Source organism: Mustela lutreola, chromosome 7 (assembly GCF_030435805.1).
Source record: "Mustela lutreola isolate mMusLut2 chromosome 7, mMusLut2.pri, whole genome shotgun sequence".
NCBI lineage: Eukaryota > Metazoa > Chordata > Mammalia > Carnivora > Mustelidae > Mustela > Mustela lutreola.
In genome coordinates, this window is record NC_081296.1 from 90,081,573 (window position 1) to 90,225,751 (window position 144,179).

A 144,179-nucleotide genomic window follows, 5' to 3' on the forward strand; every position below is an offset into this window, starting at 1 on the left:
AATTTGCAGATGACCCTGCTTTTTTTCAAAGTGTTCTCCTCTTTTACAAAAGAAAAGCATACCCCTCATTGTCCAGAATCCTAAAATAGTACATTGCCCAAGGCGACAAAAACTCTGGGTGGCCAAATGACTGGACAGTTGGAAAATGCGTGCCCCCGGGGGGAGGTTTCTTTGAGAGGAGCCCCAGGTGAGCTCCCAGGAAAATACTGAGGGTCATGGGCCTCATCTCATCTGGGCTTCAGCATCATCCGTGGGGAAGGGCCTCATCTGTTTATCTTTGTTTCCTTGTATTAGAATTCAGAATTGATATGGTTGTCATGAGGACTTACGCTGAAACATTGACTTAAACTGAGAAATAAAATCCAGACTTGTCTGGACAGAAAGTATGGTTGCTTTGGCTGACTTCGCCAGTTAGGTTCTGCATGGTTATTTTCCATACGTTGAATGAGCAAAATCAGATGTTCTAAGGTTTTGACAAAAATCTATTTAGAGCATATATACGATATAAAATACACCAGAGATAACATCTTTTGCAACTATTAAACGTGAGATAAAAATTTTCAGATGTCAGCCTAAAAATATGGAAGCTTTCAGAATTCTTGTTAAGGGTATGAGAGGAAAGTTTGCTAGAAAACCGTGTAGAGGGGCACCTGGGTGGCTCAATGGGTTAAGCATCTGCCATAAGCTCAGGTCATGATCCTGCAGTCCTGGGATCAGGCCCCACAGCAGGCTCCCTGCTCAGTGGGGAGTCTGCTTCTCTCTCTCCCTCTGCTCCTCCCTCTGCTTGTGCTCTCTTAGTCTCAAATAAATAAATAAAATCTTAAAAAAAAAAAACAAACAGAGTAGAGAAGCAGGGTAAGGTGGAAACCACTTTTAGTTAGACATGAAGGGAAAGTGAGGTGAAGGGCAAAAGGTCCTGTGTGAGTGTGGGAGCTGCCACCCCGGGACAAACCTAAAAATCCAAGAGCAGTTGGGGAGTTGGGAGTACATGGAATGAACAGAAAAATTTGAGAGAATCCAGAGCACAAGGACTTGTTTCTTGCCCTCCGAGACTTGGTAGCTGAGGAAAACCTCAAGCATCTTAACCCACTATATGAAGTAACCCTAGGGCAGTGGGCATGGCGGTAAAGTATCCTTAGATAGAGGAAAGACTTAGAGACTACCAGACCTGGCTGCCTCTGACAGTCACGTGATGTGAAAGAAATTCCCAAGGCCCTACAAAACCCACTGAGGGATAAGCAAGGTGACCAGGAGTTCAGAATGGCCGGATCTTTAGAGGAAGGCAACAGAACTCCCCAGGTGCAATCCTACTCCCTCCCTCCTTCTCCCTTCTGTTCCCTGATATCATCTAGGAAAAAGAAAGGAGGCTGGTTGTAGGAAGAAATCTGGAGGCGGCAGTGTTAAACCAGCTGTTGGACTCCTACCCTGCATCGGTGAGTCATCAAATAATTTACACGGGTAAATTTTCATTAGTGTCATATATATAGTCATTGAGTTTTATGCTGTTGGTTTTTTCTCTATTCTGTACTTTTTCCTCTAATTTTTATCTAAATTCAAGTTAGTAAGTTAGTTAACATATAGTGTAGTGTTGGTTTCAGGAGTAGAATTGAATCACTTAACTAGAACACCCAGTGTTCATCCCAGCAAACTCTCTCTTTAATGCCCATCACCCATTTAGTCCATCCCCCTACCCACCTCCCTTCTAGCAACCCTCAGTTTGTTCTCTGTAGTTACGAGTCTCCTCTCTCACTGTTTGCCTCTTTCTCTGTTCTTATCTTATTTTTCCTTTGCTTGTCCAGTGTTCATCTGTTTTCGTTCTTAAATTCCCCATAGGAGTGAAATCATATGGTATTTGTCTTTCTCTGACTGACTTAATTCCCTTAGTATAACCCACTCCACATAATAACACCCCACATAATCCATCCGCATAGCGGCAAATGGCAAGATTTCCTTCTTGTTGATGGCTGTTTAGTCACTGAGTTTTAGAGTTTGAGGAACTTAAGAGAACGTCAGCCCTTTGCACTCATTTGACAAAGATCGAAACTAAAGCCCACAGCGAGCTCATGGGTTGGCCTATGTTTGAGAGCTGGTATCAGCAGTGGTGACGTCCACTGGCTCACCTTAAGACTGAGTCTTTGGTAGTCCTTTATGGCACCTGCCCTCTAATACTTTTTATTTATTTATTTATTTATTTATTTATTTATTTTTAAGATTTTATTTATTTATTTGACAGACAGAGATCACAAGTAGGCAGAGGGGCAGGCAGAGAGAGGGGGGAAGCAGGTTCCCCATCAAGCAGAGAGCCGGACAAGGGGCTCGATCCCAGGACCCTGGGATCATGACTTGAGCTGAAGGCGGAGTCTTTAACCCACAAGCCACCCAAGTGCCCCCCTCTAATGCTTTTTAGAACATAAATTCTCCCCATTCTATTTGGAGGCTCTGCAGTATGTTCAGAATACCTCCAGGTTGGCTGAGCTGCCGACTCCTCCAGAGTAGCCCAAGAACACTTGACATTGTCTACTGGTTTAACAGTACATGAGGAGAGGAATAACGAAACAAACTTCGTAAGCACAGGTATGAGGCATCACAGAAGCCCTTTATAGTAGGGCTGCCCAGCTGAACCTCTGCGACTTTGGAGATGCTCTGTACTGGCACTGTCCAATATTGCGGCCACTGGCTGTTGAGGCTTTTGAGCACTAGAAGTGTGGCTAGTAGGACTGAGAAACTGAATTCGAGACTTTACTCAGTTTTAATTAATTGTAACTTATATATGCATAATCACATGCCACAACTGTACTGGATAGTGGAGATCTAGAATATTCATAAAATGAGGTTCCTCTTCTTTTTCATCACAATGATTGAGAAATTGGTTGAAACCAGTAATTTCTGGCCTACATACCAATGTCTTCCTCAGATCCTTTACCTCCCAGTATGTGAAGTATTTTATATTGTGCCAGAACAGCAATCATTCCACAGAAGATCAAACATGTTCCTTTGAAGGCCAAAGGCTGAGCATAACTCTTAATCACTAGACCCAGATTTACTGGTGTTATTTAGTTTTTTATTGTCTTTTACTGTGCATGTGATTTTCAAAATTTTAAATTCAGTTTTAAGAGCTTTAACATCTCAATAATGTTTTCCTAATTTTCCTCCATTTTCAGATGATAGTTGGTCTCTAGTGTTCCTATATTTACTACCTTTCACTGCATAAAAATCATCCCAAAACTTTGTGACTTAGAACACCAACATCTTCACTGTCACCAGTTTCTGGGGGTTTGGAACTGGGACACGGCTTAGTTGGATTCCTCGGCTCACAGTGTCGCAAGAGGCTGCAGTCAAGATGTCAGCAGAAAATGTAGTCATCTCGAAGCTTGACCAGGGTAAGATGTACTTCCAAGCTCCTTCCTAGGGCTGTTGAGAGGCCTCAGATCCTGGCTGACTGCTGAATGGAGGCATCAATTCTTTGCCATGCAGGTCTCTGAAGAGTGCTACGCACAACATGGCCGCTGGCTGGTGGCTACTCTCTGTTCCTTGCCACATGGGTCTCTACACAGAACAGATCACAACATGGCAACCTGCTTCATCAGAGAGAAGGCAAGAAAAACCAAAGACTGCATGGGAGCAAAGGGCCTGCTCTTTTGTAACCCAATCTCAGAAGCGACATCCCATCACTTTTGCTCTATCTTGTTAGAAGCAAGTCATTATGCACATCTCACACTCCAGGTAAAGGGATTAGACAAGGGGGTGCACCCCAGAAGGCAAGGATCATCAAGAATAATGTGAGAAGCTGATCTCCACAACTTCTTTAAAGAAGGCTCTTTTCCCTGCTGGTCTAGCCAATCTTGAATCTTAGCTTCAGGACCAGCTCTACCCAGAGTCACACCCACCATGTGGGTGTGTCCAACATCACTCACGTCATAGTGGGAGAAAGAGACCTAGAACCCAAGACTCTGAAGTTCCTGATCAGTCCTCTGTTTTCTCTCATATGTGTTTGGTTAGGACACCACTACAGGTACATGGAGCCCCACAGTGCCAAGCAAACACATCTTGACTTTAAAACACAGGCTTCAAGACTTGTAAACAGAAGAGTGCTATGACAGAAGTGATTTTTAAAGAAAGATTAGTGTGATGACTGTAAAATGAATTGGAGAGGGAAAGACTGGAAATTACATTAGTTCCAATTTATTTACACTTAGCAAATTTATGCTCTACAGTTTTGTAGTTTGTGACTATAAAAACAACCCATGTGTTTTCATAAGTCTTAATAAAATGGTCTTTAAAAGAATTATTTGGGCCAAAAATATATCAAGTAAAATGCTACATTGGAAAGTCTATGACCAAGTTTTATAATACACGATATTTTAGCATATGCACATTGAAATTAACTCTAAAAATGATCTCCAGTGAATTTCCAGAAATGGTTTCTTCTATTAACACAACAAGCTCCTGGGAAAGTCAGAACTTGAAAACCCTGAGAAGATACAGTTGTCTGTAAAATGTTTTATTTTTTTTTTAAAGGTTTATTTATTTATTTATTTGACAGAGATCACAAGTAGGCAGAGAGGCAGGCAGAGAGAGAGAGGGAAGCAGGCTCCCTGCTGAGCTGTGACCCCCGATGTGGGACTCAATCCCAGGACCCTGAGATCATGACTTGAGCTGAAGGCAGCAGCTTAACCCACTGAGCCACCCAGGCTCCCCTGTAAGATGTTTTAAAGTACTATCCTTCTAAGTCTCTACCTCCAGCCATAAGAACACACAAACCTGCATTTAAATGAATAGGATGGTGTGGCTAAGTCTTCTGCTTATCCATCAATATTCACCCTCGCCTTCTTTTAATAATGAATTTTTTTGAGGCTTAGCTGGGCATATTGCCCAGTCAAGACTACATTTCCCAGCCTCTCTTACAGTTAAGTGTATCCATTAAGACAAAGTTCTGGCCAATGGGCTATGAGTGGAGGTGATGTAACTCCTTCCTGCTGTGTCCTTAATGGGAAAGGTATGTGTTCCCCTTACTTCTTCTCTTCTGACTGGTTGGTATGCAGATGTGATGACAAGAACTGGGAGTAGCCAGAGGTGAAAGCTCCCATCACAGCCTTGGAATGGAAATTTCCATTACAGTTAAAATTTCTTTTAAGCCTAAGTCACTGTGGTTTGGAGTGTCCATATTAAAGAGTTTATACTATAACTTAACTACTACAATAACTATCCACCTTTCCTTTACCTTGGTCTCTACCTAAAGAAATAATAGGGAAAAAAAGTTTTGAATAAATAACAGACACCTAGACAAAAGTGAGAAGGAAAAGGGATGTATGGGGCCATGTTAAATTCTTGCTGTCCTCTCCTATTTACCAGAGAAGCTACCAGGATCATAATGGTAGTAGCAAACTCCTAATTTTTCTTTCTATTTGATTTTACTCCCCTTATTAAAAAAAAATTATTTATAATTATTTATTTTAAAGGGAGAGAGAGTACACAAAATTGAGCTTGAGCCAGTAGGGAGTAGGGAGAGACAGAAGGAAAGGATCTCAAGCAGACTCCCAGGGAGTCTGACACAGGGCTGTACGACATCCAAAATATGACCTTAGCAGAAATCAAGAGTTGGAAACTCAACCGACCCAGCCACCCAGGCTCACCTACTCCCCACTTCCTTTTAGTCAATAATGAAAAGAGCAGTAATAATATAATGTAAGTTCAGACTTGCTAATGAATCAAGGGTGACTTTAATTTTCCCCTTCTCAGGTTTGACTAGGGTCAGAAGCTAGAGAACTATTCAGCTCAGTGTGGATAAATGTTCAACCACTGCCCCCCCAGGGCAAAACAAGCCCCAGTAGGTAGAATTTGCCAATTTCCATGATGTGAATATTCCCACCATGGTCAATTTCAAGCTAGGAGTATAAGAAGAAATGTTCACATTTGTACTTTGCAAAGTAATACCAGCTGACTCCAGAACGCTGGGATCTCTCTATCTGTTACCTCGGCCTGGGATTGCTTCCCGGTTTCCTTACACTCCAGAGGAGGATGTTAAGTGTCCAGTGATGTGCACCAGGAAGAGTAAAGACAGAGTGGGGTGTGGCTCTCATGTTCTCAGAAGTGCATCTGGGGCCTGAACTTCATCTGATTTATGATGCTCCCACAGTAACATTTCATCCTTTTGGTTCAAGTCAGGGGTTGGTCAACTTGACTGCACACCAGAAACCCTGGAGAGTTTTTTTGGTTTTGTTTTAAGATTTTGGACACACCGAGAGAGGGAACACAAGCAGGGGGAGTGGGAGCGGGAGAAGCAAGCTTCCATCTAAGCAGGTAACCCCATGGAGGGCTGGATCCCAAGACCCTGGAATCATGACCTGAGCCGAAAGCAGATGCTCAACGGCTGAGCCACCCAGGTGCCCCTTCACCAGGGAGTTTTAAAAAACTAGCAATACCTGGAATCCAGCCGCGGAGATTCTGGTTCAATTGCTCTGGGCAGGGAATGTTAAAAAGGCAGATGATTTTAATTGCAGCCAAGGTTGAGAACTGCTGGTTTAAAGTAGTAGATCTCTGGGGTGCCTGGGTGGCTCAGTCGGTTAAGTAGCCAACCGGTCAAGTCTTGATTTTGACTCAGGTCATGATCTCACGGTCCTGGGATCAAGCCCTGCATCAGGCTCCGTGCTCACTGGGGAGTCCTCTTGAGGATCCTCTCTCTGTTCCTCCCCCCACTGGCTCTCCCTCTATCAAATAAATCTTTAAAAATAAATAAAGTAGCACACCTCTTATTTTTGTGGCAGAGGGTTGGTATTATTATCTCTGCTTTTGGCCTCAAGAGGAAAAGTCAACCTTACATAGCCTGGCAAAAACAGAAGAAGTCAATGTCAAGGCCAGGACCATTTCTTAGTGAAAGGGAAGCCTGAAGAGAAGAGGTCTGTGCTCTGACTCCTCTGTGGGTCCTAGAAAGACCTTAAATATTACTTTTCTGAATCCTTAAGAAAACACTAGTGAGACTTTCTTTTTAATTAGAAATTTTAGGAAGCATAGGAAATGCTGAAATCCTAGGGAGCTGTTATAGATCATTTAATCATCCCTGTTATGTTTTGAATTTCTGAAAAGTTATTCTCATTTATTTCTGTCCATGTTAGAAGCAGATGCTGAATTTACTGCTACTCAAAAATCAGCAGACAACTAGGTTGTGCAGTTTTTGAGCATTAAGTTAACCTCCGAAGTAAGTTGCGATTAGAATTTTACAAATTGGGCGCCTGGGTAGTTCAGTCCATTGAGCCTCTGACTTCGGCTCAGGCCATTACCTCAGGGTCCTAGGATCAAGCCGAGGTCAGGCTCTGCCCTGATCAGTGGATCTCTCTGCCTCTCCCCAGTTCTGTCCCTCTCTCTCTCAATAAATAAATACATCTGTGAAAACAACAAAAGAATTTTACAAATTGATCAAAGAGGTAGTTTACTAATAAATCATTTTCATGCGGTACTATTTCATATAATAATCCATACAAGTCTATATATAAATACACAGACAATATAAGCAGGACACAAAAGATCTGTTGGGCCCAGAACATGGTCATTGGAGACGCAACATGAGATGGAAGAAGAACAGAGGAGCAGGGGACCTGGGGGTCCGGCTGAACATTGTTCAAGCCTGATACAATTTCCTGAGTCATAGAAATGAGGGCATAGACAGGTGACTTTGGCCTTTTCAACTTTAATATTTTGATAAGGTATCCTGAGACTGAAATCCATCAGAGGTGTCAATGCACCCTACAGGTTCAAAGAACCAAATAGGTTCTTTCCCCTAGGTTTGGCAGATATCAACAAATTCTGAGAATGAGTGTCTATTTCTAGCAGTTTCTTTCCTCCCCCGAGTTTATATTCTTTCTAAGTCAGACATCGTAAATAAATCCCATCTCCAGGTCCAGTCCATTTAGCTAGTAGTGTTAGGAGTTAGCTGGATAGTTAGATAGTCAGGGCCGGGGTCGCCAACAAGAAAATATGGAGTTGGGACAGCTAAGACAAAACAGCCCTAACATCCTGTTTTCAGCTTAAACAGAACCACACTAACGCTCTGCTCTGCAGCCTTTGCAGAAATGACTTCTGCAAAACATCCTAAAATAAAACAATTAACCACAAAGCATTTTTTTTTTACAGACTTTATTTATTTATTAGAGAGAGCGAGAGGGGAGGGGGAAAAAGAACATGTGCAGGGGGAGAAGGCAGATGGAGAAGCAGACTCCCCGCTGAGCAGGGAGCCAGATGCAGGGCTCCATCCCAGGACCTGAGATCATGACCTGAACCCTAAGATCATGACCCAAACCAAAGGCACACACTTAACCAACTGAGCTACCCAGGCACCCCAACCACAAAGCATTTGTCCCTATCACAAGCAAGAGACAGTTAAGATGTCAGCCCCCAGAATGTCAGCCCCAAAAGGACTATTAGCACATAAATATTAGCCTATTAGGTAGACAAATGCTTGATCACAGCCCTGATTGGCACGACTCAGCACACCCTGATTGCTTAAGGTAGTTTCACAAAAAAGCTCATAAAAACCCCCAAACTTATAAACTCCAAGGGCAACACTCTTGGGGTCACTCCTTCAGGATCTTTGTACTATCACTCAATAAGCTTTGCTTTACTGCCCACCACTCTTCATGTGGTCTACCTCTTCATTCTTCAAAACAGTGTGACCAAGAACTGTGGGCACTGAAGGCAGAGCAGTCCTGCGGCAGTAGCAGGCTCCCACAGCACCATGTTGAGAAAGTTTCTGAAGCCAGATACACACTTGGTGGGACTGAAGAGTGCCATGAGAAATGGGGATTGTCTTGGGTCCAAAGAGAGGGAAACAGCAATCCAGGCCTGCCATGTGCCATCTGTGTTCTTGATCTTTCCATTGAGACCAGTGTTTTTTTCACCTGCTATGAGGTACTTCTGAAGGGAAATGAATTGGGGGACCCTGTATTCTACCATCTTCTGCTAGGAAAATTTAGTCCATTATCAAAGTCAAAATGGATTTGAAGGTTATTCAACCAAAGCATTTGGCTACTTCCTGAGTCTTTGACAAGCAGCTCCAATTTGGGTAAAATCTATATAATGATCAAATAACCAGTAGTTGACTCATTTAAATAATTAATTTACTTAAAGAAAAAAAAACCTTGTTATTTTGGTTTGGCTAAAATGAACAAACAAACAAAAAACCCTGCTTTTTGATTATTTGGCTTTTAAGCTAGTCTCATTAGACACAGTCTAAAAGATAACAGAAATCATGACCTTCCTTCTCTCTCACCTCCTTAAACCCCGGGTGGCCGTAGTTTTCCATGTAAGCTGTGTGTCACTACAGCATGATCTGAACGGTAATTAACTACTTTAGAAGTTAATCCAGCATATACCTTGAAGGAGAAGCAATTCCATTCCTAATAGTTGCTTGGAAGATTGATTCTTACTTCTGGCTCTCGAAACTGTATGTAGTAATTGCCCCAGAATTTAAAAATCACCTGGGGAATTCCTTCTTCCACATCTAAGATACAAACAGCTAATGACTTTGACATTTCGTAGTGTGTGTGTGTGTGTGTGTGTGTGTGTGTGTGCACTTTGTGGAGGAAGAGGTTGTGCTGCTTTTGGAACAGTGTCTTAAAAATCACTGCATGATAATAAAGTTGTTTCTTATGGAAGAAAAAAAAAAAAGAAAAGAAAGTTTCCTCTTGTAAAGACCTGAACAACCCTATTTGATCAGACTGTGAAACTGAGTTTCAAAACTAGTAAATCGATCATGTATAGAGAGAAATCTTTACAAGATAGGTCTTCTCAGAGTAGTTGCTCTTGTACTTGGATCCTCTGGTTACAGAATTGCCTGCTTTCATGTTGGCTTTGTTGCTGTTACTGATTGTAAATCAGGGTTATGACAGCCTTCAGAGCAACAATTCAGTTTGTAAATTAACCACTCACTTTCTCGATCGGAAGATCTTACTCTAACACCATTCTCGTATGCCTCTGTTGTATGCCTATGTCGATCTGATCATTAGACTATGTTCTGTACGCTACCCTTCCTAAACTTGCTAAATACCTTGTGACTGGCGGGAGTGGGCCAGATTCTCTTCCTATTTCCAGTTTCCAATTGCTTCAGTCTCCTCCAAATTTATAGTCTCATGTAGCACTTGACGTACAAGGAAGACCTCACTGTGAATGTCTATGAATTCACTGTCATGATGGTTGTGTTTAGCTTTTATTTGTCAGTCATATTCTATCCTGCTTCAGAAACTAGATGTGGGATAAAACTGGAGATGGTTCAGTTGGGGTTTTCAACTATTATTAGTTATTCGTCAATCAACGTAAATCCTTGAACTGTCAAGTAGACTTCAATATCTTAATGGTTTGAAATACTAAGAGAAATTGAACTAGTAAACCAGACATAAATCTCCGATTCAGGAGTAATTAAGGGAATCTGTAAAAAAAAAAAAAAAAAAAAATTACTTATGGTAAAAAGAAAACAGAAAACAGGCCTGGCTCTGAAGTTGGTTGCAACGAGACAACAAGTACAACATGAGGCATTTGATTACCGAGCCGTAACGGCACTAAGTTATGGCGGGCATGATCCCAGAGGACTGGTTAATGAATAAAGGCTTCAGAGACGAGGTGAACTGAGTCCAATATTAAAGGAGAACAAGGTTTGGAAAGGCAGAGGGAGAAGAGCAGGCATTCTGAGGCGCTGAGGAAGGCAAATGCATGGAGAGAAAAACCACTGGGGTCAATGAGGTGGTCAGCCTGTCTCCAAGAGGGGTTTGGAATACTGGGGCAACCATGTAAATGTGATGGGTAGGGGTAGGGGTCCAAGTTCAGCGGGGCTTTAAAACTACACTGAGAGGCTTGTGCTTTGTGTAATAGAAAACCATGCACTGCGGAAGGATTTTGACCTAGGGAGCGATGTTATAAAATAGTGTTTTCAGATTCTATTTCTGGCAGTGAGACAGAGGATGAAGGAAGACTAGGAACAAGGCTGCTGAATCGGCTTAGCGGTAAGGAAAACAAGGCATTCTGACTATAGTGGAGACCATGGGAGCAGAGGCAAGAGATGATTCAAAAGAAATTCCAACCAGTCTCAGCGTCTGGCTAGATATGGGATAAGGATGGAGTCAGTCAAGGGTACATTTGAGGGTGGGTGAAGTCTGGGGTGGGGATTTCAATGACCGAAGGAGGGAAGCCAGAGGAGGAAGTGTCTTCGAACGTGTGGAATTTGAAATGACCCTGTAGGAGGCTGATTTGAGAAAGTAATGAAACTTTGTCTCGAAACTGAGTCTAAGTCATTTAACAGCACTAACAAGGAAAGGAGTACCTGACTCTCACGGCTGCAGAACTGATTGACTGTGGTCAGAATGTGAAAGTGGTCTGTGACGTGCTATCCAAATGTGAGCCTTCAGCCTTTTACTATGAGCGCATCTTCTCCCCAGGTGCACAGATGGTGCTGAAGAAGATGTAGAGCTTCTGCTCACAAACCTGAGTCCGGTATGTTTTGAGATCTATCACTTCCGGTGACAGGGAGACTGGGAGGGGGACAGGTAAGGGATGATGATGAGGGTCTGGCCTAGGGTAGTGACAGTGCAGGTAGAAGTCAGTAGACTTACACCGCTTTTCAGGAAGAAGAATTGATTGGATGTGGGGCATGAGTAAGAGGGCGAATCCTAGGATGACATCCAGGCTTCCGGTATGGTAATTGATGGACTGCGGTTTAAGTCACCAAGGAAGAAACGATGGGAGGAAGCGCAGACTTATCAGGGAGGAATACGATGAATTCAGTTGGTACACCGTGGTAGGCAGAGTCCTGCTCACACAAAGAAGTCTGCATCCTAATTCTCAGAACCTGTGAACATGTTTATGGAAAAGGGACTCTGCAGATGTGATTAAAGATTCTGAGATGAGATTATCACAGACTGTCTGGTTGGGCCCAGTGTCCTAAGTGAAAGAGAGAGATCAGGAGAGTGAGAGTCAGAGTGAAAGGATATGAGAAGGACACGCCATTGTTGGCTTTTAAGAAGGTGGAGAGGCTGGGACCCCTGGATGGCTCAGTTGTTAAGCATCTGCGCTTGACTCAGGTCATGATCCCAGGATCCTGAGATCGAGTCCCACAGTGGGCGCCCTGCTCAGTGGGGAGCCTGCTTCTCCTTCTCCCTTTGCCTGCCACTCCCCCTACTTGTGCTTTCTCTCTTTCTGTGTCAAATAAAATCTTTTTAAAAAATCCAAAATAGATTTTTATGTAATTTCTACTTAATAACATTCTTGACATCTCCAAAGATCTCAAAAGATTTTCAAATCTATAAGCTTTTCTACCCTAACAATTGAGTAGTAATGATCAGTCCCATTTTCTGGTAAAAGAATTGGTAAAGACCTGTCCATGATATCCCACTGCCCAAATATTCAAGTGAAAAATATAGTTAGCCTTTTAGCTGCTTGAATGATGGCAACAACTGCCCAGCATTCTGTACTCATGGAGAATTGCTGAAAAGTAATTTTCTAGCTACATGAAACTCATGTCTTTAGATATCAAGGACCCCCACTCCTACATTGAGAATTATTCTCTTTATCAATGCATCAAAATTTTCTCTACCTTCTTAAATGTATATCAAACATAATTTAGCCTTTCAAAATGGAGGGTTCTAATTATTAAAATGAATTATCAACAATTATATACTAACTTCTTTGCAGTGCTGACTTCTTAGGTTATTTAAATTTATAATAATTTTTATGGGAAAAGGGCTCCAGATATATTTTTACCTTTTGCATTCCCAAATAATTATTCCTGAATAAATCTATGTGTGTACACACATAGACACATGCATAGGCACGCGTGAGTGTGCGCACGTACACACACACACACACACACACACACACACACATTCCATTCTGGCAACCTGGCAACCCTGCCTACTTTCCTACTGCCCCTTCTTTTTTTTTTTTTAAGGTTTTATTTATTTATGTATTTGAGAGATAGCAAGCGAGTGAGCAAGCAGGGGGAGGAGCAGAGGGAGAGAGACAAGCACACTCTCCACTGAGCGCAGAGCCTGATGCCAGGGCCCAACACAGAGCCCATGAAGGGTGATCCCACAACCCTAAGATAATGACCGGAGCTGAAATCAAGAGACTGATGCCCAGTCACTCAACAGACTGAGCCACCGAGGTACCCCTTTACTGCCTCTTCTTAATTTCTACTTCCAGTTTGCCTTGGACATAAAGACTAGTAAGCAAGTTTGTTAAAAATGTGTGTAGAACAAAAGTTTAAAAGTTTGATTTAGGTACTTTTATATATATAACATTATAAGCATTGATATGAAGTTATTTAGAGGCCCTTTTATGGAGAGATGAGATTGTTGGAAAAAGAAGTCCCAATTAAGGGAAGGTTGAGAAAGAGCCATGTGCCAAGGATCTTGTGTTTTATGCCTCACTCTTTGACTTCTAGAAAATTCTCCCCATTTTATCTGGAAGTAAGCCCCATCTAGGTGGTTATAATGGGAAAAGCCATGGTGGCCAATATTTTCCCCTCTCCCCATAGGGTCATAAATGTTTGGCACAGGAGTGAGCACATGATTGAAGACTGGCCATCCATTTTCTTCTCTGGATGTTTGAAATCAGAAGGAAAGGAGGGGAAAAGGGAGAAAGATCAGTCTCTAAGCAGACAGATGTATCAAATGAAAATTCTGAGAACTGGTAAAGGTCATAATATCCATCCCATGAACACAAAGGCAGAGAAGACGGGAGGAGAGGATGGAACAGATGCACAGAGAAAAGAACAGTAGGAGAGGCTGGACAGCTTCTAGGAGCCTTGTTTTAGTGCTTTCCTGAGGCCCAGTTAAATCTCTGTCCTTGAGCTCCATGTATCCTAGGCAGAGACTTTCAAAATACTTAACAGTGGCACAAGAAAAAGAAAAACAAAAAACAAAAAAAAACAGGTCAGGGTCAGATGGCTGCTACACGGTCCTGGAAGTCTGCTGCCCTTTTACACATTACCCCTTCTGTGATGGCACACAGAATCCCAAGAAATCCCCAGAAGATAGGTTGGGCTGACTGAGGAATGAGGAGGCCTTTGTGGGTCTCAGAGCAACAGGAACAGAGCTTTTTTTTTTTTTTTTTTTTTTAAAGGAAGGAAGAACCTCCCCCTGTTTAAAAAAAAAAAAAATAGATTTTATTTATTTATTTGAGAGAGAGAGAGAGAGAACACACAAGCGGGGCATGGAGGGAGGAGGAGAGGTGCGGAGGGAGAGGGAGAAGTGGACTCCCCGCTGACCGGGAGACCTAATGCGGGGCTTGATCCCAGGACCTTAGGATCATGACCTGAACTGAAGGCAGATGCTTAATCGACTGAGCTACCCAGGTATCCCATGAACAGAGCATTTTAAAATATAAATAACCAGCATCGTCATATAAGTGCAACCATCTATCAGCCCTGTCTGTGTCCTTATAAAAAAAAAAAATGTTGCTTTTTTTTCACTTCAGTTAGTTTGAGTGGTTTCTGTTATTCACAGCTGGAAATCTACAAAATAATGATTTGTGCCGTGTCATGGCTTGCCATCTATTTTGCTAACTGAATTTAACGGTGATTTCATAAAGCCTTAAGGGCTGCAACAAACTTTGAAGTAATTTTGTCCAGCCTCCCCCTCAGATTTCCTTGTATTCAAATAATTCATCACAAGGAAGGAAAAAAAAAAAAAAGATCTGTGCCTTTTAATTTAATCAAAGTTCAAGGAATAAATCCACTAATTAATTTTGTTCAAATTAGAATGTAATATATAGTCATTATAGAAAACTGTTTTAAGTCTAGATTTTAAAAAACTCTTCTCCTATCATTAATTTTTTAAAAAATCACGACTAACCCTTTCTTTCGTATGTATCCTTATTTTATGCATTTATAGACTTCCTAGTTTTTTCAAGAATAGTTTTACATGGCAACCGTCTCTTACTTAATATATTATGCTCTTTCTTTCCACAAAACCGAGATTTTAAAAATCTCTTGTCCCGTATTTCATTTCTTGGTGTTTAGGCACTGGGGGAAGGGAGGAGGACTGATCTTCCGAGTTCTTCGAGGTACAAGGTTTATGTAGCTCTTTGCTCCTTGCTCACAGCGCAGATCTCAGGAGAACAGGGTTGACCTTATTTCCAGGCAGAATTATTCATGTCACTACTTTTACTTTGGAAGCTGCTTAGCGAGTCATGTCTGACTGTATGAGCAGGGATGAATTTACACATTCGGCAGCAGGTGCACTGAAGTCAACGAAGTCCATTATTTAATCTCCAGTATTAGCTCCCGCATTGCAAAACGGGAGGAAGACAAATGAGTTATGAAACCTCATATATCACTTAGCTTCCCTACTTTTATCCATTGGGAAGTAAAGTCTTTTCAAGTAAGAAAAGCTGTTTGCATTTAATCACTTCAACTTAAATCTAGAGTATTTTTAAGGTGATGCAAATTGTTGGTGTTAAAGAAGATCCACCCAACCGAGTAAAGTGGCCAGCCACCGCATGGGGACACATGGCCCACATTGCAGCAGAAATGGAGAGACCTGAGAATTCACATGGCCACAGAGGAATAGCCCGAGATGCTGGAAATAAAGAGCAGCAGTTCAGCTGTGTGAGGCTGGGCAGATCTGTGCTCCAAGAAGCCCAATAAAAAGAAAGAAGAAAAACAGTTGCCATTTCAGTCTGCATGGATAATGGAGCAATGTTCAGAAACATGGTAGCAGTTCGCCCAAACTCTACATTCATTGTCCTCTGTCTGGATCAGGTGCTCAGTTCTGCAAACTACTTTGGAAGAGAGAGATTGGCAAATTAGAGCATGTCAAACGCTAAAACAAGCCAGAGGGGGAAAAGGGCATATAAGAAGGTTTTAAGGTAACGGGTACAGTTCTTTTGGCAAGAAGAAGACTGAAAGAGAGGACGTCACTCTCTTTATAAATTTGAAAGTACTTAAATGTGTGTCAAAAGGAAAATATTTAAATATGTTATGGCATGTCTGCATGATGGGACACTACACAGCCATTAAGGATCTCATGTTTAGAAGACAAAGGAAGTGACAAAGTGAAGAGTATAAAACAAGTTTGCTTAAAAATAAAATGTTTCTTCTTTGATGTTTAAAAATTTTCTACAATAAAAATATCACATCTGTATTCATATGAAAACCAGTAAAAATATAGACTAGAGAGAAAGAGGAAACAAAAATCAAGCATGGTGAGATGGAGGGGGAGTTGTGAGTGTGCGTGCACGTGTGTGTGTGTGTGTGTGTAGAGGAGAAAGATTAGTGGTTCTCTCTCTTCATTTTTATTTTTAATTTAAAAACAATACATGACCATTTACTATAAAGAATTAGAGAATAATTTCAATCCATCAACAAATATTTATTGAACATCTATTAAGTACTTTTATTCTTCATGGTTCTAAAGGACAGAATGAGTAGCAGGGGGTAGAAGGGACTTGGGAATAGAAGGTGACTCAGTATAAGAAAAGTATCAGGGGCTGCCTGGGTGGCTCAGTGGGTTAAAGCCTCTGCCTTCCGCTCAGGTCATGATCCCAGGGTCCTGGGATGGAGCCCTGCATTAGGTTCTCTGCTCAGCAGGGAGCCTGCTTCCCCCTCCACCCCTACCTGCCTCTCTGCCTACTTGTGATCTGTCAAATAAATAAATAAAATCTTTAAAAAAAAAAGAAGAAGAAGAAGAAGAAGAAGAAGAAAGAGGGGTGCCTGGGTGGCTCAGTGGGTTGAAGCCTCTGCCTTCGGCTCAGGTCATGATCTCAGCATCCTGGGATCAAATCCCGCAACGGGCTCTCTGCTCAGCAGGGAGCCTGCTTCCTCCTCTCTCTCTGCCTGCCTCTCTGCCTACTTGGGATCCTGTCTTTCAAATAAATAAATAAAATCTTTAAAAAAAAGAAAGAAAGAAAGAAAGAAGTATCAGAACTGCCAACAGAATGGGCTGCTTCATATGGTGAAGAACTTCCACGCCCCTGGAAGTATTCAATCATGTACTTTACTATGTGAATTCTTATACTGAATGATAAGATATAGGACTCCCAAGATCCCTTCTCATTCTGGGGATATATTGCTTTCTATATTAACATTAAGGATTAGGAGATCCGTCCTCACCACTCATCCACCATATAGTACTGGGCAACTCTATTCCCTTCTGATAGTCTTTTCCAAAATAGAAATAATACTGACTTAGACCATTGTAAACTTGATGGATAAGACTTAGAGAATGTTTCTGTACTACTCAGATCATGTTTAGTAGATAAATGAAGTCTTTTGTTGTAAATGCCCTAATGCAATAGGGCCATAGCATCGTCTATAATATTAGAATCTTTAATGAATATCTTAAACTCCAGCGAGGATTGCAAATACCTACTTTAAAAACCTCTGGTTCTACATCGGGTTCATTGTTCATCTATTATTTCCACACTTTCACAATACAATTATGTCATAGTATGACGGCTCATACCACAGTGATTCAGAAAACATCATTTTGGAGATTGGAGCATGTCTAAAAAGGAAAAGGAGAAAAGATAATTGTAAAAGCACATTAATACTACAATGAGCTACCGCTCTGTACCCACTAGGATGACTGTAACCAAAAAGACACCGTAAGAAATGTTGGTGGGGAGGGCCGCCTTGGTGCCTCAGTCATTAAGCGTCTGCCTTCAGCCCAGGTCGTCATCCCAAGGTCCTGAGATCAAGCAGGGAAGCCTGCTTCTCCCTCTCCCACTCCCTCTGCTTGTGCTCCCTCTCTTGCTGTGTCTCTCTCTGTAATCAATAAATAAAATCTTAAAAAAAAAAAAAATGTTGGTGAGGAGATGGGGAAATAGAAGTTTCATACAGCACTGGAGGGAAAGCAAAATAGTGTGACCCCTCTGAAAAATGGTTTGACCGTTCCTCAAATGTTCAATGGGGAGTCATCACAAGACCCAACAATCCTCCTCCCAGGTGTTAATCCAAGAGAAATGAAAACTACATCCACGTAACAACTCCTATTCGAGCATCCATAGCTACATGACTCGTAAAGCTAAAGAGCAGAAATCATTTAAATACCCATCAACTGATAAATAAACAAAAATGTAGTAGTCATTGAAAGGGATATCATTCAGCAACAAAGAGGATTGCAGTATTGACAGGTACCATAATATTAGAGGAACCTTGGAGAGACAAGACTAAGTGAAAGCAGCCAATCCCAAAAGACCACACATTGCATGATTCCATTTATATGACATGTTCAGAATAGGCATAAAATGGAAAGTAGAGTAATGGTTGCCTAGGACTGGGAGGCTGTGGAAGGGGACACAACAGTGAATGATAGGGGGCACAGGGTTTCTTTTTGGGGTTATGAAATTTTCTTAAATTAATTGTGCTAATGACAACAACTCTGAATATATTAAAACATTGCATCATACACCATAAATGGGTATGTATGTATATTTACATTGATATTTATATATTTTTTCCAAAACTTCCATAATGCCATTTTGGAAAATATATATATATACTTTTTTTTTCAAGTTCCTTTCAGCTTCCTAAATTTTTCTGGCTGATATGAGGCCTGCTGTAGTATTTCCTGGATATAGTTTCATAACCAAGACACTGCTACAGAAGTAGGGTGTGTGGTCTTCCAATACGATGTTCTGTGGAGAGTCAAGACTTTAAAACAAAGGCCAGGGGGTAAAACAAGCCAGCAAACCAAATTTGGACCTTGTGGAAAACACTGTAAATGTAAAATATTGTCTCTAGGACTTTGGGACCTAGCCGGACCCAGTTAAAACCACTGTGGAGCAAAGAGCTTCATCGCGCGAATCAGTCTAATCCAATAACAAAGCAGATGTTCCAATGTTTCAAAGTGCACACGTGAGAAGCCAGTCCCTGATTTGAGTCAAAGCCTTCTAAAGATCAGAAAAGGATGCAAGAGTGATGTTTCAGTTGCCAAAAAGGAAAGAGGGAAAGAAGCAAAACACCTCAAAAGAAGATACTCACCCAAGAATGGGGGATAGTAGCTGAAATACATCTTTTCTTTTTTCTTCTTTTTTTCTTGCTTACCTCCTTTTGAGTCCCTCCATGGCACTGACACAGTGTCCTGCCACAAGGAATTACAGGGACCTAAGGCCGCACACACACTGTCCAGCTCCTGCTCACCCTCACTGCACTTCCTTCCACACCAGGCTCCCCACAATCTGGTTCCTGCCATTCTCAAATCTCTGGCTCTCGCCCACCTTAGGCCTCTGACCATGCTGGTCCTCTGCCTGCAAGCTCTCCCATGTTCTTTCCATGGCTCCCTTTCTTATTCATTTTCAAGTCTCTGCTCAAACATTACCTCCTCAGAGAGGCCCTCCCTCGCGACCCCGTATAAAGCAAATCAGTTCCCACGAGAGTCAGTCATCGCATCCAATGTGTTTGCTTCATAGTATTTATCACAAAGCTTTTCACCAACATTCCACGAATATTCATTCAGTCCCTAGTTTTAGGTGCTGGGGATACAGCAGTGTACAAAACAAGGAGTAGTTCAGTTTGTACTTGTTTCTTAAATATTCTTTGTCTTCTCTATAGTAACCTATCCTATAACCTTCTCTATCACATAATCTCTTTGTAAGCAGGGACTGGCTAAAGGGAGGCAGCATGATGAAGAGTTCAAGAGCAGTAGCTCCAGAAGGAGGATTGAACCCTGGACCTACCACCTAACCAAGTCATTTATTTATTTGCTTTTTTAAGATTTTATTTATGTATTTGACAGACAGAGATTACAAGTAGACAACAGAGGCAGGCAGGAGGAGAGGGGGAAGCAGGCTCCCTGCAGAGCAGAGAGCCCGATGTGGGGCTCAATTGCAGGACCCTGGGATCATGACCTGAGCTGAAAGCAGAGGCTTTAACCCACTGAGCCACCCAGGCGCCCCTAACCAAATCATTTCTTCACTCTGACCCTGTTTCCCTACCGGGCATGATTAATACAAGGACTCACCAAATAGTATGGTGTAGTCACTTAGAAAAATACTTAACACATAGTAAACCCTATAAAAAATGTTTATTAGAGAAATGTTTTTTGACTATTGGGCCAACCCAGTATCTGACAAATAGCTAGTTTTAGCCAAATGGATTAATAATTGAGGTGCCTGTTGTTAAACATATTTTAACTGGGCCAAAACTTAAAGAGAACACAGATTAGCAAGACTAAGATGCTCTTCATCTCGGAGTTCCTTGTTGAAAAAAATTCTTTGGTCTTAGAGGTAGAATGTGACACCCTTGGTCAAGTCCAAGCCAGAGGCAGGATTCTCTTTGGAATCTGCTAGAAATATTGTGGCTGTTTCCTACCATAGGAGGTTCTGGGACTTTCCAACAAGGAAGGGCTGTCAGAATGCCACTGAGTCGGTAGTATGCCATCTGCTGCCACATGAAAGAGACAATCTGTCTCCTTGGGGGGTCTGGTGGGGAAATCATAAAGGTACCTCTGTACTTGTCATCTGCTTCTCCTATCCTCTTCTCATTTTGCATACCTACAATTTCTAATCTGATATTTTTTTTTAACGCTGTAACACCAAAATAGATTTGTGAAGAGGTTAACTACTAACTATTCCTAATAATGCCTTCTGGTAAAAATTAGCCAACACATTGATAAAGGCATGCATCAGCACTTGAATATTCTGTACATACAAACTTCCAGGAAAGACAGAATCAAATGGAGGAAGGATGACTATAGTCATCAAAGCCATTGGAGCTGCTAGTAAGTCTTTACCAAGATCCTATCAAATTCTGGCATTTTTGAAAATGTTAATGGGGAAGACCAGAAATAGAGAAAATCAAAATATTTTGTCTTAGATTTGCCTTCAAGAAGTTTGCAGTCTACTTAGATGAAAATCTCCATACATCAAAATGGGAAAAACCTTATAAAGGGGTACCAAGATATGGGAGGCAGAATAATGGGCAATGACCCCAAAAACATCCACATCCTATTTCCAGGAACTGTGACTATATGTCAGGCTACATGGCAAAGGGGAATTAAAGTCGCAAATGTAATTAAATTGCTAATCGGCCATCCCTGAAATAGGGAGATTATTCTTAAGGTGGGTTGGCTGTAAACACAAGCGTACTCAAAAGAGAAGAGGGAGGCAGAGAGTGTTGGAGAAAGAGCTGCGATGACAGCAGCAGGCTCACAAGAGATGTTATGTTGCCGTCTTTGAAATGAAGGAATGAAGCCATGAGCCAAAGAATACAGGCAGCCTCTAGAAGCTGGAAAAAGTAAAGAAACAGATTCTCCCCTAGAGCTTCCAGAAGGAACAAATTCCACAGACATCTTGATTTTAGCTCCAATGAGACCTCTGTTGGAGTTCTAGCCTACAGAACTGCAACATAATAAAAGTGTGTTGTTTTCAACCACTAAGTTTATGATAATTTGTTACAGCAGCTAGAAAACTAATACAATATGTAATAAATAAATAAATACTCTAAGTATTATCAGAAAATAAATTAGGAAGAGGGGGAGACAACAACGCTGACTGAAGTTATCAGGAAGAGTGATTGTGAGTGTGTGGGATTTCAGATTGCTCTTTACATAGATTATAGGATGAACATAAAAACAAAAGCTGAGAATGGATATATGTTAAAACTACAAAATCATAAAGTGAGTGTGAATTTGTTTACTAAATCCCAATTTACAAGAACCTGAAAGTACCTTCCAGAAGATTGAAAAAAGTAGTGTTAGGATAGATGGAGGGATGGACAAACAGATGGACAGACAGATAGGATAGGATGATGGGCTGGCTGGGAGGACAGAGAGACAGAGAAAGAGAGAAAAGGAAACCACTGCTTTATGCAGAGTGAGACCCTTTTATTCTTAGAGGCTGAAAATAGAAAAAGCTTTAAATTTACTGGATAAATGCAGGGATGCCAGATCCAAAACGAGGTCAGGGAAAACAAGATGTGTGTGGTGCAAATTGAAATTCTGTTGTATAGAAAACTTGCTTTGCCCCAGCCTGGCTTACAAAATTCTCTCCAAAGACAATCCCAGCTTCCAGCAACTTAGAACGGAGACAATATGGCAATTTCTGTTTCCGATCCCTGGTGCAGGGCTTCCTTGGAGAGTTAGGAAGCTGAATTACCTGTTCCTCCCTCTCCACACTATAATATGTATGTGTTTCAGCAAACAGGGGAGCGCCTGGGCGGCTCACATGGTTAAGTGTCTGCCTTTGGCTCAGGTCATAATCCAAGAGTCCTAGAGTCCAGAGCCCTGCCGCTGGGCTCCTTACTCAGTGGGCAGCCTGCTTCTCCCTCTCCCTCTGCTGCTCCCTGCTGCCTGTGTGCACTCTCTCTGTCAAATAAATAAATAAATAAAATCTTAAAAATAAAAATTAAAAATAAACACAGCAAGCTGGAAAGGTCCTTATGTGCTCTTTGAGGGAGGAAAGTGAAACCTGCCATCTTGAGCCTCTGAGAGCCTCTGTGCTCATTGGGCGTGGTGGCATCAGTCACACCACTGTTCTCTTGCCTCATAGATCCCTGAGTACTCCCCTCCCACAGGAATTCTCCTCCCCCTCTAAGCTCTATCCTCTGCTTCCTACTGGAGTGCCTTCTGCTGACAGTAGGCCAGCCCCCCTCCACAGGGAGCTAATACAATGGCGGATGTAGGGACACTTCCACCAGGCCTTGCAGCTGCTTGTGTCCTCCAGACCAGAGGTCCCCATTTGCATGGATGGGGTGCATGGGATCAGTCTGAACCTGGTGCAGCCCTTGAGGCCTGACCCTGGGTCGCTGAGGGGAGGGCTCAAGGGAAGTGTCACTGCAACTGCAGTTAGGGGATGAGATGCAGAGCATCCCTCACTCTTTCCGTGTCCTGGGTTGACATGGTGTGGCGGTAATCTGCTAAGAACCTGTGCATTCACTTGGGTCTTTAGACCGGTAAGATCTGGTAACTGGGCATGGTGGATACTTTCTGATCTGGACTCTGACAGACTCAAAAAAAAGAGAACTGAAGCTCCTAACCTCATCCGTTTGCTTTCCCATGTAAATTGTCAGAGGGACTATGAAATCAGTTGTAACTCATTTCAAAGCCAGGCATGTAGCTGTCATGCTTCATTTTAGAGAGTGATGGACTTAGAAATGTTTTAGGTTCCTGGCAACTGTTCAAAAGCAGATAAGAAATATAACCAACATGCACGGGGGCTGAAGGAACACCATGTGACTACCACTTTCCTATCATAGAAGGCAGGTGGGCCTTTTTTCCCCTGCTTAAAGACATCACTGGCCACTTATAAGGTTGGGGAAGTGGAAGACCTCCCTGACCAACATTGCTAGCTGTTGCTCTTTCAGGAGATAGACCTTATCAGCTCCAAAGGAAAATCTCGGAGCCCATTCAGGAGGCATTTTAAATGGACTGTTTTACCAACTGAAGGCCAAAAGGGCCATAGAAAACAAATGACCAGAAAACGAATTTTCTGCTGTTGGAATAAAAAAGTTCCCTAGAAATTAACATCTCTGCCCTGTGGATCCCCTGATAGGGATTTCCAGTAATATTCAAAGAACTTCGCTCTTTCATCCCCACCACACCTCTTGTTCTTTTCAGTGTTTATTTCTATTATTATCCACCAATATATGAAGCAATTTTGTGCAGAAGGCCCTTCTTAAAGCTTGGCTCAGTTCTATTAACCTTTATGTCGTAATTTATAGTTAAGATCTAAATGGCACTGGTGCATGTAAATAGTGTCTGTGGGCTCTGCCATCCAGAGGAAAGCGCTGTGCTTAAGTGGCTCCAACACATTTGCTCAGAACATTATGAAAGGAACTGCTGAGATCTCTGTAGGAAATTATTTAGTGAAATTCTCCGGAAGAGGAACATTGCTTTGTAACAGACTTTTTTGTTGTGTTGAGTCTAGTAATTCTCAGGGAAGTGTGTGGTATCTGAGGCTCTTGTCTTTCTTTGACATCAATTTCTGACATGCTCACTTAAAAAGAAAAAATTTTTGAATCCAAGAAATTTTAGGGACGTTCAAATTGCCTTGTGATTTGTCTTCAAGGATGAATGGGTGTGAGAAATTTCTCATATCTCAGGAGGAAATGCAAAAAAAAGTAATGACATCCTTTGGTCAGGTAGATACTACGGAACAAATGTCTTTCCTTTCACCTTCTCTTAGCCAAAAGCAGTCTATCTCTGACCCTTTGCTGAATCTGCCCACCCAGACTCAAAGGAGGCCCTACAGTATCCAAATGGCCCAGTCAATCCACTGTTCAAAGCTCCACAGAAACTTGACTGGTTTCATATCTACCTCTACCCATCCATCCATCGAACCACTCATTAATATTCTACTGATCGTCTGTATTTGTGAGGCCCTCTGAAAAATTCTGGGATAAAACTATGGGCACTATGAATATGGCTCTTTCCCTAATGGAGCTATAAGTCTTAGCTGGAAAAAGATACATTCAAAAGGTAATTCCATAAATAATTATTTAATTGCAACTGGATAGGTGCTCTAGAAGAAAAGTATAGTCCAATGAGAAAATTTAACAGGGGTTTCGGCCTACTCTGGGCATGGAGCTGGGGGAAGCACAAAAAACAAACATATAAGAGCTTCTCTGAGGAAGTAACATTTGTGCTTTATTCTTGAAGGAAGAATGGGAATTCATTAGGCAAATAATGTGTGTGCAAAGGAGGGCTGGCAGGAGAACAGAAGGAGGGCAGGGAAGTGGGAGCTGGAGAATCAATCTAGGCAGCCACAGAAGCAAAGAGGAGGGCCTTGGTGTATGAAGGACCTGGGCACAGTGAGTGACAAGGGACAGCAGATCAATGTGGCTGGAGCATGGCCAACAGGGGGCAGGGAGCAGAAGATCAGGCCAGATTTTATACCTGGAAGGGTTTAGGAAGAAGTAGTTGGGTCATCTTAGCTTGCTCCCAGAGCATTCAAAATTCTGAACCTGTGACCTTCTTGGGGTTTTCAAGCTGGTTGTGCCCTGGAACTGTCAGACCTACATGGCCGAGGCCAAGCTCAATGACACAGGGCCCAAGCTACAAGCGATCAACAGTCAATCAAGACCATAAACCCCAAATGCAATGTGTGGACCTGGTCTGACTCTTATTTTGACTAAGTCAACTATAATTAAACACTTGAAGGACACTGAAGAAATATAATGTGGATTAAATATTAATTGATATAAAGAGATTACTATTCATTTGTAAATATAAAAAAGGTGTTGTGTTTGAGAAAGAAACTGTTCTTATTTTCTCATAGTATTAAGAGAGAAATGTCATATCTATGATAAAAATTAAATTCAGCCAAATTTTCAGGAGGTATATATATAAACAAGCAACCTGCAAGATTCTTGTATCATCTCAGTGAGAGTACATTCCAGGATTAGAGAACAACAGGAGCAAAGATACAAAAAGTAAAGCATTAAGTGTGCTTCAGAAACAGCAAGTGATTCAATTCAGTTGGAATTACTGGGTCTGTTCAAAGGAATGCTGAGAAACAAAACCAGAAAAGAGAGCTGGCACCCATTACGAAGGGCCTTGAATGCCAGAAAAAAGAGTGATGGCACTCAAGAACCACTGAAAATGTGTGAGCAAGGGAGAAACATGAATGCAGGAAAAAGAGTAATTATGTCACCGTGCGTATGACAGAGGATCCTGGAGACTTATTATAATAAATAGATACCGTGTTCACTGCCAGTGTCAGACATTATGAGCAAAAGAGTCCCCGCCCACCTGGAGGCTACAGTCTAATGGAGGAATGAACTGTTAAACAACCACACAAGCAAAAATTGTGAAGGAAAAGTACGGGTTGTTGGGAGAGCTCATGAGGAACCTAATGGAGATGAAGGGATTCAGAACTCTTACCTGAAGAGGTAACATGTGCTGGAATGTAAAGATGCCAGGAGTACGCCAAGCAGGGACCGGAAAGAAGAGCTGGCCAGGCAGAGGGGCAGGCCAAGCACGGGCTCTGTGGCAGGAGGGAAAATGGCCCTTGTAACCTTCGAAAAAGGCCAGTGGAGCATAACCGGAGGTGGGGGGATGTGGCTTGAGATAGGGGAGCATGAGGCAGGGTTAAGTCATCCACTATCCTGGTCACAGCTGATGGGGCCAGGAGCGTACACCTGACCAAAGGGCAGACTCCCTAAAGCTCTCCAGTCCCCTATGAGGTGACCTGGAGTGACACCAGCTCTTGACTGCCGGAATCAATGAAAGCCTCTCTCTTGGGAAGTTTAAATATGGGAGAGAGGGAGAGAAAGAACCAGAAAGAGAAAAAAGTCAACTGACTGATAAATAGAATGCAGTCAAGTGGAGGCACAGGAACAGAGATGTGGACCCAGTAGCCCAGATGAAGTATCTTGGCCTTTATCTTAAGAACAAATACTGGTGAGTAGTGATAAAAGCCTGACTTAGGACCATGGAAGTAGAAACAAAGAAGAGGGGTCGTGGTTTGAAAAATAAAAATGTCCATGAATTCTTTGACTTTTCTCCCTTAATTTCCTCATGCTGTGTGTGGGCTGTACTTAAAAATTTGCTTCTAACAGATAGAATATTGCAGACCCGATGATGTATGATTTTCGAGATTGGGTTATAAAAAGGCTGCGGCTTCCATCTTGAGTCTTCCCTCCCTCATCCTTCTCCCTTTCTCACTCCCTCCTCTCTCTACATGTAAGGAGAAGCCAGCCATCTGTGGTAATCAGAGCTATGGAGTGATCCACCTGGAAAGAGCTCAAGTCTCTGGCCAATAGCCAACAAGGACCAGAGACCTGCTAACAACACATGGACGATCTCTGAAGCAGATTCTCCAGCCCTCATCTAGCTTTGAGATGACTATAGCCCCAGCAAGAGCTTGCCTAAAACCTCATGAGACCAACTAAGCTAAGCCACTGTTAGATTCTTAACCCCAGGAACTGTGTGAACCAATAAATATGTCTTGTTTAAACGGCTATACCCCAACCTGCTTCATGAAGCAGCATCAGATAATGAATATAGAGGGGATTGGATGACACTGGCATGACCCAGTAGAATTGCTAGGACTTTGCAATGATCACTGTTGGTCACAAGGAGAAAAAAAGGAAGTCAAAAGGATTCTGAACTTTGAGTTCGGTTCACTGTTCCTGTGTTAGAGAAGGGGAAAGAACATAGGAGGAAGAACTTTGGAGGAAAAGAGAATAATTTCCATTTGAACTCAGTGAAAATGAGATACTAGTGAGAGTTGCAGGTGCAGATGACCAAGAGATTTGGAAATCTGGGAAGGTAGTAAAGTGGTCAGGGGATAGAGGACAACCATGGCAGGGAGGGCATTTCCATGGAAGGCAAGGAGACAAAAAGAGATGAAAGACAAACCATAAGGAACATATGTATTTATGAAACTGAAGGAGGAAAAGAAGTAATGCTCAGGAAAAAAGGGTGAAGAGCCCAAAGAGAGTCTTGATAAAGAAAAGATGTTCAATAGTGCCAAAAATTGTAACAGGGGGATCCCTAACTCTGGAAAGCTCTACCTCACACTGCCATTCATACAGTGGATGATTTAGAAATCTCCTACTTGGTGTAAGCCCACACTGTCTACATGGATGAAATCAAATTTCAAAGTCTACAGCAGAGAAAACGAGACCTTGAATTGTGGTGACCCTAGAAAAGCATTTGCCACCATGTAAAGCTCTTCCCAGGCCATCTGTGTGTCATCCTATAGTATCTCTCTCTAAACAACCTGCTCTTCTTACAAATGGGGATTTTTCAAGTTGCAAAATATGGAGACTACTCATTCACCTCAGGTAAGAGTTCCCATTGTAGGGATACTTGGGAGGGCTGAGGAAACAAAGTGAGTGGTTTCCAGAGCTACATGGCAGGCCACATGAAGAACTAGAATGTTGTTGGGAATAAAACAAGTTTCTCCAGCATCCTGCCGCTCCAGAAGCATCTCCAGCATCCTATTCTTTTCTCTACAGGCTTGTTCTACTGATGGTTTTCTATATCTTCTTTCATCGCCTCCATTACTGAAGTCATCTCTTGCCTCATAGTTTTGGCTTACTGCCTTCTCTTTCCACATCCCTTGTTTTCGGCATTGGCACTGGACTACCTTGTTTGTAAATGAGTCTGATTTTCTCTCTTTCTGGATCTTTCTGACATCCCTGTGATTGGTTCAGACAATAACAATCCAGGGCCACTCTTGGCTACCTCAAGGGGGCCAGGAGAGCCTAAAGCAGGCTATCCTTTCAGTCAGATGTTGACTCCTATTGCAGCCATGGTGGTGGAAGAGATGGCACTAAGTCTAGAGAATTCTATCTGGCCTCTTTTTTCCCAAAATGAGGTGGTGAGCCTATGAATCTTAGTGATCTTTGAAGTACAAATCCCCCAGTGAATAAATGATAGAAATGATTCAGAGTTTCCTCTTCTAAGTATGGATTTATTCCAAATAGGCTTTTATCTTTAATTTTAGTTTAATTTAGCAGCAACTACCCATGGTACTAAACCTCAAAGTAGCACATGCTGGCTGCTTATAGATTAAAAACCCAAGGTAGACATAAAAATACAAGCAAGGAAGCCTCTGATAGACTGACATTATTTCCGAGAACTCTAACTAACCTTAGCCAGTTAGTTCCTGCTTTTCAATCCTTTTTTTTTTTTTTTTTTTTTTTTTCAAGAGAGAAAGTTTGTGCAAGTCCAGGGGTTGAGGAGGTGTGGACGGAAAGGGAGAAAGAGAATCTTAAGCAGTTGCATGCCCAGCAAGGAGCTGATGCAGGACTCAATCTCCCGACCCTGTGATAGACATTTTCCTAACCTGATAAATTTATAAAGACAGTTAATAGATAAATCCCACCTTCAAGAAGCTGATCTCTAAGGGAGGTGAGAGCAGCTGCATCTTCCTTCCCATCTCTTTTCAGTCTAGTTCAACCTTCTCTCCCCTTCTGAAAACATGTGTATTGAGAAAGAAGAGTTGGTATTCAGTTCTCCATGTGTATTTACTATACTTGATAAGAATTCATAGAAAATCTACCTGAGGGGCACCTGGCTGGCTCAGTCATTAAATGTCCAACTCTTGGTTTTGGCTCAAGTCATGATCTCAGGATCCAGGGTGCAAGCCCTACACTGGGCTCCACATCAGCAGGGCATCTGCTTGAGGATTATCTCTCTCAAATAAATAAACAAATCTTAAAAGAGAGAGAGAGAGAAGAAAATAAAGGAAAGGAAAGGAAAGGAAAGGAAAGGAAAGGAAAGGAAAGGAAAGGAAAGGAAAGGAAAGGAAGAAAGAAGGGAAAGAAACTCTAACTGACTCTAGTTCTACCAACAGATTAAAAAGTAAATGCAGCTGGGGGCGCCTGGGTGGCTCAGTGTGTTAAGCCTCTACCTTCAGCCCAGGTCATGATCTCAAGGTCCTGGGATTGAGCCCCACATCTCTGCTTATCGGGGAGGCTGCTTCTGCCTGCCTCTCTGCCTACTTGTGCTGTCAAGTAAATAAATAAACTCTTAAAAAGAAAAAAGTAAATATAGCTGGAAGAAAGGGGACTGGGGGGCAGTGTGTTTTAAAATTTGTATGCCTTTATATTGTTTAAATTTTTACAAGCTTTTATTTAGAAATTACTTTTTATAATGAAAAAGAAGTCAAATAACTTGGTGTTTTTTTTTTTTTTAAGTTTTTTGTCTATAAAGAAGGAAAAGAAATGAGAAGGGATGGGCAACTATGAACAAATGGAGTTGGTAAAAATTTCCATGACCCTACTGGCAAGATTATTTTGGTTTCATTAAAAAAAAAAGCAACAACAACCAAAAAAAGCCATCTAAAAGGAAGCATTGTGAAGAGAAGGAAGGACTGAAGGAAGGAGTGACTGGAAAAATTTCTTTTGTCCTTTAGATTTGCTTGATACACATAGATTGCTTTCTTACCCTTGAAATTCACATGACCACATTCCTTCTGCACTATAGAAGAGCAACAGGCATGATCAAATAAGCAAGCATTAGATTTTAGAGGCAGGCAATGGAAAATCCGGTGGTAAGGGGCCAGCAGGGCATGGTTTCTTATATGTGTGTGCTTCCTGTAAAATGTGGAATGCGTACGTGTGAAATCACCAGTCACTACATTTGCAATAACTTAATAACATGACGGTTCCTCCACCCGTCCTCTTTCCCCACACGGAGTTCCAGTTTCACACGGGGCTACTTACAGTGAAGCTTTACAAAGAAAGAAGGAAGTACACCCACCCGTGAGGAGCGGTGTGTTTCAAACGCCCCATTCTGGACTTGATGAAAGTTTCTTTTATCACATTTATCAATAATACTACATAGTTCAGAGTGGATGGTCCAAATATTGTATTTAATTGTCTCCCCATGCCCTGGACCTTTCAAACTATGAGTAATTATTTAAAAGGTTTTCCCTCACCAAGGCAGAGCTAACAGACAAAACAATCCTAGCCAGGGTCATCTTCCTTCTGCCACAAGACCGCACCTGTTCCCTCATCTGAACTAAAAGGGGAAGGAAAAAATGGGATATTAAAACACCCAGGTCCTTTTTTCTGATGCCAGGAAAGGGATGAGAGTTCCTGTTTCTTCACCGTTGTTCATGCTAAAGAGTCTCCAAGTATGTAACACTTAGGGGAATTAGCTCCTAGCTCCCTAAAAGCAAATAGCTCTGCAGGGGTGAGGCAGCAGCTGGCCAGTGGGGCCCAGTAATCCCCAGCAGCACACCAGGGGCTAAGAGAGGAGATGACTGTGTTTGAGGAAACTGACAGAATCTAGAGAGAAACCACAGCTCAATACCTTGTCTGTCACTCTTCTTAAAACTTAGGAAACAGCAAAAATAAGGCAAATTGCTGCTTGAGGAGTGGCTAAGGAGAGAAAATGAAATTGGGGGCCTACTGCATTTTTTTTCTTTTTTTTTTTTTTTAAAGATTTTATTTACTTATTTGACACAGAGAGAGAGATCCCAAGTAGGCAGAGAGGCAGGCAGAGAGAAAGGGGGAAGCAGGCTCCCCGCTGAGCAGAGAGCCTGATGCGGGGCTCGATCCCAGGACCCCGAGATCATGACCTGAGCCGAAGGCAGAGGGCTTTAACCCACTGAGCCACCCAGGTGCCCTCTTACTGCATTTTTCTAAAGCAGCCCTTGAAACCCAAGCCAGGCTTGGTACCAAGGCAGATAGAGACGGATAGGTCTGTGGAAATGGCTAAATTTAGTAATAATTCAGAATAATGCCATACCCTGGAACAGATTCAAAGTGGTATTTTACATGACTATTCAATTAGCAGAACCAGCTAGCTGACCAAATTAAAGTGGTATCTGGCTCCCGAAGAGAAAGTAGACCATGAACATGTAAATATTTTAATTAAAGTAGAATATAGAACTCACTGAACTTCACATTGAACTTGGGACTATTATCCACTGCTTAAATCTTAGCTCTGACACTGTCAAAAATAAGCAGCGAGTAAGAATGCAATGTTTTGCTTTAAAAAAAAAAATGCATTTTTGAAAAATCCAGAAGCTAAGATCATTAACAATGCTAAAGCAGTAAAAAAAAGTCATGAATGCTCATTCTACCATTTGCAATTTTGGGAGAATGTTTTCCGTCTGTCCTTGAATCTTATGAGAGTATTTTGAAAAACATCAATCAAAGGTCTGCTCTGAATCTCCAGGTATGGAAACAGGGTATGATGGGAAAGCCAGATGGTCAAAGTATCAGCAGAGTTTTTGCATTTGTGATTAGTACAGAGAAGGAGGACTATGTTTGAAGTACCACAGATGGGAAATGCCAACTTCATCACTAAAAGTATTATCCTCACTTACCCCACAATCTGGAGACAAGCCATGCCCTTGCTCTGTTTAAAGATGGCAGTCCTTGGGGCACCTGGGTGGCTCAGTGGGTTAAAGCCTCTGCCTTCGGCTCAGGTCATGGTCCCAGGGTTCTGGGATCGAGCCCCACATCAGGCTCTCTGCTCAGCAGGGAACCTGCTTCCTCTTCTCTCTCTCTCTCTATCCCTCTGCCTACCTGTGATCTCTATCTGTCAAACAAATAAATAAAAAAATCTTAAAAAAAAAAAAAAAAAAAAAGATGGCAGTCCTTTTCCAGACAAGGGGCAACTTAACGGACCCATTTAATTACCCTCACACCACACCTGCTTGGTTAAGATGTAGTCAACACGATCTCCATTAGTTAATAAAAGGAGTTAGAGCCAGTCATTAAAAAATAGCAATCTTCTTAGAGACTTAAATACTACATGTACACTTTATCATCCTGAAAGACAAACTGAAAAAGAAAATCTACAACTGAGTGATTGAGCAACACAAGTGCGCCAGCTAATACACACGTGCATCTGAGTGTGTGCACACCTGAGCACAGTTACGTGTTTAAGTAGCAGGAAAAAAATCATCCTTTGAATGTTTAAGAGATCTCACTGGCCGCTCCACCACCTCCCCCAACCTCTTGTCTCAGGCAGGAAGAGGACTATTATTTCCTTTTGCCTAGAAGCAAAGGGGAGTGTTACCCAATGTCCTGTAGCCAATTAAAGAGAAGGAGGGGGAAAGAGAGAAAGAGAGACAGAAGGAGAGGGCAGCAAGGCAAGGGAAGGGACAGGGAGGAAGGATGTGGTCTCATCCAACATCAACTTCTGTTTAAGTACCCAGCCCAGCAGACCATCCAGTCTTAGAAGTCCCTGTCATCTGCCTTGGAGTTCTGGCCTGTGTTTGTCCTGATTTAGATTACTGCTAAAATAGAGAAAACAACAACCCCACACATGAAGTCGGTGAAGCAGAAGAAAACATAAATTTTCCTTTAAAAATATTTGGAATTGGAAGTCTTTGGAAATGGATGATATAAATACAAAATTGGCAAATGCTTAAAAGTATTTGTAATTTCCCCTTATTTAACTTCAGTAATTATTTATCTCAAAATGAAACCACAACTATTCGTAAAGATGATGTTTTCTGACTCTTGATTTGGGAGTTTCTGCCAGAAAGCAACTGAGGCATACACCAAGTTCACAAACCCATGTGCACACCAGGTGAAAACAGTCAGGAGCAGACTTTGTGTCACCAATTTCAGCTGCTTTTCTTTCTAAGGAAAAATCTGCATCACTTTCATTTAAGAAGTTTGTTTGTTTGTTTGTTTTTAAACTCAAATCAAAAGGATGACAAAGAATTAATAACCTTATTAGCTTTTAAAAACCTTAGAAATTGACAGAAAGATACACAGTGCCTAAGAAAAATATTCAAAGGACATAAATACTTGTAAATGGCCGATAATCATGTGAAAGGATGCTTCAGGACATTAAGAATCTAAGGAGTGGAAATTGCAAGCACGAGACACCATTTTTCACTTGTCAAATTGGAAAAATATTGAAAATAATATGGAGTGCTGGGGAATATATATAAAAATAAGTACAGTGATATACACTGCTAGCATAAATTGATTCAGCCTTTCTGAAGGAGTGCATGTGCGTGTGTGTGCTTTAAAACCTTAAAAGAATGAGCACTCTTTGATTTAGCAACTAGATATCTAGAAGTTCATCTAAGAAAGCATCATAGAGGTGCTTAAAATATAGCCATAAGGATACTCATTAGAGAGCTACACATATTGTCAAAAACTTGGAGACAGCCTAGATGTCCAACAACAGAGAATTGTTTAAATTCTTTATAAAACATTTATGTTACAGAACACTGTGCAGAAGCAGAAGAATATTTAATGTTCATAACACATTGTGAAAAAGATTTCAACATGACTTACTGCACAGGTAAGTATTCACAGACCAAAACCAAGAGAAAATAATTTATGCTACCAGCGGTTCTCTCTGGGAACTGGGAATATTGGTGATTTTTATTTGATTCTCATTGTTTACCTATCTTCTTGATAATGTTGTTACTACATTTTTCTAAACAATGTCAAGATATAATTCACGTATCACACAATTATGTTATTACTCCTAAGAAAACGGCAATAAATAAGAAAAAGGCAATACTTATTCTCAGTGATTGAGGCAATGCTTCGGGAGACCGACATTTCATTCATATTTGATCTCAATTATTCTAACATCGGGTTCATATCCAACATCTGTACAGCATTTTGCATTTTATGATGCACATTTACCTTTGCACAAGGGTCTTCTAGCCATGTGGACCTTATCACAGACGAACAACTAATGACCTATATCTATCATAGCACAAGTAACTAAATCTTTTCGGGGGTCTTTGCTCCCTTTTAACAGAAATTACACTGTGAATAAGAGAGCAGAAAGAGCCTTATTCCTTTTTTTTTTTTTTAAGATAATTTATTTATTTGACAGAGAGAGAGAGCACAAACAGAGCAGCAGAGGGAGAGGGAGAAACAGGCTCCCTGCTAAGCAGGGAGCCTGACGCGGGGCTCAATCCCAGGACTCTTGGATCATGACTTGAACCCAAGACAGACACTTAACCCACGGATCCACCCAGGTGCCTGGAAAGAGCCTTATTCTAAAGACTTAGATATGTGTCATGTCCCCCTGACACATTGCGGGTCTTCACCAAATTCCCGGCATGACTCATACAAAAGAGAGAGAATAGGACATCTGTCTTTCTCCATTGTTGCTCTCAAGACATCAAGGATTAACACCCACACGGGAAGTGCAAAACCATGACCACCATGGACATATCTGAAAACATATCCTATAATGTTCATTTCATTTTTGTTATTAACACACAAAACTACCTTTTTAGATGTGAATAAAAGCTGCATCCAGAGACACCTCAAATGTTGGCCAGTGTCTCATTGAAAGCACCTTCGTGATGCTGGGCACCTTGAAAAGGTCAGTGTGGGTAGTCTGCACACTTGGGGTGTTGGGGGCCAAGTACTGTCTGCAAGGGGAGCACACTGATTGCTCTCAGAAGGTGGGAAGAGTCAAAGTGTGGAAAAACAAGGGTCAGTACAACGGTTCAATGAAAGTGAAATCACACTGACCCAGAAATGCAAATCAGTGTGCCTGAGCCCTCTATAGGACCTGTGGACCTAAACACTCAGATGACCTCATGTCCTGAGACAGGTTCCAGCAATTTCAAGAAAAGAGGTGAAATGTGGAGGGAAGCAGCAGGCAGCCAAAGAATCTAGTTTTATTTGAGAAGCATCTCCAAAATTTATAGTGGACTTCTCATAGGGAGAGAAAAAAAAAGGCATTTTTGAAGTTTATTTCCCTTTCTTTACATTGCCTTTACTACCTTTACTAGTCCAAATTCAAAGCCCAAAATCAGAGGTGATTTTAAAACTGTATCTCAAGGAATCATTAAAGTAAGAGCACACACGCTTTGAGATTTATAATGCTTATCTGCATTTTGTCCTACAAAGTTGCAAAGTGGGCAGGAAGCTCCGGGCTGCTGAGAAAAAAAGCTTCCTGAAATATAAATTCCAGGTAAATAACGTCATGGTTCTCCTCACTAATGGAATTATGAGGGAGATAGGGAGGGAAGACAGAGGGAAGAAAAGAGGCAGGGGAAGAGAAGGGAAAGGATAAATTAGAGAAGAAATGGGTGCAGATTTTAAAGAAGAGCAGACACCAAAATCAGAGAGTGTCTCCTGGGGGGCCGGGGGGGGGGGGCAGGGGGTGGGGACACGGAACAAAGTAAGCCAAGGACAGACAGCAAAAAGATTGCAAATGTGTATCTCGAGCCAAATGGCTCAGGCTTGAACGCAGGCTCCACACCTAATTTCTGGGTGACTGTAGGCAAGTTACTTAACCTCTTGAAAGGCTTGTGGAGAGAGATTAATTGCCAGAAACTACACAAAGTGCCTTGAGTGATGTTAGAGCAGCGTGGTGTTGAAGTACCACAAGCTATGGGGACATCCCTTCCCTGGCCCAGAGGGAGGCATGAGCCAGACTCCCCATGTGTACCTTCCTCTGTCTCCACACCTGTGGTCCTTTGATGAGAATGGCCATTTGGGAGCCTGGCCACACACCAAAGACATGGGGTGTTAATTTCTGAGTTCAGATCTGTTCTGCTACTTGGCAGCTGTTGTTTGTGTGCTAATTTATACAACGAATACTCCCCAATTATTCACTACCTTCAGGTTCTGGGCTATGGTCTAATGAATGAAAACAGGCCTACCCTGTCCTCATGCAGCCTACAGGCTCACAAGAGAGTCAGAGAGTAATAAAAAAAATTAAGCAAGTATGAATAAATTTAAAACTATGAAAAAGGCACACACGTATAAAGTACATGGAAGTCCCTCGAGAAAGATGCTATGGAGCTGAGCTCTGTTAGCATAGTGGGCAACAGCCTAGACTCTAAAAGGGAAGGGAAGAGCCACGTAGGCTCAGGAAACAGCTGGAATAGTGGAAGCCCAGAAGATGAGAAGAGACTGGAGAGGTCATCTGAAGCCAAACCAAGCAGGGCATGGTGGACCTGGTTAAGGACTTTGGTCTGTGCCCTAAGAGAAAAGAGGAAAATCAGCAGAGGATTTTTAATCAAGAAAATTATGTGGGCATACATGAGTTCTGAGAAGACCACTCAAGCTTTGGTGCGGGGGATAGATTTGAGGAGGGCTAGGAAGACGACCGAGGTGGATACTGAGCCATCCACGGAGGGCAGATGGTGGCTGGAGCCAGAATGGAAGCCATGCAGGGTGTCTATGAGTGGGTGGACGTTAGTTACCTCAGCAAGACTCAGAAGCTGGACAGACAGGGAAGGTTTCTCACTGGAGGAAGTGGATGCGGAAGCTTTCATCCACTGGGACAGAGAGTCCTAGGATAATGCCAAGGTTGGGGGAGGCTTGTCCCTGGGTTTAGTTTGAGGTACATTTTACTTATTTGACCTAGAGGAAGTCAATTGCTTGTGAGGATTAAATGAAATCATGTGCCTCTTGAATGCCTGACACAGAATAGACGCCCAGTAGCCGATAACTGTGTTACTGGGATTTTAGGCGAGAGATACAGAAGCAAGCTTGTCTTAGTCTTCCACAGACAGCAATATCCTTCACTTTCAGTCCAGATATCACCTTTTTTTTTTAAAGATTTTATTTATTCATTTGACAGAGAGTGCGTATAAGCAGGGAGAGCAGAAGAAGGAGAAGCAGGCTCCCCACTGAGCAGGGAACCCAATGTGTGGCTCAAATCCAGGACCCTGGGATCATGACCTGAGCCAAAGGTAGATGCTTAATCAACTTAGCCACCCAGGTGCTCCCCGGTATCACCTTTCTTGAGTATCTAATCCACAAATGCAAGATCCTAAAGTAGAATGTCCCATTTGAGCAAAAAGTAAATCAGGATTCTTGGATCACACTGGGGAGGAATTCACATTTCATTTATGAGGACATTCCTTGATCTGCCCTTTAAAAAAAAATTGCTATGAGAAGTCATGTTCTGAGAACTGCATATGTGATATTTTCTCTTTTTCACATCTTGCACAGGGAAACAACTTACATCCAATTGTCTAATTTATTATCTTTTAGGATAAACATATAATATATTTAACAAATATTTCTTAAGTACCTCCTTTATGTAATGAACTATGGAATACAAAGACAAATAAGACACATTCCTTGTTCTTAATGAGTTTGTGGGCTGGTCAGAGTCACATATATGTATTAAAATACCATGAGGGTGTGTAGGATGACAGACACGGGGAGCAAAACTCTCAGATGTGGAAATAGAAGATCCTAAGTTTCAAAAAGTGGAAAATACCTGCTGCTTTCAAATGCTAAGTCAGCCCCATAGTTTGGGTGGTAAAGGGTCCTATTCAGATTTGGGGGTCTGGAAAACCACTGGGATGGACACCCTCTCAACCCAAAGAGAACAGAAGATAAAGATACTATCAGGTCTGGATATAATAAATGTAAGCAGTCAAAAATCATTATTAAATTGAATTTTGGGAAGGTGAAAAGGGAAGACCTGACATGCTAAGTATTAAGAAAAAAGAGTATTTGCTAAAGAAATTGTCTACTAACATCAAATTAGAGAACTATTCATACAGCCAGAGAAGTGATGGGTATTATGTCACATGATTGACAGCCATGGATTTGACTCATAAAAGTTACTTGAAAAAAAATCCACAGAATTCTGCCCAGTACTAGGTCTGTTAACCACCTTCCCTTGTCAGCTAAGAAACAGCAAACTCAAGGAGCCAGCTTACCCCACATATTCTTGCGCTTTGTAAAATTTCTTCTGAAATTTAAATTAAAACCTGTTCTTCAGTAATGAGCTTTATTTTCATCCAAACAGCAATTTAAACATGCCATTTATTTTCTGTCTGCCATGAGATCGGGAAACTGGCATTATTGAACATAAAGCAAAGCTAATTCTAAGAATTTCCAAAACCGAAGACTATCGCTAGAATATTTTTACATCAGGGAAACTTGAGACTAAGTTCTATAGAGTCCACTTTCTAGGTGGTCTTGTCCTCTGATAACTGAAATGATTAAGACCTGAACATTCACTGAATTGCTTGAAATAAGAGTCTAGACTTTAGCTAATAGATTGTCAGTTAGTCTCCTGATTTAATCCAGAACAATACCTCCCCATCTAGCAGGCTGGTTGCCATGAAGCAGAAAAAAGTAATTCTATTAATGGAAAAATCCGTGTTCAACACATTCTCTAAGACTAGACCCAAATGCCACCTCCGTTACTGCCTCCCTGGTCATCACGCATGGCTCTTGTGGAGTCTTTGTCACACCGAATGGAAATTGTGTCCAGTGCTCATCTGCTTCTCTATACTGTGCTCTACTCAAGGGCAAGGACCAGGGCATATGCATTTTTGTGACATAATACCTGACATGTAGCAGGCATTGCTGCACATGGACAAAAACACAGAAATGCAATCAGAGAGATAAGGGGGCCAGAGAAATAACAAAACTGCACACCTCCCACAGTCATACACAAGAAGAAAGGTAATGAAAGACATTGGAGGTATGGTATCATGTCAGGTAGGACGCTGAGGGAGCTGGATGTCAACCAAGGACCTGAGCAGGAGAGCCTATCCCTTCTCTCTTTTTTTTTTTTTTTAAGATTTTATTTATTTATTTGACAGACAGAGATCACAAGTAGGCAGAGAGGCAGGCGAGAGAGAGGAGGAAGCAGGCTCCCTGCTGAGCAGTGAGCCTGATGTGGGGCTTGATCCCAAGACCCTGGGATCATCATGACCTGAGCCGAAGGCAGAGGCTTTAACCTGCTGAGCCACCCATGCGTCCCCTATTCCTTCTCTTTAAAGGTGACTTTGCCCTTGGAATTTCTCCTTGGGCCTAGGCTCACTGGTCAAAGGAATGGAGCAACTCCAGAGGCTGAGTGTGTTGTCTGAGGCAAGTCCCAGGCTCCCACCTAAGTAATACACCTATGGCTAGGGTTTGAAGTCCTTGTTGTTGCTTTTTGTTTGTTGAGTTTTAATGGAGAGTGGAGGGGAAGGGATCTTAAAGGCAAAGGTGCTTGGGAAATGGACATTTCGGGTTCTACATGCACCATGGGCTTGAGGAAGAAACTCAGCTGCACAACCCCTCAAGATATACCATGAATTTGTATCACCCTCATTCTGTAAGCCTTCATCAAAGCAGGAAGGGGGGTTAAATTCCATAACCCAATAGGAGTTCAGATGAAAATTTTATAACTTTTAACTTTGATGCTTTCCAAAGGAAATTTTCTTCTTTATCTTATACTCCTTGTAGGGGAGGGAGATTGTTTTTAAAAACATAATTTTTAAAGCCATCTTTTAGATTAGATATTAAAAAATGCCAGAACTGTTATATAATGTTTTCATTTCTAGCTTTAGTCTTCATGTTAGTAAACTTAAATTTGTAATTCTATGAGCAGACACTCTTGAAGAACTTTTCTTCACTTATTAAATCAGGGATCACCAAATTTTCAAACTCAAAGGGACCTCCTCAGTTGACTGGTCTAATATCCCCACATGGATTCTCTCCCTGCTGTGTAGAACTAGGAAGAGTCACATTGTCAAGAACAACCTTCGTACTGACATAAATCCAATAAACAGGATTTGATAACATGTTATTGAAAGGTAGTATTTCCCAGAACATATTTCATATAAAACTAGACTTTTGAGATAATATTTTAATAAGATTCTGTGGTCAAACAAGTTTTATAAGGACAATGCTCAAGAAAGCTCAAATAGTATGGATGTTGGGGAGGGTATGTGCTATGGTGCATGCCGTGAAGTATGTAAGCCTGGCGATTCACAGACCAGTACCCCTGGGGCTAATAATACATTATATGTTTATTAAAAAATATAAAATATTATAAAATAATAAACAAACAAATAAATTTAAAAAAAAGAAAGTTCAAATGGGATTTTGTTTGTTTGTTTTGATTTTAAATGATCAAACTCCTCAGAACATTTAAGACACCAATGAAAACATCAAGACTATCAAAGAAGGAGGTAAAAGATACAGTGTCCAGGACCCCAAAACTCTTCTCCCACACCAAGAAATAGTCATGGCTAGTGTTCAGTGGAACACAGCTCAGGAAAAGTGGCTATGAAGTTTTCAGCCACAGCGAACATCTATAATTTGTAGTAGATACTGGCTTTTAGTCACAGAGGTAGCATGTAAAGTTGGCCTTGAGCTTTCTAGTAGCGAATTCAAAAGGCATTAATCCTATGATCAATGATCACATAAAAAGTTCATGACATTCATCAGATGAAAACAGTTGTCTCAGAAGTGCCGGCCATTCTCAATGCTTAGAACGGAAAGGTATGGCCACTCAAGTGTTTGCGTAAACAGGATCAGGATGACATCCTCAACTTCATCTCCTTTAAGACACAAAATGTCATTTTGTAGGCAATCTTATAGCAGCCTTTTTTGGAGACTAATGGTGTATTGCTGTGGTGTAGCTCAGTAGAAGCAGATTTACAAGGAGTCATACCATGTTTCACATGTTCATAGTTCTTAATTGTCTAGCTCAACCCAAGACTCTAATCCCATTCTCCCATTAATCAGCTATGCCCGCTCTCCAAGGGTGAATCATTTGCCTACTCTGGACTTGAACTAGATGGTCCCTGAAGTCCAGCTTCAAAGTGCTAGAGGTCTATAGGATTTATTACTTTGTTTTTCAGAAAAACATCAAGATTTCAGTGTCCTTGAAAGTGTGACTCCATTCTTGCAGGTATCTATACCTTTAATCGCTTGCACTCATGGTGGATATGTTTAACACGTCATGAAAACCTCAAGCCATGGCCATGAGGTCAGAAATTTGGAAAAGCCAGAATAAAAAGGGGGAGACTAAGAACAGGAGTGGAAGAGTGCCAAGCATAATTTTAGCTACTTGAGCATTTAGCTTTAAACCAACCTTGGTTTCTTTAGGAGTACTTTGATAATGATGGCAATCCTAGTCATAATCCTCTGCTCTCAATGAGTCTATAGTTTTCATAGGTAGTAGCAGCAGCAGCAGCAAACATGTATTTGGTGCTTCCAACATACAAGACCCTAATGCAAGTGTGAGACACAATTCCTCTTCGAATGCTCGCAATAACTCAAAGAGGTAGATGCCTTTCCTATCTAATTTCACAAATGAAGAAACTGTGATTCTGAGGGGTTGGATAATTCGCCTCAAGTCCTGTGAGTAGGAGCAACAGATCCAGAATTCAAGCGGGCTCTGGCTCTGAGGTCTAACCAACATACACGACTGCTTCTGGGCCCTTGACGTCAGACACCACGGATCGTCGGAGAGGTGTCATCAATCTAGCTACAGACCGGTATCATATTAGAGTAACTTCCTCCCAAAATAAGACTTGGCTGGAAAGAAAAATATGGGGCTTTCTAAGAAAAGCAGCTCCATAAGAGCAGAGAATAATAAAGATTTTAATACTCTGTGATTATTACCCACCTAACAATGACCCAGAAAATAAGCCTCCAGTTTTCTTGGAAAACGGAAGGTGGTTTCCCCTGTGACGATATAGTCATGGAGTCCGCTGGTAAAACTTGAACAAAGAGACCACCCTAAAAGTCAACAGAGTTTCAGGGGGTGAGGAGGCAGACTGTCCTGAGGAACACAGGAGGCCCAGGTCCCACTCAGATGCGTGTCTTCTGCAAAGACCCTGAGACCCCAGGGCTATCTTCCTCCCACTTCACAGGAAATACAAGTCTTTGTTCCAATTGCTCTTCTTCCTCCCAGCCCTTCTCACTTCTCTTCCCAGCACACACTTGTCTGTTTGGAGATGCAGAAGAGGAATGCATCGGAAGTAGTCTAGCACCATTCTTTACATATAATCACATGTAATCAACATCTAGGAACCACGTCTCACACTTCTAATTACCTTCCTTCAGAGGATCTCAAAGCACTTTTCAGACAGTAATTAATCACCTCTTCTTAGGTATTTCCTCCTAAGACCTGAAAAGAGAAATACATCAATTATATGTCTTGTCCTCTAAACTACTACCAACATTTCTTTTGAAAACACACACACACACACACACACACACACACACACGCATACACGCAAGCATGTGCAGGGAAAGAGGAAGAGAGATGGGGAGAGAGATTTTTTAATGGTGACAAAGTAGTGGAATTCTTCATATCCTGTCCTGTGCTCACAGCAGGGGTGGGATCCATGTCATCTGTACACCATAAGTGTTGTAATGACGTAAAGTTTTCCTGTACATCATGAATTAAATGGAATCCATTTTCATCTGTGAAATTGCCTGCCTCCTTTTATTCATTCATCTTCTCTAAGCCACCCATACCCTGACTTAGCAAAACCACCCTTGCCTCGTCTCCTAGGCCATTGTTGTAGTCTTGAAGTGCAACCCTTCCTTCTTAAAGAACTGTGTAATTCCAAACTGGGTGAAACAGTGCTTAAAAGTTGGCTACTTTCAAAATCAATGGAATTTACTTGGTCCTCAAGAGTAAACTGCCAACTCATACTATCTTAAGGAATATGGACTATTAAGATGCTAAGTGGTTTTTGTTGTTGCTTTAATTTTTCCCTGGCCTTTACTAGGGGAGTCTTTTTAAAAATTAATTTATATTTATTAACATATAAGGTATTATTTGTTTCAGGTCTGTGATTTATCAGTCTTGCACAATTCACAGCCCTTACCACAGCACAGTGTTCATCACCCAGCCACCCCAACCTTCCCACTCCCTCCACTCCAGCAACCCTCAGTTTGTTTCCTGAGATTAAGAATCTCTTATGGTTTGTCTCCCTCTCTGGTTTCATTTTTTCCCCTAAGAGGCTAAGTTTTAAGCTAGCTTTTAGTTAGCTCAGGCTGCCTCTTTGGTTTCTCTCCTGTCTGTCAAAATGAGACCTGGGAGAAAGCCAGAAACTTCTGATGTCTCAGTAGTCACTGTGGCTTCCTACTAGGAGCCCTGCCTCCACACCTGACATGGCCCCAGTGGCTGGGCCTGGCCTCAGGGACAACGCCCGGCCATTTCCAACTGGTCCCTGAAAGGATTATATCAACAGTGACCAAAGGGGACAGCTTCAGGCTGAAGAAGTGTGGACACTGTGAACAGGAACTTCCAGCCCTTTCTGAGCACAAAGAGGCAGCGGTCTTTGCCTGCCAGTTTCAGAAAGAGCCTACCAGCCGGAAGTACACGGGCTGTTGTGTGGAGGTTTATCAGACCTCTCTGGGCCCTGAAGATGGGCCTCTTCAGACAAACAAACATTTGGTTAGTGTGTGGGATAATCCAAATTATGATTAGAAACAGATTACACAACTCAAGACTTATGTTTGGCCAGGAACAAAACCACACACCCAAATCCCTCATCACTCTCCAGGAAGAGACCTCTCTTCAGCTGGGATTGGGAACAACAGCCTTTTCTTGAACTTTTCATCTTCTCACATTTTTCTAGATCCCTGTGCTTCAACTTGAGGCACCAGCCTGGAAGCAGCTTCCAGAGTGTTGAGCTTACTCCGTTTTCCAAGGTGGCCGGGATATGTGAGCAAAGCCTGGTCACCAGCAACAGGAGGATCCAGAAAGGTCGATTTCTAATGTTCTCATCATCAGGATTTGGAATAAAACATGAAATGAATTCGTCCTTGATACAGAATCAAAACTTTTTAAGAATATCTAATTTACCACCCTTAAAAGAAAGTTGGCCAGCAGTGTTTACCCACTCCCTGCTATGAACCCCCCCATCTCTCTCTCTCTCCTACGTCTCTCTCTCTCTCTCTCTCTCTCTCTCACACACACACACACACACACACACACACTCATCTTGGCAGCAGCTGTAGCCAGAAAGTATCTTCATCCTGGATGCCTTCTTGATTCCCAACACACAGCTGCTAAGTTGAACCTCACTCACCCTCTCCAGCTGTTGTTTGCAGAATTAGAAGTGGACAACTGAGGGAAAAGAGGTAAAGCTGTGCTAAGTGAAGGAGGGTAAGACTAATGTACTCCTTTCTTGGAATCTCAAAGATCCAAGGGCTGTGTTGGAAGGATCAGGAGTAGCCAGCCAGGCACCAGAAAACATCCCTCCACCTGCCTTTGTCCATGCAACTGGAAACCCATGCCTTTCTTTAGGTGATTGAGGAAGTGAAACAATTTGCCATTCCAACTACTACCCCTGTGATGACAGCTCCCAAATCTTCATCTTCAGCCTTGACTATATTCTTGAGCTCCAGATCTGAATTCCAGTGTCATATCCAGACACACATCCTTTTTTTTTTTTTTTTTTTTTTTAGATTTTTTATTTATTTGACAGAGAGAAATCACAAGTAGATGGAGAGGCAGGCAGAGAGAGAGAGAGAGGGAAGCAGGCTCCCTGCTGAGCAGAGAGCCCGATGCGGGACTCCATCCCAGGACCCTGAGATCATGACCTGAGCCGAAGGCAGCGGCTTAACCCACTGAGCCACCCAGGCGCCCCCAGACACACATTCTGCCAGCCCCTCCAATTCAGCATGATCTATTGTGAAGACCCCCATTCCCAACCTAGCAGATACCTCCTCCTCAGTTCCTATTCTCGGTGGCATCCTGCCTCATCCCTGACCCCAGTATATATGGGCTTGAAACCTTGGACTTGAAACTTTCAAAGCCCTCTTCTCTACTGCCACATCATTTTATCTCTCAGATCTGCCCTCTTATTTCCATTTTTGTGGAAACGATTCTCTCTCACCAAAATTAATTGTATTACTCTGTCTTGGTTTTGTCCTTCAATTAGAGATTTTTTTTCCCAAATAATTCAGACTTTGTCTCTTGCTTCTAAAACATCAGTGGCTCTCCTTGACCAAGGATGTTTCTGAACAAGCTCTTCAAGGACCACCATAGCTCATCCACCATGCCACCTCTTCCTTCTCATCTGTCCTTGGATCCCTCCCTGTCTTCCAGCCATTAAAAATTACCTGTCTCGGGGCGCCTGGGTGGCTCAGTGGGTTAAGCTGCTGCCTTCAGCTCAGGTCATGATCTCAGAGTCCTGGGATCAAGTCCCGCATCGGGCTCGCTGCTCAGCGGGGAGCCTGCTTCCTCCTCTCCCTCTGCCTGCCTCTCTGCCTGCTTGTGATCTCTCTCTGTCAAATAAATAAATAAAATATTTTTTTAAAAAAATTACCTGTCTCCCTGGAGCACGGCAAACACACCTGGCTGTTGCTCATGCTACTTCCTCAGAATGGAGTCTCCTTCACCTCTTTCTCAATGATTAACAGTGAGTCCTGAATCACATGCGGCCTCCTCACCCAGAAAACCTCTTTCTTCTTCATTCCCATGATACTTTTTTTTAGATTAGTTCACATTTCATATATACATCTGATACTGTAGCTGGTCTATTCCCCTCATCCTATGTATGAGAATACTGAGGCACAGTATCTACATCTACTACTTAGTTGCTCTGGAAATCCTAGTGAATTAAAATCAAGTCCTAGGGGTGCCTGGGTGGCTCAGTATTTTAAGCTTCTGCCTTCGGCTCAGGTCATGGTCTCAGGGTCCTGGGATCGAGCCCCACATCGGGCTCTCTGCTCAGCAAGTAGCCTGCTTCCCCCTCTCTCTCTGCCTGCCTCTCTGCCTACTTGTGACCTCTCTCTCTCTCTGTCAAATAAATAAATAGAATCTTAAAAAAAAAAAAAAAAAAAAAAAGTCTGTCTCTCTCTCTCTCTCTCTCTGTGCCTCTAAAACAAATAAATAAAATTTTAAAAAGGGGTGCCTGGGTGGCTCAATTGGTTAAGTGACTGCCTTTGTTTCAGGTCATGATCCTGGAGTCCCAGGATCGAGTCCCGCATCAGGCTCCCTACTCAGCAAGGAGTCTGCTTCTCCATCTGACTCTCTCTCTCTCTCAAGTACATAAATAAAATCTTTAAAAAAAAAAAAAAAAGAAGCAGAAGGGTGTTGGGGGTGGGGAAAGGCAAAGGCAGACCACCCTTTTACTTTGGCAGTGAGGGAAAAGGAGAAGGTCCACCCCACCCCACATCTCCAGTTCCCGCAGGGATCAACAGCCTTTGCCTATGGAAAGAACCTGATTAAGCAATGTCCCAGTGACTGCACTGTAACCGAGAACAAACTGAACACTGCCTTGAGGTTAAGAATTAAGGAACCAACCCCCACAGTGAGCTCACTGGGCCAACCACACACCAAGGAGCCTTTTCCCAGAGACTTCCTTCAGTGTAGTAACTCGACACTAAATCTTTCCTTGGTTTTGATCACGTATTTAAACTGTGGTTCTTCTACTTCAAATATTCTTTTTTAAAAAAAAAGCCTCAGGGGACTGTTGATGAGAGTAATTACATCGAAAGCAGACATCTCAAGCCAAAAGTTTCTTCGAAAACTTAGAAAACTCTCAACCCTGTTGAAGTGACTAAAAAAGCTGAAAAAGCGAGGCAATTAATCGTTATTATTTAAATTCATTCAAATCTTAGCTGTTGAACACCTACCCTATCTAGGAAGCCACTGCGTCTACCTGTCCCACGTCACACCAGGTAGATGGAGTTATCCTCATTTTAGATGCAAGAAAGCTGAGATTCAGAAGAATGCGTGTGAGTTTACTTTGTCTCTTAACTAGCTTAATTCTTTTTGAAGAAAGCCCATGTACAGCCAATCCTACTGTATCTTCCTCAGTGTCAAAGAATAGTGAGTGTCCAAAAAATACTTGCTAAGCCTCAGAATCAAGATCCCCCCAATCTTTTGTTCGGTTATCTCTGTCCTCCCTATTAACTAGATGTCGTCCCCTCCTGCCTCTGAACTGCTACTTGGCCACCAGGAAAACAAGCCCCCCAGGCTTGCACCTCAGGGAGCAGGAAGCTACTTGAGCCTTGCCCCCAGCTGCCTCTGAATGCCACGCCCTGCTGCCGGGTCACGCCTCCCATGGCACGCCCAGCCAATCAGGGAAGGGGGCTGGGTTGGTGGGGGGGAGCTGCTGTTCCTGCCAGAGGGCTCTCCTCTGCCTTTCAACTTTGGCTGGCCTCTGGGAACCTGCTCAGGCTGCACCCGAATGTAACTAATGGTCCTCCCCACCTTCCAGTCTTCCCTTCTTCACTCTAGGATCAGACTTGCATCATAGTTTGACGACCCTCCCGGCTTTCCACGCTCCCCCCTCTTTTTTTTTTTTCCCCCTCGAATAAAATCCTGGCACGTTTAATCCTGCGTTGATGTCTAATTTTTGGAGGACTGGAGACGAACACGTTCCAGTTTTTGCTCTAATAAATTGTTTATAATCTTTGTTCCCTTCATAGTATTTAGTGAGCACCTATGGTGTGCTGGGAGTATGATGGTCAACAACAAAAATGTTATTAAAGCCCTTAAGGAGCTGGTGAATAGAGCAAATAATTACAAAAATTTACTGCTGAGGGAGCTACAATAAGATGTAACAGGGAGATCCCAACGTAATCTATAGGATTGTAAGAGACTCCCCTAAATAAGAGCGGTTTTTGACAAGACCTGAAGGATGAGGAGGAGTTAATGCGGCAAAGATGTGGAGTGGTTCAGGCTGATGGAACAGAAGGTGAGAAGGCTCTGAGGTGGTAGGAAGCTCAACAAACCAAAGGATACAAAGGCAGAGGATGCAAAGCAATGAGACTAAAGAGGAAGACAGGGCCCATCTTGGAAATTTAAGATTATTTACATTTCTAGAGTGTGGTTCTTTGAGGGCAAATACCCTGTAATAACCCCCTTTGCTAGGTCTAGTATATTGCCTGGCACAAAGTGAATGCTCATTAAATATTTGTTGAATCAAAGTAGTAGTAATCCATAAGGAAATAACTTAATTTTTCTGTTATTATCCCTAATATCAAATATGTAGCAAATTAACCCAAAGTATCAACCAGGTAGAGGCTTCTGGGCCCCACTGGTTAATCAAACTAATGATAACAATGAGGATGATCACTCTCAGGCATTGATTTAATCCTTGGAGATGTATAAGCAGAGAGACACAATGGCAGTGGGCACTATGGTGGGTAAGAATGCCCTTTGGACCAGACTGCCTGGTTCAAATACTGGTGTTACCACCTCCTACCTGGGTGGCCTTGAGCAAGTTACCTAACAACACCATATCCCGGGGTCCTCATGTGTAAGGCAGAGCTGATCACACTCTCTCCGCTGGAGTGTTTGCAGGAAGACTGCAGGAAATCACTACGTAAAGCACCCTTAGCAAGCTGCCTGGGGCACAGCATGTGTTCAATAAATGGCACCAATTGTTAGTATTCAAACATGGTTCTCTCTGCCAAGATAAGAGAACATCAGCAGGGAGATTTCCCAAACCAGTGTGAATTGTCATAAACAATAAGTCATCGGAACTGCGTGGGATCACTTACGATGTAAGAGGTCAGCTCTGGGGACCAGCTGAATGGGTTGCAAAGCCTGGGGCTTGGCCAAAAGACCATGCCCAGACATGCACTTCATACACTTGGATTCTGAAACCCGCACTAGTACTTAAAGAGAGACCTGCAGATCAGACCAGGCAGTGAACCACGCACATGTTGATATATGCAGTACCCTCCCTGGGCAGGCAGCAGCTGGATAAAGGACAAGCTGCCTCTAGGTTTTCTGTCCTGGAGGACAGAGGCTGTGCCTCTTGGCTTTATTTCCAAATAGCAAAATGAAGCACCATGAGCAGACCCAGCTCAGTTCCTGCCTTTTGGATTTGTTTTTCCATGTTGGACATTGCAGTTAGAGCCCAAGCTTAGAAGAAAATGCCTATGGAATTAAAAAGGATGAAAGGGGAAAAACACCTGGCTCGCTCCCCAGGAACTGTGTCCCAGCTGGCTCCGGCTGCCTTGGAATGGGGTAGGGTGGCTGGGATGTAATTGCCCAGGCACAGATACGAGGTATGTGGGCCTACGTGCCCTGCTGCACACACCACCCGGTCGGGAGGGACTCTGTTTAGTCAGTGTCCATCTGATAACAACCCAAACCCTTAAGATGCCAGCTGCCAGCCAACCTGCAAATGTCCACACAGTGGCACCCAGAGGTCCAGAAGGCAGAACAAAGGACCTATTATTGACTCAGTCCCATGTTAGCACGTCATCCTCACCAAAACAAGTCTTGGGCCAGCTTGGCAGAGAGGCGGTTTCCAGGAACTCCATAATCTAAAATAGAGATTGTCAAATTCTAATGGTCTCTCTGATGGTAATTTCAACGCCCACCACTGAACCTGAGTCATTGCATTAGGATTTGGCACTTGGGTTCCTATCACCTAGTCTTTTCTCCCCCTCCCACTGTCACCAGGCCCTGTGAGTGTTGGCTCTCTTGGTGCCCTCTTCTTTAGGGCACAGTATCCCTCAAGGCCTGAAACCTTTCTTCTCCCCATTTCACTAGGACATAATATTAATTATGGCCAACCCATGTTTATTACTTACACTGACCACGTAGTGCTCTAAGTGTTTTATATACATCTCAATTCCTTTACTTATGGTGGCAACCTTATGAGATGTGCACAGTTATTTTCCCATTTAACAGATGGGTAAATCAGACACCAAGAGGTTAAATAATTTACCCAAACTCACGTAGCTCATCAAGTGGTAGAGCCAGGAAGCAAGTGCTTCGGATCCCAAGTCTGGGCTCTTCTCCATCATCTCTACTTCCTCTCTATGTATGATCAATTTCCTACTGATGGAAACATTTTAAAGGCACTTTAAAGGCCCTTTCTCCAGGATGAACTGCACTCTAGGGTGAGGATTTTAGAACTTTCTATTTTGCGTATAGTAGAATGGGGAAATGTTTCTAAATTAGGAGAGGCTAGGAAGGAAGCTACTACTCAAGACCTTGATTAATATGGGCGCCTGGGTGGCTCAGTGGGTTAAGACCTTGATTAATATGAATCATAATATGAATATTGAGAACTCTGGTATTTTTAGCCAAGTGAGTACTTGGGCAAAGTGTCTCTCTTGGTATAAGCTCTGCCTTGGAGTTGCCAGCTTAAGAGAGACATACTTAGCCCAGTGAGGGACCCGGGTACATAGTGAGGAAAAGCTTCTGTTGACCCCTGCTTTGTTCATAGTATTGCCTCCCGACAAGGAGAAATCACAACCTTGCAAATCTAAGCTTTGCATCCAAATTGGCAAGCCATTCCCAGGAATTCATCCCAGAAGAAACGCTATGCAGCCACAAAAATGAAGGAAGGGAGGGAACATTAATAAGCATGTACTCAGCTAGGATTTAATGCCCACAGAAAGCGTAGGATGTAGTTGCTATCTTCCCCATCGTGTGGCCCAGAGAGCTTATATATTCATCCAACGTTAAGTCTAGAACTCACACTCCATTCCAAAGGAGGGAAGGACTCAGTGCCAGTCCAAGTCCCACTTTTCCGGGAGCCTTTCCTGTGTCCTTAGACCCATCCATCCCTCTTTCTTGAAACACTGTATTAGTTGTAATCTTTGCCATAGTCCAATGCTTACTAACATTGTTTCATACTGGAGAAGTCTTGCTAAATTTGGGGGGCCGGTGGCTGTGAGTTGAATTTTTTTCAGGTTGTCCCTGTTTCAGGGCAGGAATCCAGAAGAGGTAAAGACCTAGGACCACAGGCTTCTTCTCCCTGACCAAGGGAGTCAGTCACTCCATCCCCAACAGGTGCCACCTTGGCTTTACGAGTTACTATTGCATTATCTGGTAAAAGCCTTCCTGTTATTCCTGTCCTCCTTTGTCATTCCCTTTAAAACTCCTTGCAGATGGTTCCAGACAATGCAAAATATCCCTAAAGAAAGTAATTACGACTGCATTGTCACTAACTTGGGTTTGGCACAAGAGGAAAGATCGCCAAGTTTCCAACCCTGCTTCTGCTTTCCAGTAGCCTCCTCCCAGTGTGGCGCCAACCAACAAGACACCCAAAGTCGACTCGCAGCTTTCCCTGCACCCTAACACTTGGGGCTAGAAAGAATGCATTGCCACACAGCAGGCACACTCAGACATGCCTGTGTCATCACCAAGTCAAAGGCAACATATATTTCAGGAGAATTTACAAGGCAGAAAGCACCCTCTAATTTAACAAAAAAGCAAGTGGACTGGGTGTTTCCTTTCTCCTCCAAAGCTAGGACAGAAGCTTTTCTCAAATTAAAGAGCCAGAACCCACCCAACCTGATTGTCTCCTCTCAGTCAAGGAGTACATCATCGTCAGCATGAGGGTAGACTGAGTCCCAGAAGAGGCAACAAGAAGAAGCTGTTGTCTCTGCCCCCATCACCTCTCCAGGATATGGGAGTGTGAGGGGGTGGTCAGCTGACTGCTTCAAGAACAAGCAGGGCAGTGGTCTGTTCCACATCCCCTGGGAATCTGAATATCACTTCACACCATGATTTACTACAGAAACAGAGCTGGGACCAGCAGAGACAGACCTAAAATACAATGGAAAAGTCTTCAAGTACAGGTCTTAAATGTAGGAAATTCTCTTAAGTCAGACTCCCAATTTCAGCTCACTCCACACTAGTGAGGCTTGAGCTATGGTTCTGCTCAAATCCTTATTTCTCAGCTACTTCCTGCACCTGCCCCTAAGGTGCAATGTGAAGGACGCTGACCTAAGGCAAGAGTTCCAGGTGATAATCACAGTTTTTCCTGCTCCTCCTCTGATGGCAATCCCCTCAAATTTTGTCTCAAGTGTGGTTATGTTTGGTGCAGTGCTTCCCCGGGGACGCATGCACAGTCTGGTCAAGGAGAAGGAACTAGAGACAAAGGGTGACTCCTTGTCCTCTTCCTCCCTGGCACTGTCCACATCTCTCTATAGCTCATCTACCACGTCTTTAGAAGGCAGGTACCCAGAACTGTCCTTCAGAGGCCATGGAATTAGCTCAGTCTGTCTCGAAAGATTGATAGTGAAGAGCAAGTTCATTTTCTTTTTTTTGGGTAATTTCCAATCTATTATAAACTCCAACTTTTTAACACAAAAATAAATTACTCGAAAAGAGTCTGAAGTAAAAGACATGTGAAATAGAAGAACAATTTTTTTGTTCTTAGATCCAACAGTTATAAAATCAGGTTGGCATATTGCTATAAAGGTTTCTAAACACTTAGTCTCAACTTCTTACTTATTCCCAGACCAGCACAGGTGTGAGTAGCCCTGCTCTAATGGAAGGCCTTTCCTACTTACTTAACCACCTAAACCCTTGAACCTCTGGTCTATGCAAGATGGGAGAACAGGCAGCATTTCAGCAGGCCAACCATGCCTCCCCTCTGTATATTCCAGGGATTTATTCCCAATCCTTCCTTAGGTTCCAGCACTACCTCTACCATTAGAATAGTGCTGACTTCCTCAGGAGGGGCTCTGTCTGCACTTCTCACTAGAATCTGGAGGTACCTAACCCCAAAGCACCTTGGAGAGCAATGAGGAAACCATATGAGAAGGAACAGGCAAATGGGCAGGTCACTGTCTCAGGCCATCCTGTGTAGAACCGATGGGAATTTTGAAAAGCACCCCCAGAACGTGTGAAAGGTCTGAGAATTGTTATCACTGGGGCTGGTAAGTCATGGCCCACCAAGGCTCACAGTCATGCAAGTGCAGCTGCTGATTATTCAAAAACCTGTTGCTGGAGCCAGGCAGGGAGCAGTCCCTAACTGACTACATACAGAAAGAAGAGGACAATCTTCTCTGTAGCATTCAGGAGGGCCTGGGAATTAAGTGGGAGGAAATGGTGACCCAGTTTAAATACTTTCTTTACTTCCAGAAGAAGCAAAGAACTCTCAGTGCCTACCATAAAAAAGGACTGATTGCACATTAGGAACAAAATTGGGTGTGATCACCTTTTAGCAGGAGGAAGCTGGAGAGTGAGGTAGGAAATACAGGGGGGGGGGGGAATAGGACTCCATTTCCTTGCAAAAATTTTAAAAACAGCTTTATTGGTGTGTAACTGACACCCAATATAATTTGCATATTTACAATGCATAACTCAACCAGCTTTGACATACATACACACTTATGAAACCATTGCCACAATCATAATAATAATGAGCAGACCCATCACAACCCAAAGTTTTCTGGTACCCTTTTCTAACCCCTGCCTCCTACTTCTTCCCTTCCCACCTACGAGGCAACCACTTTCGGTCACTATAGTTTACATTTTCTAGAATTTTGTGTAAGTGGAATCACAGGGTATATACTGTTTGCTCTGATTTCTTTCAGCAAAATTATTTTGAGATTTATTCAGGTGGTTGTATCTATCACATTGTTCATTCTTTCTTAATGCTGAGTAATCTTCCACTGAGAAGCAATTTTACATCAAAAACTAGGTTAGCCCATGACTAAGATTTTGAGGTGTTAAGGGAAATTTATGAAGATGTGGGGTTTCCCCTAGAGTTGAGTTTGTTACACCTATCTTGGGAAATAAACCTTTTTTGCTTCAAAATTAAGGAGGACAACAAAGAAAAATTAGGCATTTGTAATTCTTAAATGATAAAAAGGATTTTGTAATACCCAAGGTCTATGGGCTGTGAGGAGTTAGGAAGAAAGAACTGGAGAAACCAGGAATCATCACTGCTACCCAAGATACTTCTCAGCCTTCCTGATTTTCAATTCCTGATTCAGTTTATTTCTTCCCTTGTGGTAGGAAATAGTTTGGCAAGGATGTTCCCATTAGTTGTGGTTTTGCTTTTGGAGTCACCAAAAAGGAAGACTATTCTACAGTCACAATTAACATTAGCCATTAATTCACTCGCTGAACATTTCTTAGGTGTCTTCTTCTGCTAGACATCAGACTGGAGATAGAGAAACAGTCCAAAGACTTATAAGAAGACTTGGTTTCTGCTTTCACAGAGTTGTAGGGTGTGCAGGCTTCACAGCTGGTTATTTTATGACAAATTCCTTCACAGTAAACAAGGGATCAGAGATGACAAATAGGTCAACATCGTGATTGGGGCCGAGCTGCTGCCACCATGGAGACATGACTGAATGTGGACATGGCAGCAAAGGAAGAGTTCTGATTCATAGATTATCAGCACAGCGTCCCATTGACAGTGACAGAGAATGCAACCCCTGCTGCCTCATACAGGGTAGTGAGGAAGATGGAAAGATATAGTGGGAATATGGAACATGTCTCCTGGCCCCATCCCCAAATGTGTCTTAGACAAGCACATTATCATTTGTCCTACCAAAACATAAAGAACCTATTTTTCTAAATAGGTGACAGTGTTCTAACAGAAGCTTTCATAAAAAAGCAGACCGGGTATTTGCTCCCAATCCTTCTGTCATAGAGTTATCCTAAAAGAACACAAATGGAATACAGCAGGATACAAAGCTGAATGAGTAAGGTGATGGTTACAGTTAAACAACCAACCTATTCCTTGGAAGGGAGGAGTGTAGTGGGGAAATGCCCAAGGAAAACATCCAAAAAGTTGAAAAACCACTTGTTTGTGTCTTCTTGAAATTTTCTTTGGTGAGTATTTTGCTATGACATTTTTGAAGAACTACTTTGAAACATACTCTTCATGGAAAGTCATGGGTTCTCAGCCAAAGGAAACCAAAGTCAACATTCTGAATCTGCCTGTAGTCTGAGAGAAGCCTGGCCATGGTGGGACTCCAGGGAAAGCAGTGACAGAGGAGGGGTGAGACCTTGTGGGAGGATTTTTGCCAGCCTGACTCTTCACCCTCTTCACCCTCAGATGCAGAGAGCCAAGAAGGGGTGCAGCCGAAGTGGGACTGCAGTGCATCTGGAGAGCAGTGCAGAGGGGGGCGTTAGCATGCAGACAGCCTCAGAAGGGCCAGGACCAACAAGGCCAGGACCTGACTGGTGATCATGAGAAAGTAACTTGATGGGTCTTCAAGATCCTTGCTTATAAAAGGAAAAAGCAAGTCTGGATAACCTCTAAGCTCCTTTTAAACTCTAAATATGTAGGAATCCAAGTTGTATGGTTCACTTCAACATTTATCCATGGTAGACCTTGGCTGTACCTGAAGAAGCCCTGTGGGTCAACCACCACCAACGTCCTCTTTGATTTAGCACACATCAATGAAAAACCATTGAACACCTGTTACTAAATGTATAGTGACATGTATTTTCCAGAAAAGGAGTTCTACAAAAGCAGTCCCTGATTAGAGCAAGGGCTAAGAGAGCAAATCCACTTCTTTGATAATGTGACAATCCATGTGGTTAGGAACACAGGAAAAGGGATTTCCCAGGAGTCATGGAATGGAAATTGACCCATAGCTCAATGGGGAGAGGCCAAGGCACTAAGAACATGCCTGCTGCCTTCATGGGCACTGCTGTTGGAAGAGGTGGCCTCAACTTACCCCCAGAACCATCTCCACTTACCACTCTTGACTCAAGTGAGAGGTAAGTTGTTGTCTATTGGTGAGGAATGTGACAACTCACGCACAGATGGGTGGAGCAGGAAGCCGAGGGAAGGTCAGAGAGAAAACAAAGGGGTTTCCTGTGATGAGTCACTGCCTTCTGGGAAACAATTTCAGAAGTCATTACATCCCCAGCACCTGTCCAAGGCTTGCATTTTGTACTGAAAAAAAAAAAAAAATGTGGCAAACGAAGCATTGAACCACATCTGAGAGCCCACAGGCCACGTACATGGCTGAAATCTGGGAGAAAGCCAGGCCAGGTCAGGCACATGTGACAATTTGCACATCACCCACCAGTCTCTCCAAGCAGAGAGATTGTGGGTGGGCTGAAGATGTTCAATTCAAATCACCTTTTTCTTTAAATGGAGCAAACATTATACTGTTCTTTCCTCTGATAGTCACAGATTGGATTTTCAGATAAAGGGTTTTCTTCCTTTTTTTTCCTATTGCCTTGTGACTAAAGGCAATGATGGAGTAGTGGGCGTGGTACATAAACAATGAATCTTGGAACACTGAAAAAATAAAATTAAATTTTAAAAAATCAAAGGGGACACCTGGGTGGCACAGTTGGTTAAGCTGTGCCTTCGGCTCAGTGGCAGTGTCCTGTGGCTTGAGTCCCACATCGGGCTCCTTGCTCAGTGGGGAGCATGCTTCTCTCTCTGACTCTGCCTGCCACGCTGCCTGTTTGTGCATGTGTACGTGCTCGCTCTCTCTCTCTCTCCCTGACAAATAAATAAATAAATAAATTCCTTAAAAAAATAAAAACTTAAAAAATCAAAGTTTCTAATTGTAACAAGCTTGCTGAATCTAGAAAGAAAACAAATTTGACTAATTCTGGAATGGAAATTGTTGGACTCCACATGGGATAAATTCCTTTCCTTGGTTTATGCTGAACTGAAAACAAAAACCAACATTTATTTCCTCACACATTAAAAGGATGAGGTTTATATGTAGCAGGGTAAAAAAGACATAGGTCTCAGGTCGCTCCTGGATAGCATATATAATAAAACTAAGAGAGTAAACTAAGACACAAGAAGACATAGAAGCCAGAATTCGAGGATCCAACTTGGGAGAGAGGTGGAGGAAAGTTCCAGGGTGATGGTGAGAAGAACACGTAGCAGTCCTGGAGAGCTACCTGTCCTGATAGGGGATGGGAGACAGGAGCCTCTTAAGAGGGCTCTATCAGGGAATAAATAAATAAATAATGTTTGCACATAGATTGAGATGTGGTTAGCAGTTATGTGAAAGAGCTCGGTATAGAAAACCAAGCAACTAAGCAAATTAAAGCAAAAATAAGTTAAGTATTAACTCCAGGCACAAAGAATTTGATAAAACAGAAAGCACACTCCTAGTACCCTATATGGCTCAGCCTTAGTGATATTTACATACCTGTAGAAATGTGATTACTGAATAGTCATTTAATCCACATTACCAAACAGTGTTATGACCATATTTGGAGAAAGGGAGGAAGGAAAGAGTGAGGGACATGGGGGACACAATGTAAGAAACCAAACCATCATCTCATACAGAGGAAATCAATGCATAATATCTAAACCTGAAGCCTAAAAAATAGCATTATAAGCTTGCTATTTAGAAAGCTCTAAGATTTAGAAGTACTCACCTCTGGAGTGGAATCAAATGTGGGGTAGGAGGAACATGGTAAATATTTCTCAACATTAGAGTTGTAGTACTAGCTTAACTTTTTCAATCATGTACATATATTACTTTGGTTAAAAAAGTTTTTTTTTTCAGATTTTATTTTTTATTTGAAAAAGAGAGAGTGCATGAGGGAGAGGGAGAAGCAGACTCCCTGCAGAACACAGAACCCAACATGGGACTCCAGGATCATGACCTGAGCCAAAGGCAGACACTTAACTAACTGAGCCACCCAGGTGCCCCCCACCCCCTGCAAAAAAAAATAAAAATAAAAATTTAAGGATTTAGTCTAGGGGTACCACCTAGGTGGCTCAGTCAGTTAAGTATCAAATCTTGATTTCAGTTCAGGTCATGATCTTAGGTTCCTGGGACGGAGCCCCAGTAGGACTTAATTTAAAATCACAAAACTAAATCAATTTCTTGTGCTCAGTGCAGGGACAGCTTGCCCTTCTCCCTCTCCCCCTCCATCTAGCTCTAAAATAATTTTTTTTTAAAAAAAGAGTTTAGTCTAAAGGCTCTTTTATTCCCCCTCTTTGTGTCAAAGCAAAAAAAAGGGAAGAAAAAGGAAAAAAGCGTGTTATAGAAAAGACAAGTAGTATGAAGCCATATTGATAATAACATCTATTGTATGCACAGAAAAGAATGCAAGATGACATACATCAAGGTGTTCACAGTGATCATCTCTAAGTGGTAGAATTATAATTTTTTATTCTTTTCTACTATTACCTATATTTTATTCTATCTTAATATATTTAATAACATTTAGCAAGGATCATATATTGCCTCCATAAGGAAGAAAAACGAATAAAACCATTAAAACTAAAAAGAGAAGGAAAAGAGGAAGAATGGAAGAAGTGGGTAGGGTCACTAGATTCGAGTTGAGAAATCAGGCCCTACCTCTTCCTAGGTTTTTCCTCTATTTGGCATGTTTTTATCCTTTTGGGTCTTAAAGATTTCCCAGTTTTAAAACAAGGATATTTCTACCTGCTCTGTCTCCCTAGAGAGATTATTGCAAAAAGTATCCAAATCAGCCCAGTTGTAAAGCGCGTTATTAAATGTGGTAGATATGGTAAGAGCCATGGGAAGAACATGCAAAATGAGGGGCTCCTTGTACTTCACACAGTCTTCAGTGGTGCCACTGCCCCTCCTCCCTTAGAGATGTTCACTCAGAGCTTCCTCAGCCCACCTCAGGGACATCCCTCAGAAGCTCAGAAGCTCCTTCCTGGGAGAGCTGGCTGGAGGATGAAATTCAAGGAAACCTCCTTTGGGCTTCTCCTCCTTTCTTTACCTTCAGGGGCAGCCTTGCAAAATCACATCCTCTATCCTTGCCCTTTTCAGAAACCTTCCATTTTCCAGGATACACGGATTTGCCCTCATTCCTCACCAGGCCCATTCCCCCCAAACATTCCCATTCCTCCTCCCACCAGGACCTATCCCAGTTGGACGCTGCCACACTGGTGTTTTGCACAGGGCCTAAGAGAGGGCCTCAAAGGGGGGCTCCTCCTAAGACCTCTACCCAAACAAGGACATCTTAGTCCTGAGGACTTTCCTCTCAGAACTAGGTTGCTTTGAAAGGTCCAGGATTCAGGCCCAGGATCCAGAAGAGACTTAAAAGTCTACAGGAAGGAGGTGAGTGTATTTAACGATTTCTATCTAAAGCCTTGGAAGACAGGCAGTAGCCCTTCAGACAAACTGTAAAATCTGTACCATCAACCTGTGCTCTGACTTGATGTTGACCATCAAAACCACCTACCCTGCACTGATAAACTTCCTGGTATCAGTGAATCCTGAATTAGGAGTTGTTAGAGGATCCATTGTCCAGTTTCATCTCTACCTCTGACTAGCCAACCAAGAGATCTTGACGAATCATTAACCTCTCCCAGGCTCAGTTTCCTTATCTATAAAATGATTTGGTTCCTTTATTGCTTCTAAAGTTGCCTCTTACTCTGTCATCTACTCTCGCATTTTGCTTTCCCTGTTATCTTTGTAGCTCTCAGCCCTATTGCCCAGTCTCCTATAGAGGCAAAATCAACATGCCCCTGAGGAAAAAGGGAGTTGCGCTGCCTCTACCTCCTGGACTCCCAGACACCAAGGCTCTCCACTTCCCCCACAGAGTCCTGCCTTAGCCTGCCATCCTCCAAGGGCAAGCTAGCTGGAAATACGAGTCATTAACACATGGAGGACCAGGCATCCAGCTGCCATCAGGCCCCTGACAGAATAATGAGATTTTTTTTTGTAATATCAAGGACCTTCTCTTTACATAGAAATGATTACAGAGAGCTACTTCGATTTTTAAAATTTAATCCTCAAACTGTTGAGGTTACAAACTTGAAAAATTTAGGTCTCCCTTAAACTTTTAAGTTCAATTTGGAGGTATTATTGGTCTTCATAAATACATCAAGTGTTAATCACATTTAAGAGGTTTTTAATTAATGCTTGATTCCATTTACAAATTCAGTTTACAAAACTAACTCAAACATTTTACGCCACATTTATATTTTAAAATTTAATATATAAGTGATATATATTTAATATTTAAATTATATTATAAATACATTTGCTGCAGTTATATAATATACTATAAATATATTCAATATTAATATGTAATATGACATACTTAATCTTTTATAAGGACATGAAACATCTAAAAATCTCTTAAAGCTCTAATAAAATAAACTTTAAAGCATGACAAATTTTCCAGTCTCTCAAATATTCCAATACTGATGGTAATTTTAGAATGTCTTTTAATTTAAAATCACATAACTAAATCAATTTCTTAATCCCATTATTTAAAATAGTCAAAAAAATGACCATTACTCTCTTGGGCCAATTTCCTGTAAATATTGCAAATACTTCAAATACCAAAGGTACACAAATTAATAGAACTATTCTGAGTTTGATGGTTCTCTTAAACATTTCTACATTTACTTACATATCTTTGCAAGAGGAAAACTGCTAAGCCAAGGTCCAGTATTTATTTACATTAGGGTAGTACAGTCTGTGCGTTAGCACAAATGTGTGACGACACTGTACCATAAATGATGGACTTGGCGGCAATATGGCGGGTCAGTATGGGTTCATCAGTTATAACAAACATACCACTCTGGTGGGGGAGGTTGATGATGATGGAGGCTATTTATGCGTGTGGACAGGGCAGCTGTGAGCCATCTCCATACCTACCCCTCAATTTTGCTGCTCTAAAACTGAACACAAAACTGCTCTAACAAATTAAGTCTTCATTTAAAAAAACAAAACAAAACAAAAAACACAAAAAAACAACAAAAACAAAAAAAAACTACTTACCCTCTAAGAAACAATGTCGGATTAAATAGTCTGAGCCCCCTTGCAGCTGGAATAGGTTTGCCAACAACCAGAGGCCACTGGGGGTGACCCCACAGATCGTGGCTCTGTGTCGAAGCCTGTTTCTGAGTTGCCTCGTCTCACATCCCACCTCCCCCAAATTCAGGTAACTCCTCACCCGGGTCTCTTCTCTCCATGTGTTTAGCTTCAACCAGACTATTTGCTGGCCCATTCTATTCTGAATTTTTTTTCTTACTCATTTTTTTAGCCTTTACAGATTTTTTACCTTTAGAGATATTTCAGTGTCCTCCTGCCCACCCCCCACTCCATAGAATTCCTTACAGTTTTGTCCAACTCCGTTTTCCCAGTTTCAAGATCATGTCACTGACGCCTGGAAGAAGGTGGGGTAGGTAGAGCGTATTGAAATTTCTGGATGGCTTTCACCTTCCTCTCTATACTGATGGAAACAAACAGAGAATGTATCACTGTCCCTGACCTCTCTTTCCATAGTGGGGCCACCTCTGTCACTTCTCATCCGCCTGATCTCAGGCTTCTTCTGGTAGAGCCCTGCAGGCCCATTGGGTTTAGGCACCCCAGGGTCAGTTCAACAAACAGGCTGATGAGGTTGGCAAGGTATTTTGCTTTTTAAATTTTTTTTTACTCCCTCTCTCTCTCTCTCATATGCACATGTATCCACACACCCTAGGTGCGAGTGTGAGTGCACACACAGCTCTGTACAACTGACCCTCTGTGGCCCAGAGCACAGGCTCTGTGATCATGCCCATCAACTCCCACCAGGCTGGGGAATTCCAACTTGAAATCCCTAAGCAGGCTAATTCTATCATATTCTTCAGCTGTTGACAATGCAGCTGCCTAACCTATTTCCTTTTCAGTCTTCTTTTGTTGTAGGCGCTCTTACTTGAATACCAAATAGGTTTCTCCACCAGGGCACACAAGTGGAATGACTAGTTTAGAACAGACCATTTTCAAGTTAAGGGGAATAACTCAATAAAATTGATGGGACAAGTCTCCCTCTTCTGACCAAGAGGGGTCCATGGTGCAGAAATGTAGTACAAGAAAAAGACGCTGGACATAAAGTCGGACAAATCATTCTCTAATCCAATTTCTGCTACAAACTGTGCATCTTGGACCCAAACTGTGTGAGCCCTGGTTCCTCCACTTGTGACATCACCTACATGGCTACAGGGGCAACTGACAAGGATGTTTCCAAGATTACATTTTAAAACATGTAAAACATTTGAATCTCTTCTTTGGGTGGTTACCAGGATTCTATCATGCTCCTGGTTTTCTACCCGCCTCACTGAGGTCCCCCTCAGTCTTTGCTAGTTCCTCCTCACGCCCCAGCTTCTGAAGATTGGGTTCAAGCCTTAGACTTCTGCTTTCCATATCTATTTACTGCTTCAGTGATTTTAACCAGTCACATGGTTTTTTACACTGACTGTAGGCCAATGAGTTGTACATCCTATCTCTATCCCAGAACTCCTCCCTAAACTCCAGACTCATATGTCCCCCCGTCTACTTATCATCTCAGCTTAGGTGACACATAGGCATCTCCAACTACACATTCCAACCCCATTCTCCTACAGTCTTTCCTTATTCAGTAAATGGTAATTCCATCCTTCCAGTTGATTGGCTCCAAAATTGTGTATTCATCCATGACTCATCTTTTTCATACCTCCTATCCTTTCCATCAGCAACTCCTGGAATGGAGTTGTATCTTCAAAACATATCCTGAAACACACTGTTTTTCACCACCTCAGCTGCTGCCATCCTGACACAAGCCAACAACGTATCTTACCTTGACTCTTGCTATAGTTTCCTAAGTAGTCTCCTTGGTTCTGGCCTTGCCCCTTCCAGCCTCCCCAGTCTGTTTTTCACACAGCAGATACAGTGATCCTGTTAAAATACAAATTAGATCATGTTATTCCTCTTCATAATACTGCCCAACTTCTACTCATCACATTCCGAGAATCACACTTACTAAAATACGGCGATCCGGGTTGCCTGGGTGGCTCAGTCAATTAAGCATCTGACTCTTGGTTTCTGCTCAGGTGGTTATCTCAGGGTCACGGGACAGAGCCCTGTCTAGGGCTCCACATTCATCGGGGAGTCTGCTTGGGATTCTCTCTCCCTCTCGCTCTGCTCCTCCCCACCAACCCCAGTGCATATGCTCTCTCTAATAAATAAATAAATCTTTAAATAAAATAAAATTTTTTTAACTTGCAAATCAGTGTCTGCTTCATAGGGTTGTTATGAGGATTGGGAATCACTATATGCGAAGCATTTAGAACTGATATTCACTGAGTGTTTACTGCATAGCAAGCCCTGCCCTACATACTTTATATATAAACTCATTATACATCAGCTCATTAATCCTCATAAGAATTCTGGGGTATGTACTCTTATTATACCCATTGTACAGCTGAGGAAGTCCTATTACAGAGAGGTTAAAACCTCTCCCAAGGTCACACAGCTAGTGAGTGGCAGAACTGGGTTTCCACTCCAGACAGTGGGCCACCAAGGCCTGTGTTATCACCAACCTGCCTAGTCAGGAAGCCTTCTTCTTCCTTGACATATTCTTTATTTTATTTTATTTTATTTTTAAGATTTTACTTTAAGGACTATCTGTAACCAACATGGGACTTGAACTCACAACCTTGTCACATGCTCCAACTCTACCGACTGAGCCAGCCAGGAGTCCCAGTGACATACTCTTTAGATGTTGAATAGTATCCCATCATATAGAGGGACCATTAATTGACTTAAGCAATTCCTCATTAAGTTATCTGACGTGATCATTCTTAAGCTTCTCACTTAAGGTAGGAAATTCATGTATTCAACAAATATTATTGAATGACAAAATACTAGGCACCGGGGACACAGCAGTGAACAACCAAAAAAATGGATGTAAAACTTGTCACGTAGATTACATTATTTAGAAGTACTTTTTACAATGGAAGTATCACCAGAGGCCTGATTTGCTTATTGTCTAATTGTTCTTCTCTACTGAGGCGACCAGACTTAGCTTCATTCCTTTAACATATCTCTTGGGCAAGGTAGTCAGCTAACTTCTATGGGAAGAATGAAAATGATTCAGACATGGACCTTGCTCTCAGGAGGTTGTATATTAACATGTGCCTGAGTATCTCTAGGAAGCAGTTCTTGTACAACTTGTTTCTGGGTCTATCCTATACCTTTTCTCATTTGCATACCTGTCATTAAATATCTAAGCTCCCCAAGGTGGAAGAACATTCATGTGGTTTCTTTTTTCTCTTCCCACAGAGCCTAGGGGAGTGCTTTGAAAACAATGGCTTCACAGATCTATGGAGTCCCAAGTTCTAGAAAGAGTCCTCAAAAAACTACTTGGCCACAAATTTGATTCCCCCGTTGTTCTGCCTTTATTTAGGCCACATCAACAGAGAGAAGAAGAAAAGAATTAAGATATTGAGCCACCTTTAATGATGATATTTTAATTATTCTCTTTCTGACTTTTAACCTTTTAACCATTTAGCCACTGGGATGGAGGAATCCTGACAATCAACTAGAAGTTCACTTCAAAATACAAAAGATTAATCATCACACACACACACACACACACACACAATGCATGCACACGTGCACACACACCCTGCTTAAAAACCTTCAATGATTTCCCATCATTCTTGAAGAAAAAATAGGCAAATCCTCAGCAAGGCCTCCAATGCACAAGGCCCTAAGTGGCCTGGCTGTGCCTACCTCTCCAGCCTGGCCTCACAGGGCACCATAAGTGCTCTTGCTTTCTGTATACTAGCCACAGGGCCTGGCTGTGGTTTTTGAAACAAGCCTGTACCATTCTGCCCCAGGGCTTTTGCACATGCAGTTTCCTCTTCCAAAGAAAGCATTTTTTTCTCCAACCTTCAGATTCAACACAATCATTACTTCCTTAGGCAAGCTTTCACTAGCTCAGGGCCCCAGACTCCACCTGGCATCATAACTTTCTCAAAGCATCCATACCCTTCCTTTAGGCTTTAGGCATCTGTTCATTCAACCCAGTTGTAATTTTACTTGTGTATGTGAAAATATGTCATTGATGTTTCTCTCTCCTCCACTAAATTCAATGCTTCATGAGCTCAAGAAGCATTTCTGGTTTTGCTCATCATTATACATCCAAAGCTGAGCACAGCCCTGGAAACCTTTACAGTGATCATTCATTCAACAGATATATAATGAGCACATTCTATGTACACAGTCTTGTTCTATGTGCTGGGAATACAACAGTGAACAAGCCCAAATCCCTGTCTTTCTGGAACTTATATTCTGGTTTTGAAGAAGAGAAAATAAGCAAATAAACAAGATGCTTTCACGGGCATAAGCATTATCAAGATAAGGGGGTAGGATGTGACCACTGGGGATGGGGTGGGATACTATGTCAGACAATGATCAGGGAAGACCTCTATTGAGAGGTAACATATGAGCAGAGTCTTGAGTATTTTGAAGGCGGGGCTGGAGTTTCTGTGCAAAATTGGAATAGTCCCAGGCCAACGAGAACAATCAACTAATCACCCTAGCACAGAATGCTGCTGAGAGCCTGACCGCCTGCCTTTGGCCTCTTACCCGAGAATATGTCTCTCTCATACCTCCTAAGGGTCTTTTCCAGAAATATTCACTTTTTGAGAAACTATTAGAGCTTAAGACTTAATAAATACTTTGTAATGATGAGAAGTCTTCCCAGGAATCCACCCCCATTCAGCTAAGAATGATCTTGGCTTTAAGATTCCCAGATACACCAGGCCCCCTCCTGTCATCCACCAACTCTTGGAGGCCCATATTTGGACTTCCATTTGGGTGAAATCCACCCACCAGGAAAAGCTCATTTCCTCCCTCCCTCTGGCTCACACTTACAGCTGGAACCTTCCCCTATAATATCCCTTGGCAGACTCCTTCTCTCCCTCCTGGCTGGCTGTGCTTCCAAAGAGTTCCACCCAATAGTAAATTATCTGTCATAAACTACAGAGTTTATGACACCCCAGGGGTGTTCCCACTCCTCTGGGCCCCAACAATTTGTGGCTGCCCCCTTGGAACAGGTGCTAATTCGTCCCCCATTCTAATTGCTCTAAACTACCTCTTTAATGGATTCCAAAAACAATTCACTGGCTAACCTTATTTTTTGTTTCATGTCCAGTCAAATTCCCAAGCCACTGTTAAGAGCTTCTCTTTTTCTGTTACCCCCTTTCCCACTTTCCCTCACCCTGGTCTTCTCCCCTTGCCTCCCCACTGCCTCCAACTGAGCTGAGTGTCCTAGTGCTCCAGAGTCAAACCCACAGGGCTCTGATCCCAACTCTCCTCCCACCAACTGTATGGGCAACATTATTACCTACCTCACTGGGATGCAAAGAGGGTAAAAGAGTTAATTCACATTAAGCACCTAAAACAGTAGTACACAGTAGGCCTTCACGTGAATGTATTGCACAAATGAAATGTTGGCTCTTATTATTATCCTAGAGAACTAAGGGCCCTTTCTGCTGTGCTGGAGAGTAAGTGGCTGCAGTCTCTGGTTTTATTTGAAGAGACAAAATACCCTTCTGCCCAAATGCCTCCCTCTCAACTTTAGAACTCCTACCACTAGCATCTGCATTTTAAATAACACATGGGGAGGAGAGGAAACATTAAAACAATTATTCTATTATTTTTCTAGAAGAGTTTATCAGATTAAATGGAAGAAGGATAGGCCTATAGCTGGATGGGAAGGAGGGAGTATGTGGCTTGTGTGGAGAGAGGGTCCGGGGTGGGGGCAGTGGGGAGGGCACTCTAAGGAGGGGGCACCATGAGGGCCCTGGGTCTTGAGAGGGTGAGAAAAGCTGAAGCAGAGGGCATGCAGAAATGTAAAGAGTGGAGAGAGAGAGATACAGAGACAAAATTCATCTAGGTTGTTGGAACCAACTGCTTTTCTAAACCAACACACCTTTCTTCCCCAGCTCTACCCTGAGTCGAGACTGAGCTATTTACTGCAGGCATCCTGGTCACGAGAAAAGAGCCTGTATTTCCAAGCCAGTCTAAGCTTGAAGAAAAATGCTAATTCTACCATTTAGAGACTGACAAAAGTTAACTGAACCTTTCTAAACCTTCTCTGTAAAAACAACACAAACTGCCCCCCCCAAAAAAAAAAACTCTTAAACAGTAAAGTTGTGAGGATTAAATAAGGGAAAGCCTGTGAGATGCCAGGGTTGGGCTAGTTCCTGGGAAGCACTCAAATCATTCAGCTTCCTCTATTCCCCAGCTCCGGCCCTGGGCACACTCGGTTAGCTTTCTCAGCACATCTGTACAATCCTCTTGTACAGTTTCATGCCTGGTCTTTGCATGTGATTTATTCCATTTAATTCAACTCAACAAAAACCTTGTAGAATGCCAAGCACTACACTGAGTGCTAGGGATACAAAAGGATCAAGTCCCACTTGATCCCTCCCCACCAAAAACATGTAGGCTAGAGGGGAGACAGGTGAGTACATAGTTCGCACAGTAATGAGCGCACCAGTAAGAGAAACACAAGGGCTGTCAGAACACAGACAGCTCTCATATTGTGTAATAAATGCATACATAAAATCCATGGCATTTATGTTGTTTCAAGACTCCCCTATCATGGACATCTGCAATAGAAATCTGCATAGACATCACAGTGGAGCTAACTTTTACACTGGAAGTAGTTCCAAAGTTGGCACTAACTGAAAACCTCATAAGCAATGACCTTAAAAAAAAATCCATATTATTAATAAAATGCAGTAGACATGGTTTTTACATACAACCATGCATAGTTATATACATGTAAATTTGTAAAAATCTATAATAATAAAGATTATTTAATAAGGAATACATATGTAAAATATGTTCATGGAATTTTATTACATAGAAGAAACCAAAAATTGAATTAGATTGCAAAATCAATGTTCATGTAAAAAGCTTTTGGGAAAAGTACATTTTTTTTTTTAAGATTTTTATTTTTGGGGGTGCCTGGGTGGCTCAGTTAGTTAAGCGTCTTCCTTTGGCTCTGGTCATGATCCCAGGGTCCTGGGATAGAGCTCTGAGTCAAGCTCCCTGCTCAGTGGAGAGTCTGCTTCTCTCTCCCCCTGGTCTTGTGCGCTCGTTCACTCTCTTTCTCTCTCCCCCACCCTTCCTCTCAAATAAATAAATAAAATCTTAAAAAAGGGTTTTTTTTTTTTATATAAAGTTTTGGGTTGTTGTGGGGGTTTTTTTGTAGATTTTATTTATTTATTTGACAGACAGAGATCACAAGTAGTCAGAGTGGCAGGCAGAGAGAGAGGAAGGGAAGCAGGCTCCACGCTGAGCAGAGAACCCGATGTGGGGCTTGATCCCAGGACCCTGGGATCATGACCTGAGCCAAAGGCAGAGGCTTTAACCTACTGAGCCACTCAGGTGCCCCAAAAGGGGGGGGTATTTTTAAGTAATCTCTACACCCAACATGGGTCTTGAACTTACAACCCCAAGGTCAATAGTCACATGCTCTACCAATTGAGTCAGCCACGCAGCCCAAAAATGCATGTTTATTTCTGGTAAATAAAGTCCTAAAGGGCCAGGATACAGCTGAACACAAAGCACATTCACACTCTTCAACTGGGCTTTTCTGAAAAAATGTACATAGAGAAAACAGATTCAGAAAATCATCCTTTAATTCTAATAAGATCTGGTTGATTTCACAGAGTATAAAAAGAAAACTAGCTTCCAAAACTTATTAGTCTTATATCCTTTCAGTTCCTCCCTAAGGGATCCAACAGCCTCTACTTAGATCATTCCAGTGGCTAGAAACTACCCATTCCTAAGAACACCTCCAGCAATAAGTAATGTAAACATATAATTACTTCAAAAATTTAATACGTCAAAATAATGTGTTGCATCAGGATCTTCCTGGTGTTGCTTCACTTTGAAAATATTATGATTACTCTGTAATATCCTTAGTATATTAAAGGGTCATACAAACTGATAAATCACTAAGATCACAATAAATAAAAATATAAATAGAGAATCATAGCACTTGTATTAAAAGGTTCAGTCTAGGGGCTCCTGGGTGGCTCAGTTGGTTAAGCATGTAACTCTTGGTTTCAGCTCAGGTCATGATCTCAGGTCCTGGAATCAAGACCCATGCTGGGCTCTATGCCCAGTGAGGAGTCTGCTTGAGACTTTCTCTCCCTCTCCTTCTGCCCTCCCTCCACCCCAGCCCATCCCCACCTCTCTCTCTAAATTAAATAAATAAACCTTTTTTAAAAATAAAAAATAAAAGGTTCAGTCTAGCTCATTTGACAGGCAAAAAAAATTTTCACTAACAGAGGTTCTGAAAATTGTAATACTCAATATTAGCAAAGGAACAATGAAACACACTTAGAAACTGATTTTTAAAAAATGTAGATTGCTGTGTATTTCATGACTTACAATTTGACAATACTCATTTGTCAAAGAATAAAGACCAAGAGCACCTGAGGTGTTTTTTCCTTTTTCTAAATCACACCTGAGTCTACTAATTTACCAGCCAAGGGAGCACACACCACCGGAGACATTCGCAGAACAGTACCCTAAAGGGGGAAAAGTCCAGATTTGGTTTGGTTTGGTCTGAAGTGCTAGGAAGGAGGAGTGCCTGATGGTTATTCTAATCAAGCACTGAAAACGAGCCCTCTGGGTGGGTAGTAAATTTAAACTAGTCCCGTTACTGATTGAACAGAAAAGTCTTCAGTCAGTTCTTGAGGTGGGGGGTGAGGGGGCGTGGGGGGGTGGGGGGTTGTCCCTTAAGGTTCAAAGTTCTTTATTAGCTTCACATGGTTAGAACCATTTGGGATGAAACACAATTTTTGGTTTTAATATCTTCCAGGCAAATTTTGTTGTAAATGAAAATTTGTCTTTGTAGCCATTCCTTCAATGCTGCACAGTAACCAACTCCACTGCACAGTAACCAACTCCACGCTGGGCACTGGCAATACTGTAGTCAAGAAGGCAGTTAGTCTCTGCACACATGGGAATGGTCAATAGGCAGTGTGATCTCATTATGAAAATATTTATATTATTTGACCTAAAAATTCCACTTCAGGAAACCCATGCTAAAGAGATAATAATTATATACAAAGATATTCACTGGAGTATTGCTTAGTCAAAAAATGGAAACAACCTAAACTTCCAATAATGTTGAAAAAATATAATATATTCATGACAGTGACGATAAAGGTTTAATGACATGGGAGAATGTGTATGCTAAAACATTACACAAGGTAAATAAAGTAACGTAGACTGTGGCCTCAGTTATATTAAAAAGAATTTTTAAAGTCACTAGGAAGAAATATACCTGAAAGGCTAACATTATATATATATATATATATATATATATATATATATATATAAAGACACAAAACCCTTTATAGTCCCATATATATATATGGGACTTTTGTGTCTTTATATCTTAGTTTATTTGTTTTTACAAAATCATATATTAATTTTAGAATCTGGAGTTTGGCAAACCCTCTACCCCCTCCAAAAAAAAATTTTTTTTAAACAAAAACAAAGTAGGCAAACTGAAGAGTGCTCTCCAAGTGGCTTAGCTCTTGTGTTTGCAGTCAAGATCCCATAACCTTGGGCTGTGTCTAAAGGTAGAATTTCCATGAGAATTAACTCATCTTTGTTCCTACTGACTCTATAGAAACTGTGTTCTCCGTGGTTTACCCGAGATGAACAAACAAAAGTGACACAGATTTTTCTGAAGTGGACAATGTCTCCCCCTTCCCACCCCTGATTGTGTAGGATCAGGGAAAAGAACCCCCCACCCCACCCCCCGCCTCTCCTTTCTACGGGTCACGGTAGAGAAGGAAACTCCAAACACATTCTCATCTCGAACCTCATGGCAACCCGAAGTGGGAAGAAGCTGAGTGATGTCAGTCACACTGCCCAGGGTCACTGGCAATGACAAAAAGCCTCAGGATTCAGACGCAGGCCTCGCGTTCCAGGTGCGGTCCTCCCCCCATCCCCACGCCGCAGCAGCACGACCTTCATCTATGGCAGGCATCCTAGGACCCCTTTGGTGTATTTGAGGAGGACTGGCCAGTTATTCAGTGAACACTGGTCTTACTGTAAGCTCAGCTGTGTCCCTTTAAAGCCTACCAAAAGGTAACAGCTGTGTAGACAGTGGGCCGATTTCACACTTATTAATATAAACTCCCCCTCCCCCAGCCCCCCGCGCCCCCCTACACACACCCCCCGGACTCTTTTTTTCCTCTTTAACTTGTCTTTCCAGTGAACACAGGAGAATGGAAGATGTTGGTAAAACAGGCTCTGCCGGCACTCAAATGTATTTATTAAAGAGCTAAGTATCTCTCTATATAAGTTACAGCAAACTGTTTTCTTGCCAACGCATAAAATACCTAAAACATAAGCTCTGATTTCCTCGGCTGTCCCGAGGATTGAACAGCGCCTGCCCTTCCAATCCTGCCCGCGTCACAGGGTCGTTTAGGGATCGACCAAAACAAAGAGGGTGCGAGACTACAGATGGCTCTTCACTGAGGTAAGGGGCTGCGAAGTGCAAACCCAGACACCGGGCCTTGGGTCTCAGTGGACCACCCGCATCCCCCGGCCCAGAAGTGGGGAGAGGTGAAGCCCGGCGCCCACGCGGACCCGACGTGATCGTGGCGCCCCTGCCTGGCAGAAATCCCCGGGTGCCGCCGCTGAGGATCAAAGATCACAGCCCCTCAGTAGCCCTAAAGCCGTAAAGAAGATCAAAATCGGTCCCAGCGGCCAGCCTGGGGTGAAGTCCTCGGCGGGCGCGCGGCGCGGGCGCGCGCGGCTGTGCGCGAACCACCCAACCAGCGCGCGGGCGGCGGCGGCGTGGGCTTGGCCCCCACGCCCGGCCCGGCCCCGCTCGCCGCGCACGTAGCGAGAGCGTGAGTCAGCGCGCTCGGCCGCGCCCCTGAGCCCAGGCGGGGTTCCCTGGGACCGGGCCGGCAGCCAGCACGTCCCGCCGCTCCGCTCTGCAGGCGGGATCTGCAGAGCTGCTGGCCGCGTGGGCGGCAGAGGCGGCGCGAAGGGCCGGGCGGTGGCAGCCTCGAAAGCCACGCGGTTGTGGGGCTCGCCTTCCCTCCGCCGAGCTTCCCTGCCCCACCCCCACACATCTCCCCCGGCCCGGAAGGAGGGGCGGCAGGGGGGGAGGGTAGGACGGAGCCTTGGACCGCGGTTCTGCGCCAGCGGGAATTCGACCTTCGTGTCCCTGTGTGCTTTCCTTTGAGCCGCAGGCTCGTTGCTCACGTTGGGCGCGACTCGACAGTTCCCCCGCCAGGGCTGTGGGGCCCAGCTGCGAGGGGTCGAGCCCGGGGCAGACAGGGGGTGGGGACTGGGGTGAATAAATTAAGGGTGGGGGGAGTCCCTTATCAACCTAATCTCACAGGCGGCAGGGGCTTAGTGGAGGCGGCCTGCATTTCCTCAAATCTGCACCTGTTTAGTTACAACCACCAACTTCATAAGAGGAAATTGCCTACGTGCCTGACGGCTGAAGGACAGAATTAGAAGTACTCTAGACTAAACGTGTGAACACAGCAGTGCCTCCCGTTCAGCCCTAGACCTACAGGGTTGCAAGACGGGGCCTCCTGAGGGCAGAAAAAAAATACAAGTCCTCCTTTGCTCTTTGGTAAAATATTCTTTTCCAAATTAGGGCACGTTATAAAGCTTTCCTTCTTATGGATCTGTGATGTGCCTTTGTCACTCTGAAAGCCCGAGACGGGTCGCCATGTTATGGGGAGGGGGCAGGAGAAGAATGCTTACGAAGGGAAAGAGACAGATGGGGAAGGGGAAATGTGAATTAGGAAAAGAGCACTGTTTGAACAAGGAGTAAAGTGATTCACGGAATATTAGTGAGCCCCTCATAGAGGTGAGGCATGCCTGGGCACCGGAATGCAAAATCAGTGGCTCCCCAGGGTCTCTACTCCTAAAGGTTTACAATTGAGAGGGGACATCAACCACGTGAAGTGAAACACAAGGGAGAATTAGTGCAATGGTTCAACACCGGGGCCCAGAAGCCAGGCTGTCCAAGTTCCCATGCCTGCTCTCCAGCATGTGGAGCCAACTGATTGCCCTCAACCCCCTTCATTTTCCTTGTTTGAAAAAGGAGAATGAAAACAATAAATTTTAGGACTTTACAAAGAACTAAATACATTAATACAAGCAAAGCACTTGAACAATGCCCTGTGTTCCCGAGGCATTCAATAAATATTGTTAGAAAAATGAATGAAGGAGGCGCAGGCAGGGCCCAGTACAGCAAGGCAGACTTTGTACTGCTTAACTCCAGAAGGCACATACACACAGATGTGAATGGAACTTTCCAGAGCTGGACTATGGGGTAATCCTGAACATATCTATTTTAATATTGTTCATAATAGCAAAAAATGGAAAATTGAAATCATTTATTTGTAAATAAAATGTACATTCATAAAATTGAGTGATATTAGAGCCACTAAAAGGAATAAATTACATCTATGTGTATCAAAATGTATAAATCTCAAAAAGATATTGACTGAAAAACAGTTAAGTTGCAAACAGCATGATGCCGTTTATAGAAAGAATGCACACCCAAAAATCCATATATTTTATATGTCTATTTTTTAACGCCAGAAGAACACACACCAAACTTGAAGGTCTCTCTGGAGGAGGAATTAGGATTTGACATGGGGGTCTTTAGGGATTTAGCTTATTCTATTATTATATTAATGTTTCAAAGAAGGATGTACATATATATTATAAAGTTTTGTGGGTTTCTTTTAAGGTGGAGATATACAAAATAAGATGAGAAGCAAATGTATCAACACTGGCTAATTCTGGGTTCCAAGAATATGAGTGATGATTCCTTTTTCATTTGTACTTTTCTGTATATTCAAATTAAAAATAATTACAACCTTGCAGTACAAGTGCTATCGGTTATGAAAGTGGTGGGCCTGGAGAGCCTGTCTTGGGTGAAGATAGGCTTGCATGCCCAGAACTTCTGGTCACAAAAGAGGAAAGAGCTGGCTTTCCAAGACCCCTCTGTTCTGAGTGCACCCCAGAGCAGAAGTGGGTGCCTCTGGCACACCGGGGCTGGCTGGTAGACTGAGCCGGGGCTTCCCTGAGCATGGTGTTGCGGGTGCCTACCCTTTGTAGGTTCCTCCTTCAGTCCTTAGGCTCCCTAAAATATTGCATTCTAGTGCCTGCAGGGGAGACAGCTTGTGACAGTAGAACCCCTGAGATAGGGCGCCATGCCACCCACAATACTGAAAATGTAGGGAGCTACTGAATGTCACACAACAGATAAATAATAAAGGTGGAAATGGAAAGCTTATCCAACTCCCAGCTGTGAATGCCTGCTCGTCTTCTCAGCCTCTGCTGAGGACACTTTTTTTAAAAATTTAACTTTCTTTCAGTGTTCCAAAATTCATTGTTTATGCACCACACCCAGTACTTCATGCAATATGTGCCCTCTTCAATACCCATCACTGGGCTCACCCATCCCCCCGCAGCACCCCTCCCCCCACCCAAAACCCTCAGTTTGTTTCTCAGAGTCCACAGTCTTTCATGGTTTATCTCCCCCAGCTCGGTGTAGCAGTCAAGGTTTCAGGCTTTGCAGACACTCAGATCTAGACTATGATTTGGGACAAGTTACTCAACTTCTCTGAGCCTCTTTTGTGAAATGGGGATAACGCCGGTGCTGCGGGGGACCCCCTCAGTCCATTGTGGCTAGCTGTGGATCAGGAAGAGAAGTCTTGTGATAACAGACGGTTTTAAAGAGATTATTTCTTATCCTATCTGTCCTTTACCCTAGTAAAGGGTTAAATGGCTGTAGAAAAAGGATGAAAGCCTTTTGCCTCAGTCACGTGGGACTGAACTTGATATTGACATTCTAAGAGAGTTTTAGGCCTAGGAACAGTTGTTTGAGAAGAAAGCCGATTACCCCCCCTTAAAGAACCCTTTGTTTTTGTTTCTTAATAGCTAGAATTATCCACTCAAAGCCGCCATCTCCAAACAGGATGCTCTCACATTTAAAAAATCACTTGGACACCAGTGCCTTCTGAAGGAAGCAGACGGAACTTGTGATGACACGAAACACACGAAGAATTCCTTCTTCCTCCCTTACTTGCTTTCTCTCCCTGGCACCCATAAACAAAAGCGTCTAAGGGATTTTTAATTCTGTCATGCTGAAACTCCATGATTTAAACCGGATTCCCAGCTGCTTCTTTAGAACGGGTTGCACAAAATGTTGTTCAGTCCAACCAGCCCTGGGGAAGGGTAAACACGTACCATGGGATGGTGGGACGTGCAGAACGTCAGGGGAGCAGAACCCAGCAGAGTTAAGCATGTGCTGTGACTAATAAAAGAGACCCGGGGTGTGGCTGTCATGAGAGAAGTCACCTCCCCACAGGGCCCCAGTACCTAAGAAAGTTGGGGAAAACAACGATCAATTCCCAGGCAGTATTTACCCAGCCAGGGTGAATGTGGCTTAAGTTATCACATTCATGCTTTTCCGAGCTGCTCCCCTCTGTTTGTTCAGGAAGGGGGTGCTGCCGCAGGAAATCTAAATGATCTCTTTTGGGTAAGCCCTGTATCTAGGAAGCCAGAAGCCCGGCCCACAGCAAGACAGAAAAGCCTCCGCCCTCGGCCCTGGCCTGAGCCAAGATGCCCAGGCATTTCCCCAGGCATCCCAGCCCAACACCCCTCCCTGTCTTGTTACCAGGGTTGGGCTGGGTACGTAGGAAGCCTCCCGGCACAGGGCATCCTCACTGGCATGAGTAACCTTTCCCCTACGTTTCAGGACAGCCCTTGGCCCCTTCACCAAAAGCAGGTTGTGTTATTTCTCAGTGTACTGGTGGTGGGCATAGCATTTTTTGTTTGTTTGTTTGCTTGTTTTTTGGTTTTGGGATTTTATTGCTGCTACAGAAGTAACACGCATCGGTTGCAGAAAGAAACCTAAACGAAATAAGGGAATATCAACCACCCCTATACTTGGTAGAAGAGTGTTCCCCTATTCAAATTCATGCTTCTCTAGAACCAGTGAAAGTGACCTGTGAATGGAAATAGGGTCATTGCCTATGTAATTAAGAAGCCATACTAGGGGCACCTGAGTGGCTCAGTCAGTTAAACAACAGACTCTTGGTTTCGGCTCGGGTCATGATGTCAGGGTCATGAGATGGAGCCCTGTGTCGGGCTCCATGCTCAGCGTGAGGTCTGTTTGGGATTCAGTCTCTTCCTCTCCCAGTGTCCCTCCACATCACTCCCCTCAAAATATAAATAAGTAAATCTTTAGTATATGTGCTGCCGAAGCGAGCACTAAATAAGTAAATCTTTAAAAAAAAGAAGTCAAACTGGCCTATGGTCCCAAGATGACTGGGACCATATGACTGGTACCAATACGACTGGTGTTCTTGTAATAATAGGGGATTTGGACACAACATGTAGGGAGAAGGTCATATGATTACAGATAGAGACTGAAGGGCTATGTGCAAACCAAGGAACACCAAGGATGGTTGGCCACCAGCAGAAGCTATGAAGAGACAAGGAAAGATCAAGAGCCGTTAAAGAGAACACAGTTCTGCCAACCTCCCCGCCACACTCACTCTCGCTAAAATAAATAAACAAATCTAAAAAAAAAAAAACCACAAGCCACCCATCAAGGTCATCAAAAACAAGGAAAGCTTGTTAAACCATAATAGCCAAAAGGATTCTAAGTAGTCATAATGATTAAATATAACGGGATATCCTGAATAGATCCTGGAACAGACAAAAATGGGCATTATATAGATACTAAATCTGGATCAAATATGGTCTTTAGTTAATAATAATGGATCAGTATTGGCTTGTTAATCATAATAAATGTGCCACATGAATGAATATAAGATGTTAACGATGGGGGAAACCAGGTGTGGCAGTATATGGGAATTCTCTGTATTATCTTTGTAATTTTTCTGTAAGCCTAAAACCATGCCAAAATATTAAGTTTATTAAAAAAAGAAAAAAGAAAAGGAAATTGTGTGCATAGGGCAAGGAGCTGGTTGTGGATGAGGATGAGGGTCAGAAGATTCATCGGAAGTATTACATTCCCTCCTGGCCTGAAAAAATCAAAACACCATTAACTCAACCTATTCCTTCCTCCCAAACACCAGCAGAGGTGTCCCGAATTCAAACTATTCATGACTCTTCCAACAAAAGATTATATTTCAGTAAAGTAAAAACAAACAACACACAGGGTACTCGCTATATCAAAATTCACAATAATACAGTCCTCAATTTTTCTTATCACTTTATTTACCACAACCTATCCTGCATACATGCCATGTTTTAGTCAGACTGTTCTAGAATGGTAGTTCCCAAACTTTGTTGTGCATCAAAGTCACCTGGCAGACTTATTAAAAACAAATTTCTGAGTTCCAGCCCTAGAGTTTTTTGTACATTAGGTCTGGAGTCAGGCCCGAGAATTTTCATTTCTTTTTTTTTAAAGATTTTATTTATTTATTTGATAGAGAGAGATCACAAGTAAGCAGAAAGGCAGGCAGAGAGGGAGAGAAGAGGAAACAGGCTCGCCGCTGAGCAAAGAGCCCAATGCGGGGCTTGATCCCAGGACCCTGAGATCATGACCTGAGCCGAAGGCAGAGGCTTTAACCCACTGAGCCACCCAGGTGCCCGAGAATTTTTATTTCTAACTAGTTTCTGGGTGATGTTGATGCTGCGAGTCTGGGGACTAATAGTTGGAGAACGACTGGTCTAGAATTACCCTCCTTATCTACAGACTTTTTTTCCTCCTTACCTCTGTGCCTTTGTACATTTAGAGTCCTATCTGGAAGTCAAGCAACATATTTAGCCCCAGGCATGCCAATAGAGTCTTAGGCTATAACAGTGGTTCCTAGCCTCATGAGACTTACATTCTAGGAGTCAGACAGGCAAACAATCAATCAATCAATCAATAAGAGAATTATAGTCTATGGGAAGTGCTCTGAAGGAAATAAACAGGGTTCTGTGACAACTAATTAAGAGTAGGAGGTATATGAACATTCCTTGGGTACCTGATCACCATCCATTCTCCCCAATTCCCAGGCTTACACTATCATGAGTTCTTCAGCAATGCTGAGTAGGTGGGATGGACCCCAGCCATAGGTCCAAAAGTGAACCCTACCTGGCTTAAACCAATTAGCACGGGCAATCTTCCTGATCCCAGTGGTGTGATGGATGTTATGGTGCCCAGTTCAGATGTTCTTTTCCAGGCAGCACACACGTCCCCCAGATGCTGTGCGTATTGACTGCTAAGGCACACAGCTGCCCTCTTCTCCAGAGACTGTCCTGGCTGATAGGTGCTGCCCACTCTGGGGGCAGCACTCAGCCAACAGATGACTACTCTACACGCACAAAAGCTACTTTGCCCCTGTGTTGTGGGTTTATGCTCCTCTGTGCATCAGGCCAAGACTAGAATTGACCTGATGTTTGTTTATTCTTCAGTATGTTTGCCTTCCTTATCCTGTTCTACTCTCTCCCTCACAAATGTGTCTTCCTTCCTTCTTTCTTTTCTTTTCCTTTGTTCTTCCTTCCTTCTTCCTTCCCTGCTTCCTTTCTTCAGTACTTTCTTTTCCTTTTATAGTCATCAGGTTGCACATTAGGTTTCCAGAACTTACTCACCTTACAAGTAAAAGTTTGTATACTCTGACCAACGTCTCCCCACGTCTCCCACCCCACAACCCCAGGTAATCATTAGTCTCCCTGTTTCTCTGAGTTTGACTTACTTGGATTCCACAAGTTAGTGAGATCATGCAGTATTTGTTTTCCTCTGGTTTACTTCATTTAGTATAATTTCTTCCACAATCATCTGTGTTTTCATAAATGTCCTTTTAAAATAATTTTTAATGTAATTTTTACACACTTTATTTTAAGTAATCTCTACACTTAACACGGAGCTCAAACCCAGAACCCCAAGATCAAGGGTTGCACGTTCCACCAACTGAGCCAGCCAGGTGCCCCTGCATGTCCTTCCTTTTTAAGACTGAATACTCCACGTCTTCTTTATCCATTCATCCATTGACAGATATGTAGATTGTCTCCATATGTTTACTTGAATAATGCTACAATGAACATGGGAGTGCAAATATATTTTCAAGATGGTGATTTTATTCCCTCTGTATATATACCCAGAAGTAAGATTGCTGGACCATACATGGTAGTTCTATTTTTAATTTTTTGAGGAGTCTCCATACAGTGTTCCATAATGGCTATACATATTTGCATTCCCACCAACAACATATGGAGCATGTTCCTTTTTCTCCACCTTTTCACCAACACTTGTTATCTTTGACTCTTTTATAGCAGGCATCATAATAGGTGCAATTTCTCTTATTGTGGTTTTGATTGGCATTTCCATGATAATTAGTGATGTTGAGGATCTTTTCATGTACCTGTTGACCATTTGTATGTCTTTTGGAAAATATCCATTCAGGTCCTTTGACCATTTTTGAAATCAGGTTATTTGGTTTTTTGCTGCTGAGCTGTTTGAATTCCTTACATATTTTGGATATTAACCCTTTATGAGATATATTATTTGCAAATATTTTCTTCCATTCTGTAAAGTTGCCTTTTTGTTGATTGTTCCCTTGGCTGTGCACAAAATTTTCAGTTTGATGTAGTCCCATTGTTTATTCTTGCTTTTGCTGCCTGTGCTTCTGGTGTCCAAAAAAAAAAAAAAAAAAAAAAAAGATCATTGCCAAGATCAATGCCACAGAGTTTCCCCCCACATTTTCTTCTAGGAGTTTTATACTTTTAGGTCTCATATTGAAGTTTTTAATCCATTCTGAGTTAATTGTTCTGATGGCGGAGAGTCCAATTTCACTCTTTTGCAGGTATGTATTCCGTTTTCCTAACACAATTAATTGAAGAGACTATCCTATTCCCATTGTATATTCTTCACACCTTTCCTGAAGATTATTTGTATATGAATGGGTTTATTTCTGGGGCCTTGATCCTGTTCCATTAATCTATGTGTCTGTTTTTATGCCAGTACCATGCTGTTTTGACTAGTGTAACTTTTTTTTTTTTTTAAGATTTTATTTCTTTATTTGACAAAGAGAGAGATGACAAGAGTAGGAACATGAGCAGGGGTAGTGGGAGAGGGAGAAGCAAGCCTCCCGCCAAGCAGGGAGCCTGATGCGGGGCTCGACCTCAGGACCCTGGGATCATGACCCGAGCCAAAGGCAGATGCTTAACGACTGAGCCACCCAGGCACTCCGACTAATGTTAACTTCTAATATAATTTGAAAGCAGAAAGTGTGAGGTCTCCAGCTTTGTTTTTCTTGCCCAAGATTACTTTAGCTATTTGGATTTCTCTGAGGTTTCATATACATTTTATGATTGTTTTTCCTATTTCTGTGAAAAATGCCATTAGAATTTTAATAGGAACTACACTGAATCTGTAGACCATTTTGGGTAGTATGGACATTTTAACAATATTGATACTTCCAAACCATGAAAATGGGATAACTTCCCATTGCTTGTGTCTTTTTTTATTTCTTTCATCAATGTTTTATAGTTTTCAGTGTACAGATCTTTTACCTTCTTGGTTAAATTTATTTCTAAGTATGTTATTCCTTTCGATGCTATTATAAACAGGATTGTCTTATCTCTTTCAGATAGCTCATTGTTGCTGTATAGAAATGCAACTGATTTTTGTATGTTTTTATATCCTGCAACTTTACTGAATTTATTTATTAGTGTTAACAGTTTTTGATGGAGTCTTTAGGGTTTTCTATATATAAGGTCATGTCATCTGCAGTGACGATTTTATTTCCTCCTTTCTGATTGGATGCTTTTTATTTTCCTTTTTTTCCCCCTTAACCAGCTCTGACTAGGACTTTCAGTACTATTTTTAAATAGGAGTGGCAAAAGTGGGCATCATTGTCTTGTTTCTGATTTTAGAGGAAAAGCTTCAGCTTTGACTGTTGAATATAATGGTAGCTGTGGCTTGTCATATATGGCCTTTATTACGTGTAGGTATATTACTTTATACCCAATTTGTAAGTTTTTATCATGAGAGGATGTTGAATTTTGTCAAATGCTTTTCCTCCATCTATTAAGATGATCATATGATTTTTATCCTTTTATGTTAGTATCACATTTACTCATTGCATATGTTGAACAAACCTTGTGTGATCTTTTTAATGTGTTATTGATTTGGTTTCCTAGTATTCTGATGAGGATTTTTATATCTATCCTCATCAGGGATATTGGCCTGTAGTTTTCTTATAGTGTCCTTATTTGTCTTTAGTATCAGAATAAGGCTGACCTTGTGAAATGTTTAGAAATATTCCCTTCTCTCCAATTTTTTGGAAGTGTTTGAGAAAGACTGGTATTAATTTTTTTTTTAATGTTTGGTAGAATTCAAAAATAAAGCTGTGGGGCTCCTGGGTGGCTCAGTGGGTTAAAGCCTCTGCCTTTGGCTCAGGTCATGATCCCAGGGTCTTGGGATCGAGCCCCGCATCGGGCTCTCTGCTCCGTGGGAGCCTGCTTCCTCCTCTCTCTCTCTGCCTGCCTCTCTGCCTACTTGTGATCTCTGCCTGTCAAATAAATAAATAAAATCTTTTTAAAAAAAATAAATAAAGCCGTGTGGTCTTGAGTTTTTCTTTGTTGGGAGGTTTTGTATGACTGATTCAATTTCCTTATTCATTATTTGTCTGTTCAGATTTTCTGTTTCTTCATGATTCAGTCTTGGTAAATTGTATATTTCTAGGAGGGTATCCATTGCCTCTACTTTATCTTCTGGGTTTGTTGGTGTATAATGCTTGTAGTAATCTCTAAAAATTCTTTGCATTTCTGGGCAAAAGTTGTAATATCTCCTCTTTCTTTTCTGATTTATTTGTTTGAGTCTTCTCTCTTCTTGGTTAGTCTAGCTAAAGATTTGTCAACTTTGTTTCTCTTTTCTAGAAAAACCATTCTTAGTTTTGTTCTTTTCTATTATTTTTCTTTTTATTGTTTTTTCAGTCTCTATTTCATTTTGTTTCTGCTTCAATCTTTGTTATTTCTGCGGCTAACTTTAGGCTTAGTTTGTTCTTTTTTTTCCCCTAATTCCCTGAGGTTATTTAAGGTCTTCATTTTTTTTCTTAATTTGGTGTTTATCACTATAAACTTAACTCTTAAACTGCTTTTTCTGCATCTTTCAAGTTTTGGTATGTTGTGTTTCCATTTTCCTTTGTTTCAAGGTATTTTTAATTTCTCTTTTTGATTGTTTCTTTGATCCAATGGCTGTTCAGGAGTGCGCTCTTTAATGTCCATGAATCTGTAAATTTTCTGAGTTTTCTCTTGTTACTGATTTCCAGTTTCTTATGTGGTCAGAAAAGATACTTGACACTTTTTAGGTATTTCTTGAAGAACACTTACACATGCATCTGAATACCTACCTCAGACTCTGCTTTTGAAAAAAATGGCCTAAGACAAATGAGCACAAGACCTGCATCAGGACTATCAGAGCCAATGTATATTCATCTCACTACCCAGATGTCAGGCGAGTTGTTGGCAGCCATTGGAAAGAAGAGAAGAATCAAGTCAACACTAAGGAAGTAGGGTGGAAAAAAAAGGTCTTGGTCATTTAGTTTAAACCATGGCTAGGATGTATTCTTAGGCCAGATCTATGACTGGTTATTTAGTTATGTGAGACAATAAATTCCTTTTTATAATATAAGCCAATTAAGCTGGACTTTTTTTACTTGCAAGAAAAATTATCCTGACTGATATACTGGGGTTATCAAAGAAGGCGACCCTGAAATGACAACTAGACTGAGATTTAAAGCATGAGAAAGAGCCAACCATGCAAAGAGGCAGGAAAAGGAAAGGAGAAAATAACCAATGCAAAGGCCGCTGAATGGGAATTTAACAACTAGAGCAACACAGAGGCCAATGTGAGCAAGGTGGAAAGAGGTAGGGCACAAGATTGGGAAGAAGAGCAGAGACATTATACATGTGGCTTATGCAGGAAAGGTGAGTAGAATTCTAGTCAGCAAACCCATAAAAGATCCTGTCTTAACATCAGAAGATTAATGAACTCTACATTTAGAGAGTTTAGGTGAAAATTTTATGATTAAAATACATGTGTATAATTTTTTATGATTCCCCATTTTAAAATTTTCAATTAAGCAACTACCCATTGCAGATCTCATCAGATTGGAGCACTGTTACCCTAGCCTCTCGTATGAACTATAATCTATTAGCCTTATTGATCATTGCCAGTGTTGCACTTAATAGTTCTGCAGTGAATGACCTTGTATGTATACCTTTGTACGGTCATTGGAGTAAACCTGTGATTTTATAAACAGAATTTCTCAATCACAGAAAGGTCACATTCCCTTTTTAAATAAATGTTGCCAAGTTTTTCCTAAAAGTACCAATTTATGCTCCATTTACAGCAAAACTTACTAGACATTTTATCAATTAAAAAATGTATTTTCCAGGACACCTCGGTGGCTCAGTCGGTTAAGCATCTACCTTTGGCTCAGGTCATGACCCTGGAGTCCTGGGACCCAGTGGCAGCATTGGGCTCTCTGCTTTGCCTCTCCCCCTGCTCCTGCTCTCTCCTTCTAATAGATAAAATCTGAAAAATAAATAAATAAATGATTTCCAACCAAATAGGCCAAAAATAAAAGTCTTTCATTTACATTTCTTTTTTTTTTTTTAAAGATTTATTTATTTGACAGAAAGAGACACAGCGAGAGAGGGAACATAAGCAAGGGGAGTGGGAGAGGGAGAAGCAGGCTTCCCACTGAGCAGGGAGCTGGATATGATGCAGGGCTCAAGCCCAGGACCCTGGGATCATGACCTGAGTCAAAGGCAGATGCTTAGCGACTGACTCACCCAGGCACCCCTACATTTCTTTAATTATTGAAGTGTATTTTTATACACTGTTGCCATTGTCATACATTATACAATGTCTGTTGGCCATTTGTAGTTCTATTATAAATGCCCAATTCATGTCTCTTAAATTTCTGAAGAGTTCTTTATCTTTCTGTAGACTTACAGAAGTTCTTTGGATATGTGATTTAAATATTTTTCCCATTGTCATTGTTTGACTTCAGTCAAACTTCAGTGTTTGACTTCATTTATAGTGTGTTTTAGATTTTTATGTAGTGAAAATCACTCTCTTAAAAATGCCACTAGGTTATTTTTTCATGCTTGGAAAAGACTATATGCAGGCACGCCTCAGAGATAATGCAGGTTCAGTTCCAGACCAGTGCAACAGAGCAAATATCACAATAAAGTGAGACAAAAGAATTTTTTGGCTTTCCAGCAAAAGTTATGTTTACACTATACTGTAGTCTTTTAAGTGTGCGTGAACATTATGTATTTTTTAAAAAGTTCATACCTTAATTTAAAGCTAAGTTCTTCTAAAAATACATAAATACATAAATAAAAAACACTTTCTTGCTAAAAAAAAATGCTAAGCATCATTCTGAGCTTTCAGTGAGTTGTAATCTTTTTGCTGCTGGAAGGTCTTGCCTCGATGTTGATGGTTGCTGACTGGTCAGTAGTGGTTGCTGAGGAATGGGGTGGCTGTGACAATTTCTTAAAATAACACATCGAGGAAACTTGCCACATTAATTGAATCTTCCTTTCACCAAGGATTTCTCTATAACATGCGATGTTATATGCTTGCATTTTACTCACAGTAGAACTTCTTCCAAAATTAGAGTCCTCTCAAACCCTGACACTGTTTTATCAACTAAATTTACAGAATATTCTAAATCCTTTGCTGTCGTTTCCATAGTCTTCACAGCATCTTCACCCAGAGTAGATTCCACCTCACAAAACTACTTTCTTTGCTCAGCCATAAGAAACAACTCCTCATTTGTTAAAGTACCGCAAGATTACAGCAATTCATCACATCTTCAACCTTCACTCCTCATTCTAGTCCTCTTGCTATTTCCACCACATCTGCAGTTACTTCCTCCATTCAAGTCTTGAACCCTTCCAAGTTATCTACAAGGGTTAGAATCAACTCTTCCAAATTCCTGTGAATGTTGCTATTTTGACCTTTTCCCCGGAATCACAAATGGCATCTAGAATGGTAAATCCCTTCCAGAAGGTTTTCAATTTACTTTGCCCAGATCCTTAAGATGATTCACTATCTATGGCAGTTGTAGCCTAATGAAATGTATTTCTTAAATAAAAAGACTTGAAAATCCAAATGATTGCTTGATCCACAGGCTGCATAATGGATTTGGTGTTAGCGGGCACAAAAACAACATTTATCTCACTGTGCATCTCCAACAAAGCTCTTGGGTGACCAAGTGCCTTGTCAAGGAGCATCCTTTTTTCTAGCAGTACGTCTCAACAGTAGGCTTAAAATATTCAATAAACCATATTGTAAACAGATGCACCATCAACCAGGCTTTATTGTTATTTATGTGCATGGGCAAACTGGACTTAACATAATTCTTAAGCATCCTAGGACTTTCAGAATGGTAAATGAGCACTGGCTTCAATTTAAGGTCACCAACTGCATCAGCCTATACTAAGAGTCAACCTGTCCTTTAAAACTTTAGATCTAGCCTTTGACTTCTCCTCTTTAGCTATGAAAGTCCTAGATGGCATCTTCTTCCAGCAAAAGGTTCTTTCATCTACACTGAAAATCTGTTTAGTGTAGCCACCTTTGTGAATCAGCTACATCTTCTGGATAACTTGCTGCTTTACTTTAAACTTTCATGTCATTGACATGGCTTCTTTTCTTAAACCTCACACACCAACCTCTGCTAGCTTCCATTTTTTTCTTTTACAGTCTATTCACCTCTCTCAGCTTCCACAGGTTGAAAATTTGGCTTAAGGTAATGTGACTGGTTTAGTCTTCCACGCAGACCACTTCAACTTTCTATAAATCAGCGATAAGATGTTTTGTTTTCTTATCATTCATGTGTTCCCTACCACAGCATTTTAAATTTCCTTTAGGAATTTTCCTTTGTCTTCACGACATGGCTAACTGGCACAAGAGACCTAGCTTTCAACCCACGTTGGCTTTTAACACGCCTTTCTCACCAAGCTTAGTCATTTCTAGCTCTCAATTTAAAGTGAGACACATCTGACTCTCTCTCTCACTGAAACGCTTAGAGGCCATTGTAGGGTTATTAATTAGCCTAATTTCAATATCATTGTGTCTCAGGGAATGGGGAGGCCTGAGGAGAGGAAGAGAGATGAGGGAATGGTTGGTTGGTGGAGCAGTCAGAACACACTCACATTTATCAGTTAAGTTTGCCATCACACATGGTGTGATCCATGGCAATCTGAAACAATTACAATAGTAACATCAAAGAAACTGATCACAGATTACTATCACAAATTTAATAATAATGAAAAAGTTAAAATACTATAAGGAAAACCAAAATTGACACAGAGCTCTGAAGTGAGCAAATGCTTTTGGAAAAATGATGCTGGTACAGTTGCTCAAAGCAGGGTTGCCACAAAACTTCAACTTAAAAAAAAAAAAAACCCACAGTATTTATAAAACACAATACAGCAAAGTACAATAAAACAAGGTTGCCTGTAATTAAAATTAGAAAGCCTCTTACCTGTGTTTTCTCAAATATATTTATGGTTTAATTCTTTATATTTAAATCCATTTGGAATTAATTTCATGTGAGGAGTGAGGTAAGGATGCAGTTTAATTTATTTTCCAGAAGACTTGCCAATTGTCTCACTATAATTTATTGAGTAATCTGTATTTTCCCTACCAATTTGAAAAGAGGTTATTATCAATTATTATTTTTATGTTCAGGTATATTTCTATGCTCACTATTCAATTTCATCAATGTATCTATTCCTACATCAGTACTAACCTGTTTTCATTACTGCAACAAAAATGCTTGCCTTATACCTGCCTTTCCTCGGCTATTCTCTTTGCCAAGTTTTAATAGTTATTTATTTGCTTTACTCCCCCTAGTGAAGGTAAGTTCCTTTAGAGCAGGAACTGTTGCTTAAGATATTTATAGCCTTGACAACTTGACTATTTAGTTTTCTTAGTAGTTTTCCATCTTGCCCCCCAACCCCACAGTGCCTTGCACGAAGTAATCACTCAGTAAACACTAAATTTTAACTGGTAAGGGGCACCTGGGTCGTTCAGTGGGTTAAGCTTTGCCTTCAGCTCAGGTCATGACCCCACGGTCCCAGGATGGAGTCCTACATGGGGCTCCCTGCTCAGCAGGGAGTCTGCTCCTCCCCCTCCCTTACCCTCCATCCCTCCCCCCATTCATTTTAGGCACATATACGCACATGCCCTCTCTCTCAAATAAATAAATCAACTCTTTTAAAAAATAACATAAAATAAAATGAATTTTAAGTGTTAAAGTAGGAAGAGCAAGATGTCCCAAGCTGAGAGACAGAAATCAAAAGCGCGAATTCGTGAGAGCGCAAGCAGACAGCCCCAACAGTAGTGATGTAAGATAAGGGGGATGACAAGCAGCACCAACCAGGGTGTCCGTCTGCTCGCAAAAGCACCAGTATCGCTGGTGTCAGTGAACCTGATCTGGTGCTTGATCAAGAGCTATGATCAACAGATCTTGATGACTGAGGGAATGACTGTCTTTGTCATCCAAGTCTGTAATGGATGAAGAACCGACTACCCATTGCCTCCTGCGTTTCCTGAAGAATGGCTGTCCCTGTAAAGCACTGAAATTTGGCATATGTGTACCTCATCATCCTGAGGAGCTCTCTCCCTCTCAAAGTAGCCCCCTGCGTGTTGATGAATTGCCTGTGTTAGGAAGCTGTATATTTATTCCAATGATTCTGCCATAGCCCACAAAGTTTTATTGGCATTGCCCTCAGAGCCTAGGGATAATCCACATGTAAGAGGATTTGGGGTAAAGCTGCCAGCTGAGAGTTAAACTCCCAAAACTAACACAGAACCATCATTTTCCAAAATTTGCATCTTTCTTAAATGGTAAAAATTTTGGATTTCCAGTCACGTGGAAAGTCTGGTTCGGGAGGTCGTGGTGGGTTTGAATATGTATGCCTAAAAGGCGCCCTTAGTGATTATCAGTTTGGGAACCACTAACATAATGGATTAGATTAATCTAGATAGAAATGGGTTGTATAAGAGACTGAAGAAACACGGGAGTCCAATTAAGTTAATTAGGGTGTAGCCTTAAAACAAGAATGTAACTAAAGAAAACCAACCTCATTATTTACACTGAGATCTATTTAAAAAAACAAAAACAAAACAAAGGACCGGTGCTGATAGAAGACTGTGTCAGACTCAAGCCTAAAAGAGAAATCAGAAAAATGTGTCAGTACTTTGAAAATGAAAGAATGAATGAACACACAGACCAGCCAAAGCAAATTTTCAGCTCTCCTTCGATAACAAAATCAGAAAAGTTCTGGCCATGGCAGTTGCTAGAATGAAGTATGCAACCGACCTTTAAAATATGAAAATCCTCTGAATGCAGATGTTTCAACATGGATTACCTTTGAAAAGGCCCATTAGTTTGAAGTCACAGTAGGTAACCCTGACGATAGCTAAGTGCATAATTTTGGGCAAGCTGCTTACCTCTGGGGGCCTGTTTCCTACCTCTGAACTAGCGTTAGATTGTTTCTGAGTCCAGATAATCTGTAAGTTCTCCTATAGGCCTCAAATTCTTTGGTTCTAGGACATAACCATCTCTTATTGGATGCACACACAAGGATCCCTGCTACTGACATGGGCCCAAAATCTTGCTGCCTCACTTCTTCTAGTCCTTCCCTAAGACAAGACCTGTGACAAGTGGGGAGTCAGACGAAGAGAAAGACTGCTGCTGAGCACTCAGGCTCCTCTATAGATCATTGTCTGATCTCTGAAGGGGTTTCTGGTCTGTGTTCCAGGACTCAGCCTTGGTCTCACATCATTCCTTCCTTTCTAATAGGCATTGTCCCTTAACCGCTGGTTGAAAGTGAAGGACCTCTGCTCTTTGAGAGTTATCTAAGCAAAGACATTTGTTTGTCATTAAGAGTCTCTAAAACAATGTTACTAAACAAATATGTCACAAAGGTATGAAAGAGAGAGAATTATATCTTTATGTTGTAAGGATTTTATGCTTAAGTAATCCCTATACCCAACATGGGACTCGAACCTACAACCCCAAGATCAAGAGTCACCTTCTCTTCAAACTGAGCCAGCCAAGTGCCTCAAGAACTATACCCATTAAAAAAGTAGATAGAAATTGGGGCACCTGAGTGGCTCAGTCAGTCAAGCGCCCAATTCTTGATCTCAGCTGGGGTCTTGATCTCTGGGTTGTGAGTTCAAGTCCTACATCGGGCTCCATGCTGGGCATGGAGCCTACTTAAATAAACAAATAGGGAAATAAATAAGTAGATAGAAATAAGGATAGAGATAGGAACTGTGGTAGAGATGGAGAGATCTTTCCATTAGGGGTATCAACCTAATATCCCAATATACACAGAACTCTGAGAAACTGAAGAATAAATAACTAAAAATCACATAGCTGAAGATATCAACCCCTGACCCAAAAAGACATAAAAACAAGCCATAAACATTTAGAAATTGTTCACCTTCAAAATAATAAGAGAAATACAAATTAAAGCAATGCTGAAATAGCTTTGTTCTTGCCAGGTAGTCAAAATTTAAAAGCCTTGACAAAATATTCTGCTGGCAAGACATTGGAGAAATAGTTGCTCTCATACATTACTAGTGAAAATGCAAAATGGCACACACTTATAGAAGGGAATTGGGCAATAGCTAACTAAACTACGTGTATGTTTACCTTTTGGCCCAGCAATCCCCCACTTATGACTTTACCCTGAAACTATACTTCTATCATAATGAACAGACATAACAGCAAAAAATAAGCAGTTGAATAAGGTATAACACATCCATTCAATGGAGTACCGTATAGCTATAAAAAAGAATAAGGAAGATCTCTATGAAATTATATGGAGTGATTTACAGAATATAGATTTAGGTTTAAAAAAAACTGAAGTGCAAGGAGTATAGATGGTATGCTCCCTTTCATGTAAGAAAATAAAGGTGAAATAAGAATATGTATATTCGCTACGTATTTTTGCAAAAAGAAACACAGCAAAAATAAATGAGAAATTAATGAGTCTGGTTTTCCACAGGGTAAAAACAGGGTATAAAGGGATAAAGGAACACTACACATTTTGGAAAATCCTTTTTAGGTATCATTTTGGCTTCTGGAAGTTTATTACTGCTCTATTTACTCAAAAACATAAAATTAAAGCGACATGAATGGAGGTGGATGAAAAATCTAAAATGGGATACAAACAGAAACAAAAGTCTTACTGTATTTCAAATAAATAACCTAAGCATACTAAAGAAAAATAAATTAAGCCAAATAACTTTTGAACACAATGCCCTGCTTATAGAACCTTGATCTAAAGACTAAAAGAGCTACAAACACTGAACTCCACTTTAATATATACATTTTTCTCATTGGTTTCGGTGCATAATTTTGAAATTATTTTCAGTGTGTCATAGGATGGAGTAAATGAATAAATATTTTGAGAATGCAGGGAACCAGTTTTCTTGCTTTTGGAGAAGACATACAAATACGGAGAGGGCAGGCTTTAAGGAATCCTGTGTTGTTGGATTGAAATTGGATACAATATGAATTTATAGTTTTTAGTGCATATATAAGTATAGAAATAGATATGCTTGTTTGTGTATATATGAATGTTTAGATACAGTATGAATTTATAGTTTTTTAATATATATGTATGGACATAGAAATAGATGTGTATATCTGTTTCCTAGGTTTGTCTGCTGAAAAACTTGGACACTCCATTAGCATCCAAATCTGAGTTTCTAGATACCATTCCCCACTAAAAGGAACCAGGAATCCCTAGAGAAACAAGTGATTCCAGGGCTCATGTGGAAAAAGTACAAAATGAGAGTTTCCATTATCTTGTGTCAAAAAGTAAATAAGTGCTCAAAAAAATGATGAGACATTTCAAAGGAACACAAGAACCAGCTTAAAAAGTGCATCCATTGGTCAAATCTGAGACAGTTTGAGCATAAAAATTAATAATTATAGTAATAAACAATAACCCATTGAACAAAAATAAGAATCTGTTAGTCCATACTTAATAACTGGCACCAGATAGTGCTCCCTCCCCACAGCATGCCAACTCATAAATGTAGAAAAAATGACGGAGTTAGAAAATCAACATTTTGCAGCTATATAGTAATAATTGATTCAGATAGATCATTAATGAATGATAAAACTAGTAGATAAAAGTTTGATGAGAAACAGTTTATTTACAAAGTCTCAAAACATCTCACTACAAGTTATTAATTACAAAGGGGAAAGTAGTAAATTTGCAGGAGAGAAATCTGGCAGATACCACCTTAACCAAGTGATCAAAATTAGCACCATCAATAATGAGTCAAACTGACAGAGAACGTCTCTTCATAGAACACACTGAGAAGGACACAGTAGCACTTAGGTAGGATTCCTGCCAAAAAGGCATAACCTAAGTCTCATCATGAGGCAACATTAGACAAACCCATATTGAGAACTATTTTAGAAAATATATGACCTGTACTCTTAAAAAAAAAAAAAGTCAATGACATGAAAGGCAGAGAAAGCCAAGGAATCCAGACTATGCACACTAAATTCCAGACTATGTAAACTAAAAAGCCATATAAGTAAATGTAATACTTAATCCCATATTGGATTGTGGGCCAGAAAGCAAAATTGCTAAAAGCGACACAATTGGTAAAATCTGAATAAGATCTGTAGGTTAAACAACAGCATTATATCACTTCAAAATTTCCTGATCTAATATTTGAACTGTGGCTGTGTAAACGAATATCCTTATTCTTAGGGACTATACACTCTAGTACTCAGCAATCTTTTTTTTTTTTTTTTTTTTAAGATTTTATTTGACAGACGGAGATCACAAGTAGGCAGAGAGGCAGGCAGAGAGAGGGGAGGGGAAGCAAGCTCCCCGCAGAGCAGAGAGCCTGATACAGGGCTCAGATCCCAGTACCCTGGGATCATGACCTGAGCCGAAGGCAGAGACTTAACCCACTGAGCCACCCAGACTCCCCTGTAGTACTCAGGAGTAAAGGAGTATGATGGATGCAACCCACTCTTAAATAGTTCATTATCTATGATATAGATAAAATGCTAACAACTAGTGGAACGGGTGAAGGAATAAGGAGGATTTTGTGGGGTTTTTTAATCTATTCTTATAACTATTCTCTAAGCTTGAAATAATTTCCAGATGGAAAGAAGGAAGGGAAAGGAAGGGAATAGCTGGGGGGTGGGGGAGAAAAGAGGAGGGAAGGGAAGTGGGGGAAAGAGAAGCAAGTAAGCAAGCTTCAGCTGAACTCTAATTTTAAAAAAAAGAAAGAACTCTAGTCTCCTATCTCAAAGCCTCTGCCAGTGAGGTCACCTGTTGGCCCACTAATGTGTGATCCCTCCCAGAATCGAATAGCAAGTGTCAAATGTTTACTCATAGCCATGACCCCAAACTATTCATGACTGTTCTGTTATAAAAAAAGATAGCAGGAAAAATAATTTTTTTTTTTTTTTTTTTTTTTTTTTAGATTTATTCATTTGACAGAGAGAAATCACAAGCAGACAGAGAGGCAGCCAGAGAGAGAGAGAGAGGGAAGCAGGCTCCCTGCCGAGCAGAGAGCCCGATGCGGGACTCGATCCCAGGACCTTGAGATCATGACCCGAGCCGAAGGCAGCGGCTTAATCCACTGAGCCACCCAGGCGCCCCGCAGGAAAAATAATTTTTAAGAAATACAACCAACCCCAAGAACCTTCTACATGTGTGGCTAAACTTGTTTTCTAGCTAGAAATCTCAGAAGGCTTACAAGAAGTTCCCCACAGAGCACAAACTTCTGATTCAGAATCAGAACTAGGCTCATATCACTGCTTTGCAACTTAATAGCTACTTATTTTTCTAAGCCTCAGTTTCCCCTTCTGTCAAATGAACATAACTATGCCTGCCTACATCACACAAGTGCAAAAAATATTAAATAAAATAATAAATACAGATATAATGACGTGTATAGCACCTAGGTTATGCTAAATTATGTTCCATATATCTTTTTTTCCCTTTTCCTTTCCCACAAATGACAAGAGTGTACCTGATAGTATAAACATCTTTAGGATTATGACCAATATTCAAACATGAAAGGTAAATATTTTTTTAATTTTCAAGTTAATCAGCAGTAAACAGATTAATTAATATCTAGCAACAGGTAAACTAGCCAGAGCTGCAGGCTCAAATCAGAAGAAAGAACCAGATAATGATCTAACTGGAAGCCAGAAGGTCAGCTATGAAAACAGTCCTATGTGTAGGACACAGACAAGGAGTCCCTTGTTATCACTTGGCTATTACAAAGTACTCAGCATCTCCTTTGGTGCCCAGACAGACATTCAGACCTTATAATCGTATCCCAGCCAAAACTCTTGGCCAAAAGCAACACCAGCTTGCTTGAGACAGTAAAAGCTATTGGTCTACTCTGGAATGTTTAGAATCAAATATAAAGATGATGAAATAAGCCAAATTATGCTACTAATAGTTTCTTCGTGCATTTAGGAATGATCTGGGTGCATTTTATATTTGAAGTATTTGAAGTGTTTAAGAGATTTTAGGGAATTTGATAGATTTCGCTTCTGATTCTAATTTGATTCAGTATAACTCAGTAATTTATTTTAGACTCGGATTTTCAGTTGAAAGATAAAGAGAATTATGCGAAGTTTGTAAGCAGAACTGGAATGTATATGAGTAGCATGAGATGGACTACATTCATTAACTTAATTAGCTTTTTTAGAGCTGGGTGGGCAGGTTGGGCAGTAGAAGTATTTTAAATAATCAGATACACTCAATTTATAAATGCAGTTTAAAATGTTCTAGGGAATTATAAAAATTGAGATGTTAATAGCACAGATGGTTTTAGGGAATTTGGTCTGTTCAGCTACTCAATCAAATTATAATCAAATACTGCCCTGGATTAATTATATTTATTTTTAAAATAAGAATTATAATTTGAACTTGAAGGCTTAAGGAAAACTAGTTTTAATTTTACTTTTTAACTTTTCTAAGTTGAATATTAATTCTAGAATTTTGAGGTTTAAATTGTATTTTATATCCACAAAAACAAATTACACAGAAACTAAATAACTCACATGGACAGTGCCAGTTTTAGGTTGATGACCACTTAGATCTCTACTGTATTTTGTTTCCTAGGCAAGCTACATATAGAAAATGTAATTGACTCAATTTTGAATTAAATATTTTTAAACTATTTAATCTTCAGGAAGGAAGGAAGGAAATAGGAAAAAAAAGTCCATAATAGGATGATAATGCTAATAACTAAAACTTATTTTGTCCCTAATATGTACCCAGCACAGCTCTGAGCACTCTACATCTACCACTATTCACTTAACCTAAAACCCCAAGAACTCTTAGAAGGAGAACAGAAGTGCCCAGGTGGCTCAGTTGGTTAAGCATCTACCTTCAGCTCAGGTCAGGATCCCAGGGTCCTGGGATCAAGCTCTGTATCAGGCTACCTGCTCAGCAGAGGTAGAGAGCAGAGAGCCTGCTTCTCTCTCTTCCTCTGCTGCTCCCCCTGCTTCTGTGCTATCTCTGTCAAGTAAAAAAATAATATGTAAAAAAAAAAAAAAAAGTAGAAGAACAGCAAAGAATTAAAGTGTTGTGTGGGTTACCCCAATCTAAGAAAGAAAACAAACAAACAAACAAAAAAAAAAAAATTAAGGAAGGGAGGGAGGAAGGAAGAAAGGAAGAAGGAGAGAGGGAGGGAAGGAGGGAGGAAACTTCGACTAAAATTCAACTTTTAAAAAATTCTAGTTTCCTGTCTCGAAGCCCTTAGGCCTCTGTGAGGTTACCAGATGGCCCACTAATGTGTGAGTTCTCCCAGTGGGAAAGCTTGAGTGTCAGATGTTAAAAAAAATTCTAGGAAAGGGGTGTCTGGGTGGCTTAGTCAGTTAAGCATCCCTCTCTTAATTTCTGCCCAGGTCATGATCTCAAAGTTGTGGAATCCAGCCCCACATCCGGCTCCATGCTGGGCACAGACCCTGCTTAAGAGCCTCTTTCTCCCTTTCCCTCAGCCCTTCCCCACCCCAACTCGCACACACTCTAAAAAATTCTAGGAAAAATTCTTATGTCAGCATACTAAAGTAGCTCAGTTCCAATACACAGCGCCCTGTGATACACCTGTTCGTGTGTTCATTCATTCTCGCAAATAAATGTTAAGTTCTTAGCTTGTGTAGGGCTAGAGAGTGGGGAAGAGCTTGAAGAGAGGCAGGCCTGGAAACCAGTTAGGAGGCGGCGGAGGTGACGATCTGGGAGGAACTGACGGCGCTTCCTAAGACTGGTTGGTGGCCCTGGAGACGTTGACGAACAAAAAGACTGAAGAGTTCTTTAGAAGCTGGAATCGGTATGACTTACTGGAAAGCGGGACGCTGTAGGAAAAGGAAAATCTCCCCTCAGGTCCTCAAAAAGCAAAGCCTGAGACCAGAGTGAAGGTCATAACAATGTATTTGGTGGACGCAAGCCCAAGAAAGTGAGAATGAAGACAAGCGAAGCGAGCAAGGACAGCTGCGCCAGAATGCACTGAGCTGCGCCGCCGCCCTAGCTCCTGGTTGGCAACCAGAGGCGAAAAGAGACCGCAGCTTGCTTAGTGCGCATGCGTAGTCAGCACCCAGGCCGCCTCAGAGGGGCGGCCAAGAACAGAGCCTGAGGTGATCCACAAAGGAGAGAAAGGATAACTCTCACAGGTGATCTTCTACCTTCCGTCTACCAAGACAAAGAATCCTAAGGAGGGAGTAAGCCGAGTGACAGAAAGTGAGGAGTTAACTTTGAATAGGTTTCACTGGCTTTGGGGAGATGTCTGGATCGAAATGTCCGACAGGCAGGTGAATGTAGATGGAGTCGAGAGCTCAAGAGAAAGCCAGGTTATAGAAGGCTGGGTACGCGGTGCGCTAGGCTGTGCCCCCCCAGAAGCCCCGTCTAGGAATGAAGCACTCATTTCCCTAGCTGCCAGCACTGTTGCCTGCTGGTGGCCCATGGACAGATCCTTCTCCAAAAATTACCCTTTATCAAAGGAAGCAGCCTAGCCCAAGGGTATACGCCAACCATGTGCATCCCAAGGACTCGTTGATGCGGGGGTTACAAAAGTCTGTCCCCTTTGCCTCAATTCAGGTCATCTCTGAAAGGTCACACCACCTCTAGAATTCCCTGGAGTCAGATGGTGCCCCGCTGTATCTACATTGCCAATACCACTTCCCTCATCCCATTCCCAAGGTGGTTCCTAGGACACATGCTTCCATATACCACTGCATGCAAATCTCTGGGTCAGAGTCTCCCAGACAACCTGACCCAAGAGAAAGTGGAACCTGAGGAAGTGAGAGTTCTAGGTGGACAATTCCTTCAAGAAGCTTATCTGACAAAGAAGAAAAATTCCTGCAAAGAGGTACTTGCAAAGGAGGATTTTTTTTTAATTGGGACACACTAAGCATTTTTATCTGCTGATGGCAAAAAGCCAACTGAGAGGGAAGAAGGGAAGATTCTGAATAGAAAAAGGACCCTGAGAAGAGAGAGGATCCAAACGACAGGTAGAAGGATTGCCTCGTAGAAGGAGAAAGAAGTTCCCTATAAGGAGAATGAGGGAAAAGGAGAGGATGGGTGTGGATGTAGGTGAATTCATTTTCACTGTAGGGAAGGTTAGATCATCTGCTGAGAGGAAGATGAACTCAGGGAAATTCAGAAGCTTGAAGTGGGTGGAGAACATCAGAAATAGGCACTGAGGCAGTGGCAGGGAGAGTCGTGGGGCAGGAATACTGCATAATGGCTGAGCAGCGATGAGGGCTGCTTGAGAGTGAGGTCACCAGGAATTTATAGTGGCAATCATCACAGCACTCAACATGGTATGTTATAATTATTCACAGGCCTCTCTCCTCACATATGCCTGACAGGCTGGAGCGCCCACTAAACGATGAAGGAATGAATGGACCCAGTTTAAATGAGCTTTCCAGTCAAAGGGCCTCATCTCCTCCACCAACACAGTATCATCAACTAAAACCATACGACAGCTATCTTGGGTCTCTCACTCTCTGATATCTTAAGTCTCAAGAAATGTTGAGATGGAAAATACACCTTTGTACAAGTTTATCACATGTTCTCTGTGTGTGCTCGGTAACGCATGTAGGTATTAAACAGTTTCCCAAAGATCACTGGGTAGGACAGAGCAGCCTTCAGGCGAACTCAGGTCACCTGACTCTCTTTCCATATACTGTGCTATGAGATACGTGGTGTGAAACTGCCAGTGAGTTCCAGATGATTCAGTAGGTCTTCAATATTTCTTTCCTTTCTTCCTCCTTTCCTTTCTCCCCCGCCCTCCTTCCTGCCCCCCCACATCCGTCTTTTCTCCCTGAGCATGGTAGACCTCTTGGACTCTCTTCTGACCTCCCTACTAAGCTGTCCCCCAGCTTCATTATGCTCAGCCCTCATTTGCACATGCTCTTGACACCTGGTGTTTGGTGGCAGAAATGGCTGATAAAATTCCACACTGATTAATTTCATGTTTAATCTAACTGATACTTCTGTAGCCTTTGCAAATAACCTTTTTGAACAAAAACTGCAACGGCTCATTCCAAACCCGATCAAAGAGGTATGCATGACTCACAGCCACTAAATAAACATTGATGCCTGATGGCAGTAATATGGCTATTTATATTCAGAGCCTGATTTAACCAGTGGCATTCCTGTAATAAGATAATAAGCATGAGCTGTTTACTAGAAAAAAAAAGGAGAGTCTGTGGTGCTGGTGTTCAATAAAATCTCTTAACAGGCAAATGAGTCTCTGAAATTGGTTGGCAAATACATCCAGAATGAGATGTGCTAATTAGTTGCTGTTACTGATTTTCTAAAATAAAGAGTTTAAACTTAAATTAGCCCTGAAATTTAGTACAATAAAAAATGCTGGATGTATGCTATCACGTTGAAAATCTTATAGATTATGCCTAATATATGTCCAGCAATACAATTAAGAAAAAAAGAACTCTGCACCTAAATCATTAGAATTTAAACAGAGACTAAGAAGAGGTTTTATAGAGAGAGAATTAGAAGCACAGATATTTGAATCTCAGGTTTGAGGTTTTTTCTATTCGGAGAGCATTTGTAGGTGATCCTCTTGGCTATACTGGTAGAGATATCTATTACTATAAGCACTTTAATTTTTACTTAGAAAGAGCAAAGGAATGCAAGAATTATCCTAATAGCATTTGGATACCCTTTAAAAATAGATTAACCTATTCAGAACCAAGATCACAGAGATTCTCGGTAAGCTCAGAGGAGACAATTGTCTGGATTCAGAAATAAACGATGAAAGCTTCAAGCTTTGAAGCCTCCCCCAACACCTTCCAGCACTGTTTTTCCTCCACTGAAGGAAGAGCAGCAGGCACCTCATGCGTGCTTCCTTTCTCCTCCTGCCACCACTCCATGTGGCCCCTTCCAGCTGCTAAGGATGCATCTTCAAACCTCTGTTTGTCAAGTTGGAGGGGACTGGCTTCTGTCTGGACTCACAGCTTCAAATAGTGAGACAATCTCAGGATACAGCCAAATATTTTTTTAAATCAAATATTGCATCTAAAAAGATATGGCTAAGTAACAAGAGCCTTCAGATGGTGTCTCTACCATTTTTTTTCTTTTTCCAAAAACCAAATATGAATTCAAGAAACTGTTGTTGGCATTTAGCTGGTGGAGAGATAATGGTGGTTTTCCCCAAGCACACGGTCATTCTTTGAAAGCCAGCCAGATGAGCAGATGTAAGTGCTCTAGCCCAGAGTAGTCATGTTCCTAAAGTCAGCAATGAGTCCATTCATTCATTTGGGTCCTATTTGTCTACAGTTGAACAGACAAAGGTTGATTATTTATTTGCTTTAATTAAGATGTTTAGTCTTTATCAGAGTTACTTTAGTCACAGGGGTAATTGATTATGTACATCTTTGTTTCCATTTTATAACGAGGCCCCTAGCTCAGGTAGCAACATTTCCAGCCATTCCTGAGACCTAGGATTATGGAGAACAGTGTCATACAGGTTAACTAATAATTGAAATCATAAATAGAATTCTGAGTCATGAACAGGTGGTCTTCCCTGTATTTTTCAATAGTATTAAAGTTCTCTTAAAACCAACTCTGGCCAGCTTAAGACAAAAGGGAATTTACTCAAAAAGCTATCTATAACCTTACAAGATGTGAGATTGAACAGCCACTTCTCAGAAGTCAAGAATCCCACCAGCTCCAGAGACATGAAGACAAGAGCTTCTGGGCTCATTCTTCTATTTTTGGAGCTAGATGGAGCTAACATCTCCTGGTTCCTTTGTTTCTATTTTTTAAGATTCCATATTCTTAGACAAGAAAATATGGTTGGTCCAGCTTGATTCCAACAAATGACCTAAACAAATCAGTTATGACTGAAAGAAGAGGGGGACAAGGTTCCATGGTACAGACATAGCTTCCATGGAAGTCTCCAGAGACAGAAAGAGAGTGGTCAGCTGGACAGGACACCCAACAGCCCTCTACTAGTGCTCCTCCAAGTCCTGGTTCACAGTTAGATGCCAACCCAAGAGGGGATAAAGAGCATGCATCAGAATCTAAATCAATATGCTGCTTACTTTATCAGGAAAGTCTTTGTACTATAAAAAAAAAAAAAGTCAGTGGAACTTAACAAGTGTGCTCAGAGATACAGTTTGTGTTCTGGTTCATTACTGCTTACATCCTCTTGAACCAGTAGCAAAGAGTTTGCTGGGTGGCAACTGCCTGTGGACCACTCCTTGAGTAGAAGTCTCTTCGCTTCAGTCGTTATCTGACTTTATGGGATGGTTCTAGAGCAATCCAGAACATAGGTTTTGAAGTTGCTTGGGCTTTAGTTCTTGCTATGCCTAATAGCCAAATGACCTGGGGGAAATAAATACTCCTAGCCTCATTTTCCTAATCCACATCAGGGATAATAGTACTACCATATTTGTTAGGACCCCTTCAATTGCAGGCAGCAGAAATTCAAATCATTAGGTTCAACCAGATGAAATTAATGATATCCAATCTGGAAAAAAAATGGCAGTTTTATATGGTTCAAACCAATGGTTTAAGCAAAAAGAGATTTTATTGGTTTATGAAACTGGACAGCATAATGGTGGAGTAGGTACCATATACACCTGAATCTAGAACTCAAATGGATAAAGAGAAACTTTGTCTTTTCCAGCAACCAGAATCAGATCATATGCATAAAGAAACTCTAACTGTTCCTACTTAGGTCATTCTCCCAACCCTCAGCGCAATCAGTACCAAACAAGACACAAAGTTTCATGATGGGCCAAAGTTGGGTCATATGGGTCATATACTTGGGAATAGTCAGAGTGCTATGATTAACAGATTGGCAGGCCTGTCAGCTAAAGTCTTTCTGCCCTATTTGGTCATAAACCTAATGCCTAGCACCTAATAGGTGCCCCCCCCAAATTAGGTAAATAAATAATTAGGAAGTGGTATTATGTAGCCCCTCTAATCTAAAGAGGGGGCAGAAAGAGCAGCAAAATTCCATAATAAATGCCTACATCATATGGCTGTTGTAAATATCAACTAAGAATGTGACACACATGGGACAGGGCCTAACATGTAATGGCACTTTTATCTACAGTAGAGACCAGATCAGGGTAGAAGCCCACATTTTCCGTGTGTGACCTACACGTAAGCACCCAGGTTTCTCAGTCGACTGAATGAGCTAATAAGTAAACTCATGAATAGACAATGAGAAATCTGGATCCTATATCTTCCTGTGGAAAATGCTCTCCACCCTATCGCAATTTTGATTTTGTCTGAAGTTTTCCTCTAAATAACCAGACAAGAATCACACACACAACAGGGCAAAAGCAAACAGGCTTTGAATTACAAATGGAGGCATTTTAGTTGAACACCTACGTTAAGAAAACCTCCTAGAGTCTGGAAAACAAATCATCTACAATGGAATGTCAAGAAAACAGGCTGGTTTTCATCACAGTTCTTTCTCGTGGCCAGAAAGGGGCAGGTGACTTTGGAGAGCCCTTGCCCAGCAACTGGTGGCATTTGTAGGTCACATTCCAATCCAAGGGAAGCCAAGGGGAGGGGGATGGGTGCAGGAGATACAGTCAGAATGTCTGACTTGGCAGGTGTCCACAGATCTCATCTAGTCTAACCCCAGATTTTAACTGAAGAAGGAACTGAGGCCTGGAAGAAAGAAGGGGCTTGCCTGAGGGACACAGGGAGGTCCCTGGGAAGGGGCAGAACTGACTCCAAATTAAGTGCACATCCAGTATTCGTCCTCCACACCACACCACAGGCAGTGATGGCTCAGCGTGCCCCAACAGTCCCCCCTCTACCATGGCTGGGTGGACAGGAAAGCAGGTAGAGAATGGTAATACTTCAGTGAGAAATCAGTAAGACCTTCATGTGGTAAAGGGTCAAAGGATGGGAATTAGTGTACCTGAAGAATAATCTGGCTCCCACTTTCAGTCACCAATCCCCCATGAATTACTAACCTATACCTTTCCACCTGCCACATGAAAAGAATCCAAAACATGAAAAAAAATTTTAAAAAAATAACATGTCTAGCAATTTGAGAAAATAACAAATTCAGTTATTTTATGAACAGTTCATTTTCTAAAATAAAATTCAAGAAAAATGAACCAGACAAAAGGTATCTGAGCCTTTTCTGAATAGGAAAAACATACATTTAGGTGCCAAAATACTGACCTTGTGGATTTAGGAGGATTGGAACTAATCAAAAATCTAAGACATGTACTCACTTAGAGGGTAAGGGTGGACCATTAGTCACCCACCCCACCCCACCCCACCAAGAGCTATTCTGTCCTTCTTCACAGAACTCCCATTTTGCTAGGACTGATAGAATGCCCAGTTTCAGTTTATGTCTTCTGTGAGATATAAGTAAAGGACATCGAGGCTTTCTAGAAAGCCCCCTTTAAAGGGAAGGACTCAGAAGGCAGGCCCCTTCTGTTCCTCTTTCTGTGTCTTTCAGATGCTGGGATCAAGTGACTGGAGTTCTAGAAATCATATTATAAACATGGGATGAAGATTCATCCTAGGGATTGTGGAATGGCAAGCTGCAAAGACCTTGGATCTCCAAAAAGTTCATGGCCCCGCCACATCAGCCCTATACTGCCCACTTCTGGACATCCTACTAGATGAGAGGAAAAGAAAGTTCTGTGCTGCTTAAATCAATTTTCAGATCAGCCATTTCCTGACTAATACACACAGCGTGCCCTTGGCAAAGTAAGTTCTTTGGCTCCTCATGCCTCAGTTTCTTCTGCTTTGAAGTTGAGTCAGAGTACTAGTCAGCTTTAAAGAACATGTATATAATACAGTGATTTTAATATTCTGTTTACTAAAGCCCTAGCAAATTTTTGGAGGTAGTCCAAAGGACAAAGAGGGTAAATACATGGGCATCCAAATGCCCAATATTCAGTCAGAACAGTTCCTCTTCTATTTGATTTTTATATTGAGTTTCCAAGTAAGATTTCATGGGGGGGGGGGGGCAGTGGAGAATTTAAAGTCCAAAAGAATTTGAAAATCACTGGCATGGAAAAATGTTTGTCCTTTGTATGTGAGAAGGACACTTGGGGCACACCACTAATTCTGAGACTATACTTTTCTAACACCGCCAATGGATCTGATGATGCCAGTTCAGTTCTTCTGGAGACCAATGTCTCCCGCTTGCAGACCAGCGTAAGGGAGCAGTCTGAAGCCATGGAGCAGTGCAAAATGCCCTGACCTGAGCAGGAATAAAATCAGTCACACCCTGCCCCCGATACCTTCGAGCTGTGCTGTAACCTTCTGAAGAATAACTAACAAGCCAGAGAGCCATGCACAGCTGTGCTCCAGGGTGTTACACAGAGAACCAGAGGAATCTAGGGAGCTGTGTCCAGAAGGAAGGCATTTTGTCACTCATTGGCTCTTGTTACCTCGCATAGCCCTGACCTCTCTAACCCATCAGACTTAGTGTCCTTCTTTATTCAAGGGTTCAGTAGTCTTCCATATGGGAAAAAGTTCCCAACTGAGATTTTGGGAAGGGGAAAGGGAACGGGAATGGGAACAGGACCGGGAAGGGGAAGGACAAGTTAGGGTAGGAAATGGAATGGAGGCAGTCCTGGGATTTTCACAAAACGTTGACTTCTAATCATGCTATCTCTTAGCAGAACATCTCACCTGGGCCCTGGGGAAAGACCTAAACGACAAAAATCTTGGGCTCTTGGAAATCAGCCTCTGTCTGCCTGAACCTCTCACCCATCCACAGAGATCGCTTCAAATCCCTGAAAGTGATACACACAAAGCTCATTGCTTATAGAAGGCCCCTCTCCACACTAGGTCACCTCAAATCATAAGGAGCAGCAGAGGGCTGGGGTCCGATACCTATTCCACCGGAGTCCCTGACTCCAAATTCTGCATCCCAACAGACTTTATTTCAACCTTGACTTATCAATCAAGCCACAGCTTGTTCTACTCAAGCCCTTGGCCCTGCTTCTCTGAACATGATCATTGTCCATCAGCTTCTCTCACTTTGTTGGGGTCATGTCCCACTGCTGAGCCCTCAGCCTCATGAGCCCTGTCCTTCATCAATTCTTGCTCACTCTGCACACTATCTCCAGGATATATATGTGCCCATTCAGACCGCTTCCAGCTGCCAAAATCTAGACTCTTCTGGAAATAGTTAAGCTCTGCCTGCTTTCTTTCTTTCTCATCTTCTCAAACATCTCTACACAAGCACACCTCATTCAAATAGGTCATTAAAATAGCAGATCTCCTATTGCATTGTGTCTTACCTCTTTCTTTTCCACCCAAACTCCACCTTTGCAAATACATCCTTCTGGGTAGGTTTTTGAATGACAATGAGGGAAATTAAAGAGGAAAGATGACATTAAAAATTAAGAGAAAGAATTTGCAGGGTAAGAAGAGTAGATGGAAAGTCCGTTTCCTGTCAGATACCGTGAGGCAGATGGGAGTGCTAAATTTCGTCTCTTGGTCATCTGCATCTATTTCTGCCTCTTTTCTATACTCTTCTCTGGATCACAGGGGTTGGAAGACTTAAAACCATATCTTCCTGACTCCTTTTCTGCTAGGATTTTAGATGTGAATTATCTTCTGCCATTAAAATGTACTGACGTGCTATCTGGCATACAGAAGGAAAACAGAGATCATTCTTTCTGGGACAGTAGTGGCTGATAAGCATGCTCCCACAAACACAGCTTTCACAGACTCTGTGTTACACTCTCTAATGACCAGCCACAAGGGTAATGAGCAGGTGTCATACTGGCAGCCATTTCCCAACCTCTGGGTAACAGTAGAGAGTAGACAGAAGAGAGAAAGAAGTCTTTTTTTTTTTTTTTTAAGTTTTATTTATTTATTTATTTGACACAAAGAAAGAGAGAGAGATCATAAGTAGGCAGAGAGAGAGGGGGAAGCAGGCTCCCTGCTGAGCAGAGAGCCTGATGCAGGGTTCGATCCCAGGACCCTGAGATCATGACCTGGGCCAAAGGCAGAGGCTTAACCCTCTGAGCCACCCAGGTACCCTGAGAGAAAGAAGTCACTGGATTCAGTAAAGTGGATCAAGCCACATGCCCTTCGTGGGAAAACCTCCAGCTCCTTAACCTCTCTTCACTCCTCATCCCCATTACAGGGTTAAATAACTGAGACAGACACTATTCTTTATAAATGAACTTTAAAATAGGTACTATTGGAATGACTGCTAGTCCAGGATTCAAGTCTAGTTCAATGTTCAAAAATCAATCCATAAAGTCACCCACATTAATAAAGAGGAAAAATCCCTTGTGACCGTATCAATCGACGCAGAATAAACATTTGATAAAAACTCAATGCCTATTCATGATTTTAAAATCTCTCAGAAAACTAGGAATAGCAGGAAACATCCTCAATTTGATAAAGAACAACAAAAAGACCTATAGCTAACACACTGTAAAAGACTGAATATTTTTCACCTAAGATCATACACAAGGTGGGGCGCCTGGGTGGCTCAGTCTGTTAAGCTTCTGCCTTCGGCTTGGGTCATGACCCCAGGACCTCAGGATCAAGCCCCACCTTCTGCCAGTCCCCCTCTTGTGTCTCTGACTCTCTCTCTCTGTCAAAGAAATCCATAAAATCTTAGAAAAAAAAATCAGGTACATGGTAAAAAGGTCTGCAAAGTTGTCTGCTTTCACTACAGCTATTCCTGTGACTTAGCCAGCTCAATAAGGCAAGAAAAGAAAATAGAGGCATACAGATAAGAAAGAAAGAACTAAAAATGCCTCTATTTGCAGATGTCATCACGGTCTACATAGAAATCCCAAGGAATCTGAAAAAAACATTCCTCAAACCTGTAAGTTCAGCTAGATCACAGATACAAGATCAACATAAAAAAATCAATTGTAACAATAGAAAAATTAATTGCATTTCTATATTCTTACAGTGAATATATGGACACAAGTTAAAAATACAATACCATTTATAACCACTCAAAAAAATACAGCAGTGGAGTGACTGTGTTCACAGGTCTCTTGGCTACTAGAGAGTCCCATTCTGAGATAAGACACCTCTCCACCCTGACTCTAGTAAAGAGGTCAGGAAACCTTGAGTAAGAGTGGAGGTACTAATTTCGGGCAGTTAATTACATTCTTTCAGCATCCATCTCCCTGAAGTTTTCACTGGGCAAATCCTTCAGGAGGACATCCCCATTAGCTATTCATCTTTCTTTCGCACTGACTGGAGAATGAAGTGACTGTTGGCTGTGTCACACAACTCGTTGAAATTCACCCCTGGGTGAAGTGATCCTCAAATAATTACCAAATGTAGTTCAGGTAACTGAATTAGTGAATTACATTGGCTCCTTTGAGATGAAAGACTCTTTAGGAATGTGAAATACTTTGGTTCTTTGTTATTAATAACCTGAACAATGAAAGAACCCAAAGTAGTTTTCAATATGCTCCAGGAATGGGATGACTAAAATTAAAGAATGCAATTGATTTTCATTTTCCATACTTTTCATTTTCTATCCTTTTCATTTCAATAGTCAGGACTGAATATGACAAGTCATCAAATCCCCTCTGATGTTAATAAGGCACCAACTATAGAACTCTGGGAAGAGAAAAATTCAGCCACACTGTGGCAAGTAGGTGGGTCCCCTTTCTATGGCTTATTATCATTTCCTCTCACCCACCTTATTACCGTACCGTATGGGTGAAATCCTCCTACCTTGACTTGCTTTCATATTCTTCTGCCTTAGTCTAATTTTCCAAAATTAAGTGTCTCAACTACTCGCCCACCCTTCAGACAGACAACTGTACCCATCACTTGTACCCAGGAGGGGAAGTTGGATGCCCTCAGCTTAGTGCTCTGCCCTGGATACAAAAAAGACAGAAGCATAGAGGTGAATCCCTAGCAGAGACCTTGCCCTTGGGGCAGAAAGAATGGGAAGTAGTAGGGAGGGGGCTTAGGGCTGGCAAATCAAATGCCAGCCTATCTGAGGTTGGTAGAGAGTTGAAGAAGGCGGAGATGGATATGAGTATCCTGCATTTTTTAAATTAGAATTACAGTTCCTTGTTTCCAGTTTTCATTTTGAAAGCATTGAGGGTTTTTCTATTTCTCCTCCTTGCTTTTCAAATACCTTTTTAAATGTAATTCATTTGTTTTGGAATTGGGATAGGTAATCCATTCACATAGCTCATAAGTCGAAGGCATACAATTTTATGCAGTAAAGTCTCCCTCCCCACACATATGCTCCAGCCCTCCAGTTCCCCCTAGAGGAATCCGTGTCTCTGATTTTCTACATTTCCTTGCAGAAATATACAAGTAAATTTGTGCACAGCATCTCTCATCATCTTTTTTTTTTTTTTGGAAGATTGATTAATTGATTGATTGGGGGAGGGGGAAGGAGAGAGCAAGAATCTCAAGCAGACTCCATGCTGAGCATGGAGCTCAACACGGGACTCAACACGGGGCTCAATACATGATTCTGAGATCAAAACCCCATCAGGACCCCAGTGGAAATCAAGTCTCTACCAACTGACTGTGCCACACAGACACCCCACCTCTCACCAGCTTTTATTTACACAAATGGCAACCCAATATTTTGTTCCATTCCTTTTTTTACTTTATACCAGAGGTCACTCCACATCAGTACACAAAGAGCTCCTCGATCTTTCTCATGATGAGTAGTAATCCATTATATTAACATAGTATCATTTGTCTAACCACTCTCCCACTAGTGATCTCTTCCATTATTTCCAATTTTTTGATACTTCAAACAATGCTGTAATGAATAACCTTGTTCAACAGTGATTTCCACATCTAGGAGTATGTTGTAATTTAACAGAATTGCTACTAATAGAATTATAAATAATTCCTACAAGTAAAATCGCTGAATCAAAGATTATGTATATTTTTAATTTTGATAGATACTGCCAAATTTCCAATCCATGTCAAATAATCCAATATCTTTTACCCACTTTTATATTGCATTGTTGGTCTTTTTCTTATGGATTATGTAGCAATGAATTGCAAATATGTTTCCCAATATGTTCAATGACTTTTGATCCCCCCTTAAGGTTATTTTGTATGCACATTATTAAAAACATTGAATTTTTCAATCTTTTATTTTACAACTGCTATAATTTGTGTCATATTTTAAAAGGTTTTCTTTGGTCATAAATTACAACAAGAAAAGAGTCCTTATCTCTTCATATTTTTATGGTTTCAAATTTTTATGTTCAAAATCTTTGACCCATTTGGAATTTTCTTTGATAAAGTGTGAGGTATGGCTCCAATTTTTTTTTATGTATTCATTGCAATAGCTGGCTACCATATTGTCTAAACACCATTGATAAAACATCTAGTTTTCCCCACTGGTTTGTAATGAGACCTTTACTATATGCTAAATCCCTGTATGTGTTTGGGGTCTACTTGACATTGATTCAGTTTCATTTCTCTATTCATGAACCAGTGGTACCCTATTTCAATGTTTTAGAACTTAACTAAAATTAATTGTACTACAATTTTTAAAGCTTTACTTCTCTATCTCCCCAAATCAATGACATTTCTTCACTATGTCTTCTAACTTTGTTTACTTTCCCTCAGATAGCTCATGACTATTTTTTTTCTTAATCTTCCAGAGAAAGAAATTTTGCTTCTACCAGCTGCATGACATAGGCAAATAAATGAAATAACCTTGGGCCAGTAAGGAGAAGACCAAGGAATATCATCTTTTACTTTTCCAAATCCTAGTGCATGACAGGGTCTCAGGGAACATGCTCTTTTGTTTCTACAGCCATCACTTGAAAATCAAGTTCTATTTAATGAATATTTATTATATGGCAAGTTGTTTCAGTTAGGATGCTTTTGGCTTTGAGTCATAAAAACAGATTCAAGCATCTTTAAACAATAAGGAAATGCACTCATTGTGATAACTGTACTTCTTAAGGGACAAAGGGTTCAGTAGGCAGTTTCAGTGGCCCAGCCACGTGATTACAGACCCAGGGCCTTACCATCTTTAGGCTCTGTCATCCTCCAGAATCTGTTCCCTCTCAGGCTGATGGCAAGATGGCTTTAGTAACTCCAGGTCTCCCCTCCAGGCATGACAACACCCTGAGAAAGAAGAGATGACATCTCTTTTGTTCTCTTAGGAGCAAGAAAACATTTCTCAGAAGTCTCCTGTGTCTCGTTGGTCAGAATTGGGTGTAATGCCCATTCCTGAATCAAAATCTGGCAACAAGAATGTGATTACCTGCAGTCCAGTCAGACCCACCCAATGAGGCTGGGGACGGGTGAGTTTCCCCTAAGGCCCATGGCTGCTTAGAAGACTGCACAGACCTGCACAAAACCTGGATTCACGTAGTAATGTAAGTAGGCAATGGCTGCAGTTAACAAGTGCACCATTTCCCTCTCTTTCTCTCTCCTGGCTGGATTCCTTTGCCAGATATTCAAGAGTGCTCTCCCTCACACACTCTTACTGTCTGAATGGTAGTATTAACAGCAAACTCATTTATTCAATAAACATTTATTGAACTCGTACTAAACGCCCAATACTGTGTGAGAAGCTGAGGACTAGGAAAAGGAAAGATAAGGATCCTGATCTCCATGATGTCATGGAAGAGGCAGAAAATTTAGTAATTCCACAGTGCCATGATAAATGCTATGTCTAAAATTTAAGGGTGCTCTGGGGCTTCTAAAGACTGAATGACCTCATGGGGGGAAGGGTAAAACAAACAGGGACTATTCCAGCTGAGCTTTAAAAGATGAGCAGTTGTGTGCGTGGGCGGTTCAGTTGGTTAAGCGACTGCCTTCAGCTCAGGTCATGATCCTGGAGTCCTGGGATCAAGTCCTGCATCAGGCTCCCAGCTCCATGGGGAGTCTGCTTCTCCCTCTGACCTCCCCTCTAATGCTCTCTCACTCTGTCTGTCTCTCTCTCTCTCTCTCAAATAAATAAATAAAATTTTAAAAAAATAAAAAAATAAAAGATGAGCAGTTGATGGAGGAAAAAGAACATGCAGGTAGGGGAAATAGCCGTACAAAGGACAGAGAGGACACTGGCATGGGGCTGAAGTTTTGTCAAGCTATTGAATTTGGGGCTGACGTACTGCTCTACTCAGGGCACAAAGTCATCTGGGGGGAAGGTTTGGGCCTGGCTAGCAACATCCATTTGCATGTTTTAGAGACATCACCAGTGGATACCATCCCTAAGAAGTTCCAGCAGCAATTCAAGCTAATTACAGCAAGCACAAAGAGCAGATTATTAATTAACCTTCTAAGGTCTAAGACCACGTCTCAGAGACCACTAAATCTTTTCTCTCTCTTCACAATCAAGCTCCTGGCAAAAAAATATCCACACTAACAGTCTCCTCACCGCCATTCAAGCCTCAACCCCAGCCCACTGAGGTAACAATATGGTGGTTGTTCCTGCTAAGGTCACCAATGACTTCAGTAACTGCAAAACACCTAACAGAATAAAACCAACAACAACACTCTTTCACTTTCTACCTTCTTACCATACTGACCTATGGTAATTCACTAATTACCTCGATTAACACCTTTAGAGACCCCAGCCAGAGAAAATAGGATTTCTTTCTCCCATTTCAGTATGAAATTTGAATTTTTTTTTATAAAGATTTTTATTTATTTATTTGACAGAGATCGATCACAAGTAGGCAGAGAGGCAGGCAGAGAGAGAGAGGAAGGGAAGCAGGCTCCCTGCTGAGCAGAGAGCCCGATGCGGGCCTCGATCCCAGGACCCTGAGATCATGACCTGAGCCGAAGGCAGAGGCTTAAGCCACTGAGCCACCCATATGCCCCTGCAATTAGAATTTAAAACAATCCTCAATCATATTTTTTCCAATAGGACTTCATTTCTTTTTTTTTTAATATCAAGTTCTTTCATAAACAAAATCGATCTCTCTGGTTCTCAGTACCCCTGTTTGTTTAAGCACACGGGTGGTCCGCCAGAGGAGTAATCCAGCAATAAACACATTTCTATCTTGTTTGTACTGGGCTAAACAGTGTTCCCCCAAAAGATATATCCATCCAAAACTTCAGAATGTGAACTTATTTGGCCTTGGCAGATGTTATTAAGGTAAAGGTCTTTAGAGGAGATCATCCTGGATTAGGGTGAGCCCTAAACCCCATGACAGTATTCTTATAGGAGACAGAAACAGAATTGTAGAGACCATGGAATACCACATGAAGACAAAGGCAGAGATTGAAGCAACCTATCTACAAGAAAAAGAATGCCAAGAATTGTTGACAACCCCCAGAAGGTAGGAGAGAAACATGGAACAGATTCTCCCACAGACCCTCCAGTGCAAACCGTCATTGCTGACACCTTGATTTCAGAAGTCTGGCCTCCAGAACTGTGAAAGAGTACATTTCTGTTCTTTCAAGCCACATGGTTTGTGGTGTTTTGTTGTTCGAAGGGCAAGGCATTATTACAACCATTCTCATGCTTGCAATCTCTCTCTCTCTCTCTCTCACACACACACACACCCACACACACATATGTGTGTATACACATATTGCCCGCACTTGTCCAGAGGGATCCATGCCTTCATTACCCAGCTGCCAGTGCCTAAGCCCATTTCCACAATAGCTGGGTTTCCAGAGAGCCAAAGCCTTCCTTGCCCAGTATTGGTAATATGCTCACTTTCTCCAAAATTTACATGCCCATTTCACCAAGGAATGGCTAAAGGAGACTAGGGTCCCCCGAGTGGGGACACAGGGTAACTGCCAGGGTTCCCACCACTGCTCCATCACGGTCAGTGAGTAGACCTTAGGAAGGAATGAGGCCACTGGGTAGTTTGACCAGCAATGGGACAAAGTCAAAACATTCTGTTCTGGAGTCTTGGACGTCCGCAGCAAAGGCCTGAGGTAGAGGCAAACCAGAACACGGGACCTCTCCACCCTGGAAAGTTACCCTTCCTCACATCCCTCCAACCCACATGGCTTTCCCAATTCTCCCTTCACCCCGGTGGAAGCTCCCAGCTAGCCCAGGCCTTGAACCACCCACTCCAGCTTACTCCGCATTCATTCGCTCGCTCATTCAACAGACACCCACAGGCACCTACTGTGTGTCAGTCATCGTACAAGGCCCTGGAGATCCAGGGATGCCAGACCCAGGCTGCTGGCCAGGCCTCTCTGCGGAGAGCGGAGGAGCTGTCCCTCTGCTGCTCTCATTCCAGGCACGCTCCACATGAGGCCCTCTCTTCAGAAAACCAAGGCTTCTCAGAGGCCTCACCCTGGTGCAGGAGCAGTGGCTCAGAAAATCTGTCCTTTCACTTGCATTATAGGATTTTTTTTTTTTTTTTTTTAAAAGCAGCAGCAGCAGAAGCAGCGGGGGCAGCAGCCTTACCTTCCAAGAAGACTGTGGCTTAGGCTAATATTTACATGTATTTGCATTTTCTTTGTACACAAGGCTGGGGAAAGGGTGGGGAAGGGAGTTTTGCCAAGGAATGAAAATGTGCCCTGAGCGGATCCTCAAAGTGCAATGGCAGTTGTCAATTGAACAATCAAGAAGCGACTTGTTTAGCTACGATTCAGGTGATTTCTATTGCTCCCACCCTCGCTCTCCTTCGCTGGCAAACTCCTGTCTCCTTCGCTGGCAAACTCCTGTCTCCTTCGCTGGCCTGTGCGTCTGGTGGCGTCAGCTGTGGGTGAGATGTATTTTGTCTCAGTCTCACAGGCACTGGAAATCGGCTTTCTCCTCTCATTCCTCAGGTTTGGGTCATTTTCAGAGAGCTCTGTGGGCACCCTCTGGTGGCTGACTGACTGAAAACGTGACCTGCAGAAATTACAGTAGAACAGGATGGCTTTAGTTTACAGTCACGCTCTTCTGGTGGGTTCGGAAATTGTCAGCGTACCTGCTATACTTTGTACCACCTCTTTCATCCCACGATACGGGAGATGGAGACTGGAACGGTGGCTCTATCCTCTCAGGAGGCAAGGAAAGGGCTGAGCCAAGAAACATGGCGTGACTTGTGGGTTGCGGTTTTCCCAGGTCAGCCCGGGTGAGGGGGATAAGGACAGCAGATCACTGGGCTCTCAGAGGACTCATCTCTCTGGAGCTCAGGGGCAGGCCAGGCTCCTGGAATTGCTTTCCTCCCAGAATTCCTGTCCCTCTGCCAGCCCAGGGGGCAACCATTCCTGAGAATCTTCTGATCTTCCGGGATGGACTGGAGTGGGAGGGAGGAAGGGAGGGAGGAGTCATGGCGGGGGGCAGGGGGGGTGCAGTGCGGGAGAACCATCCCCCTGAGGATGATGGCCCCCAGGCCTTAAAATCAGAGGATCTAATGCGCATTACTGTTCTGTCAACACGAAAAATACCAACACCTGATATTCCTTAGCTCTTTCTCCAGGAATTTCATTAACCTTGGGATACTTCGTAAACTCAGTTAATGTTACCTTCATTTTGCAAAAGAGGCCCCAAGAGGTTCACTCCTAAAACGTGACTTCCCCCAGCCTGCCAGTGTGGGTCGTGACCAAGTTTTCTCTCCTGCCTCCTGGCGCTCTGGAATATTTACCAGTAGCTGCTGTGAGTCTCAGCCACATCCCTGTGTCTGTCTGTCAAAGCAAGCCACATGGGAACAGATGAATAGTGATAAGGCCTTTAAAAGGCAGGGTCTTAAGGAAGGCTGTACCTGAGGCACAGGAGGGTAGCAATATCACAAGTGGGTTCCAGAAGCTTGCTCCTATCCCACATGCCTTGGTCAGAGGCCTAAGCCATATCATTTACCCAGAAACAAAGAAGCATTCTCTACCAGGAGCAGTCTTCTTTATTGCAACCATTTTTCATTGGCTTTTTTTCCACAAGCAGGCCCCAGGGCAGAAGGGAAGCCCAGCTCCCCTCGAGCCATCAGTCACCCCACAATGGCCGTGGCAGCCCTGTCCGGCCCAGCCGGGTCTCAGAACGCCGCTGGGGGCAGCTGTAGGGGGAGAATGTCTTTGGTGGATGGCCTAAAAGCTAAGACTGGAACAGAGCCGAGATGCCAGTGTGACCACAACCAGAGGGAACAGACAGCTCGACTACCCACGGAGACACCCAACCAGATGTAGGGCTGTAAGTTCTGATAATTCTGAACTGAGCTCATGGGTTTCTCCCTCTAGCTTGTGCTCCCAGCAGGACACAAATACGCGGGCTGGCTTATCATCAAACCCAAGCATATAGTCACGTGGAGACAGAGCGGCCATCATGGTCCCCACAGCTAAGGGACCACTGGCTAAGTGCAGCCACCACTCACCCCCAACCCTTCACCTAGATTAACTCATTAGTCTTCATGACAGCTGAATGAAGGGGGTGCTGTTATTACCCCCATAAAACAGGACACCACGACGGAGAAATACAATAACTGGACCCACCTCACGCATATTGTCAGTGGTAGAGTCAGGAGTCACAACTGAGCATCTCCAGGGCCTGTGCTCTTAAACCACCTCATCCTACCATTGCCCTGAGTGTGGGGCCTGAGTTCACTTATCCTTCACAGAAGCAGCTGCTCCTCACACACACTAGCATCTCCATTGTCCTGACACAAAAACTGAATCACAAAGGAGTTAAACCAGGTTCTACAGCTAGCAAGAGGCAGAGTCAGAATTTGAATAGAGGTGGCTAGACTCCTGAGCCCCAACTCTAATCGTCACATTCTACCACCTGCCTTTCAGCCAGAGCAATTCTCCAGAGCTTCCACTCACTTGGTTTTGCAAATTTCCTCCTAGATATCAGCTAGCGCCATGCTGGTTTGCGAACTGGTCCTAAAGCCCAGAGAGTAGCCGTCCTCCCTCCTAAAGGCACATCGGAGAAGGCCCCTCCCTGTCTGCACACTGCTCCGGAAATGGGTTCATGGCCACCTCCCTCTGACTAGCAAGGTCAGAGCAGTCTTGATTATACCCAGGTCACCCCTGCCTATCTGTGGCTTCCAAGTCTAGGAAGGTAGCTCTTTCTTCCTTCCTCTTTCTTCCTTCCTTTCTTCCTTTCTTCCTTAGCTTCCTTCTTCCAGATAATCCCAATTTCTCTGGAATTTTATGGGATATAGAGGCAAATCCTGTTCCTCCACTGTCACCCCGGGACTCCCTCAGGTGGCCATTTAGGAAATTAGGGAATGAGTTGCTCAGCCCAAAGGGCCAACATTCATAGAGCATTGCCACAATTTAGAGCCTAAAGTCTTAGGCAAATTTTTCTTCTTTCTGGTTTACTGATCATATACCTGGCTGCCTTCCAAAATTGACACTGGCCTTTGTCTTTCAAGGTTTGCATCGTGCTATGTTGGGCAGTGAGTTTTATCAAATGGGATCAACACCATGCCTGGTGACAGTGCTGGATGGCTTCCATTTGTCCCTACCTCCATTCACACTTCTCCCAGGGTACTGACCAAGAAGGACAATATCAACAAATTCCTTGTCCTCTAGCTTTCACTGGGTTTGTCCAATGGTAGTGACTGGCAATAAATAAGTAGGCAGGAGGAAAAGAGGCCAGGTTGTCTTGCCAGGTTTCCTTGAGTTACCTGAGTCTCTCTACTGAGGCCGTAACATATATATTCCTGTATCTATTGGTAGGTAACAACCTATCTCAAACACTGAGTAACCTAAAATAATTAACAATTAGTTATTTTATTGATGAACCTATAATATGGACAGGGCTCTGAGACATGAATCAACTCTGTTCCATGTGGCATAAGCTGGGGCAGCTTGACTGGGGCTAGAGAATCCACTTCCAAATTGGCTGACAAGTTGGTACTGGTCATCAGCACCAAGTTGGGTGAGCCTAGTCAGGGCTGCTAACAGAGATGACCTTCAGCTCTCCAGGTAGGTCTCTCTTTGGGGCTGCTAAACTTCCTCCCAGCAAAGTGAGTGTCTAAGAGCACAGAAATGGAAGCTGCCAATCTGTTAAGGCCTGGACCTAGAAGCTGGCACAACATTGCTTCTGCCGTGTTCTTGGTCAAAGCGGTCACAGAGGCCCCTCTGATACAAGGAGAGAGAATACAGACCTCACTCCTGATGAAAGGAGTATCAAAGGATTTTCTACTTTAATTCCATTTCATCTACTACAGTTTACAAATGGTTTCTCCTACACCTACCTTTCCAGGGTCCCATAACTGCTCTCTCCCCTTGCTCCATCAGCCCAAGAGTGGAGCAGCTGGCTCCTTATTAGTGCTTATCCCAAGGTACTATACTGTCCCTGGTTAGATTTACCTAGACCCTGATCACACATTGTAATAACCTCTTTATTAAACTCCCTCTTGAAATATCCAGCTTGGGTGTACACAGGTATTTGCCTGGACCCTGAAAATATTTCTCTGCCAAGTGCCTACTTGACCCCACGGGAATGTTCCATGAGACCATCCTCCTCAAAACTTCTCCTCCCATCTCCCACCAGCCCCCAGACTCCCCACACTTCAATCTCCTTTCAGCTTTGCCTATCACTTTCCTTCTGGCCCTTGGAAGACCTCAGCTCAGTCACTAAGAGCTAGCTAACTTATCAAAATAACTCATGCTTCCGTGTTTCAAGGATGTTCATACTTCATGTCCACCATGCCCAGGAAAATGTTTATACTATTATACTTCCTCAAGAGTCAGATCTTGGGGCGGGGGGTGGGAGGTTGGGATACCAAGTGGTGGGTATTATAGAGGGCACGGATTGCATGGAGCACTGGGTGTGGTGCAAAAATAATGAATACTGTTATGCTGAAAATAATTTTTTTTTTAAAAAAAGAGTCAGATCTTAACCTAAATTCTTAAATTCTATGTTCATTAACACAGAAACTTGTGAACCTCCAATTAGGCTAATAAAAAGGGGTATTATGGTCAAGCTAACCTTTCAGATCCCCTCAAACCACATAGGCAACCTCCAAACCTTCCCACTTTCAATCTCTCAAAGTTTGCCTTGATCTTGAATCCCCATGCAGACCCTGAGATCTACTTTACTTCTTTTGGTTCTCCCTGATAACTCTCCTTACCTCTAATGGGGGACCTATAACTAGTAAGTCCAGGACCAGGGCAAAAGGGCATATTGACTGCCCCTGTGCCTCATTTCATTCAAAGACATGTGTATCACCAACTAGTGAAGAGGAACAAAGGTTGTCTTCCTAGGACACTGTAAAATAGCATTTTCTGGATCCTTATCTGGAATTCCAATAATTATGGTATCTGTCATGTATTTAATCAGCAGAACTGAAAAATGCAGTGCTAAACTCTTTCTGAAGCATTTTCTTACTTTCTAGTGATTCTAAAACTTAATTCATTAATTCATTCACTAAAGAAATATTTATCTGAACCCTTGCTGTATGTGGCTGGCAACGTCCCAAGCTTTGGGAATCAGTGATGAGCAGGAACACACTGACTGGAACATCTATCACTCAAAGAATCACACAAATATATGTGAAATAACAATTTGTGATACCATTTTCCTTGTATTATGAGTACATGTAATAGGGAGACTGTCATCATCAGGAAGGTCAGGGATAAATATATCACCCTTAAGTCCCGTTGATGCTCTTACCACCTACCAAGCTCATCTCCTCCCTAGGATGACCATGGAACAGCTAAAATACAAATGTTAGTCCATGTTGCTTAGAGCTCACAGCTGCTAAGGGCTAGGGACTTCCTCCTACAACAACCCAGTCAGTTGCTCATCCAGCCTTCCCACCCTGAGAGGTATCAGGAGCCAGGGGATGCCACTCCCATTAGTGGAGGGGTCTGGAGTGGGTCTTCATAAGATCCTTCTTCTGAAGCAGAGCGAAACTTGTTCCATGGTGGCATGGCCAGGTCTTCTATGACGCCTATCTGCTGCCATGCCAAGCTGCCCAAGGCATCTCTACCAACAATCCCAGACCCATTAATAAGAATACCTCAAAGGCAATGTTACCAGAGATATCAATGCGGTATCTGGCTCAGCACCTCTGTCCACATTTTGAGAGAACTGGTTTTTATAACCTCCCTGAGTCCACGTGCAACAGGGTTCTATGGACCTCTTTCTACCACTTATAAACTGTGGTGTATTGTCCTGATATTTACCTGTGGTTGCTTCTCTTCTTATAGCCAATCATGGCAGAAACTATAATCTAGGCAGTACCCAAGGTTCTCTGGGCCCCATGTTCACTCTGTCTTCTAATGAGAGCCAACTGCCAGCAGACAGTCCTCTGGGGACTTCTGTGCCCTCCTGACATCACCCATGTCGCTAGAGCAGACACCCCACCAAGCTGTGCCCTTCCCGGCTCCTCCCTGTGTGAAAGGAGGAAGACACATGGCGGCCGCTGCCCACACATGCGGGATGAGTGTTCCTATTGAGGATGCCAGTCTGTGGAGGCAACAAACTGTAGCTGAGAGAAACCTCAGTCAGAAAAGCTACTTCAAAGCTACTTCTATCTCTTACCAACTATGTGTGTTTAGGTACCATCCTGAAACAGCCTCAGTTCCTCCACTGACAGAAAATTGAGATAATACTTTCCACCTTCTAAGACGAAATAATAGCAACTCTAGTCCAGTGCCAGGAACCCAGAAGGTGCTCAATCAATGCTAGTTTCCTCTCTGTTCTGAAAAAGCCTTACGGGCCAAGGACCCTGAAACTTAGTCTGTACTCAGCCCATCTGCTCCAAAAGATTCAAACAAAGAGGCAAATACTTTAAAACCACACTCTGGTTCCCAAAATAAAGCACCATTCCATTGAGAAGAATGGCATCCTGAAGTCTTTGGAGGCAGAGAAGTCAGATACTACCAAGCAGCCTCAGGGTAGGGGACTTATGAGGGCTGGGGGAGAGGAGGTATGTGGGGTCTAGAAGATTCTCTCAGTCCTGAGGGAGCAAGTGAGAACATCAGAAAGGTTTCAAATGAGTCAGCGCACGTCTCTAAAACGCCACATTGACCCCACTCAGGCCAGTGACTCCCTGCCCACCGCCATTCTCTGAAGCAAGAGAAAGAATGACTACACAGACTCCATCCTCCCTCAGAGCACCAGCAAGTACCCCAGCTGCTCCAATCAGAAGAGGATCTGTGAGAAAGGGTCTGATGTCATCAATGAAACCAAGCGCTGAGTGGATCTGGACAACCCCTCCAGGATGAATCAGGGCTTTAAGAGACAACCCCCCCACCCCCCGCGCCCCCGGGCCTGGCTTGGAAAAAAGTCGGAGGAGGGAGTCCCCACTGGGGCTCAGCTCAGCCAGCAAGCCTGTAGAGAGTCAGAATAAATGCATGTGCTTCTGCATGCCCAGAGGACCAGACTGCCTCTCCTTGGGTGACCTTGCTGGCAGCGGTGGCTTTGTTAGAGTGCAGACTTTCATCATATTCAAAAGATTCTACATTTAAAAAGAGTAAAGCTGGAGGAAGCTGGGGAAAAAAGAGTCAGATAAGGCCTACTGGAAGAGCACAAGCCTTCAACCGAGTTGTTATCCCGGGGCCTGAGTGAGTAGTACACAAAGAGGGTTTTCTCTCCTACACACACTTTTCCAAAAGCAAGGGGTTGTTGTAATAATAGTGATAATAACCCCATTTATTGAGAATTGACCGTGTGCCCGGAACTCTACTGAGTGCCACTTTACATCTGGTGTTTAAGCCTCACGACGCCCCATGAGGTGTTCTCTCCGTTTCACAAACAAGGAAACTGAGTCTCAGAGATGACCCATCACCAGCCCCACGTCAGAAGTGTTATTAAGTAGTAAAGCCACGATTCTCAGAAGAAAAGTGTGGCATCTGAGAATTAGAGTCTCTTCCGGATAAGGGCTTCCAAGTTTATACATGTAGAGGATGAGAAGGATCTCGAAGGTGTCCCTGTCATTCACTCGGGCTTCTGTCTCCTTTCCACCAAGGGCAGGAAGAGTGGATCCCTGGACCCTCAATGGACCATCACCTCTTCCCTGCGAGCATTTGGCACATGCTGTCAACTGTGTCAGAGAGGACAACAGTCCTTCCCTTCTTATCACATCTGCTTATTTAGGAAGCTTGGAGCCAGGGCCAGCTTGACGGGTCTGTGACCTGAGTCAGGCAGAACCCCTTGCTTAAAAGGTCCCATGTTTGATTTACTGCTTTGTTGTTATTACTTGAAAATTCTTAACAAATTCTCAACAAGGGACCTGCCTTTTCATTTTGCAATGAGCCCCACAAATTACATAGCTGGTCCTGGAAGAGCTTTAGGCATCAGGCAGGGAGAAGCAGCCCGTCAAACCACAGTTCGTGTCTTTTGTCTTATAGTCTCCTCTCATGAGCAGTGGGCTCTCTGGTGAGAACACCACACATAACAGAGCCCAAAGAACATGGAAAAGCTCCCCTTGCAACAAATGCAGATGAAAGAGTTCCTTGAAATTCAGCGGTGTGGAAGGAGTTCATTGGTAAACGTGTTTTTTCCAAAACTGAACATCACAGTACCTGGTACCAACGGTTAAAACTGGCCACCATCAAGCCCAAGTTTTACCAGACTTGCTGAAAACCACAAACAGCTTGCTAGTCTTTCCTCATCCTTGCTTAAGCTCGGAATGCTAAGTGCACAATCATAGCAATTATCACAATTTTGCTCAGATTTCCGCAGCAATACAGGATCAGGAGAAAGAAAAGGAGCATTGTCTGTTGTCCAATTATGTGGAACATGTAGGAACAGGATTGTCTGTCCTGATGTCAAAAATCCTTGAGTTTATCATAACCTGTGCTTCAAGGCATGCTTTAATTTATGGTGTTAAAGAGCCAGATCCTTCAACAAAGACACGGCAGGCCTTAATCATTTTCCTAGGACTGTGATCACCTGAAGTAGCATTTGCCTTCACCTACAGACACAAGTGACAGTTCTGGTAGAGAATCTGTGTTTGTGAAGAATTAGGTTCCTCCAAATGTTGATTTCATGGCACTTAAAAGTAGGTAGGGGGGTACCTGGGTGGCTTAGCTGGCGGGGCATCTAACTCTTGGTTTCAGCTCAGGTATTGATCTCATGGGTTATGGGGTCAAGCCCCGCATGGGTTGGGGGGGGGGGGTCCATGCTCAGCAGGAAGCTCTGCTTGAAGATTCTTTCCCTCTGCCCCTCCCCCATTCACTCTCCTGCCCTCTCTCTCTCTAAAATGAAAGAAAAGAAGAAAGGAAGAGAGAAAGAAAAGTAGGTAGGTAATATGAGCCCAGGTAGATGTAAAGGACCAAATTAAATGAAAAGCAAGCAGAGTTTTTAAAGAGAGGAGAAACTATTTTGACATCTATTTCCCCCCTCCCTCCATACACTCTTCCCCCCTCCCTCCATACACTCATATACAATTTTACCATTTTACCACCTTGATTCAAAGGCTAAAGATTTTTTTCCCCTTCTAGTTTTGGTGCTAGAATAGCTGACAACAGTAATGTTTAGTCCAGGTCATCATTCATTCATGCATTCATTCACAAGCTCAGGTCAAAACATGCAGGTACCCTGAACAGGCTAATCGTTTAGCCTCCCTTCCTTCAGTATTCTTTAAAGTTGGTTCAGTGTCTATTTAGTGTCAGAGGGCAAAGATAATTCCATATTAATTAAAAAATGAAAGTGTTTCTGTTTAGAAGCTCATGTCAACTCTCCTATTGTCTTCTTCTCGGAGTATTTTCAAAGCAAAACACAGCCTTGCAGAGGAGCACTGGAGAGCACCGTCTTTTATCAACATGTCTGAAACGGTGAGGTGGAACACCTTTTACACTGCTCAGCAGACAATATTTGCTTCAAAACTCCAAATACCTTATGTATGGGACACCAATATATGTTCAGGAAAGACAAAAAGGCTCCTCTAGGGAGAGAAAAGAAAGCTGCTCTTTCATCTTCACCTTTTCATCATCCCTATTCCCAACCACGCCCCCAGCATCTTGCTGTCTTCAGGGTCTTCCACATAGTAATAGTAGAATCAGTGGCGCTTTGGAGAACCCAGCCAGTATGACCCACAAACTCTTCCAGTGCCTTTGTGACAGAGACTGGCAGCCCACCGATCGTCTCTGGCACATCTCCCACATGCCCATCCCCACCTACACAGACACACACACACCAGATCAAGACGACTCATCTTCTCAAAGAAAACCGAACCCACATTTGCCAGAAGAGCCAGACGCTGACACAGCATCTTGTTGTAAGTTGAAGGGAATGGCGCCCACCAGTAGTTGCCTGAACCTCCACCACTGGGAGTTCAAGTCCCTGGAGCCACCTTGAAGTTGCCTCTGTGAACCAACTGGGGGATCCTTTTTGACAGGAGACCTTTATCTGGGATCCCTTCAGGAGAAGGGCCTTCCACTCATACAAGATCATGGATGCTGAAAACAGAAGACAGAGAGTTAGAGTCCAGCTGGGACTCTTTGGACAGGGGAGATGAGCCCCCCAGATGCCTGTCAAAGTGAGAGTGGAGAGGAGAGTGATGTAGGAGAAAGCTAAGGGAAAGCCGCCTGTGAACAGACCCATGGCAGGTAAAAAGCAGAAGTTGTTAGAGTTCACTATTATTCCCTCCTCCCTTCCATTCCAGAACTCTCCTGAAGGATCTCCTGGGATGTGCAGCAAGTGAGGAGTGATAGCTTCTTGCCCACATTTACTCCTTGCATAATTTCCTCTTCTAGCCAGAGAGAAGGATGCTTCCTGAACAGTTCTGACTGGGAACCAACAGTGATGATTTAAAGAAAACCACTAAGCACGACTCATAATGAAGGCACATTATGAGAACATTTGAATATCTTCAGAATGAGACCCATAGAGTCTTCTCCCTTGTGTCATTTATATTGAATGAGTATTACTCTGGGACTTTAAATTATCTTAATATGCCTTTCAAGTCACTTTCCTCTCTGTGAAAGCCCCCTGTTGAACCACCCCTGTCTATCATTGCTACTATCACTGCTGATGTTCCTAAACAATACCCACTCTCCACACTCTCACATTCTAGTTGGAGGTACAGGAAATAAAATAAAAGAGCAACAACAACAAATCCAAGCAAGGTAAAGAGTGCAACTGTCCAGAGTGTTGCAGATGGAAAGTGCTGGAAGAATCAGGGGCGAGAGAGCTTTAAGCAGAGGCAAGCAGGCCAGGAGTGCCACTAGAGTAGAGGAGAATGGCAAGGATTGTGAGGCAAAGGGCAGATCTGCTCAAGAGGGAAAGAATTCTTCAGTCCAAACTAGACCACTCATTCAAAATGGAAGAGCTCAAGACAATGGTATACAGAGAAAACTTAGATTTGTAGATTTTGACAGCTTTTATGGTGTAAATACTCCCTTCATGGCTCATTTCCAACTACCAACATGATATCACTGAACACACAGTTGGAAAGATATGTACCAAATTGGCTTTCTCCAGGTAAATGCAAGTTGGCTCAAGAACACCACTGACCTATTACTTAAGTTTAGCCCAGTTTCATTAGCCCCCAGACAAAACTGTTCAAGACTGAGATAGGCTGACACAGAGAATGACTCGGCTACATCAATACATTATATGTTGCCGCCTCCATATATACAATATGGGGAACTTGGCCTGTTTTCACCGTTGTAATTCCCTGAATACTATTTGCAACTCTATGGCCCACCTCTAGTCTTAATATTCCTTTTATAAAGGAAAGGGAGTCTTACCAGGCTCTGTTCAGCCTTTTGTGCTAAGAGAATGTACACTAGCCCAATCTACATGGTTACCACCATTGCTGATCCCCCTGACAGCACCTCCCCAAATTATCTTTGGATCTACCCAGAAGCACAGGGGGTTATTTACTGTGTCCATTCATTGTGCTAAAATGGTGATCTTGAGCTCTGGCCTGGAAACTGTGCCGCTAGAACTTCTAGAGGTAAACATACATCAAGACTCTCTGAACTCAAGGCTTCTTTTGTGCTTCACAGAGCAACTGGAAGCATTTTAAAAAAAAAAAGAAAGAAAGAAAGAAAGAAAGAAAGAAAGAAAGAAAGAAAGAAAGAAAGAAAAAAAAAAAAGGACTACCGGGCAGAGCTTGGACAGGAAGCTGGACTCCATGGGGCCCTTCCAACATTACCCTAATTCTTCTTTAATAGCACTCTAGGAAAAGGATATGATTCCATGGGTCGGGTTATAGCAACACTTCAGGACCAACATCAACTGCCAAGGCAAGTAGGGTAATGGGAAGTGGTTGAATGGGGGCAAAAGAGAGCCTCTGGGGAAGAGAGAGATCAGTGTCTAGTCTATGAGTCCTGTATAAAGGATTTTTCTTCCATCCCATAAGTGTCTCAAAGGCAGAGAAGATTCAAGTGCAAAGGAATGAAAACAAACATCTTCCAAGCTATCCTTTACCTTTTTTCCAGTTAGAGATATATGCAGGTTTTCTCAGAAAACAAGACAAGCCAGAAAAAGAAATAAAGAACCAAAATATATCATGAATATTAATAGAAATATATATGCGGGCTTTTTAAAAATTTGTCATCCAAATCCTGCTCCCAATTATTATTTAAGACCCTGGTTATGGTACAATTAGAAGGAAACATTCTAGATAGCGGTTGTGAGACACAGTCAATAAGCCCATTTATTATAATATCTTGGAAAAATCTGAACTCTACAACCATTCTCTCTCGGCCTCTATCCTTTGCTTTCCAAGTGAATTGAGCTAAATTCATTAGAAGAGATTTTATTGTATCATACTCCCCCTTGCTAAATACCTGACTGATTTCATTGTTTTCTCAGGCCGTGAACCTAAAACCTAATTGACAGAGGGATGTGTCTTCTCTTCAAGGTGCACATCCATCCCGCCAGAGGAATTGCTGCGTGTCTGTTACTGCTCCAAAGTTCCCAGTTATTGATCCTGATATTGCACAATTTTCCAATAAATCTTAATCACACCGACACAAATTAGCAGAAGTACTGAGAGTCTTCCTGAATATTCACAGGGTGAGAGATGCAGGTGGCATCTTTGACTAGAAACGCCTGCAGGCAATTGCATACCGCGTGGGGAAGGGAAAGAGATTTCCACGGGGAGAGCTTATCATTCCTTAAATATTTATGTTTGTTTTCTCGGTTATAAAATTACCACATCCCTCTCAAGAATTCCACCAAATATGTCTATTGTCTAAGGGGATTGTTTTGTTTTGTTTTGTTCATTTACTACAGCTTTCAAGATAGTATATACATGACTTTCAAAAACTCACTTTGAAAATTGAGGGGATTCTCTTTTGTCTCAGGAGAGATGGTGCAGGCTCACTGATTTCCGTAACATTTCTCTTTTTCATAACTGCACAGAGACATCACTCTGCACACTGTCAATACTCTTTTGGGAAGCAGAGCTTATGACAATAGAGAACTTGATATTGAACAAACCTTGCAATTGTCGCTGATAAACCTTTTCCTTGTGTTACTTGCAGCAAAATCTTAGGATTTCTGAGTCAGAAAAATTTATCTGAAGAGACCTCTACAATTTACTTAGCTTTACCTTTGCTATAAGCAAAATGGGGAGAAACATCTACTCCTACCCCACAATGAAAGAAAAATGGATAGCTGGGCTCCCCTGGCGGGGAAGCAGTATTCTATGGAGCACAGGATAAATGCTGGTAGAGATGAAAGTAAAAGTCCTCCTTCCCAATAACTTATAATCTGGGAGCCCAGGGTGGGCCAAAGTCTTTAACAAAAGCCCAGAGACAACTCTCTTTACTTACACTTGAGGATAAAACCGCCATTTTCCTTTCCTAATTTCCCAAGGTACTTCTTAGGACATTTCTATGATCAGTAGATGTGGTTGCTAACTAAATGAAAGATGATAGTCAGCTTGATTAGCATTTTCTCTCTGGCTGACATATGTACAATGCTTAGTCCATCAAAAACTGAAAAGATTGATAACTCTTGCTCTGAATTTTAAAATATACAAAAATCCAAATGAAAAGCATTTTACTCATTTTGTTATCACATCTCAATTTCATACCATTTTCAGGAACTTTCTAGGATATAGAGTATAATGATAGAGATTTGTGGACATCCCCTGAAGCCCAGGAGATTATTGTACTTTTTGGAGTTCCTTTGCAAGCTTCTGTTTGACACACATCAACACATCATTTACACGTTTTAATGTGATTTGTCAATTTGAAGAGAGGAGGGTATGAGTTCTAGGCTGACTTCTACAGTCAGAGAATGTCTTTGATGAATAAAAACCAATTGGAAATACTTTCAGTGTATGCTATAGAACATCTCTACTTGAGTTCTTCAAAATGTTACCTGGATAGTTAACTGGCTTCAAGTGAGCTAGTATAAATTACATCAACCTTCCTATTTAAAAAAAAATTCACCAACTCAATGGATAGCTAGATTTCGAGGAAAGAGGTAAGAGGTGATTCAAGTCTTCTGCAAGTGAATCTCTAATAAGTGTCTCTCAGTGATAACCAAGACAGTGGTGACAATGATAAGCTTTCAGTGGGAGCTGAAAACCTTGAACATCATGGTGTCAGCTTTCCTATACTGCTACTTTCAGGCTGCAAAGTCACTACTTGATCACCTTAATTATGCTTAAAATATTAAAATGTCACAGATTCTTTACAAAATATGAGTCTTATTCTCTTAAACAGCTATATCATTAATTCCGAGTCTTTTCAATATTCAGAAGATGCATACCCCCTAGAGAAGCCATTGGTCATCCAAGACTGTTTTGGGGTCTCTTCCCTAACAATTTTGAGGATACCTCCTTAGCAGGGTAAGATTTCTTAAAGAGTAGAGAGCAACCTGGCCAAGACACCAACTGGATTCTTGTCCATAACCCTCAGGGGACACCCTGAACGCTGTTAAGATTTCCAATATCACTGTCCTCAAAAAGGAGAGTTCCCACCCTTTTGAGAGCTTGAGACTAAAGTAACCCATTGCCTAGTGTTCAGGAAGTCTGCAAGTACTATTCTGGTATTACCACCTTATGCTCCTCTCTGTCTTAAGATTTTAAGTCTTGGTTATTTGTACAGACATTTGAACTGGATGGAATCTTGCCCTCTTTGAATATCTTTGACCGGTAGGGCCATCGACCTCACAGGTATTAAATGAATATCTGATTAAATCTCTCAAGGCTTTGTCCAAATGTCATCATAGTTTTGGAGTCTATGTCCAAGACAAATCTCAGGCTTGCTCAAGTCCTCTTAATGGAATGGCCTGGGCCAGCAGTACAATGACTAGGCATGCGATTATAATAATGGTAAACGTAGCAGTAGCAATACTAGTCATAATGTTATTACTTAATACACAGAGGAATCAGGGCAGAAGATGGCTAGGGCACAGGTAGCCATAATTCCCAACCCCCACACAAGAATGTGGCCAATGCTTATATTTCTATTCTAACCAGCCAGAGTTCCTGTCAGGGAATGTATCTTTTGTGAAGTGTGTATGTTTAAACACTGACATGCCCACAAATCTATCATACCATGGCCTTTGGACTTTCAGCAGACAGCAAACATTTCAAGCTATTGCATGGCCCGCCAATGTTTGACTTTCAGCACCATTGCTTTCTTGGTCTACAAAATGGTAGGCTTCTCGTATGTTTTTTTTTTTTTTTTTTTAAGAAGAAAAAGAATGAAAAATAAAGTGCAGGTGCCAGTGATACAAAGCACAGATTTCTTAAACTTATTTGAATTGAGTTCAAACTAGAAATCATTAGTGGTACCCAAAAACTCAAATAACATTCACCTACCAGAGACTCTTGAGAACTTGAGAAACAAACTGTTCCTCATACCCAACATTCTAGATAGAGTGCCAGACTTGCCCAAGGCTGCTGGCTTGAGGCTTGTAGACCAGTTAGTTAAGCCCAGGCCAATCAGATTCTCCATCTCACCCATCTGCAGGTTTTCTGAATCCTGAGACCACCTCTGGAAGGAACTCAACCCCAGAAATTAAAAATTAGAAAAAAGGCAAAGGGCCCCTGGGAAGCACAGACTATGTAAACAGCCAAACAAGCTCTAAGATTTTCCTGGAGCCAAAATTTCTAGATTGTTCCCTCTTCAAGATCCAAACTAAGTGGGGGACTTGCCGTGGCTTCTCTCTGTAGACACAGGTTTTTTTGAACTTTTTGGAAGCACAGCACCTGATAAATAAACCATAACACGATAAATTAAATTTGTATCACTGCATCTATCTCCCGATATGAAAGAAGCTTCTGGTCTTATTCTTTCAAGGTTTATATTTCAAGGCAAAATTTCAGCATAATTTAGAAAGTTTCCTTTTCTGTTGAGTCAATTTGCTCTTTTTGAAATATTGTACAAATAACTCACATGCACCATGTTGAGTGGGTGAATAATCTATCTTTTGATGAAAAGCATAAGTTCTTTTTAGAAGGAATCATTTATTTCTTAACATCCCCAAGGCAAAAACCTCCCAAGATAAAGCTAGGGCTCTTCCCCTCTCTGGCTTGTTTGACACCATATTTATAAAATAAATTCTCTGAGTCAAATGATCTTGAATGTGGTGTTGGCAGTCTGTGCTGTTCAACTCCTAAAGAAGAGAGCTATTGGGGAATGTTCATTCATTCATTCAATCATTCATTCTAGACACTCACTGAGTGCATAGGACCTGCAGGACACTGTGCTGGGTGGTAGTACTAAAGAATGGGAACATACAAAGAGATAAGTAAGAAAGGATCCCTCCACACTGTGAGCTCAGAAATTTATAATACATGAACCAAGCACTAAGTACAAAGACAAAATAGGAGACAGTATGGTTCCTACATCTGATTGCACACCAAGATCACTTGAGAAACCAACTAAAAATAGAGCCTTAAAATTATAGAACACTGGCAGCAATTTCTCTGACATCAGCCATAGAAATATTTTTCAAGATGGGTCTCCTAAGGCAAGGGAAACAACAGCAAAAATAAACTATTCGAACCATATCAAAATAAAAATCTCTTGTACAGCAAAGAAAACCATCAATAAAATGAAAAGGCAACATACTGAATGGCAGAAGATATTGGTGATATATTTGATAAGAAGTTAATATCCAAAATATAAAAAGAACCTATACCTCTCAACACCAAAACCTCCTAAATAATCCTATTGAAATGAATAGAGAAGACATATAGATGGCAACAGACACATGGAAAGAGGCCCAACATCACTAATCACCACAGAAATGAAAATCAAAACCAAAATGAGGCATCATCTTATACCTGTTAGAATGGCTAGAATCAAAAAGACAAGAAACAAACGTTGGCCACAATGTGGAGAAAAAGGAACTCTCGGTCACTATTGGTAGGAATGTAGTTTGGGGCCGTCACAGTGGAAAATAGCACAGAGATTCCTCAGAAAGTTAAAAATAGAAACACCACATGATTCAGTAATTCTACTACTGGATATTTACCCAAAGAAAAAGAAAACACTAATTTGAAAAGATAGATGCACCCCTAAGTTTCTTATAGCATTATTTCCAATAGTAAAGATATGGAAGCGACTAAAGTGTCTGTCAATAGACAAGTGGATACAAAAATGTAGTATGGAAATCGACTAGGAAATGGAAATGTAGTATGGGAACACAGTGGAATGCTAGGCAGCCATAAAAAAGGTGGGATCTTGCCATTTCCAACAGCATGGAAGGACCTAGAAAGTATTACACTAAGTGAAATAAGTCAGACTGAGAAACAAACACCATGCGATTTCATTTATATGGGAAATTTCAAAAACAAAATGGATGAATAGACAAATGAAAGCGAAATCAGAATCTACAAATACAGAAAACAAACTGACAGTTGTCAGAGGGAAGGGTGGTTGGGGGTGGGCAAAATGAGGGAAGGAGAGTAGGAGATATAGGCTTCCAGTTATAGAAGGACTAAGTCACAGGAGTAGAAGTCTCAATGTAGGGAATATAGTCAATGACATTGTAATAACATTGTACAGGGAGAGATGGGGGCTACACAGCATAGTACAACATAGAGAGCTGCTATGCAACAAGTCCAGTTGCTATATTGTACACCTAAAACCAATGTAACATTGTGTGTCAACTATACTCAAACTTAAGTTTTATTTAAAGATTTTATTTATTTATTTGTTTGTTTGTTTGTTTGTTTATTTGACAGACAGAGATCACAAGTAGGCAGAGACGCAGGCAGAGAGACCGGGGCGGGGGGGAGGGGGAAGCAGGCTCCCTCCTGAGCAAAGAGCCCGACATGGAGCTCCATCCCAGGACCTTGAGATCATGACCTGAGCTGAAGGCAGAGGCTTTAACTCACTGAGCCACCCTGGTGCCCCTCAAATTTAAACTTTTTAAATTTAAAAAAAAAAAAAGAGAGAGATTCTTGGACCCCACCCCACCTACTAGGCTGAGATGTACTGAATCAGAAGGGCCAAGAAGAAACTGAGTATTTCTATTTTTATAAAGAGTCCAAGTAATCCTGAGATTTAAGCAGGAATGGGAATTCCTAGGGCTTAAATAATATTCTAATGGCTAGAAAATCTCACATAGCCCCTACCACAACCACCAAAAGCATTTCACTTTTAGCTCATAGTCAAAATCAGGGTCACTGACATTCTCATCTGCAAAGCCAAAAAGCTAGCTTAGAAAGAAGTGGTCTGACTTGCCCAAAGAGAATAGCCAGGAGGATATGCAACTTCAACCAGGAACCCAAAGGCTTCTAGTTGTCATTGTTATTAGGAAGTCAAATATGGAAGTACCTGGGTGGCTCAGTCAGTTAAGTGCCTGCCTTGAGCTCGGATCATGGTCCTGGAGTCCTAGGATTGAGCCCCACATCAGGCTCCCTGCTCAGTGGGGAGACTGCTTCGCCTTCCTCTGCCTGCTGCTCCGCTTGCTTGTGCTCTCTCCCTCTCTATCAAATAAATAAAATCTTTTTTTTTTAAGATTTTATTTATTTATTTGACAGAGATCACAAGTAGGCAAAGAGGCAGGCAGAGAGAGAGGGGGCAGTAGGCTCCCCGCTGAGCAGAAAGCCTGATGTGGGGCTCAATCCTGGGACCTTGAGATCATGACCCAAGCCGAAGGCAGAGGCTTTAACCCACTGAGCCACCCAGGTACCCCATAAATAAAATCTTTTTTAAAAGGGAAGTCAAATGTGTTTTTCAGCAGTATGCATGACTATTCACACAGACTCACAGCTCAACAGATCTAGGTGGAAGCTTACAGATGATTAGAGGGCTCAGGCAGTAGCAAGAATGAGTGACGCAGGCTGGAGACGACAGGGGTTAAAGGGTGCCCCTGCTACTCTGGCTGGCTGGTTCTTGCCACCAAACAATATGGGCCCAATGTGCCAGTTCTTCCAAATTTTCAAGCAAAGCCAGAAATCTGGATTTGAAAAACTCTTCATGCAAATAAAACAGACTTTGCTGACAGATTTGACCCATGAGCCACCAGTTTGTAATTCCTGATGTAGTCCAAAGTCTCTGCTTGACATATGAGAAAACAACCTCACCCTATCCCTCATATATCTTCAGTTTGGCCTGCCCCAGTAAGGAGACAGAATTGTTGAATTACATTCTGCTTTTTCTCCCTGGGTTTGATTTTTTGTTAATTTTATTGATTGGTCCCAATGTTCCAAGGCAAGTTTGCTAAAAGCCACATGCAGTAGGCACTACGCTGGGCTGCCTAGATTCTCACTAGTTGGTAGGCCTCGGCTCAAAGCCCTCCCCTGGAATCAGGCATCCAATGACTGGCACGTATCGAAACGCAGCACTCTCACCTGGACTCAGGACAACCCTGCAGAGCCACCCCAGCTTCAAAGCTCCCCAGGGGACAAGATAATGCCTTCGTGTGGCCACATCACATCTAGGCCTCCCCCTAGACTCAGTCCTGCTTTCCCTACAGGTGTGGATCCCAGAGTACACGGCTTCCCAGGAATCTGCCCAGCAACGCCAAGCACATCAGGATCTCCCTAAAAATAACCTCATCTAGGGTGGTCTGGATTTGCAAAGCCAAACCAGAGAACCATTCTTGGCTTTGTGAAAATTGCTTCTGTTGTCTGTTCCTAAAATTGTTTTATTGGTGTTTGAAAAATCTTATTATGGTAGATGCCTCCCATTTCCTGCCCCCAGCTTTGAGATCAGCCACAGCTATGGCAGACTGTTCCAGAAGTTCAGATGCACTTGCTGTTGCAGGATCTTGTTCCTCTTTGTGCCAATAGACTTGGGGATTTTCTGATGGACACTCCGAGGTAAAGCCTGCAAAAGTGGGGACGTTTGTGCCAATAAGGACTGGGAGTTGATAGATTACTGCTGCATCTAGTCTCTGCCTTTTGGGCAAGCTCCATGGCAAGGAGCACCCCTTCCCTACCCCGCAGCCTGTATACACCCTCACATGGGCTTCTCCCACCCTATTTCCTCTCTCCTTCACTCCTCTTCATGGGATCATGTCCCAAGTCAACTACACCAAGTCCTTCTCCATGAGGTTCTACCTTAAGTGGCACCCAGAACAAGAGAGAGGCATCCTTGATTTTTAAATACTCAATAATACACAAAAGTATAAAAAGAAAGTAAAAGTCTATTTTTTGAGACATCCCTCCAATTATATTTCTATGTATTAATAAGTAACTTTTTACTTTTTTTTTAATATTTTATTTATTTACCTGACAGACAGAGATCACAGGTAGGCAGAGAGGCAGGCAGAGAGAGAGAGCGGGAAGCAGGCTCCCCGCTGAGCAGAGAGCCTGATGTGGGACTCGATCCCAGGACCCTGAGATCATGACCTGAGCTGAAGGCAGAGGCTTTAACCCACTGAGCCACCCAGGCACCCCTATAAGTAACTTTTTAAAAAAAATTTATTTATATAAGAAAGAGAGAGAGCCCACCTGTGTGCAAGCAGGGAGAGGGGGCAGAGGGAGACAATCTCCAGCAAACTCCCCATTGAGTGCAGAGCCCTACAGGGCTCCATCCCAGGACCCTGAGATCATTACCAAAATCAAGAGTCCGATGTTTAACTGACTGAGCCACCTAGCAACCCTTTTTATAAGTAACTTTAAATAAACTCGATCAAACTAGATACTCTGTTTGGGAACCCTGCGGGCCCCTTCAAACACTTATCTTAGTACATTTAAAATTCAAATCACCTTCTGCAATTGTTTCATTCATTCATCCATTCATTTGACAAATGTTTGTTTCAGGTCTTCCATGTGCAAGGCACATACTAAGTACTGTAGACGTGTCCTGTGCCCTTGGGATGTTTTTATTCGTTTTTCTCTTTAATTTTTCAGGAGCATATTGAGTGAACAAATTAAAGGCATGCATGTTTTCAAAAGCCACACTAGGGGTCCTTGAAATCTCAGGTCATAGAGTTAAATTAGTTTTTACCCAAGTGGTAGATAGAAGATGAATGGACTCCTGGGTTCAAATTTTGGCTCTGTCACTGAACAGAAGTGTGACCTTGACCCTCATTTTGCTTGTTCGTAAAACAGGGGAATTATAATAACTATTGTCAGTAGTTGTGAGGATAAAATGAGATAATCCATATAAAGAACTTGGCATAGTGCCTGACACAAAGTAAATGCTCCATACGTTTTCACTCTAATAACAATTCTTGTCATCTAACATTAACCTCAGTTCCACTGTGTGGATAGCACAGATCCAGGCACCACAGAAATTGGGCAGAATATTGCAACTCAAAACATAGACACTGTCCAATGCTCTTTCACTCAGCACATTTTGATCAGCTTGGAGTCCTGTCACTGTTACCAGGAGCTAAGGCACCAGAAACACATTGCATGCACCTGGTCATTCCCTGTAACCACAGAGAGATCGGACTTAAACCTGTTGATTTGGGACCAATGCACAGGTGCACAAGGTGATTTTGCCACAGCTGGAGAATGTTCTGGGTCCCCAGAGTCCTGCATGCAGTGTTTACCAGTCCTTCAGGGAAAACACAAACCAGAGAATGCAGAAGGGATGTAAATACCAGATTTGCTCAAATTGCTGCGTAAATCTCTTGCTGGCACGGAGATTCATGTTGCGTCTCAGCTCCTCAAGAAGTACCGGGTCAGGCAACCACTCCCTAACACACACCACCCTGTCACTCCAAGCAGCTTGTTCACCAGGAGCCTCTCTATCTTCTGTCTTTTGTAGTCCTCTCAGCATCCAGCAGAGTCTTAGTCCTCCTAGACGCTCGATAAATATTTGTCTACTGATTGATTGCTTATAGATCTGAAATATCACTCTGGCAGAGAAAGAATGTATTAGAAGTGTGGAGAATGATTTAGGCAGGGCTTCTCTTTTGAAAACCTGACTTTTCAAAGGCTTCCTGCCTACGCTTTGTAAAGTGCTTTAAAAAGACAGAGAGAGCAGATAAATTCAAATGATCGTCACGATGCAGTCGTGTGTAGCTAGGTGGGAATAGAGCAAGAGCCGAACAGCTGCCACTCCATGCACAAAAGATTGCAAAACCAAAGAGGGAAAAAAGAAAAAAGAAGAAAAAAAAAAAAAAAACACCCACCTGGAGACTAGAAAATGTAGGGAAGGTGATGACAAGAACAGGTGAGAAATGAGATTGTTCTACGGCAGAGGGTGTCTGAAGATGTATTTTGTTTCAATTGTTCATTTGTAAGACAACAACAAAAAACGTTTTAGAATTAAATGAGAAACACTGGAAGCATTAGATCCAAATTCTACGAGGTAACAATTGGCTCCAGCTTATCCATATTCATCAGGTCAGTCTCTTTCCCATTCACCCTGGGTCTTACCACACTAGACTCTCTCCCAGCCATAAAGTTGCATGTAAGTTGCCATCTATCACCTTGCTTCTACTATTGTTTTTCTTCCAGATAAAATTAGGAGGAAAACTGGGGCAGCTGGCTGGCTCAGCTGGTAAAGCACATGACTGTGGATCCCCAGGTCATGAGTTTGAGCCCCACATTGGGCGTAAAGATGACTTTTTAAAAAAATTGGGAGGAAAAGTAAATGTTTTAGCATTCATGTCTCTATCAAAACTGGGAAAACAAAAGATAGACTGAAAGGGCCTCATGTTCATAAAATGTTTTACCTACAGCCACTTTACTCAATTGTCATACATTTGGACCTCACAGGCATTTTAATTTGTACCTTATATTCGTTTTGTATCGTTACCATAGCCAATTACTACAACTTAGTGGCTTAAGAATAACACAAATATGCTCTTAATCATTGTGAAGGTCAGAGGTCCAAATGGGTTTCACTGGGCAGAAAGCAAGGGTTCTGCAGGGTCTGCAATCCTTCTGAAGCCTCTAGAGGAGAATTAGGTTCCTGGCCTTTTCCAGCTTTGGGCAGCCTTGCTGCCCACGTCCCTTGGCTCCTGGCCCCCAGCCAGCAATCCTTTCTGCTTTTACTTCAACCTCTGCTTTTAGTCATCACATCTCTTTCTCACAGCCCTGCTTCCCTGTTGTCCCTGTATGGACGTTTGTGATTACACTGGGCCCACCTCGATAATGCAGGACACTCTCCCTCTCCAAGATATTTAATGTAATCACATCTACAATTTCCTTTGGCCATGTAATATAACACAGTCCCAGGTTCTAGGGGGATAAGGAGGTGGACATCTTTGGGGAGCCCATTATTCTGCCTATCAGATACCTGTTAGAGATGCCAGGAAGTATTATGCCACTGCTTTCTACAGAATTTCTAAAGAGATAAGAAAGGGCCAAAGGGAAAACCAAACATTTCAAAACTTTTTTTAAAATAACCCAGTTAAAATTCAACTTGCTCAGGGCACCTGGGTGGCTCAGTGGGTTAAAGCCTCTGCCTTCGGCTCAGGTCATGATCTCAGGGTCCTGGGATATCTAGCCCCGCATCCGGCTCTCTACTCGGCTCTCTCTCTGCCTACCTCTCTGCCTACTTGTGATCTCCATCTGTCAAATAAATAAAAATCTTTAAAAAAAAATTCAACTTGCTCAAACTTTTGAATTAAGCGGGGAAATAAGGAATTAGCATGGCAAAGTGGTATTATGTCAACATTTAAAGCCCTTTCCAAGTCCGGAGAATTCCCACCTTGGCAGTTTTGGGGGGAATCAGGACAGCTCCCATCACAGAGTTATGGATCTGTTAGATACTGGCTTTCCCATCATCCCTTGCAGCTGGAACACAGGCATGGCATCTGGCTGCTCCAATCAGAATGCACCTCATGGGCTGGGAACTGAGAACTGCTAGCACCAGAAGCAAGGGACAGGCAATCTTCTCTCTTTAAGGACCAGGACAAAGGTACCCACATTTTTGTCATCAAAATCACTAGATCTAAGAGAACAAGGGCATTTTTCCTGCTGCTTTGCATTGAGCTTGGTGTCCCATGCTCGCCATCATCCTGCAAACTACCCGGTATTTTTATAAACTCCTTTCCTGCTTACCTCCATCGCAGTCAGCTTCTATTGCTTGCAGTGAAAACCAATGCAGACACTGTGTGGCTGCAAACAGAGTATATAGCTTAAGAGCTCTGGAGTCAATCAGAGCTGGGTGTAAATCCTAGATCTGCCACTTTCTAGCAGAGTAACCATGGCCAGGTGACCTAACCTTCTTAAGTTTTCATGTAATTGCAATAGCACTGACCCTACCACATAGGCATATGGGACTGAGCAGGACAACACAAATGAAGGATTTAGTCTAGTGCTTAGTTCATGGCGGTAGCTCAGTTAATAGCAGCTATTATTAATTTTAAAATCTTTCAGTTAAAAATGTCAGCAGAGAGTGGGGCGCTTGGGTGGCTCAGTCAGTTAAGCGTCTCCCTTTGACTCAGGTCATGATCCCAGGATCCTGGGTTCGAGTCCTGTCTTGGGTTCCCTACTCAGTGGGGAGCCTGCTTCTCCCTGTCCCTCTGCCTCTGCCACTCCACCCCTTCGTATTCTCTCTTGCTCGGTCTCTCTCAAATAAATAAATAAACTTAAAATGTCAGCAGAGAATACAACAATCCCCCAGTATTCACTCTCCTCTTTTCCTTTGGTAATACAAGTCCCAGTTTTACATGGCCACATGGAGTAAGGCCTATCCCAGACTCCCCTGACGCCCAGAGTTCCTGTGTGATTTGATTCTGGCCCATAGAGTATAAGCCGAAACAATCAACTTCCAGGAAGTGTCCTTAAAGACAGTCTTCTGCATGCTCTAATTTGTTTCTTCCTGTTAACTGGAATACAAATACGATGGCTGGCATTTGAACAGCTTTATTAGATCATGAGGTGGAAGCTAAGTGCTGAGTAGGGTGTAGTGACAAAATAAAGAAATCTCTGAGAATCATGGAATGTTTTGACGACCTCTGTACTGATTACCTTCAGGTCTCCTTTACTACAGAGAGGAAATGAACTTCCAGTTGCTTAAGCCTGTGGTATTTTGGGTTGCCATCACTCAGAGCTCAATCTGTGTTCTTATCCAGGAGTCCTTCCCACAACATCCCTAATGCTAAGTCACCCAACGTTTGTTTAAACACTTGGAGTTATGAAAGCTTCACTACCTTACAAGGAGCCTATTTCTATTTCGAAAAGTTGTTTTTGTATTATACAGCTCATACATGAATCCACTGTGATAGAAAACATGTAAAAAATAAAGAAAATAAAACATTTTAGAGTATGAAAGCCCCCATCATTCCCACCCACTTCCGAGGAGTTCCTTCCTCAGAAGTAACCATAGTCAACAGTCCAGTTGTGTCTTTCTAGTCCAATCTCAAGGCAATTACACTCTTACCAGTAGTGTCATAGTCGTGAGAATGCAGAGGAGGGACCAAGTGAAAGGGAACCCAGGGCAGCAATAACTGATAAGATAAGGGAACGGTGGCATTGCCAAGGGAGATGAGTCAGATTGGGAACCCAGGGGTCAGGCCTGGGTGGAAGGAGGGCGCACAGCAGGACGAAGCAGAGAACGGATAAAAACAAGTTTAGTTCTGGGCAGTTTCATGTCCGGGAGTTGGCTGAAGCCCCAGGCAGAGGTCTGAGAGGTTTGGAGTTGAGGGTGAGGAATGCAGTCTCCTGCAAACAGGGAGAGAGGAGAATGGGGCGATGTGGGGGGCAGAGTGCGGAGGGGAGGGGAGAAGGGCCAGAGGCTGATCTGCGGGAGGAACAGCTGCCTTTAGAACCATTAAAAGAAAAGGCAACCAGAGCAGAAAGCAAATAGGTAATAGGAAGAGAAAAGCAGATTTCCTTAAAATACAAATGTATTACCTTTTTTTAAGCTTAAAATAATGAAGTGAAAACAGGTGGGAAAGAACATGAGACAACTCAGCAACACGTAAGTGTCTTAAGGATGAAGTCACTGGGAAATGCTGAGAACGGCCATTTCCCTGAGCAGGGAGAGGGGACAGGGATGACAGAATGCAGGAGCCAGGTGTGTGGGGATGGAGTGAAACAGTGAGTAGATCCACCATTAATCAGGACAGGCTAAGCTGCCTCGTTCCCAGAATAAACCACCTTTCTCAGCATCTCACTGGTCTGACATAATAAAGGTTTAGTTCTTATTCACATGAAGACTGATGCAGGTCAAACCCCTGTCTTAGAGCTGAGCCTTCCTGGACACAAGACAGAGAACATCAACAGCAAAGGAAACGAGACACTGGCTTTTTTTTCCCTCCAGTTTTATTGAGGTGTAATTGACAAATAAAATTGTATATATTTAAAACGTAAAATGTGATGATTTGATATACATATATTTTGTGACATAATTACCATAATCAGGTTAATTAACACATCAATCACCTCACCTAGTTACCTTTTTTGTGGTGTGGAGAGAATGCTTAAGATCTACTCTTTCAGCAACTTTCAAGTATATGGTACAGATTAACCACAGTCTCCTTGATGTACCCCGGATCCCTGGAACTTACTCGTCTTATAACCAAAACCTTATGCCCTTAGACCAACATCTCCCCATCTCCCCCAGCCCCCAACCCTTGGTAACCCCCATTCTACGCTCTATAACTTTGAATTTAAAAAAAAATCCCACATATGGGGAGACCATTATAGTCTTTGTGTTTCTCTGTCTGGCTTATTTCATTTAGCATCATGTCTTCTAGTTACACCCACTCTGTTGCAAATGGCAGGATTTCTTTCTTTCTCCTGACTGAATAACATTCCTGTGGTGTGTGTGGGTGTGGGTGTGTGTGTACCACATCTTCTTAATTCATTTTTTTGTCGATGGACACTTAAATTCTTTCCATATCTTGACTATTGTGAATAAGGCTACAATGAACACAGAAGTGCATTTTTGGGTCCTTCAGATATGTCTCCAGAAGGGAGAAGCTAGAACTATCTTGTGGTAGTTCTAGCTTAAATTTTTTGAAGAACCTCTATACTGTTTCCCATTATAGCTGCACCAACTCACATTCCCAACAACAGACACCGGCCCTATTTTTACCTCAGTGCGGAAGCCACACGTGTCACTTCTCACGGTGTATTGACCTCAACCTAAGGTCGGACACTGAGTGAGCACTGACTGACTGCACAGCACCTCCTTCAGGAAGTCAGGAAGGGAAGTAGAGTGGGAAACAAAGGGACAAAGAAAGCAAATGACTTGCCCAAGTTCATCTGCTAAGGCTTAAATTTGGGTCTCCAGGCCTGTCAGGCTCCAACACCAATGCCACAAGATGGCATCTGCTTCTTTCTATACCTTTAATGGAAGATTTAAAATGGCTGATACTCCCTACAGACAGAGTAGGCAAGAGCTAGCCATGTCCTTTGAAGAGCGTGTTAAATTCCTTTTATTTCTAATGCTTTGTATAAACATTAAAGAAGTTCTTTCAGCAACTTCCACTCTAACTTTGGATGCTAACAAAGTTTGTACTTTCAGTCCCGATGCTGTCTGGGAGCAGAGTTAAACTGGCATAAGAAATGAATGACACCTCAGTCCAGCTCCCTCCCACATGCATCCTGCTATAGGGACATTATTTTTTTAATCATTTTATTTTATTTTATTTTTTATTTCTTTTCAGCATAACAGTATTCATTGTTTTTGCACCACACCCAGTGCTCCATGCAATCCATGCCCTCTCTAAAACCTACCACCTGGTTCCCCCAACCTCCTACTCCCCCCGCCCCTTCAAGACCCTCAGGTTGTTTTTCAGAGTCCATAGTCTCTCATGGTTCACCTCCCCTTCCAATTTCCCTCAACTCCTTTCTCCTTTCCATCTCTATAGGGATATTTTTGCTAGTGACCCAAGGTCAAAGTGGCTGAGCTTGATGAGGGGATGGTATGTGCTAGGCCTGGGTCAGTCCTTTCTCTGTATCTCCATGGGGTTTGCTTTTCATTAGGAGTCTCAAAAAAAATGCTATGTGATCCCGGAGTGAATACAATCACCATTTGCTGGATGCTGCTACGTTCCTGGAGCCCCATGTGCACCAGCCCCACTGAAACCTCACAGAAGCTTGGCAAAGCAGGCCTGAGAATTTATAGAAGAATATATAGAAGGCCTGAGAATTTCAGCCAATTATAAAGATTCTATAGCTGCAAGCAACAGGTCTGAGCTTCAAAGCTAAGCCCATTTCTCTCCAAGGCCTGAGCACTCTCTATGGGTCCACCAAGTCACCTGGCTAAAGAACAGAATAAGAAAAATGAAAATAGATGCACAATAATCCTCTTAGAGCATGATGCAATGACTTTTCCAATACAGTCTATTTTCCCAAGGAAAGAGACCAGGAAGGGACAGAAGAACAGAGACAGACAGACACTGTAGATATTGTTTGGAACACCTCTATGCATGGTTTAAGTATCAGAAACTGCACTGTCCTGTTTTCAGAGCTCCTGGTCAGTGCCTAGGCTGAGTGTGGGACAGGGCCCTGGGGAACCTCAGCTGAGAAGCAGAAGGAAAATGGGAAGAAAAGTAGCACAAGTCCCATGGGCACAGAGAAGAGCATGTGCTCTCTATGCTGACATCACTGGGCTATCTTACAGGGGGCCTCCCAGCCTTTAAATGTGAAAAGATTTAAACACTTCAAAGATGCGCATTTGGAGGTAAAAGGATAATTCTAGAGGTTTGGGGGCTTTTTTAAAAAAAATCTTTTTAAAGATTTTATTTATTTGTTTGACAACGAAAAAGAGAGAGAGAACACACAAGCAGGGGTGAGGGGCAGGCAGAGGAAGAGGGAGAAGCAGGCTCCCCACCGAGCAGGGAGCCTAGGGACGAAGGGCTGGATCCCAGGACCCTGAGACCATTACCTGACGGAAGCCAGCTGCTTAATCGACTAAGCCACCTAGGCACACCCCACTAGAGGTTTTGCTTAAAACAGAAACAATAAATGTGCTTTTTCTTCTTCCTGCTAAAGCTTGGCCCAGGCTGTGAGTGCAAAGACCACTTAGGCACGGAAGCTTAGGTGGCTCCTTTCACCTGCTGTTTGCAGGAAGGAAGTGACAGCCCCACATAATGGAAACCTTCAGGTCATCTGTCTTCCCGGCAATCAGAGTTCATTTCCAGCTTCACCTCACAGCCGCTTGTGAACCCAGCCCTGACGCCCAGAACAGCCTCCAAGCCCACATTTGTGGGTCACTGTGTGTGTACGTGAGTCCTTTCCCGTGCTGTGATTAAAACTAATGCAACTACTATTTTCAGCCTAAGCAGCTGCCAGGTCTTCCCCGCCAGGTGGGTGGAGGCGGCTCTCCGTGCCCAAGGGGACTGGTGAAACATGAGGAATGCATCTGAGGTCAGTCCCTCAAGCTTTCAGGAAACATGAGTTTCAGACACTCCACTTCAGTGACATCAGCGCAAAAGTAGCCACTTTTCCCTATTGTCAAAGCCCATTGGAAGGAACCATCATGGTGGGTTGCGTCTTGCCCAGGCTTCCTGAGGTACGAACATGATAGAGGGGCAGGGATTAGCGGGTCCCCATACCAGGCTCCCAAAGCACGTCCAGGATGCTAAGGAGAGAGATTAATATGCAGCGTTCGGTAGGCACTAGCTCAGGGTCCCAGCCTCACCGACACCTGTGACTCCCAGAGTAGGACTCATGAGAAGAAACAGCTCTCATTTTAAGATACACCTCAAGTCACTGCAGGTCCTTAGGTTCCCTTTGTCCTAAAATCATAACAGAAGTCATCAAGTTCGAAGGGACTCCTTAGAAACATGTAGGGATTCAACCATAAGGCACAGACCAACGGGGTCCCCCAGCTGACCCTATGAATAGGGTCAACTGCCTCAAATGTTTTGCTTGGGCCATGCTGACCCAGTCCACAACTGGGATGGAATGGAAGGTTGATGTTTCCCAGAAAAGGGTGTGGAGTACAGCACTTCCGCGAGGGAATGGTCTAAGCCAAGCCATGACGTACCTGGAGAAGCAACTCAAGTTCCACCCCAAAACCAAAGATAAGTTCATGCTGCTCGCCATGGTGTCTCCTCCCAGCAGAAACTGGGAAATGGTTTGAGAAAACCAGCCCGGTCTGGGCCAGGGCCACCCTGCCTTTAGAAGAGAAGGGAAGCAGTGGATGTGGACAGAAGGCAGGAGAGGGGAAGGATGGTTAATCTGGGGCTCCCATGGCCTTTTTGTGCCATGGCCACACCCTCCATTCTGTCCCCCTCCCCACCTTCTGTTACCAGAGCTGAGCCCCTGCCTTTCCAGTTCTGGGCTGTGAGGCGTGGTCTTGCTCAACTGAGGGAAGCTCAACTGAGGTTCAGGAACTCACACAAAGCGACCTGCCAGGGCAGCAGGGGGCGTGGCCCCCCCATGACTCCTAGCCCAGGGGTCCTTCCCATCCATGGCTCATGAATGACTCACCCTGTCTCTTCAGTCACTAAGACAACACTGACAAAACGCTCCCTGGGGGACCTCTGCAGTTGTAATCAAAGACTACAATCCTTTACTCTGTGTCCTTGGACTTGGAACTTGTTAACTCAAAAGGACAGCCGCTGGACTCCTCTCCCCCTTACGGGTGAAATACACAGCAAAGAGCACCTCCCCACTTGGCAGAAAAGGCTGAAGAGAGGGCTGCAGGAACTGGGCCAAAGGTCACATGGGCAGTTGGTGCCGGAGCTGAAAGGGGACGAGTGGGCACCAGCCGGGTCACAGTAAGTCTCAGCTCTGACCGCAGCGCTCTGCACATGGCAGCCCGGCACCCATGCGTGCCCCGTCTCCCCTGCCACCGAGCATGCAACCGTGTCCCCACTGCATAAAAATCTACTCTCCGGACCCTACCAGGGAACTAGCCAGCTAAGCATTAAGTAGACTGTGAGGGTAGGAGCCAGACTTTCTATCTTCTCGCCTCAGGTAACATGATGCAAACTCCAAGTTTTTTTGTTTTTGTTTTTTTTTTTTTTTAAAGATTTTATTTATTTATTTGTAAGAGAGAGAGAGTGAGAGCGAGCACAGGCAGACAGAGTGGAAGGCAGAGTCAGAGGGAGAAGCAGGCTCCCTGCGGAGCAAGGAGCCCGATGTGGGACTCGATCCCAGGACGCTGGGATCATGACCTGAGCCGAAGGCAGCTGCTTAACCAACTGAGCCACCCAGGCGTCCCCAAACTCCGAGTTTTAACTGCCTCCCCCATCCCACCCTGAGATGTTCCCAGGGCAGAGAAATTTCAGGGCAGGTAGGGGACAGGAGGGCTCAGCCACGGAATCTCCTGGGTGGCTCGACACTGCCTCCCCTAGAGCAGGAAGAGATGCCAGACACTCGTGGCTCACAGCTGCTCCCCAGGGGGGACTCCCTCTCCAGGCCCAGATCACCTCCAGCCAGTTCTGACCAGCCGCGAGCTCCTTTGTGCCCAAGGGTGGCAGGTCACCGGAGAGAAATCTGCTGCCTGACATGTTCATTCGGCTGGCTGGCTGCTTTGCATGCCTATGGGGCAAGCAGGTTATTTTTGAGCAGATTTCATAACCCCCCGTTATAGCCACCGCGGCTGCTGATTGCACACATGTTCCCAGCTTGGTTCCTGTGGTGAGAATGTTTACAGAGATGTGCATTGTCAGAGAATGTAAAGAAAGCAAGACTGAGAGATTAGAAGCACAATTTCCATGTCTAGACACAGCTCGCCCAGCCGAAATCTGCTCCAGGGTCCCCAGGATTCAGTGACTTGGGCCGATCCTTCTCTGAACCATTCGCCCCACCCTGAGACTCCCTCCCAGTCTCCAAGGCAGGCGGCTGAGGGTGAGGAGAGCATCGGGTCATCCTTCCTGAGAGCAGATTCAGTGTGGATTTCTGAGTATTGAGGGAGGCAAACACTCCAAGTGTCAGGAAAATCCGTGAATGTCTTAAATCTCCAGCCCAGTTCCGACCGCAGGGACGAGCGGCCTCTCCCTGTCTCTACCGGGGGGTCGTCCACACATGGGCTGTTTGTTTACCTGCCCCAGTCTGCCCCTGCCCCAGTCTGCTTTCTTCTCCCTTGCTTACCTCCTGTCAGCCCGGTGACAAGCAAGCTCACCTATTTTGTTTTTAATTTATGCCTTTGCTCCTCTTTTCTGGCTTCACCCACTGTGCTCAGGCTCTGTGAGAAAGCACTTTCTCTGTTACGTTCAGCTTTCACTTTCCGGCCCCACCATGTGTGAGCGACCGGCTCCATCGATCCTTCTTTTGAACCTTTGATTCCATTTGCTACATGCCCCTCTCGCCCTGTTCTTCTCTCTTGGCTCCTGTCATGTCCTGTGCCGTGATCGCCCATCATAAGCCACCCCAGGGCAGGACCCCTTATCTTTATTACCACCCTGAAGGTGTTCTGGAATGACATTTTCAAGAAAAATAGCACCAGCCCACAGCTGAGATGCCATGGCAGGTGGTAGATGAATGCTCTATGTGGTTTTTGTGTTTTGTTTTGTGTTTTGTGGTTTTTTTTCCACTTAATCCTCACAACAGTTTTCTGAGGAGGAGATTGCTGTCATTTCCCCAAGTTTACACATAAGGTAACTGGAGCTTTGAGAGGTAAAGTTATTTGCCCAAGAACACACAGACCACTAGTGGTGGAAAACAGGCTTCAAAGGTTGAGCTGTTAACTCTGGAGTCTGATTGCCTATCGGTTCTTGACAGAGTTTAGGGATGAACAAAAGAATATTCAAGATCCCCAGCTTTCTGGTCATTTTGTTTCTCACATTTGCTTCTCCCCTGCCCCCGACTTTCAAGGAAAGTAGGACACTGAAGAGAGTTCTACATCTAAACCCAGAAATCAACCCCCTTTTCTCCCAACAGCTGCTGGGGACATGAGGTGCCCTTCCTTACACAGCATGGCAGAGCGAGGACTGAGCCTTCACAGACTCACTCACCGACTCACCGTGAGGCCTTAGGACTGGCTGGCATCACTACCCTCTTCATGATCCCCAGCAGGACACACTACCAAGGCAGCCAGGCTCCTTGTTCAGTAGAGCACACGCAACACCGGCCACAGGGATAAATTGAGGCAAGACCATGATATCTCCAGAAAAATAAGAGAG

General features: G+C 42.6%; 2 long non-coding RNA genes across 5 annotated transcripts; one reads left to right on the top strand and one right to left on the bottom strand.

The window, feature by feature from the left end:
• Nucleotides 1-3,409: 3,409 nt before the first annotated feature.
• LOC131836455 (uncharacterized) lies at nt 3,410-111,633 on the bottom strand. Its single transcript, XR_009355621.1, has 5 exons — nt 111,118-111,633; nt 108,049-108,148; nt 62,289-62,386; nt 42,139-42,212; nt 3,410-3,546 (listed from the first exon to the last, which is right to left on the bottom strand). It is a non-coding gene; the product is annotated as an uncharacterized LOC131836455 (long non-coding RNA).
• Nucleotides 10,928-43,948, top strand: LOC131836454 (uncharacterized). 4 transcript variants are annotated; one of them, XR_009355617.1, is made up of 4 exons: nt 10,928-10,988; nt 11,421-11,475; nt 34,612-34,700; nt 43,678-43,948. It is a non-coding gene; the product is annotated as an uncharacterized LOC131836454 (long non-coding RNA). The 4 variants fall into 4 exon arrangements; XR_009355619.1 differs by lacking the exons at nt 34,612-34,700; nt 43,678-43,948 and adding an exon at nt 33,576-33,651; XR_009355620.1 differs by lacking the exons at nt 34,612-34,700; nt 43,678-43,948 and adding an exon at nt 29,570-29,739.
• Nucleotides 111,634-144,179: the final 32,546 nt, after the last annotated feature.